General features: G+C 44.0%; 10 protein-coding genes across 10 annotated transcripts; 3 read left to right on the top strand and 7 right to left on the bottom strand.

Moving 5' to 3' along the window:
* Positions 1-335: 335 nt before the first annotated feature.
* LOC128710089 (ADP-ribosylation factor 1) lies at positions 336-1,380 on the bottom strand. The gene is made up of 4 exons (XM_053805129.1): positions 1,214-1,380; positions 1,042-1,151; positions 843-968; positions 336-548 (listed from the first exon to the last, which is right to left on the bottom strand). The coding sequence occupies exons 1-4, from the start codon at positions 1,359-1,361 to the stop codon at positions 384-386; spliced, it is 549 nt and encodes a 182-aa protein (XP_053661104.1). The 5' UTR covers positions 1,362-1,380; the 3' UTR covers positions 336-383.
* Positions 1,381-6,645: 5,265 nt separating this feature from the next.
* LOC128706940 (serine-rich adhesin for platelets) lies at positions 6,646-9,887 on the bottom strand. Its single transcript, XM_053801884.1, has 5 exons — positions 9,513-9,887; positions 9,346-9,427; positions 7,057-9,260; positions 6,847-6,985; positions 6,646-6,743 (listed from the first exon to the last, which is right to left on the bottom strand). Exons 1-5 carry the CDS (start codon positions 9,876-9,878, stop codon positions 6,646-6,648), a joined length of 2,889 nt encoding a protein of 962 aa, XP_053657859.1. The 5' UTR covers positions 9,879-9,887.
* Positions 9,888-12,432: 2,545 nt separating this feature from the next.
* LOC128708113 (sorting nexin-8-like) lies at positions 12,433-19,237 on the top strand. Its single transcript, XM_053803072.1, has 7 exons — positions 12,433-13,066; positions 17,175-17,272; positions 17,341-17,432; positions 18,076-18,621; positions 18,701-18,836; positions 18,928-19,080; positions 19,184-19,237. The coding sequence occupies exons 1-7, from the start codon at positions 12,433-12,435 to the stop codon at positions 19,235-19,237; spliced, it is 1,713 nt and encodes a 570-aa protein (XP_053659047.1).
* A 2,551-nt stretch (positions 19,238-21,788) lies between these two features.
* LOC128709936 (6-phosphofructo-2-kinase/fructose-2,6-bisphosphatase-like) lies at positions 21,789-36,200 on the bottom strand. The gene is made up of 9 exons (XM_053804970.1): positions 35,912-36,200; positions 25,510-25,796; positions 24,733-24,867; positions 24,473-24,520; positions 23,400-23,657; positions 23,115-23,333; positions 22,814-23,048; positions 22,623-22,750; positions 21,789-21,908 (listed from the first exon to the last, which is right to left on the bottom strand). Exons 1-9 carry the CDS (start codon positions 36,198-36,200, stop codon positions 21,789-21,791), a joined length of 1,719 nt encoding a protein of 572 aa, XP_053660945.1.
* Positions 36,201-37,942: 1,742 nt separating this feature from the next.
* Positions 37,943-46,016, bottom strand: LOC128709646 (chromodomain-helicase-DNA-binding protein Mi-2 homolog). Its single transcript, XM_053804650.1, has 3 exons — positions 45,980-46,016; positions 38,184-44,369; positions 37,943-38,112 (listed from the first exon to the last, which is right to left on the bottom strand). Exons 1-3 carry the CDS (start codon positions 46,014-46,016, stop codon positions 37,943-37,945), a joined length of 6,393 nt encoding a protein of 2,130 aa, XP_053660625.1.
* Positions 46,017-46,910: 894 nt separating this feature from the next.
* LOC128718476 (DNA-directed RNA polymerase I subunit RPA1) lies at positions 46,911-52,632 on the bottom strand. The gene is made up of 7 exons (XM_053812098.1): positions 51,965-52,632; positions 50,648-51,880; positions 50,391-50,583; positions 49,726-50,225; positions 48,396-49,657; positions 48,124-48,322; positions 46,911-48,045 (listed from the first exon to the last, which is right to left on the bottom strand). Exons 1-7 carry the CDS (start codon positions 52,630-52,632, stop codon positions 46,911-46,913), a joined length of 5,190 nt encoding a protein of 1,729 aa, XP_053668073.1.
* Positions 52,633-72,790: 20,158 nt separating this feature from the next.
* LOC128707271 (Na(+)/H(+) exchange regulatory cofactor NHE-RF1) lies at positions 72,791-73,697 on the top strand. Its single transcript, XM_053802222.1, has one exon. It carries the CDS (start codon positions 72,791-72,793, stop codon positions 73,694-73,696), a length of 906 nt encoding a protein of 301 aa, XP_053658197.1. The 3' UTR covers position 73,697.
* Positions 73,698-81,137: 7,440 nt separating this feature from the next.
* On the bottom strand, positions 81,138-82,364 carry LOC128718477 (zinc finger protein 431-like). The gene has a single exon (XM_053812099.1). The coding sequence runs from the start codon at positions 82,362-82,364 to the stop codon at positions 81,138-81,140; it is 1,227 nt and encodes a 408-aa protein (XP_053668074.1).
* A 916-nt stretch (positions 82,365-83,280) lies between these two features.
* Positions 83,281-99,710, top strand: LOC128708337 (zinc finger protein egl-43-like). Its single transcript, XM_053803311.1, has 2 exons — positions 83,281-83,445; positions 97,878-99,710. The coding sequence occupies exons 1-2, from the start codon at positions 83,281-83,283 to the stop codon at positions 99,708-99,710; spliced, it is 1,998 nt and encodes a 665-aa protein (XP_053659286.1).
* A 2,241-nt stretch (positions 99,711-101,951) lies between these two features.
* On the bottom strand, positions 101,952-134,726 carry LOC128719010 (protein phosphatase 1 regulatory subunit 12B). Its single transcript, XM_053812630.1, has 9 exons — positions 134,615-134,726; positions 122,090-122,258; positions 117,720-118,166; positions 117,508-117,633; positions 117,354-117,429; positions 117,155-117,275; positions 116,567-116,663; positions 104,354-105,260; positions 101,952-102,406 (listed from the first exon to the last, which is right to left on the bottom strand). Exons 1-9 carry the CDS (start codon positions 134,692-134,694, stop codon positions 101,952-101,954), a joined length of 2,478 nt encoding a protein of 825 aa, XP_053668605.1. The 5' UTR covers positions 134,695-134,726.
* Positions 134,727-144,179: the final 9,453 nt, after the last annotated feature.

Raw genomic sequence — 144,179 nt, forward strand, 5'->3', positions numbered from 1 at the left:
ATAGGACCACTCAGTTTACCAACATTAATCACACACACAGTGCAACAACGCACCCACGACCACACACACCGATAAACTTAGAAAACGATCCTGCAACACACCTGTCTGCCCCTACGCTCTCTCGCTCTCTTTACCTTCTCGCACACACTATAAGCTTCTTATACTGTCCCATGATCCGCGTGTCCACTGCCGAAAAAAAAGAAACTGAATAAACTCGATGACGTTCAGCGGCGGCGCCGGCAACGACAGCGCACGCCCCGCGTATTAGAGCACTTTCTAACTCCTCGCCGGTCAAATGGATGATTTCAGTTTTGTGTTTTGTAGTTTACTTGCTGTTGCTGCTGCTAATAGCTAATTTGCTTACGCCGGCGAGCTTAGCTTACTTAACGGTTTGCATTTTTCAGCTGGTTGGAAAGCCAGTCAAGTCCCTCGTACAGTCCGTCACCGCTAGTTGCACAGGTGGCTTGAATGTACCAGTTGCGGTTTCGTAGCGAGTGTAGTCCTAGCTTGTCGGTGATTTCGGCGGCATTCATTGCGTTTGGTAGATCCTAAAACAGACAGCGAAACAACGGTGGAGTAGTGCGTTAGTGAGTGAGACCGACAAAACAGAGACGCTAATTTGTGGACTGGCCAACCATTCGGTTGGATGGGATATAATAATTTGGTGATCATGAACGGGGCAAAGCATACAATTCACACATCACCGGCGTAAATATTTGTCTATGTCGACTATATCGACTATTGATCGCGCTGATTAGTCAACATAGCCAGCGGGTAGAACAAAGTGAAATAAATTTCTTTTGCATGTGGGAGTTTTATCAACATTTATCTCACTTGCGTACCTGTTTGTTTGCAAATATCAGTAGAACAGCATCTCTGAGCTCATCTTCGGCCAACATTCGCATCAGTTCTTCCCGGGCTTCGCCGATACGCTCTCTGTCGTTGCTATCGACCACGAAGATAAGTCCCTATAGTGGAGTACACAAATAATATCTTTAGTACACCCGTTTACCATACAACGCGTGTTCAACGACTACATACTTGTGTGTTTTGGAAGTAATGCCTCCACAGCGGCCGAATCTTATCCTGGCCACCGACATCCCAAACCGTAAAACTAATGTTTTTATACTCTACAGTCTCCACGTTGAAACCTGCAAAATGAAAATCGATATTTTACTTCTCTATCTCGTCACATCACAACAACCTCACTTACCAATTGTAGGAATCGTTGTAACAATTTCACCTAATTTTAGTTTATACAGGATCGTGGTTTTACCGGCAGCGTCCAATCCGACCATCAAAATTCTCATCTCCTTTTTGCCGAACAATCCTTTGAACAGATTAGCGAATACGTTCCCCATTTTGTTCTGTTGAAATTTATCGTTTTGTTGCACACCTAAGAAAGGAAGAAAAACAGAATTTAGAGAATTCATAGGAGATATTTAATATTTATTTAAAAAAAATCTAGTCTGGCGTTAATTGGGTTAACAAGAGAGAGCAAAAGAGAACAAGAACAAGAGGGACATTTAGTCAATACCCTACTAAAAATAACGTAATCGTTTCCTAAAGGTCGCTATATTGTCGTGAAAGTTAATTTCTGCGAACAAGCTATTATATATCATGGAAATTGCGATAAAGATATGATTAGATCCATACAGTATGTGGCTAAATTCAATGTTTTGATATTGTCGGTATCTCGAAAATGGTGGGTTTTCATCCGGGGCAGAATGAGGTAAAGATGCAGAGAGTACGCCTGCGACAAAACAACCTGACAGATTCTTCACCTGTTTTCTAGTGAATCTAACGCAAGCAAAAGTATAACGTGACTGGTAAGGTTGGTATTGCAAACCAAATCCAACCTGCGTCCGTTAATCAAATAGCCGATTATAACAGAAGCACAAGAATGAACAAAAGACGATACCGCATTTATCGACTACATCAATCCATTTAAATAATAAATTTAAAACACTTCCAGTTTCTTTACATACCTTTTTCTTACTATCGGAAGGATATGATCGATTTTGGTTTGCTCACTAGTGTGTACAGAAGCTTCACACACCGGACCAATAATATTGTGCCCGGGTAATGAAGGGGAATGGAATGTTTCACAGAAAGCGCCACAAATGGCTAAATTAACAGCGCCCGGCTACTAGTAAACTAATAAACCTAATCTCTCCTTCGGATGGACCACGTTGCACCACTGTCTCTACGACTTTCTCCTCGCTTGTTTTCGCACACTGCCAATCGGGGCTGATGAAGGTGCTGGAATTTATTGTAGGCGATAATTCAGTCCTTTGCTAAAGAAACATTAACACACGTTGAGCCACACACGTTGAGCCACACGCGTCGTTGCACACACACACTTCTGTTTTCCAAAATTTTGGAATTTATTATGATGGGCTTTTTGTTGCACCAAACTCGCGTCCAGCCTAGTATAATATCTGAAAAGAAAAGAGAGGCATAGTGAATAATTCTGCACTGATTACAAATGTACCATCAAGCGGTTCATTCTAAGTTCATATTTCACTGGGTGTGCGTGTCCATTCATAACAAAATCAATACTGATTGGCTCACAAATCAATTCATATCGAATCCCCCGTGTTTTTGGTGGGCTGGTTCGTTTACCCCCGTTCAATGCAGTATCGTGAACCGTATGGTTATTTGTTTCACGTGATGTCTTCCCTTCGCGATAATGAATCATATCAGGGGAAATTTACGAAATTCGCAACATTACGGCAGAGGTGCACCGTTATGCTTAACATCGATGATAAGCGTTTAACAGCCAATTGCCACTACCGATTGTAGCCAGAGATTTTATCACGGATTGTAGGCCGTTGATTTTAATTGGTTCCTTAAACATCTTGAATTGATCCATTCAAAGGCACATCTCCTTCCTTTCAATCCTAGCCAACTCAGTGCGACAGTCGGTTGACTCAACCTTCATTCCACAAACGGCTTTTAATGCTACCGGTGGAGAAAGCATCAACTTAAACGACTTTACCCCACATAAGCTGCGAGATACTGACACACAAACGTACGCACACAGAAAATCGAGCATAATAGCCCACACACACACCCGGACGGACGACCGACTTGCCGACGGAAAATTTTCTACCCATCTCCCACCGGAGAGGCATCGGTTTTTGGTCCCTCTTTCTCCTTCAGCAAGAGACCATTCATTTCTTTGCCTCTTCCGGCCGTTTCCGTAATCTTCGGTCGTTGTGGCTGATTGACACAGGCGCGTTCAAAACTCCACAGCTAAAGTAGCTTTTTTGGGGGCTCCTCTGTTCTGCCATCCTGCTCTTCCATGTTAACGTTAGCCGACGCAAATGGGTGGCTTCCCGTCCGAGCGCCTGTAGTGGTGCGAACGCTTTGCTAGCTGCATGTGTGTGTGTGCGTGTATGTTGAGCGGCTTTTATAGTAAAGTAACGTGTACATAGGTCGGGTTCTACGGTGAATCAGCTATGCCACCGCCGCAACCTCTAGCATGAGAGTTGGTTGGAGGACAGCAGTTCCACACCATTGGTTCATGTTCTTATCGGCAATTATAATTCTCTGCAAATGAATCAACCTAAATAACACCGTGACCGCATCCCAGATTGTTCTAATTAACGCCCATTTTCTCATTTCTCCCACTGATAACAGGATTCTTGTTCAATGCTTCCTGGGATGGTTTAGGGATGGATGAGCATCGCCATAAGTTGACACATTTTGCCGTTTTCATCAGATGAGTAAGTCTGGATCGGACGAACTTTCGGCTTAATTTCCATTGCACTTGTCCGTTTGGTCCACCCTCAGATGTGGCATTGTTCTTCTGTTCGTTCTCGGTTTTTCTTATGCTTAGCTCGCACTTGCTCCAAACACACACCCACACACGCGTACGCCATCTATCTATCTCTTTCTTTCATCCGTTTGAACACGTCAGAGCGCAACGGTGAAATACACCCTGCATATTATTTTTCCCTACAGTAACACTTGCAAATTGATCCTAATGCTTGAAAAACAAAGAAGTTCAGAATACAGGAATTGTCTAATGCTAGAACTGGATCATAGTTAGTTGCCTGAAGCTTTCGTTATTCTGCTGTATAGCTAAATTATTCGACTTCTTTCTCTAAACAGTGGTGCGACGGTGAAGAATGATGACGATGATGATGATGACTTTGCTCCAATAGTCATGCACACAACGCGTACAAAACACACACGCGCACACACAACCATGCACACACGGATCCGCTGACGACGGCAACGAAAAAACCACGAATAACCGAGCGAGCGAGAAAACGAAGAAGCAGCACGGCTAGCCCAAGATGGCGACTGCACGGGTTACCGCTAGGCGACAGTCGCGTGCACAGTTAATCCGATTTTTCGCACCACCAACCGTGTTGCACGCACGAAAATTTAGCCCTCAAACATCCACCGTACACTCATCGAAGCGCTGAAACCCCTTTTCGACAATTCACTTACGTACTTTCTTAGCTATTCGCGGCCAAACCCCTAGTGCTCGCGGTCTCGACCTATTCCGTCACTTTTCGCCACCACGAATTACATTCAAAGCTCGAATCTAACTTTCGACTCTCGACACACGCACACAAGCGCACGGTCGGCTTTTTCGCCCACCTTAGTGACAGTCTGCACCGAATGTCGATTTTCGCTGCCACGTCGTCCGACATGTGGCAGGTTTATTACTGCTTGTTGAGTACTTCCACTAACGTTGCTTTCCACAGCGCTGTCTTCAACCAACCTCTGTTTTCTATTTTCAGGCAACAAAAAAAATTTTAGTTGTAAAAAGAATATTGAAAACGCACAAAGGGCGTAACGAAAATAACGTATATAAAGAACGATGTTGTTGATCTTAACCAACAAAACTAACAAAAACTATACTGATGGACCGCATGATGGTTCCATCTGGCAGTCTGGCCAAAAATCAACAACGTACCGCAATAGATCGTCCATCGCTTTAAAAAAGCAATATGCTTTTGTTTGTTTTAACGTACGCCGGAGGGTAATAGAAGAATATTAGAAGGTTGTTAATGTACAAACCAGTGCAGCAATAGCGTCACACATCGTGATCTGCAGGCAAAGAATGCGATTCAAAACTATGCCGACTTCTTTTGCAGATCGTACCATATTGCAACTGATTAAACCTTTTGGACCAGTTATCAATTTGAAGACGCTCTTCGATATTCCATTTTATCGTTACACAATGCTTCGGATAGAATCTTTTTTCACTTTACAAGCGAATTTTACGATTCCACGGACATATCCTTCACTATACAGCATCCTGCACCGTCGCACAATACCGAACACAGAACCTATTACGAACCATCTACCTGTCCTCTTATTTTACGCACACCTGTAAATTATGAAAAACTGACCCAAACGCAACGAAATGCACTACTGCAATGGAGTTAACAGCAATTTATAATCCTCTTTAAATTGTCCCAAAACGAAAAACAACTTCGTAGCCCGATGTATCCCATAATATCCACGTCGTCAAATGCCACACTCTGTTTGCAGTCGTCACAAAGAAATTGGTATGGAACAGAAACTTCTCGTATAGGTACAAAACCGTCGAATATCGGGAGTAAGCCTATATGCACACCTTCGATTAACTAGGATGGATTATTCGCCAGCTTTGGGATGATACGGAACGCAAATGCAAAACCGAATGATTTGGATGTTGTGATTTGCTGCCCTTCGCACCGCAACTACTGACGAGTAATTTGATGACATATGCCAATTGCGCACTGCAAACAAACGAGCGGTCATTTGGGGAGGGTGTTTTGTGGATTGGATTTACTGCACAGCTAACATTCGTTACTTTTTATTGCCCCGATTGTGTAAATTTATCAACATAATTTAATTAGGGTTAATTACCCATTCTAAACGATAGTGCAAAAGTTTAACTGTAAATATTTGAAATGACAGTTATGGTGTGCCTTCGACGTGCCGGTGCAATTAGTCTAAGTACGCAGGCGAACTCAAGGAGCGTTTGTAAGCATCAATAAAGCTATCTGTACCAACAAAAAGGAATAGGAAGGATTAAGTTTCGGATGAGATTATGGTCGATCGTAAATGAAATGTTGCTAAAATGCTATTTTACAATACTGGTCAGCTGTTATTCGCTCACTACAAGCGCGCAAATGAGGATTTTTACCAGCTCCACCTGCATCGTCCTAAACATTTTATTTGTAATGATTTCAATCGCATTTATAGTGCAATGCTGTCGAAACAGTCGGCAAGCAAACATTACGCTACGTTACGCATTTAATTACATTAGGATCGTTTTCTTTTGCTATCGTAAGATTGTGCCGTTAGTAACTGTCGTTACATTTCGTTTTTGTAACTCCACTTGGTAAGTTACAAGAATCGTTAACTTGCTTATGTCATGCGAATTAATGCTAATTTAGGTTGAATGATTACTATCTCACCACCGGGCTATTGTGAGATCCGTTAAAATAAATCGCTCTTCATTACGTTGCGAGCAATATAATGAAAGAAAGTTAAAGCCCACCTTATATAAAACTTATACATAGTATTACAATGCACGAATGTTACCTTAAATGATTTTAAAACATTAACTGTGCATCTCCCTCCGTTGTACCGAAGAAAATATATAGTTTTCAATCGATCCCCTAAAGCTGTTTAGTTGACCAGATTCAACGATTGGTACTGCTCGTCGTTAACCTCCGTCATCATGAAGCTTCCATCGGGGAGTAGTAGGACTACCCGGCGGGTACCACCTGTGGAGAAGCACGTCACAGTAAGGATATAAAGATGGATGTGTTAAATATTTGGTAACACAACTCATGAAGTCTGGAAATGAACTTGTTATGACAAACTTACCGGGCGATGGTTGATCGGCTTGTACTACTTCTGCGGTTATTTGCGTGTCCTGTGAATCTTCGGTAGAGATCGTCAACTCCTGGTTAGTATCGACGGACTGTTGATACTGCGCTGCCTGCTCTTCTGTCATCTCCTGTCCCTGTGGATAATAATGGCATGGTACGCCTTTGATTAACTTATGCCCTTTGCTCGTAACTGTTCAGTATTTACCTCCTGTGGAACAGCAACGGCTTCCGAAACGGCCGCATCCAGCGTTAAGACACCGCCCGTACCGCCCGCTGCTTCCTCTTCGCCTTCCTGCGATGCGACCAGCACACAGCTCTGTTCTCCGTCGGAATTATGGGTAATCAGTATGGTTTGGCCTTCGGCATTCTTACCGGCCACCTGATACAGTGTGCCGTCCTCGCCCGCTACAATGATGGCGGTACCGTCCTCGTTTGTCAGCAGTTGTTGTACTTGCGTGTCAGTCTGCTCTCCGCTAGCCACTACCATCTGTTCCCCTTCTGCGCTGTTCTGTTCGCCTTCCTGTTTCACATCCAATTTCTTCTCCTCGGGTTCCGCTTCGGGGCTTGGTACGGGTGTAGGTTCACCTTCCGCCTGGGCCAACACCTTACCCGTCACCGGACAAAGCGTCATTGCTCTCGGTGGGCTCGGTGGGGCAGGCAGCGAAATGTTCGATGAGAAACCATCCGCCTCACTCTCTTCCTCCTCATTGGCCGCCTTTTTGGGACCGGGCGTTGTGCTCGTTGTGATGACGCGTTTCACGACGTTTACCCCTTGTCGGCGTAGGGCATTAATTTTCTGCTCGGACGATGCGGGTCCCACGGGTGTACGAGTGACCGTTGACGTCCGCATCACCGTACCACCGGGTGTGCCGGAAGCGGAGGTTACTACCCGACTGACGGCTGGCTTTTGCTGGGTGGTGGAGATGACCCGTGGCCCAGATAACGTACGTTGCTGACCGATAGCGGACGAAGTAGTTATTTTAGGTACGGGTGTTGCTGGTGAACCCGCAGTACCCGTTTTGGTGATCCCTATCGCGGCACCACCGGGACGCTGCTGTGAGCCAGGTGAAAACGGCACCAACTTCGGAGTTTTGCGGATAGTCTGTTTGATCAGCTGTTCCGTACCGTCGATGTTTCGGCGTATGATGCGTGTCGTCACACCGGATGAGTCAGTCGTCGTGGTGTTGGGGATAGTAATGGGGCGCGAGGGAGGTGCTGAGCCGCCCGCGCTTGACGTCACCACTTTCGTCACCGGGGAGCTCTGTGGGGAAGAACCGGTCGGATCGGTTTTGATTTTGAAAATTCCGTGCACACCTCCACCCATTTCCGACTTGGAGACGATCTTTACCTTGGCCGCTTCGCTGCGCGGCGACAGTCGCGTGGTGATACTGCTGCCCACCACTACACCGGGCGACTTTTTGCTAATACCGCTGGCGATACCGTCTTTGGGTGATTTTATGATAACGACATCCGCTGAGCTACCATCCTTGGCCGATGCCACTGTTCCGTTCACTGCCGTTTTGCTGATGCCAGACGATCCGGATGCGGTCGAAACGGACATTATCTTCACGTTTCCGCTCTGCGACACCTTCGTCAGGGCATCGCTCACGGCGGAACTGGATTCGGTGCGGAGCTTTTTTACGGCGTCCGGCGCATCAGCATCGTTACCCGTGCCGGCCCCATCGGTTTCACCTTCATCCAGCTTGCGCTTTCCCGCCTGTGCTACATCTTCCGGCCCATCACCCGGCGATCGATTACCAGCGGTCCACTGCTTCACACGGTCGAGAGCGCTTGCCTTCGAGTTGCGCACGGGACGAAGCTGATTTGCTGCGGCCGCTGCCGAAGACATGGTACCGGCGGCTGCCGAAGAGGCCCCGGCCGCGGTGGTGGTAGTGGTGCTCGTCGTCCCGGAGCTTGTGGTTCCGGTTGTAGTAGCCGCACCGCTTACTCCCTTTTCCTGGCGTTGCTGCTGAAGCACACGGGCCGCCGTTGCTGCGCGCTGCTCCTTCTGTTTGGCCAGCTGCACCTCGAAATGCTCTAGAATGCTCTGGCAGGAGTGCAGATGGGTCAGCGGTTCCCAGGTGTTTTGATCGTTCGACCACTTGGTCCATTTCACCAGGTACTCGTGCATCTTGATGATCGGGCTGAAACGTTTGGCTAGGATTTTTTCCACCTCTTCCTCGGAGCACGCTCCCGTCTTGGGATGGGTACGCGTTGCAAAAGAGCGTCTTGCCGCGACAGGCGTGGCAGCGGTGCCTGTTTTTACGACCGTGCCGTCCGCTTTCTTCACGGCACCCATTTGTGCACCGACAACGATACGATTTTTCGTATCCACCGTATTGCCGGGGGTGTTCGGTTTAGTGTCTCCCACCTTGCGCACCGCTGGTGTGAAGCGGTTTGGAACATTTGCTGCTGCGATCAAATCGAAAAGGGTATTTTCCATTGAGCGGAAATAGCTCAGCAACAAAGTAAAAGATGATCGTACGATACTTACATTTATCCTGCGCTTCGGGTTGTGGCTCAAGAATCGTTTTGGTAATTTTCACTGGCATTTCCTGCAGACTTCCGGACCCGGTCTACAAAAGCGAGTGAAAAGTGTGACTATTTTTTATGGCCCGGTAATGACATCCCGCTCAACGACCCACATAGAACATCTCTTACCTTCGAGAACGATTGGATTGTTTTGCCCGCAACGATCCATGTGTCACGGACGGATTCTTCCAACTTTACCCACGTCTGGTAGAGCTTCCATGAGTTGCTTCCGCCGGCATTCTTTTCTTCGCCGGTCGCCGGACGCTGGGCCGATTTCCACAGCAGGAAAGCCCACACCTTCGCCTGCGCTTCGTCACAATTGTGCAGCGTGGACGTTCGCTTACAGTCCGGTTCATTCTCTTTGTGCTCGCGGAACAGTTCGATCAGATGGAACACGGAATGGCACCGGCCGCACACCAGCACATCGCAGTGCGAAATTTCGGCCTGGGCCTTTTTTATCAGGTCCGGATGCTTCCCTATATCGGCCGGATCCATCTCCTTTTCTTTTAGAGCCGGAATCTGTTTGAGAAAAGTACACGTTTGAATGCATTAACCAACGGACCCCGGGTGAGCATTGTTGTATTGGAACTTGGATGCAGGTCAAGTTGCATAAAATAAGCTGTCGCTACGGGTTGGCATCAGACGCTTGACCATCGATGAAAGCAGCTGCCCTTTCGCTGTTTAGCTAGTCGAATTAACATTTGCCTGATGTTCCGTGAATTGTCTTACCTTGACGAAAAATATAGATTCGCTTTGTTGGTAGCAAGGCGAGCGCAGAAAATTAATTCACTGTGGGCTCGTATGATGCACCGCTGTCCACTAGCAGTACCGATGCAGCACGATATTTTTCCAACAAGCGTCCGCAAAAATGAAGCCAGTCGTAGCTATGGGTGAACTAATATTTGGATAACACACCATACGCTGCCAGTACTTGGTAATAGAGTATTTTCTTGCTAATTCACACCGATATACCGCCAAAATACACACGGAAAACAACCGGGAAAAGTTTACAGCCTTTTTGCTTTCTTGCACCGCCGCATTGGTTCGTTCGCTAATTTTGTACCGCGTACAAGAAAGCACTTTTTGAACAGTGGTCTAGCCACATGGTTCACTTTGCCAGACAGGTGTGTATTTTCCCAAACAAATTGTTTACCACAAATGTTCATCATCCATCTTGTTCATGACGTTTTTGTTGAGAATTTAACGCGAGCCAAATTTAAAATTTACTTTAAATTTAATTTTAAAATCGAAAAAAATCTGCGAGAAGAGCTTGTACAAAGTTGGCGTCGGTTTGGTTCGTTCGCTTATTTGGTACCACGCTCAAAATTTCGACCCAAGCAAACAGTGGTCGGTTGCGTGTACAAATTTGCAGACAATTGACTTTTTCGCCCCAAATTTAAATGGGTACATTTTTTAACCGTTTGCTTATTATTTTGTATTTAATTTGGAATCGTATTACTTTTACACATTTTCCATTAACAGTGAATAAAGTTAATACGCTTTATTTAACCTATTGGTGTTCTTTAGTCAGACCGAAATGGTACTAACATTTCTAACCGAATAAAAATCGTATCGGAAATAGCTATTCTACAAATAAAATAATTTGTTTTTTCAAACTTTTAGTGCAACCATGACATTGGATGAAATAATTTATATATCAGAGACATTTCCGACACTCGAATCAAATTCGAGTTTCGATCTACACAAATCAACCAAGCAAAACACATCACATGCTTTGATGTAGAATCCGGCTTCATATTTACACATCCGGGGAGGGTTGCAAATCGGTTCTCTCTCTCTCTCGCACCGGCGCAACCGCCCGATTGGCGAGCACCGACCCAGGGAGTAATAGCCGAAGTTGGCACGAAGTAAAAGATTGGCCCATTTTGGGCCCAATAAGCGGCTTAACAGCAGGATTGTTGGACCCATGGAGGTGGAGCGAAAGGAAGGAGAAAGGAACGAGGAAGGGGCTGTCCGGATTCTCATTCTTTCGCAACAGCGCTGACGGAAGGCGTCTCGCACAACGGCTGTTTTGATATTATTTGATGCACATATTCTAGTACATGGATTGAGATTTTTGTTTTGTTTATCAAAAGAACCGCATTAATCATAGATACCGTATACACACACAATCTTTACCGAATTTTGTTACTGCTCTTCTAAGCGGTTGTTTGGGTTAGAATTTCGTCCTAGTAGCACATTTGCACCACTTTCCTATTTTATGCAATTTTGATATAGCACTAAACAAATCAAATCCTTGCTACACTTCAGTTCATAAACGCACACACATACACATCCAGCTTCGTTGCCGTCAAAGAGCGACACAAGAAGCAGTGCAATGTACGAAAGGGATGGAATGATACCTTTTTGACAACCGTTCAGTATGTTGAGTCTGTCGGGGGCCTGGTCGTTGCGAGGGGGGAGAAATTGCTCCTTGGGTATTTACCGTGGCGCTTCCCAACGTGTAGGGGTTGCTTTTCGTCTCGTGCGCATCATTGCGGCGTGCCTCGTCGTGGCGAGATAACAGGCGCGTCTCTGCGGTGGATCGAGATTCGCTCCCGTGCTAAATAACAAACGGGCAATCGTAAGTGCCAAATAAACGCCTAAAACACCTCACTCCCAGCCCATTCCTTGCGGGGTGTGCATCCGTGCAACGATACATAATTAAGTTTTGTGAAAAAGCGCGCGCGTGTCGCTAGCTCTACACCATCATTCACCCGCCGAGTTGTCCACGGAAATCGAAACAATTGTGCAGTGTTGTGGTGCGCGTCTCTCACAATCGTCCTGTTTGGTGGTAGCGAAGAAGCAGTACGGCGGCCAGAAGCTGGTCATGCGGTTAATTATTCACGGCTAATGCAGTTCCTTGCTGTGCGCTGTGCCGCAATTGCAATTGCACTAAAATACTGCAATACGCGTTCAATTGTTCTGTGTGGATGAGCATGTGATATTGTGTGATTTTAAAGGGAAAAAAATAGTGTGATATTCCGCCGAGAGCAATTGATATTTTACACCCAAAATAAGAATAGCAGTACGCAAAGGTGATAGGAATATGCCCGTGGTTGTTGAGGGTAATTTTCGGCAACCGCCACCAGCAGCATCCCTACAGGCATCGCCCTCCACCACATCCAGAACGATGTCTCCGGACGTTGCGGACGCTTCCGCATTCGCTATGATAGAAGTGTCCGGATCCCAGTCCAATCTTCCCGCTGTCGGCGATAGTACGTTCATCAACGGAACCGGTACGACGAATGGGGCTGGTCTACTGCATCCCTGGAATGGGACAATTCCGGACATCTCGAGGTCACCGTCGGTTGGCGATACTTTCGTGTCGGCTGCAGCCTCTTCCGACATGCCGTATCCTTCCTCTTTCTCGGACAGTACGGACGACTCCGAGTCGGGACCGGATGAGGAGGTAGCGGATACGGCCGATAGGGTCTCCTTTGAGTACATCACGACCGCAACCATCACGCTCAGCGGTGGCAATAATTCGATCGATCCGGTAGACGTGACGGGTTCCGGTGGGCATCTGCCACCGCCCAATCGGTTGGAATCGAACGGTTCTGCAATACCGGTGGAAACCAACCCGGAAATGCACACAAAGCAGAGAGCACTTTCTCCAGGTCAAGGTCCATCATCATCATCGTCAGCAACGACGTCCATTTCCGTAACGATCGCTTCAGTTGGTGAGTAGTACGGTTAGAACTAGCAAATACAGCGGAGCTCCGATTATCCGGGTGCCATTTAACCGGATATCTGATTATCCGTGCAGCTCGGAAATGACAGTTCCACAGGAAACATTTGACATATTCCCTGCAGAACATCGTTGACAGCAGGAAAGGAAGACAGGATTTTATGAGACAAAAAGAGCTTAAATTATATTAAAAAAAACTAAAAATCACAGAACAGTGGACAGTGGAGCGACGATTTTCCGGGATCCTTTTAACCGGGTGTCTGACTATCCGTGCAGCTAGGAAATGACAGTTCCAAAGGAAACATTTGACATATTCCCTGCAGAGCATCGTTGACAGGAGAAATGAAAGCCATGACAAAAGCCCTACCCATGACAAATCGGGCACTATTTGTTATCCTAAAAAGGAGATGTGCCTATTATCCGCCCTACCCGATTATCCGGCAACCGTCGAGTCGGCGATGAGCGCTACACTGTTGCGATGAGTATACGATTTTGATAAGCCACAAACGGGAACGAATGCACTGATTAAGATCTCATTCAGTGTGGCGCGAATTCTAGCGAACACTGATTAAAGGTTTTTTTTTTTAAAGCCTTGGAAAGTTGATGCTGAGCTGACCTAAAGATGGACAGTTGGTTCCGGTTACTGATAAGCAATAACTTGCCTACCTGCTAACATGGAATCTCAATAAACGAATACACGCCATTAAAGCCAATTTTTTGTGTGCTAAAATTGTGGCTAGGTGTCAATCGTTCTTTCGCACATCCAATAAACGGTACGATAACTTTACGACACATGATCCGGTGCGTATTTGCGTATACTTTTCACACAACCCAAATGTTCATTGCTTCGACCGAAAAATGGTTAGCAAAATGTCGTCGGTGTTAGGTATTCCGACAGTACTGATAGGAGGTGGTTGTAGATTGTATCTCCTTCACGATCGCATTGTTTGCACACATGTTTTGACGATCGATAATTTCCAGTTCGCTGTTCGACCGTGATGAAGTTGGTGCTCTAAAGGCACGCTTCTTTATTTTGTTGTTGTCGGCAAACCATCCAACTGAGCCTTCTTTCCATCACATTGGAGCCGCCCATATCACAACCGAACGGATAAAGAAATGGACGTAAACAACGCGTATATCTTCGCCGTGGTATGGAAAGTTTGTCAACATACGCCCAATGTCCCTCTGCGCGATTTGGGAACGAGCAAAACCAGAGACACACATAACGATTGACCTCGAACGGTAGGAACAGGTTTGAAACCCAATCGGGACGGGTTTTCGAATTTCGGAAGTATTTAGCATGCGCCCAACGGGTTAGGTTGACGGGCCGCAAAGATAATAATTAGAATGCCAGACAGGTTTGTTTTTTTTTTTTTGGGTTGTTGTTTGTGTGGCATGGATGGACAACGATGATGAGTGATCGTTACGGTGGGCCTTGGCGAATGGACGAAGTTTGCTTGTAATTGTCCGAAATCGTTACCTCCTCCATCATGTTTTGCACCTGCCGAGAGACGAAACGTTCGAGCTCGAGGGGTTTCGAGAAGATCAAGGTAACAGGAGGAGAAGCTCAAGCCGAGTCCCTTTAACGAGTTGGTACGAACAACATGACTTTTGATATTTGACCATTAAAGATTCTAGAGTCGAACCTGCTAAAGCTGCGTTGAATGTAAGAATTTTAATAGTTTTAATGACTTCATGTCATGCAATAAAAAAGCGCCTAATGACTCGGTTTGTATCTTGCTGAACTAATTCTACGAGTGCGAAACTCAAAACACTAGAACAAAAATTTGCATCAGCTCTGAACAAGAGCTATTGTGCGTTATTGCCGTACAGTATCACCTTTTACACGGTGGCATTTCAAGTACACCTCTACAACTCTTCTGGTCTCCACGTTGCAGGAGGGAGTCATGTTCCTGCCTTGGGTAGTTATGCCTTTTTTGCCTCCGCGAATAACCACGCACGAGATGTGATAAAAAAAAAAACAATCGGAAAGTTGTTGCGGTTTTAAAAAGTGTAACCTTGTAAGCCCCCAGCACCAGACACAATCAATACAATGCACGGAAGTGGCGATGGTAGAATATTTGTAGCGTGATCGGTGACTTATGCCGATGACCTCATTTTTATCCATTTTTTTTTTCCTACATGAAGTTACGTGTGTGCATATGTGCAAAATAATTTATTTTAGATATTTTACAGTAAATCACACAAAGTAAAGTAAAAAATGGTGTAATGGATAACTAACTGATACCCTCTGTGAATGGGAAACATATTCGAGTGATGAGTGTACTTTTGTCAATACAATCTGCACGCGATGCATCGGCAAAGGTTTCACGAAGCGAACTTCCAAAATTGATAACGAAGAAGTACGTTAACGCCAATTCAGTGATGTTTGTAACGGGGATAGTACGGTGTATTTTGCTTTTTATTTGGTGTATTTAACGGTGAATGCTTCTACGTGGCAGGAGGAGTGGGACCTCCTGTCCATTTGATAACCTTGAGCATGTGATATGGAGGTGGGCAAACAAAACAGACCGCGAGAAACGTAGCGAGTGTGAGGGGTTGGGCTGGAGCGTTCCTAGAATTGTGCGTACATTATGTCGAGTCGACTAGAAATTGGATAATGTGCTCGTATTGTTTTGTTTACTTCTTATCGTACAACAGCGTGAGAAGAAAGTTGATCGTTAAGTACATCATATTGGTAAAGGTCGCTGTAGTGTAGAATTTCGATACGAACTCTACAAAAATATGTCAATTCCTGCATCATAATCTTCAGTTCCATGGCTATGTTTTTGATCAACAGCGTTGTTTTAGGCACGAAAGTATTCGAATACCTTCTCCTCTTCATATTGCCCAGAACCTCTCGATCGGTCATCTATAGCGTGCACCACATTCCATGGAAACCTCGACCACCAACGGACTGATACCGGACTGAAGTCGGAGCCGTTGGTGCGCTCTGGATCATACATCACTGATGCTTACATCAACAGCTGTGGAGCTGCTCTCTTTACTCCGTAGGGAGATTTTCTGGGAAGGGTTCTGGATTGGCGACTGTGTTTGCTTGTAATTCTTTCGTCAGTTAAACCCGTATTACGCGAGGGATTTTGGCTGGTTATTTTCTGTCAAAATCCGCACTTTAACGCAAAGTTCCATCTGGACCGTGTAACACATTGAGCCTGGCCCAAAGGTTTTTTCTGTCATTAATTTATTTCTAAAACAAAAAGCATGGTTTATTCGCATCTAATTGAACGAAACATCACTGTTGAAATGATCAGTCTGAGGACGACGATGATTCCCACACCAAACAGTGGAAACACACCAAACACACAATTTTAACTTTGACAGAAAATAACCATCCGATGGCAAAAAGGATTTGGTCATGACGAATGTCTTTTCTCGGGTTGGCTAAAATATATTGGTGATTGGCTAAAAGCTAAGCTAAAATATATTGGTGATATATGTGGATGTGTAAGGAAGTGAAAGAGGATTGAAAAAGAAAGAGAAAAACACTGAGCGCGAGCGAAGCAAGCTTAAACAGGTGAGAAGAGGTGTGGAAGAGAAAGAGAAGGAATAGAAAGAATATAATTAGCCACGCGCGGCTGGATTAGGGATTCGCGTATCGACGGTCAAAGAGGAAGCACATTGAATTTGTAATCGGTTATCTTTTAATAAATACTCCCCACTGTTCTCTTCAACTTTACATATATTGTGATTGGTGATATATTGGCGATTTGACAGAAAATAACCAGCCAAAAAGCCATCGTGTAATACGGCCATTATCTGCGGCAGTTACGCAACATTATTGAGCTACCCTGCATTGTGACGTTGTTTATGGACGATCACTAAGCACCACACAGAGCCCGCCATTTCTGTTGTGCCTTTCAAAGCACGAGTTATCGACAACAAAGTCAACGCGATCTCGTTAGAAAGTGATTTTTAAGTTCAGCAAATAAAGATCTGTTAACTCAAAAGCACCCCTAAACAGCACTGACTTTTGACACATTTGACTGTACTATGCTAGCTGCAGGTATTTCTAATTGATCACAACGCGTAATCATCTTTGTTTTGGTCCTTAATCTGCCCCTTCTGGCATTTCCCCACAGGTGAAGACTCTACCGAACGGGAGCTAAACGAATCCCACGTCAGCGTAAAGATTGTCCCGGAGAAGAAAGGACTCTTTCTGAAGCATTCCGAATATGAGGTTCGAAAGCAAATTTTATCCATCCAACGCTCAGGGCTCTTATCGTGTGTAACGTTCGTTCGTTGTAGATCAAGCTGAAGGGCATGGAAAAAACGGTACGCCGGCGTTACAAAGATTTCGTCACACTTCATCGCTACCTGGCGGAGAAGTATCCATATCGGTAAGCAGACACTCGGTACGGGGATGTTGTGGTATGACCTTGCGATCGCGTGGTGTACGTGTGCCACCGATCGATCACGTACGTAGGACGCACGGGCTGATGTAGAGGCTTTGTAGCTAGGAAGACATCGATTGGAGGTTGCTATTCGGACGTGTTCGAATGGTAACTCGTGCATATACCATCCGTTCACGTTGCGAAATGACACAAAGCATTGCAGCGTGAGATGCAGAAGCAAATTATTGTAAGGCAAAAAAAAACAGCTTGAGATGAACTGGATGGTGTAATTTGTTTTTGCATGGAAGTTATCTAAGTACTGCTAATAGGTGGAAGGGCCTTCATTATGTGTTGATTATACCGGATGATTGTTACGGTTAGCGGAACAACAGTGTGCTTCCACAAAGCGTTCTTTTGTCCTTGATTTTAACTGTTGGATTCAGATAAGTTGAGTTGAGTTGAGACCCACAAATAAGCTGGGACTTCTTTTGTTTTGTTGACTGAATAAGGCTGGCTTACTAGAATTATGTGTATCACGTAACCGGAATGTTGGTTCTCAATGCGGAGGATCGAGTCCAGACAAAAGCTGATTAGCATCAAAGTAAGGTACACCAATACACGCTAATCGGTCCGCTATTTCGCTGCACAGGCTTCTTCCAGCGCTGCCACCCAAGCAGCTGATGCTGGACTCACTGCTCGAAGAGCGGCGCCGGGGACTGCAGACATGGCTTATAATCGTGTCGCTTCATCCCGTGCTGGGCAACTCACCGATCGTTTGCACCTTTCTGCGCGATACCACCACCGACCACCAGTACCGGTTGCGCGTGGCGTACGAGAAGCAAATGGACGAGCTGGTTCGACTGCGTCCCGACGCAACGCTACCCGATGTGGACGTGGACTCGCTAGCCGAAGCGCGAACCCGTTTACGGCGCGTCCAGCACAGCATGGGACGATTGCAACATCTGTACGATCGACGATTATGTCATTCCCAGCGCCAACCGGCGGAATGTGCCGAAATTGAACGGATTTTGCAATGCCGCGACTTACGGGATGTGTTCCGCGAGGACGGTACGTTTGAGGATATGTGCACGGGTGAGCGCTTTATTGCCAAACAGTATGAACGGTACGTGCAGGTACAACAGCGAGCCGTTGCGGAGCGGTTGGACGTTTTGCTGCAGGTGCTACATGCCCACAGGTAAGCGTTTGGAAAAAGGAATGTCCTGAAGCGAAAGGATAGACACACTTACGAAAGACGTTTTGATATTGCCTCGTAGTGAACTGTGCGAGCGGATCGAAAAAAGCATCATGGCAGACCAGCATCGAGCTTTGGCCAAATCCGCCGGAGGTAGTACCGGAAGCAATCGTTCGAAAACAATAGCTCCAGGCAATAGTCAAAGTGCTACGTCAACCGTAAGTAAAAATTAATGCAGTATATTTTTATGTAAATGTTATGTATGTTTGTTAAGTGCACAAAATACTTACGTTTGCTTGTTTACCGCAGTATGACGCGCCCGATTTAAACCATCTCGCCCGTCGTTCCGCGTTCGCATTCAGCTGTGCCCAAGCTGAAACGGCACTAGCCGAACGCTATCTGCAATCGTTGCCTTCGATACTGCTTTCGTACGCGCACGAGGAGCAACAGCACCATCAGAAGGTAATGCTTGCGCTCCGTAGCGCCGATCATCACCGATCGGTACGATCCGCTCACAGCCATACTAACCGTTGGAAATGTTTCGTAAATCTTTCTTTCACTCCAGATGTCGAAGATATGGCATCGTTTAGTGGTTAGCGAGTCTAGCAGGCTCGACTAAAATGCTCCCCAAACCTGCTTCACAAAAACAAGCACAAACAACGTTGTGAGAACTAAGTACAGGAAATAACGATCACGCTCAAGAAAAGTGAAGATTTGTTTTTGTTTTGTGTGTTTAAAGTAGATTATTTGCTAGTGGTGAGAAATACGTGGCAGGATGCTTTTCTAATTTGTATTTAGTTTTGCGTTTGAATGTGTTTTGTACTCTGTAGCAGGGATAGATTTAGTGGAATTATAACGATTGAATGGCTTCTGTTCTGTTCTGTGTTGTAAACGTAAATACCAAGTGTAAAGGACGAATTTCAATATAAACATAAAAAAAGTATTGGTACTGATGTAGATGTTTGCAAACATTTACCAAATAATTAGGTACTTTTCACATAGACTGTTGATAACATTTAAATTACAAATAAATAAGAAAAGAAACTAAAAATCTGCACGACGTTTTTATTCTTAACTGCAACATGGACGGATCCTAATAGGTAAGTTACTCTCCCCTTTTTGCTAGATCTCACGTGTTATGTTTTGAGCGTGCTTCGAGCACAAACGACCAGTTTCGTGGCAGGATACCACTTCCGACGATACCACGTGCGCGATCAGCTTTAACAAAAAGACCAGCTAAATTTGGCACATGTAACATGCTTAGTTTAGTTAATCAAGGAAACCCCTCTTTTATATATTTGTGCAAACAGTGCCATATCACAGCACTGAGGTTATGATCGATCAATCGATTAAAACTTCTATCAAATCGGTGCATAGCTGTGTACTACTTGTCTGAAAAGAATGAAATTTAAAAGAAGCTATCGGTAAAACAAGTGATTTAAACTTACGATAATAGTATAACGAAGATTAATTCACGCCAAACCATTTATAATACAATCGACACAAAATGGTAATATATTGCTCACTAAATAAAACACATTAAATTACTTACCTTCGTTTACCGGACATGATTGTACCGTCATAAGGATGGACATATTCATCTATTCATTCTGTTTCGTTTCTAGTTGCTTATTTTTATTTACTTTCATTTAGTTCTAGTACCGATTATTTCCTTACCCTGTAAAGAGTTCCATTTTTTTGTTGCTAAATGTACGTGTGCCTAAGCTGCTATTATTATTTGTTCCTTTGATTTTAATTTGCTAACCTACGACTGATGAGGCTGTGGAGACATCTAGGAAGAGAATATTGTTGGACAGCAAATGAAAGGGGACAGCCTACGATAATATTATAGTTTCTCGACGCTGTGTCCTTGATTTGTTTTATTTTTTCTCTCTTCGATTTGTTATCTCTCTTATGCTTTAATATGTTACGTTTGCAACACTTGCAAAGCTAACGTCATTTGTCTTTTAGGTATTTCCATCTTTACAGGAATAGTTGTTTCAAGATATTTAGCACTAGATGTTCTAGCAAATTAAAAATATGAAACAAAACAAATGCAAACAAAGTTTCCTACGCTGTAGAATGGTAAATGTAGAGAATTAATGTAATATCAATTTGATTACAAAAAACATGCAAAACAAAACGTTAAACAAGTGCAATAATTTGTTCATTCTTATTTACAACATCGTACACTCTTCAGTAGTCGGCCGTGTTACGCCTGATAAATCTCACTTAGTACGAATGGTAAACCCGCACTGGTTTTCGAAATGGTTAATTAACAGTCGGAATTCGTATCGCCACCTTGGAGAGGTGTGCTACCTTTGTACAGCATCGAACGGGGGCAACGATTACGATCAACGGCATCGTTTAAAGTATAAGATGCAATATTTAAAATTGCATCGGTGCATCTGTCCTCAATTCAAAGGCACAACGTGCCATAGAGAGAAAGAGATCCTTCCGAGTAACGCGTTTACTTTTTCTCCACTGGATTTGGATTCGGCTTCCCCACAAACTTTGCATCTAGCTGACCCGGTACCTACAACAAAAAAATACAATTTTGAAAAACCCCATTCCCGTACCCGGTTAGTGGAGTGTCGTGAGCGGTTTCAGCTTGGGTGGATTTTGTACCGAAATAGGACGTTTGTCGTACGTGTGATGTTAAATTAAGGGTGTATGGTGTGGTGTAGCAAAAAAAAATCCTAAAAGCGTAAATGAAAGTAAACGAGTGCAACCAAGGTATTTTATTCGAACCCTACCCTAATCAAAAACAATTCAAGAAAGCAGTACTCTTCACTAAACATAATTTACAAGTAAGAATTATTAACAAAACCTATTTCCCGAACAGACATTAGATGATGAAATATAAATAGAAAACGTTTTATAAACGAGGCCAAAAGTTCCTAATTTAGGCAGTGGTTTAAATAATCGTCGCAAAAATCAATAACGAACGTAAAACATAACTTTCTGGACATAGAATCTTGAGAATTAGAATGTGCTAATCCGCAAAAGGAAACATTTGAACCAACGGAGAAAGCAAAAGAAAAGATGCACAAAATAATAATACCGTAAACAAATATAAACCTAAACATATTACACATCGAGCGGTATTGCCCAGAGCCCAGCCTTGGACACAGGGATCAATGGCCCCAATATAGCCCCTAGAACGAGGTTTACGAGTTGTTGGGAAAGAAGCGACACTCCCCGTTAGAGCCGTTCAGAATGATCTGCTTTCCGTTCGGAGGGCTACCACCCACGGTGCTGTCGAAGGAATCGTCCAGATCCAGCTCACTCTGGAAGAGAAAGGTTTGGGATGGAATGGTTTTTTGGGTGGGAATGTGGAAGGAAATGCATGATTGGAACCGGGTGCCGTAGGTCCAACGTGTTGACGCCCATCGTTGTTGATCGTGGAGGATAATAATCATTAGTGGAAAAAGAACAGAAGGTAGGAATTTAAATTTTGAATCGTTTCGACACTCGACATTGAATCAATCAGCTACAACAATTAGTACAAACCGAATCAGATTCAAATCGTCAGCAATAGCTTGAAGGTTAGTTGAGGATAGTTTGGAGTAGAGCTTTAAAAACACGACTGTTACTTGTGAGTGATGCATTTCAGAACAGGGAATAAACGACATGGGATAAACAACCGTTGGCTGTCAAAGCGGATACTTCGCTACCTGCCAAACGAGACACACGTTTGCCAAAGCACCAGAGCAATGGCACCCGCTGTTACTAACCTGAATGTCTATCAATCGATAACGGTTCGAAATGAATCATCCATTGTGGCAAAGGTTAAACTATCCTACTTCACTTACACTACAAATCGGATTAGCACGATCTTTAAAAGCACATCAAACCATAACCATGAGTTAATGAGAAACCGCAAAAAGTAAACTCATCTAAAGACGGCACAGCAAACGAAGGATGGTGAGTAGTAGCATTTAGTTAGAGCAATAGTTGAGGGGGCACTGCAACAAGGTTACAGAACAGAAACAAACACTCACCTCCGGTTTGGCGCGATGCGTATCGACGGCATGAATCGGCAGCATAATGTGTTCCACCTTGCAACCGTACGCGACCGGTGTCAGCTTAATAATGGTGTGTAGAGGCACTTTCAAGTACGGCAGCTCATCTGCAATGGGAATCGTACCGTTAATTATATATTTCTTCCCATTCCTTCCGTGTTGTTTTTTACCGGCAGATTTATCCAAAAAGTATGCCAACACGCATCGCAATACGGCCTGGTGGGACACTACGAGCACATTCCCTTGTCGTTCCAGTTCCATCATGACCGGCTCTAGCCGCACCACCAAATCTTCGTAGCTTTCGCCACGTGGATAACGGTAGGCGAACTTGTTCTGATCTCGCGCCTTAAACTCTTCGGGGAACCGTTGCTGGATGTCCTCGTATGTCATCTCCTCACAAATGCCCTGGTTGAAATCGAAACAAGCTCAATGAATGGACTCTTATTTGTACCAGCGAACTGCGCTACTTACTGCATCGATCTCATTCAGTGCCTTCCAGCGTTCCTGGGGTGCGTTTACATCGGCAACGGTTTGAATGGTCCTTTTCAGCCACGACGTCCATACCCGCAGTCCTTCAATCTGCTGCTCGTCAATGTATTTTGCGAGCGCCTGTGCATAGCGCCGGCCACGTTCGCTCAGGTTTGAATCACCACCGATCAGACCCTGTAGATTGTGTTCACTTTCGCCGTGCTGGAAAGACAAATGGACATTAGTTATGGTGCTTTCCTGAAACATCGTCTTTCGAGGCGCACTTACTCTGGTGAGATAGATCGTTCTCGGGGTAATGTGTATATTCATCAGGTAGTACACGATGCGTGACTGTATGTGACCCTCGTGCTTGTGGACCACCACTTTTTCGCCCGTGTTGTAAATCTTCATGTACGACAGATCCTTCTCCAGTTCCTCGCTCAGTGGTTCGTACCGTTCCTGGTAGTGTTCGATGCGCAGCCGAAAATCGGACAGAGCTTCGTCCATGTTCATATTCCGATAATCGGGACTACTTACTTTCACTTCCTGCGGGTGAGTGAGTTTAACCACGGGACAACCGAAAATAAAACAACAAAAAACATTGTGTTAGTTACTGTTCTGGGGTTTTTTGTTAGAATCGGCGAATGATTACGTAGTTATGCAATGAACACAAAAGGTCGGTATTATAGCATATTCATTTGAGAACTTTGTCTAATATGTTTAGGAAGACTTAATAAATTAGAAAGAATTAGTAAAAATCAAGTGTTAATTTACAAAATGATCTTCACAATTCAACAGCAAACGACTAAATCGGACTGTCAATGATTGACATGTAGTAGCGTATATAAAAAGTTATTATTTCTATCAAGGCACGCCTTGAAAAATGTATTTGAACCATTTTAAAAACTAATCATTGCGAAATTATTTTCTGAATATTCTTTATACGTTTATACACATCCAAATTATGAATCAAAACACTTGGCAAACTTGTGAAGAAGAGTCTCGGATAGTAAAACCCATCATAACGGTCGCTTTAGTAGTATCCAACTGTAACAGTATACCCAACTGCCAGTTGGAAAGTGCCCGTTCGTATCTCGAAACAGTTTGTACTGAAGCAAAAGCGAAAGATGAAAAGCTACCAAACGTTGAAAAGATGCTATTGCTTTTGAATTCGCACATAAAACTACAAAACACAATGGAAAATCAGATCGAACACATACAACACACAAAACCTACACCAATAGCAAACGGTTAGAGACGATATGGTGAAACAGGGGTTGGATACGGGTATGTACGTATGTACGGTACGTGGGTGGCTGCTGTGTTAATCATCGATAAACACACCGCACAACAATAGTCACCTCATTCGGAACCAGTGGTGGATGATGCTCCAACCCACTGAGCTTAACCTGGCATGATGAATGGGAAAACCGGAAGTCAAACTACGCGTTATCGGTTCGTATAGAAAACAAGGTTACTTCTTCGTTTGCTTTTCATCACAACCAACTGATTGTCTTATATTAAATGAGTTTTCTTTTTCGTTTCGTTTTGCAGAAGTAGGTCTAATGAGCAATAGTCCGAAAAGAAAAAAGCCTTCAACAACCCGCACTCGACTGCTTACCATGATGTTTTGCTCGATAATGCTGGGATCGTCACAGATTGATTCGACGAAAAACAGCTTATATCCCATCTTCTTTACAACAATTTCGCGTATCATCTGACGGCGGTCTCGGGTGGAATTTGTAGCATCAAACACCTAAAAGAACAAGAGCGAGAAAACATTAGCAATGTGTCAACCGATGAAAAACATAAGACCAGGTAGTAGTAGGCGATATAAAGTATTCGGTTGTAAATTAATTGTTGCGATCGATCCACTTGTAAACGTTTCGTAAAACAAACATGCATAATCTCTCAAGCCTCGATGGTTCTATGTATGTTAAACAGTTGTATATAAACAATACCACAATCTACCTAAGGGGCGCTTGCATGTTCTTATTAAAGTTTTGCTGAAAAAAAACTTGTTGCCGGCTCTCTCATACGCACGTCGAATGTGTACGTCGCATCTACATCATGCCCGGTGCATCCCTACTGCAATAAGTGCACCTCTTATCGATTTCACCGCTTCTGTAAACAAGAGCTTCCAACAGGCGTCCGGACTGTGTCCCTTTTCAAGACACTTTATTATTTGCTCAAAAAGTACACTAGGAAGAGATTAGCGTGATCGTTTTACAATCAACACGGCCACTAAGCCACGTAAACCGATGATATTTTCGAGATTACTGTAAGCTTTGGTCATGATTGATCGATAATATGTTCCTTTTGCCTACCGACAGTTGGACGACCCTTCTTATCATGCTTTCATATCGAGCGCTCGCGTTACACTGCATTCAAGACTTACCGCAACTTCTCCGCCATTTTCCAACCAGTTGCAAACATCCTCCAGCGCCAACTCAGCACAATGCTGCCGGATGGCCATCGCTTCCTCATTATCCGGACGGAAAAACTCATGGCTACGGTAGGCATCGGTCGCATGGCGTCTATATTCACCGAGATTAAACACCTTCGTGTTGATGCCGATCCAGTTCAGGTAGCGGGACAGTTTTTTCGCGATGTACGTTTTGCCACGGGCCGGCAATCCGACCATCGCAATCACATGCGGACTGTTCACATAGTTGGCACGCTCACCTGGAGAAACATTAGGAAACAAAGTAAATGCGTCAGATCAAATGAATTTAGTTTAAAAATTAGGTGTAAAAATAACAAAACATGTCCCTAAGAAAGGGTTCGCACCATTGCCAAATGTTTCCTTGTTTAAAAATTTCCAACCGAGCGAAACCATGTTGTCGCTGGATTGCTTTTCTCCCGATGCCATGCTTACTGAGGGGCACAAATTTTACTGTACGAGCTAGTACTAGCAAGTAATGGGTCTACACTGGGGATTTACTATATAGTACACTTTCAAACCTCGTTCGTTCGACAAGGAACACAGTTACAATATCAAGGCTAGATTCCGATTCCACTTGTGACGGGCCTTGTGGTGAAAGGAACATAGAGCCCGGAGCTAACGACCACTCTTCTCGGAGGTCCCCACTGCAATCTTTCACCGACACCGAACGCTACACGGAATCAGATGCACTATAACGAGCCGAACGAAGGCAAGTAAATCGACCTAGAAATTAGATAACGATGCAATCTGCTCCGATGTTTCTCGAGCACAACACACACTGTAACGCGTCCACAGCTAAGTGTCCTTATTTATGGAAATTCACTACAACAAAATTGTTATGATACTTTTCTGCATTTTCCTACCAACTACACTGATCTTTCACTTTGACTAACCGGCACCCCTTTTTTTTGGCCACGAAAAATGTCTTGCTAGAGTGGAAGGAAACGGAAAAAGTTGCACAATGTTTGGTTGTTTTTTGCCGAATGCTGCTGTTGTGTTGTTGTCGTTGTTGTTCTGCGCGCCGGGAGATGTCATACCTGAAGGCTGTAAATTTATACGCTCTAGTTGAAGAGTTTACTGCTTCGCTGTTACAGGTAGGATTGAACTTTGGCGATAGTCGAGATGGAAGAATTATAAACTTTTCTTAACGCCTTCTACGAAAGGTTGAAAGATGAGCTAAAAGTTATTGTGGCGAAACATTAAATTAAGAATGTATTGATTGTTGTAGTCCGATATTCGATTTCGTCGTAATGCTCATTCTGCTTTTTGCTCATCTCTCAAATGACGTTAGCGCCATCTATTGTTCACATGCACGCATTAGTGCTGAAACAAACCTTCCATGAACAGAATTTCTTCCCTAGTATTTTACTGATGCAGTTCTCAGTTGGCACTACAACTTCGAAGGTCTTGTCCTGCCATATCTTACTTTCCTTTACTTTAATTTACCCATAGTTCGATAGTTAGGGAAACTATCCGGATGAGATATTACGCTAATTTCGTCTTGTGAAGATCGTCCATGGGACCAGCTAAACTAAACCCCTTATTTGAATAGTGTCATGATTTCGCAGAGCTATCTTTATCGAATGAAAACAATTGCATACAAATTGCATAAAGCATAATCAAGACAATTTTTATCTCTTTCCAATGTGCAAGATCGGTGACAAAGCACTAACATTAGTTCAATTGAATTGAAGACACAATTACTTTCGAATTACCATTAGATGCATACACATTAAACTCCCTCGTTATCTCTATTTCAAAGGAGAAGTGTGGCAACCAACCAAGAGTGTACGTTTTTTTTCTTCCCCTCTGCTCGGTGGTCGTAGAAAATCGCAACAAAATACTACTTTCCACAAGTGTGAACACGTGCCCAACCCAGCCAGTTGGCGCGCTTGTTTGGCATCAATTTGCAATTCTGATCCGCGCACGCCATTCCCCACTTCTTTCATTCCCTTCCGTTGTGTTTTACAATCCGTGTAATGCAGTTGATCACGCTTGTATCGCTACATTTTGGTGTAATCGCCAGTGATGCAGATGAATAGATTGACAACTGTTCAGAAATTGAACACGTTTTAAGATTTTATTACCCAAAAATGTGCTTTGCAAATGTAGATTTAAACGACAACATAAACTATCCACGATTATACCATCTGTTGGAACATATTGTTCAATGTGCGGAAGTCAAAGTTGGAGGAGGAAAACAAAAGAATACAAAACAAGATCTGCAAAACTGCGAATGCATGCTTGTCTTCGGGCGCTAATGAGTGACGGACAGAGGCGACGGTTAGAAAATGCGCACGCGAAACCGCGACGCCACTTTGGATGACGCTAAAAACCGGATCCGTTCTCTTGGCAATTCGTCATTCGTCATACGGGCGGCTAAGGGTCGGTTCAGTTGCTCACATCCTACTGCACACCAGTGCTCAATAATGTTGTCATGTTTCCTTTTGTTGCGCTTATTTTTAAGCATTTTTTTCGGGGCGGTGATGTTTCTCCACCCATCCGAATGGACGTGGAATGAAGACGCGCTTCGGTCAAGTGGACAAACGCACAACACGAACGAGTGTGATGGGTACACGGTCACGTGATCGAGGCATGATTATATCAGAGCAAATAAGAACCGGTTGTTAAAATTATCATTATGATAGAAATATAGCAGAACAAAACAGATCTTTTGAAGATATCCACTGCTGATGCGAACCAGGAAGTTGACAAATAATCTTGTATATCTTTTTTTAATTAATCTTTTGATAGTAAGATTTTTGGTATTTTTGAACACTAGAATTACCTAACGTCCTAAGCTTTTTTCATAGACTACTTTGATGAAATGGATTATGCTTTCACTATTAGGTAGTTTATAGGTAAAAATAATACCAAATATTCATGGAGTTCAATAAGTTCAAATATAAATGTTTGTCTTTAAGTTCATTTATCTGTATAAGCATTGGTGTGACTTCTTTAAAAGTCTAGACGATTTCATGCTGTCCAAGCATCAAGTTATCCAGAAGCCTCTCTGAAGATGAGCACTACGTGTTCCGGCAACTAAAATGGCAATTAGGTCTAAGCCTAGTGTCTAATTACAAGTCTAGGTGACTTCAAGTTATCCAGAAGCCTCTCTGAAGATGAGCACTACGTGTTCCAGTAACTAACATAAGAATATGGTGCAAACCAAGGGAGTCCTACCTGGGAAGAAACTCGCTTCTCAGCTGCCTGATTGCTTGTCTTGTCAAAGCTGAACAAACACAAGATCAACACAGATGGATAATTTCAAGAACATAATTCTGCAATACTTGGACAAACTCCCAACGCAGCTATCGCTCAATATCGATCCCAAGAAGAAACGCATATTTATTGCAAATGCTTTCTAATGGCAAATCGATAATTGCTAGCACAAAAACATGAACGCCATGGTACAAGAATCGAACAGGTGGATAAGACACGCAATGTTTTCGCACCGAAACGTGGCCCAAACACGTGCCCTGAAGAATATTACGTCCCATTGCCGTGTCCTTTCCGTTTGCTTAATCCACACACGTACCGCTCATCCGCCACGATCCGGATTTAATTTGAACGTTTGAGCGAATTTCCCGATCGTCACTGCGTGTTTAAAGCACGGTTTGCAAATATGCACGACCAATAGATTACCTTTTGGTCACGATTTCTTGACCACGAAAATTGGAAATAACTGTCAGTTTGAATGGTAATTAACGCCAATTTAATAGGTCAACAAACGGGATCGTGTAACAGGAAAGCGGGAACTGTAGTTTAATAGGTTTATTTGGGCGATCAGCCCGAATTTTCAGAATCACTCAGTGAGCAAAATACACCAATTACACTTTTGATTTACGAAATAAATTTAAATTACGACGTTGATTTTAGCATCAAAATCAATCGAGATAACACGCCATCGGAACACCCGGTGCCAAACGATGCCGAGAGGGGACAAGTTTGTTAATCATTATTCCAAGAAACTTTAGCGGGATGGTAAACGAAAGGGCAGGGACAAGGGAACCGCACAAACATCTCATATTTCGTTGCAACAGCGGGAGAGATTACTAGAGTACTAGTGAAGTGATGTAAATAAAATTGCAACGCAATGCAACACAGCAACACGGTGATGCAGTGGCGTGAGTCATATCTCCGGATAAACGTGCTAAACGTTCTAACAAACCAAGTTAAAGACGGTTCGAGATGGAGATGGGACACACAACTGTGGTTAGAATAATGATTCTAAACAAAGAGAAAAATAAAACAATTATTTTACAGCTAATCTCTGCGAACCGGCTTTGCGGTATAGTGTCATTCGCAATGTCACGGTTCACGGCACGGCACGGTTTGTGGGAAGGAGACAAAATAGGCAATCCGAAAGCGATAGCCGAACAGATAATGCATTATGGCTATATTTACCTTGGCCACTTCCACACTGTTCGCTCGGCAACAACTTCCAAAAACCGGGCAACCTATCGTAAATCACTTTCGCTTGTTGATAATACGCCCCCCCCCCTGGTGGGGTCGGTGATGGTGCTGGAAGAAGCTACTACACATTCTATACACCCGAACCGTAGCCCGCTGATAAGCGAGCCACATCCAAACAAACCGCCATCATGCGAGATGGTTTCGCCGCGACGTAATCGATTACGGTTTGTGTCATACCCTGCCCCAGCCACACGTCACTGGGACGCGACCTTGTGTGGTCAAACGGCAGATCGAACTCCCGTCCTTTCTTTAGCGGGCATGGGCAAGTGGATTCGTTGTTGTGTGCTAAAATTCGTACTGATTATGAAGGATTTGCGTCATCTTGAGGTCTCGCGCTTCCAGTGTGTCAAGTCTTATCAACGGACAGGCGCTGGCAGAAGACCTAGGCACGCTAGTTGCAGCGTGGTAAACATCGTTCGATTCGGAACCGTTCTAAAATGGAACATATCCAACATGAATGTTAAAACGATGTACAAACTGTAGGATGTTTTTTTTGTTGACAAACCATTGTCCCGAACAGACAGAAAACAATCGGCAAAACCATCCTCCAAAACAAGGGTCAACAAACACAGCTGAAGGTTCAAAGGACAAGGAACCGATTATCACAACCTAATGGTACCGGCCCGGAAGATTAGCACGCGGTAAAACTTCGCCAACCTCTGCTGTGCGTGACTGCGTACTGCCCGCGCAATGATGGGCGCGTGTGTGTGTGTGTGGTGGCATGTTCGCGCCCATCAACGGGTTCAACGGCTACGGATCTAGCTAACAATAACACACCGTGAACGATAAGCTGATAAGGCAGGAAAAAAAAAGAAAAAAAAAGCTTGCTTAAGCAAGTTTAAACTCGCATCCGGGCAGATCCACTTCCGACGCGAGAGTTTAAGGTGAGTTACAGCTGAACGCGTTAATGGCGGTTTACGGAGGTGTAGTTCGTCTGATCCTCAATCTTTTGCGAAAACGGAAATCATTAATGCGCACTTATATGTTTCAAGCCCAAGCTTCCAATTGCTTCATCATTATTAGTGGTATGACTTACACGCTCGTAGTAGAACACAATCGAAGGTATCTTATCGATAAGGGGATACACAGACCAGACAGAGCGTAATCACAATGTTTCACGCAACGAAGTTAGTTTGTCGGCGTGTAATGTGTAATCACAATGTTTCACGAACCGAAATCAGTTTGTCGGCATAAGTTTGAACAATGCAAACATCCTTAAAGGGAAGGTATACGCTCTGAAGCTTTAAAGATGCGTTACTTTCTTTTAGGGTTTTTACAATGAAAAATTAATTCTTTTATCATGCGTTTAAGTGTTTTTTTTAATTAGTAAAAAATATCTTTCTCTACTCTATCTATTGTATACTCGGGTTTGATACATAATAATATACAGGCAATCTCCGAGATACGAGGTTTCTGGGAATTTGACAGATAATTTAGTTTATAGCACAAAATTTAAATAAAAAGATGTAAAAATTGGTCGAAAATACCTTCCTTTGTCATATAAAACATTTGTCTTTAAATTATTTTAATATTTTCTTTCAAAGAGTCGCCTAATTTGCTGAATAAATTAAGTGCAGAGAAGGAAGTCAATTGTCTAACTTTGAAGTATAAACGATTTTACTCCCGGATTCGACTTAAACGGAAATTCGAGGTATGGTCCACTATAATATCATATCTCGGGGACTGCCTGTGTAGTAGTTGTCGTAACGAATTCAAAGATTTTCGATTTAAAACAAAAAGGTAAATGATAAATTTGAAAAAAATGTTTTCTATAATAAATCTCTAAACTAATTATTATCAATATTTTGCTATGAAAAAAAAAACAAAATCATCTAAGGTCTAAGGTGCTCAATTACTTCTTATTTATAACATTTATAGCATTTTTTTTCGAACCGTAGCTGACTGTAGATCTTCATTTTAAAAGGAATTTAACATCATCCTACTTTAAACGGATGAGTACTACCGCGACCCGGTGGTTTACTTGGTAGCGGCGCCAGTCTTCACATGACAGGACCGGTCCAAAACCTCATCCGGACCAAATCCCAGCTACGGATGGAAATAAAGTCACAGAAAGCAAAAACTCTGGCAGGCCTCTAGGCGCTCTTGAGGTTGTTGTGCCGATAAAGTAGAAGTATCTCAAAGGTAAGCATTACGTCCTACTATTACTTAAACCCTTCCTCTTCAAAAAACAACCCTTTCTCATTGATTTCAACGCCCCACCGTTGATCGTTCCATTCCATCAATCAATCGATATGTACACCTAGCAATTTAACTGGCAGCCTGAGTAATTGAATTGAGTGCGCAGGTGTTTGTGGGTGCACCAAATACAGTGCGCAACCAATCATATACAAATCAATCAACAGTACACATCCAATTGCGGGGGTTCTGTCACGTTCTAAGGGAACGGAACGCGAAATAGATGAGTGGTTGAAACAAATTTCTTATCGTGCGGTTTTGTTTGTTTTGGGGTGGAAAACGATAATAAAAACGACTTAATGGAGATTAAATGTTTGACACGACTATCGGAAGAAGCATCACCACGTAGTGCTTCTTACACTGTTGATCGAGTTAGAAAATCTATTGAATTTTCTTTGCTGCTTTCCTCAATACGATACGCATTTCCATTTACGCTGCGGGCAACATTTCTACAGCTTCATTCAGCTGTAACTATTTCAGTACTTGCCCATGCACCGTATAATGGTGGAAAGTTTTTCCTCGCTCTTGTGCCACCCTTTAACGTCCACCAGGAAACAGATCGAAGTTATATAAACGAAATAAACGACCGACCACGAGGACGCCCCCCGCGTGTTTATTTGAGAAGATGTCTCACAAGTGGAGGAGCACCAAAAAAAAAAAAAAATACACGTTCTAGCTTCGTTGCTATTATTCGCCACACCCAGTGGGAAGGAAAATGCACGGGAAAGCCAAGGACATTGTGGTACATTGTGCAAACCGATATCGGTTGCCTATGGAGAGCTGGTGCTTATAACCACGGGGTGCATCTTCGCACACACCCAACTACAACACACGAGCTGCATCGTGTGGTTTGGCGAAGAAATGAGAGCGCGCAACTGGTGCCATCCCCCTTTCCCCCTACCTCCCCCTTCCCAAGTTCAAGGGCGACAAGGCCCCAACGGTGGCGTACGTTTAAGGGATAACGACGCCAGGCAGGCAGGCTCATTATCCGAACCTCGCTTTCCGCCACACACAGTGGAACATTCCCGCCCAAAAGGCAACGAAGCTGGAACGAAGGTTCTCCATTGTGTTGCACTTTATACCTTTTCTTTTCCATGTCATTTACTGAGCGCGTGTATGCATCGTTCCAGTGCAGGCGCAGCAGCATATTGGATCCCATCAATTGCTGCCCATGCGAACGAACCGACGGGAAATGCTCTCATTCTCACGACAAATTACGCAGCTCGGAACACTAGAAATGTACGAAGAATGAACTAACTACAACGTCCCGATGGCCATGATCTAGCATAATGCTACTGAAGAGAAGAAAAAAAAACATATGCTGTTCTAAAGGCGTTTGGGGAGCTCATGAAAATTGAGCTTGATCTCGCATAACCTTTCTTAATTAGAGCGTAAGATGGAATTCAACAGCCTTTTGCTTCATTTTGTGTCCAAAGCGAGATTTTATGTTGAAATGATAAAGTTGGAGCTGTTGCTATTTGTACTGGCATACGTAGAGGTAAGGTAAGCGACCCAATTATGGCAACAGTAGGCTGTATATTCCATCTAAAAAAAAATACAGGCAGTCCCCGAGATACGCTATTATAGTGAACCGCTATATGTAATCCCGCGTATTAAAAAAAAAAATATAATTCAAAGTCACATAGTCGGTTTCCTTCCCTGCATTCAATTAATTCAGTAAATTTTGTGACTTTTTAAAAGAAAACATTAACATAATTTAAAAACAAATGTTTTATACGACAAAGGAGGGTATTTTCGATCAAATATTCACCTTTTTGCTTAGATTTTGTGCTATCAATTAACTTAGCCAATTGCCTGTTTACCAATTTTGCCCACCGCCATAATTGTATCCCCAAAGCTCAGTGAAGAATTAAAAAAAAATTTTATACACGATCTAGAAAATATCAAGAATTCCAAACCTACCTCCAACACATTCTTCACGTTCTCCTTTAAATGTTCCCAACTTTCCCCAATGAACTCGAAACTCCCCGCATGCCATAAGTGTCCAACCAACCCTTGAAAGCCACGAACTTAAATTCCACTTAATTGAGAGATTTAATACCACCCGCGGAGTTCAACGATCGCCTCCACCGAAAAAAAAAAACACCTTGACCCCTGACCTAAACACAGTGGACGGTGGCCTTCCGCACAGGTTCGTTTGATTTTCCGCTCCCATCCCCCGCATGCTGCGAGCATGAAATGCAAGACGAGTCACTGCTTTTTTTGCTCTCTCTCTCTCCTTGGTCTAGACCGACACACTACGATATCATCCCCTGTTTGGCATGTACGATTCGTTTACAATTAAAAATACCGCAGCTGTTTCTCTCAGCTGATCCGTTAGCATGTGCCCTTTTTGTTGTGGAGCGTGCGGAATCAACCACCCCTTTTTTTTACGCCTCCACAAAGCGGGTGGACGATTTTCCGCGAGAGCGAAGCACAATCGTCTGCATGTGGAAAAAAAGGCAAAAAGGGACGGGGAATGAGAAAAAGGGGGCGAAGAAGGAATGAAAAACCGGGAAAACTTTCATTCGGAGCCGGTCAACAAGTGTCACGTTTCGAGTAGTTCTGTTAAAGGTAGTTCAGGTATAAAAAAAGGCAGTAAGCAAAAGGATTGCTGTGATTTGTAAGGTATTCTTGTTGTATGAGCGATATCTCCACAAGATCTCCATGGCAAACACGATGATGGAAACTAACAAAGAGAACCAAAAGCATACAATTTTCCATCGAAGTCCACGAAGGACAGCGAATTGTCAGTGTCCGAAAATTAAAATGTGGCTTAAAACGTGCTTTTTCCTAAGAAATTCGTAACGTCGCGTGTGACATACGAACACAGCCAGCAGCACGGTGGAATGCATAACCCTCGCCAAAAAAAGATAACGAAAATGTGTATGTAGTAGAAGCAGGAAAAGCGCCAACATTGCGAAGACGACCATTGAAAAAAAAAAGTCAGCAAAGCGTCAAAGCGACGAAAAAATGGATTCTATTTTTAATGTGTACGAAATTTTCACAACCGTGCGTCTCCACCGCCGGCCAGACACAGCAAAAGAGCTTCACAGTCAAAGTGTTTCCCACCCATTTTCCAACCCCTAGTTGGGTGTGCTAAGGGGCGTCAATGGTTGCTGTTTTTTGCTCCAATGTTCGCTCTAGCAAGGGTTGAGCGTTTTCTCGCCCTTCCGACCGGATGTTGTGCACCTTCCTTTTCTCCACCGTTCACACACACACACACTCGCGAACTCGCAACGCTCCTTCTACGTCACTTTCATGGTCACGGTGATGATACACGCACCGTGCGCGTCCAGAAGGGGGAGCGGAGAAAGATGGCGTGATTATTGTTCTCAGCGGTCACTTTTCCTGCTCTCATTCGCTCGCGCGCACATTTCGATCTCACTCTAATTTACGCTCGTTGCCATAGTTTCTTCCACCGAGTGCGTTGGAATGGAAAGGACGGGAGGATTAGCGTATGGGTGGGCAGGGAATAAAAAAATCCCCCTTCTCGCACCACAATGCACAACTGATTCCATTATGCTTATGTACCGGCGTAAATTAAAAAATAAAACACTGGGAACACTTGTTTTCTTCTTCATTCACGACTGTTTCACCACCTGGCCACGTTTTGACCACGGATATAAATCGGCTTTGTATCACCTGTCATTATTTGCAGTTGCTTGTTGGGAAAACTTACCACGTATCGGAAATGGTTTCGTCTGGATGGTTTCCGTCGTCGGGGGCAGCATCTTGCGCGTCCCCTCGGACATCACGCTCGGGCACAGCTGAATTTCACTTAACGCCTCACCGTACTGCTTGCCACCGCTCTGGCTCGATGTGCGCACTCGCAGCGAACGGGACGCGATGGCCGCGGCCACAACGGAAGCGGTCGGGGCAGCCGTCGGTAAAGGCGTTGCGGCCGGCGGATTGCCACCGGTAGCAGCAGCAGCAGCAGCAGCAGCAGGAGCACTCACAATTACGTCCATCTTCGACGAGCTTCGCGGCTAAACAAAAAACCCCCCATTGCACGGAACGCATCGCAACCCGTGTACTGCGAAATCGCACGCTCGCACACAGCTGAGAGCGGCTACGTGTGCAAGAGAGCGAGATAAGGCGTGCGCTCGCGAGCAACAAAAAGGGACGCGCGAACGGCAACGTGAGACAGAGCGCGAGAAAACGACCTTGGCTCCCTAACAACGGAGTTTTGTTTACATTCTGCTTCCTCGCTAATGCCGCTTCCGTTTGTTTCGGCTGATATGGCGCGTCTTTTCTGTTTGTCTTTTCATTTTGAAAAATTCTGCACGGAAACCGGGGTGAAAGAGAATCGAGTGGAAAATTTTAAGGGGAAATATTAATCGCACCTACCTGTGTTCCCAAGGTAGGGGAACCGAAATCCCTAATTATCCTGTGAAAAGTTTTCGCCCACGAAACAGGTAGGAACAGTAATGAGGGACGGAATTTTCCATTCTATAGCTCTACCTTTTCGTTTTCATATTCGTCACAAATGTTCACTTCAATGTTGGGTGAATCAGATACAGATTAATGAATCTTACAACTGATCTTCCTTAAACGCTGGATTTATACTCTGAAGATTTATGACCAGTGTCGTGCTTAATGAATCTATTGAGAAGAGTTATTCTTATGAATCTTTAGTGAGAAAATGACTCCTAAAGGATTAATGAAAGCAGTGGCAGATTATGTCGCTTGGAGGCCTACAGCGGAATGGTAGTTGGGCCGAATTTTGGGATTAAAGACTGGGAATGAGGGCATTGCGGATAAGCTCATGGGTGGAGATTGAAAATTTTAGATTTAGTTCAAAGATCCATTCAGATTCACCCAACACTAGCATACAACACCTAAGGCATAATTCATGTTTAAAACTTCAGAAGAACTCCTTGAAGAATATCCAAATATGTGTGCAGCAAACCCACAATTTGAGAATGATCTCGGACCACTTAACCCTCTATAGGAGCGCAACACAATTGTTAATGTAAACGATCCACTATAAACTAGTTTAAATCTCACCGCGTTAAATTCCTCAACAACAGATGATATTAATCTACGGTGATTGAGAGATGATTGGAACGTCTCTCGGTTTTATGGTGAAGAATTGTAGAGCATTATTTTTCCAGAGTTTATTTGAACCGGGTTTTAGAAGCTCGGCATACCAATTAAGTCGATAAGTTATACGCTTACAATACATCCAGCTGTGTAAGTACAGCTCTATCATCCTACTGCTAGGAAATGTTATTCTAATGTCTTACTTTAAGTGGTTTTGTATTACGCTTGTTTTGTTTTGTTTACAATTGTATACTCCGAAACGGCTATAGAGCTGACCATAAAACATCCACAATCGTTCCCTTCAATGCATAAAATGTGTTCCGATCATTACCCCAAAATCGAATTTGTAGCAATTATGAATGAGTGTGCAATGTGCATGTGAGCTTTTGAGTAGCATTTCTGCGCTTGAATGCTTGATAATTTGTTTGCTGTATGTTTGTGTTCCATATGTGTCTAGAGATAAAAGGGAAACTGAACTTATATAAAGAATGTCATTGTAAAAAATGATACATCACATTCATCGTCCACGCGACGGTCATCAGCAAAACCAAACTATTCTTCTGTCCCCGATATAAAACTAACGCATATTGCAGGCCAATCTATTGATAGATGGTTCGCTGTGTTTGATAGATGAAGTCAACCAGGGTGTTGTGGTGGGGGTGCAGATTTACTTGCCGGACGAGCTTGAACCGGCGGCACCTGCTCCACTAGGGAAATTGGTGGGTTGGCCCGGTACTGAGAATGTTGGCCGGAAGGTAGCAAAGTTGGCTGCGGCGGCCGCTGCAAAACCCGGTAGTGTCGTTCCCTGATAGCCTGGCGGGAACTGTGACATCGGTGCTGAGCGATGCAAAGAAATCGAATAAGACGTTAGATGAAACTCGATTTGGAATCATTTCTAAAATACTTACGATTTTGCTGCACTGTGTTGCCCGTAGCTGCCAATCTTGACAGGATCGACCGTTCGGACATCTGCAATCGCTGGGCAACTGGGGGAATGCGGGCTAGTGTTGCAGGGAGTCGCGACACGTCCGATTTCATATCCGAAAGCAATTCCTCCAGCTGGTTCAACACCTTGTGCAGGACGGCATTTGCCGGTTTGTTGCCTGCCAGCGACTCCTTGCTCAGGTGCTGATGTGACTCCGCTAAGCACTCTACCTCGGCAAACCGTGCATTCAGTGCCATCGCCGGATGACTTGGGTCCTGGGCCAAATTCAGAAGCGCAGCTCGACGCAGCTGCTCCTCGATTACCAGCGACTGTTCGAGCAGTTTGAAGCGACGTGCCAAGAATTTGTTCTTGATTTCCAGGAAATTTCCTTTGCCGACATCCATCTTGAACGGTTCGTTGATGATCGCGAACCGGATATCGTTCTGGATGTCCTGCCAACGGCCATAACCGTGCGTCACGATGCCCGCCAGCAGCCAGTAGTCATGCCGACGATGCCAGATCTCGTACTCCCGTCCTGGGACGGCTGCCTTCTCCTCGTTAATCCAGAGCGTGTGCAACTCGGTGAAGCCTCCGTCGGCGATGTTGAACATGAAGGCACGCTTGTGCACCTCCAGGTTCTCCTGCACTGGTTCCGGTTTCTTCACATCGTCATCGTCATCCTTGACGAACACGACATCATCATCGTCATCGTCGATTGTGGTCGTCGTGGTGGTGGTGGTGGTAGCAGGTGCCGGCGGTTTCACGTCTGGTTCCTGTTTTTTCACCGGCGGTAGCGTGCTGCTATCTTCCACGAACTTCACCTCATCATCATCGTCCTCTTCTTCTACTTCCTTTTTAGGCTGTCCGGTTGCTGTCGTTTCGGAGGATCCCTTCTTCGCCTCTTCAGTTCCTTTCTTATCCTCCGGTTTCTTATCCTCTCCCTTTTCCTTGTCGTCGGTTTCCTTCGGCGGTGAAGGATCATTTTCCGTTTTCACATTTTTCGCATCGATGATTTCCTGATGATCATCTGAAGACTTTTCGTCCTTTTTGGCCGTCTTCTCACCACCAGCATCGGTAGTTTCTGCTTTTATCGCAACTGCAATATCGTCCTTCTTCTTCTCACCGGCGGCAGCAGGATTCTTCTCAGCAGATTCGTCAGCCTCATCTTTCGATTCCTTTTTCACATTCGCCGCGTTGTCACCCTCTGTTCCACTTTCCGCCGACTTTTCCTTATCGGCACCGTCCGCTTTTTCCTTTTCGCCGGTCCCCGTCGATGTTTCGTCGTCCTTGTCACCGGATGCACTTGCATTCGGGGCCGGACTCGGTGCAGCACTCGTCGCCGGAGTAGCGCTTGTGCTGGTGGTTGCCGATTTGGACGTTTCGCCACCGGTAACTGCGGCACCCGACGTACCTTCACCGCTAGCTGCGGCAGCGGCGACGACTGGGACGGCAATCTTTACCGGCTCGCACGGACGCTTGATCAGCTCCGGCATGCTGTAGTAACCGTTGATGTGCTCAAACTCCTGCACCTTCTTACGTATCAGCGACATCACACCGATGCGCGTCAGCACGTGCTGTCGACTGAGACCTTCGCGCGGAACACCATCGGCGAACGTTTCCGCATTATCCGCACCGGGCTCGCAAAGATGCCGCATAAACAAGGACACGTACGCCTTGAAGATGCGCTCCGATTTGCCACGCAGATCGCGTACTAACCACTGTGAATGGAACGCATCCTGGGGTGGCATACCGTAACGCATAATCGCGTTCAGGAAGCTCTTGCGCTGTCGCGCATTAAAGCCCAACACTTCAATGTTTCCACCGACGCGCGCCAACAACGGCGGCAGTGGACGATTGTCCCGTTCGGCCTCTTTCCGCTCGATACGACGACGGCTGCGTCTTCCCAGCTCGCTCTCCTCATCGTCCTCGTCACGATCCTCATCCGAAGCCCCGGAATAGTCCGAATTGTTATAGTCCGATACGTTCTCCTGCCAGGTTGAGTCTTCCTTAACCGGATCCGCTTGAATGACGCCCCCATCGGTATAGTTGACCTGTTTGCGCACTCGCTTTCCTTTGCCAAGCGTACGCGACAAATCCTCCTGATGCTGCTCATAGTGATGCCGCAGCAGTTTTACCCAGTAGGCGGGATCGGAATTTTCGGCCTCCTGTTTAATGACTTCCGTTTCCGTTTCCTCTTCCACGTCTTCTTTCGTGCTGTATGAAGCCACCTTGAACGACGACAGATACTCGTTCGCCCAATTTTCCTTCTCCTCTACGCCTTTGTTCGATCTGTCCAATAGTTCCGCCACGGCCTTATCGTCATAATGGATCGCTTCTTCATCCTTGCCATCCTCCTTGAACAATTCTTCCGTACCGAAGCGCAGAATGTCGTCCAGCTCTTGCTTGGTGAAGTTTGTACCCTTGCCGCCCATACCGGGTCGTACGACCAAATGCGTGAGCATCATTTTACGCTTTGCCACCTGCGTCACACGCTCCTCGACCGAGTTGCGCGTCACAAACCGATAGATCATCACCTTATTCGCCTGCCCGATACGATGCGCGCGCGAAAAGGCTTGAATGTCGTTGTGCGGATTCCAGTCCGAATCGTAAATGATCACGGTATCTGCCGTGGCCAAATTAATGCCGAGACCACCGGCACGTGTCGACAGCAGAAAACAGAACTGAGGCGCACCGGGTGCATTGAAACGATCGATCGCCTCCTGTCGAATGCTGCCCGTGATGCCACCATCGATACGTTCGTATTTGTAGCCTAAACCTTCGAGAAAGTCTTCCAGAATGTCCAACATCTTAGTCATCTGCGAGAAGATCAACACACGGTGGCCTTGCGATTTCAGCAACTTCAACATCTTTTCGAGCAGCACCAACTTTCCGGCCGCTTTTGTCAGTGACTGCAGTTCGTAGTTGCCGCCCGGTCCGAGCTGTGCTTCTTCTGCCGCAGCTGCAAACAGATACGGATGGTTGCAGCACTTCTTTAGATCCATCATGATGTTAATCAGCGAGCAGGCACCGCCACCGCCTTTCGGGTTGAGTGCCTCGAAGTTGCGCGTCAGGATGTACTTGTAGTACTTCTTCTGCAACGGTGACAGTTCCACACGCACGATGAACTCCGACTTGGTAGGCATGTTCTTCAGCACGTCCGCCTTCAGTCGACGCAGCATATGTGGTCCAAGCATCTCGTGCAAACGCTTCACCTGTTCTTCCTTCGAGATGTCAGCAAATTCATTCTGGAACTCGGACAATTCGTTAAACTTGTTCTTGTTCAGGAAGTTCAACAGATGGAACAGTTCTTCGAGATTGTTCTGCAGCGGTGTACCGGTAAGGAGCAGTTTGTACGCGATATTGTAGGCGTTCAGCACCTTGAAGAATTTGCTCTGATTCGACTTCAGCCGATGGGCTTCATCCACCACCAGGACGGACCAATCGATCGAACCAAGGCAGGCAGCATCGATCGAGATCAGCTCGTAGCTCGTCAACAGCACGTTGAATTTGATCGAACTGGCGCGAATCCGGGATGCCTTGCCGCCGCGTACGGCACCTTCCTCAAACGATAGCTCGTTCTCACGAATAACCGCCCGGGAATCCTTGTCGCCAACGTACGTGATGCAGTAGAAGTCCGGTGCCCACGTTTCAAACTCACGCTCCCAATTAATGATAGTTGAGAGTGGAACCGCTACCAGGAAGGGACCACGGCAGTGACCTTCCTTGTAAAGAGAATACAGAAACGTTGCCGTCTGGATCGTCTTACCCAGCCCCATTTCATCGGCCAGAATTGTATCGGTACCGTTTGCCCACGAGTAGCGCAACCAGTTTATACCCTCCAGCTGGTATGGGTGCAGTCTCATGCCTGTTTCGTCCAAATACGGTGGCTGTACCTCGAACTTTCGCTTCAGATCTGTCGTGGGCTTTTCCGGTGGCGGTGTGTACCGTTTCACCCCTGCCGTCCGCTCCTCTTCCTCCAGTTCGCGCAAACGACGTCGGCCCTTTTTCTTGTTCTTTTTGCTGCTTCCACTACCGCTGCCACTCGAGCCGCCGATGTCCTGCGAGCAATTTGCGCGCAAATCCAAATAGTACTCAATGGCCATCTTCAACCCAGCGATTTCTTCCTCTTCATCTTCCCAGGTCGCTTGATCGTACGCCAGTTCGCGCCACTTTACCAGATACAGTGTGCGGCCGTCCCGCATCGTACGATGGTTGATCACGCGATGAATCATGAGCCATTCGGGTTTCACACCGTACCGGTAGTACTTCTCCTCTAGTTCGGTTTCGTTCAGATTGCTGTTGGTTTCGCGCATGCGCTGAATGCGCTTGTATCGGTTGTCCTCCTCGTCAAGCGCTTCCTCCAGCTTGGGCGGTTCTTCCATGTCGTTCTTGCGCGTGTAGTTGCGGAACATCAACGGATGGTGCACATCCAGCTGCAACTCCGTAATCCAGTCACAGTGCCAGTACGACTTCTCCTGCCACTTTACGAAGTACTCACGGCGACGAGTGGTTCCCCCCTTGGAGGTGGATGGTTCATCGGGATTGATGGGTTTGTCTGTCCATCGCCAGGTCATAATTTTTTGCACCTTTTCCGCTAGAGGAGGACAGCTACATCGCGGACAGCGCCACTCACCATCAGGAATGTCGTCCAATGGAGGATTCAAGCAGAAGGTGTGATAAGCGGATGGACAATTGTCGCAGCATAGCAGCTCGCCACCATCCTTACAAACCCGGCAAAACTCCTGATGCTCATCGTCATCGTCATCTGCTGGTCCTTCCGCTTCGCACGTCGGGCAAGACCACTTACCCTCGGGTGTATCTTCAAGCTCCGGATCCAGACACACGAGATGGTACGCTTTGGGACAGGTGTCACACAGAATGATTTCACCACCCTGTTGACACACCTCACAGTAATCCTGATGCTCGTGCTCACCCTCCTCACCACCATCGGGGAATTTACTCTTCTTCGATTTGCTCTTCTTTTTCGACTTATTGCCGATCTTCGTCTTAGCCTTCTTACGCACCGGCGGTTGATCGGACGTATCATCAGCACCACCATCGGCACCAACACCACCGCTAGACGATTCTCCGCGTTCCGGTTTTTCCGGCTTTTCCGACTCGGACTGTTGGAGCATCTTTTCGAACTCTGCGTCCGATTCGCGTTCCGATCCACCGCTCGGATCCGGTTCCTCGTCCGAGCTGGCATTCTTGCGCTTCCCAAACTTGATCTTCAACGTCGGAACCTTCTGCTTGCGGCTACTTCCACTGCTACCCTTTTTATTACTGTTGCTTCCACCGCCACCACCACCTCCTCCGCCCCCACTCTTCCCCTTCTTACTCTTGCGTGTGCGCTCGCGCTCCACCTCTTCCTCTTCCTCCTCGTCCTCATCATCGTACACCATGTCCTCGTGCTTGTTTTCCATCTTGCTGCGCGATCGGCTGGATTTCGGCACGTACTCCGGTGTTGCTGGGGCCTCTTCCTCCCTGCCCGTCTCCGCCGCCGTTGCATCTTCGCTCGAAATGTTCGGATTTAGGGCACAGAACTCGCGCCACTTCGCAGCGACCAGCATCATTAGCTTCGCCATCGGTACGCGCGGGTTTTCCTTCGTCAGGATCGGCCGTACGTGAGTTTGGAACATCTTGAAGGTAACCAAATTCTCAAAATCCTCGTCCGTGTACTCGATTTTCACGTCGGTCAGATCGAACGAACTGCACACCTCCTGTATGGAGGGCATCTTTTCCTTTTCCTCCACCTTCTTCTCCACCTCGGTGCTTACGGCACCACCACCACGACTACTGCTACCCTTCTTCCGATCGCGACCCCGCTTTGGGCGTGATTCATAGTCTGATTCGGCTGCTTGAGCCGCGGCAGCTGCAGCTGCGGCCGCCGCCGCACTACTCCCCGCACCATCGTCACTCTGCTTCTGGTCGCTCTCATCACCACTATCGTTCTTCTTGCGCTTTTTCTTCTTCCGGCCGCGCTTTTCATCGCTGCTGCGTGCTTTGCGCTTTTTGCCCTTCTTCTTTTTGCGGTTGTCTTCCGGCTCGTAGTCATCATCTTCGTCTTGCTGCGCGTTGCTCTTCGTGTTTGCCTCCTCGTCCGACCCATCATCCGCATCAGCAGCAAGCGAGGCGTCCGCTGTTTCGTCCATCATGCCACCTTCTTCCTCTGCGGGTTAAGTAAACGAACAAGACACAACCAAGTTGGAAAATTATTATATTATAAAAGTGAAATTGATTTTTCTAAAACTTTATATATGCTGCTTTTTGGTAGGAACTGTCGAGTTTATTTTAGTTAGTCACTTTTTTGTTTGACTCAAGCACCCAAATCGATTTGTTTTCTGAACCAACCAACGTATTTTCTTTGTCGTTGGGGGCATCCTCAAAAGGCAACCAACTCAGGAGAATCTTACTTTCGGTATAACAAGGCTAACGTATAAGCAATACTGTTTTGTTCTGTTCTGTTGTCTGACCCTCTTAAGAAAAAAAAAAAAAACAAGGCTTACTTATATCGGTCCTTCGACAATTTTCATAGTTCTAGTTTCACGCTTAGTAAAGTTATATACACTAGTAAACCTATCTAATTAACGCTTTGCCGTCCGGACGTTTTGTGCTGTTTTTCTGTAAATCATGACGGCAGCACAGAGCGCGAACACTACTCGTGTAGCCGGTTGTTTTTTCACATTTATCAGTAAAATGAATAGTTCTGAAAACACAGATTCGAGCTAGATTTGTTGGTTCTCGGAGTAGATAACCACTGGCACCACTTGCCGGCATTCAAACGATGGTTTGCTCTCGATACGTTTGTGGTGTCTCCACAAGGCAAAGCGTTAAATTATGGCTTAAGTTTCATAAACCGAATATTTTGGATTAAATCTTCTCTCAACCAGCTTCCTTTAGTAGCCGGTTCCGGATACATAGTAAAATATATCCAATAAGCCATTATATTACCAGCCTAATAGCCGGATAACCTATGAAAAACAAAAAGCGGAAGTTTATCGTGATAGTGAAAAAACGTTCATAAACTATATTTGATAATGATCATCTACCGGATCACATTACATTACAACAGCACGCCAGTTGCATTGTGAGGGTGCATTGATAGTTCAGAACAAACCACATGGCGAAGTACCAAAATGTGGAAAATGGAAAATTCATTACGAATCAGGTTGGAGGATATATTCTGAATGTGAAATATGATCACCAAGGGGCGTGAAGAAACGAATGGCGTAGAACGGAAAGAGGAATCAAAGAGAAATCATTACATGCTTTGTGACCCCATTGCGGAACGCTAGCGCTCCGCTATGGTGCAGTGGGAATCATCCCACCCCTACCACTAGTCAGAGAGCGATCTCGTACACATCGTCTAGAATACGAATTCATTTTAAGGACACTTGCCAGGTCCCACACAATCCTTCGAATCGATATCTCCTGCCCGGGACTGCTTTTAAGAGGTCTGTCCAATAGATTTGCGTTCACTTTGTCGCAAAATGCACACTTATACTGCCGCCATTGCGCGTATAGCATAGAGACCGATCGCCCGAAACTATTGTTTGAGGATCTTTTTGGATACTCATACACTGGTTTGGAGAAACAATCCTGTTGTTTACGTTTTTCTTCATATCACCGGCATGTAGCAAACCAAGCGCTGTTTTTGCACCGAAGGTAAGAAAATTCGTGCAACAAAATTCAACTTTTAGTCCCGAACAATGGCACCCTAGCCACTACCATCGCCACCATTCCGCACCCACCTCCCCCCCCCTTCAACCCATCACTTACCGGCAATGGATTCATCAATTTCCTCATCGGATGCCATCGTCTATTGGGCCGGTCTTCGAGACGGATGCTTACGTTCCACTGTTTGCCCGCTGTGTGGGGCACACTGTTGGTTACCTTTTTGCCCTTTTCTCGCGTTGTTTGGTGCCGAAAAACGGTGGAAAAACAGGACCTATTTTGTTGGCACCGACAAACGACACACACGCACACAAAGCGAATCCAAGATGGCGGCGTGGGCTGAAGCGAACAACGCGCGAACGCTTGTGTATACGACAAAAACAATCGGCGACGCAAGGTATATACAGTAGAGTCCCGGCGCGATTTGCTCTTCTTCAAGACGCGGTTTTATGTTGCAATTGTGAAATTAATCAAACTGTTCTACCCACTCTACGTTTTACCGGAGTACGTTAATCATAATTTTCGATCAAGTCATTAATGATCAAGAAAAGATAACCAGAATAAAGTAAAATCTTCACAATGCACAAATATAATACATACGGGCAAATGTGTAGCTGGGCTGCTACTGTAAATTCATTTGCAATTTTTTGACAGCAAAATCGACAAAGTTTGTCGACTTTGACGTTTGCAAATGGAGATTTTTTTCCAGAAAATAAAAAGCCTTTTCATTTCGACATGGCCGTTAGTAAGGCGATCAGAAAACAAAATCAATGTGATGTTAGGTTTAGTATTTTAGTTTCACCTTAATCTGAATAATATGCATTCTTTTATTTTGCTTTGCCCTCTGCTATTGTTGTGTCGAAAGTCCGTTGTAATTCACATTTCTTTTCGCAACACAGACAAACTTACGCTAACATTTTAAACGGGGACATAATTAGATACGTTTATTCTTCCCCCAAAACGCAACTACCATTTGTGTTAACCATTAAACAAAGAGACATTTTAATCATGTACTTAGTGCATTCTATCAACCACCTTAAGCCTTTTTCGTGTCGATATAATCCTGCAGTGCGGACGAATACAACGTAAATGCACCCGTACCAACCTTACACGGTTGGCCCACGATCAACCTTGAAGAGGGCGATTCCAAAGGATCATTCTTTCCCTTCGTCAACGCATCCTTGAGGTATTTGAGTGACGATTCAAACGAAATTTGTTGCAACGGCGAGGCGGAATAATCCATCGCCCCACGGTTCATTGCCTGGAACTTACCGCCCGCAGTCATATAATCGACCACCAGCAGCAAATGCCGGGGATCGACCGTAATACCGTACACGCCGAACACGTTCTGTATTTCCTTCACTGCCACGCGCGCAGCTGCTTCAATGCCGTACCGCCTTGCCATCGCGTTAATGTCGTTGGTGTAGAGCCGATTCAGATCTAGCACCTTGGCGTGTGCCGTCATTGCGGACATGTTTGTGCCTTCGGTTTTCAAGTACAGCTGATCGTTCTGCATGTACGTGATGGCACGCTTGATTTGCGGTACCTCCCATATGACGGATTTGTCGGCCACCTCGCGAAACAGCTTAATGAAATCGATTTCCTTTAGCTTTAAGGGCATATGCAGTACGACCTGACACCAGCGATAATTAACGCGATCGATCTGGTACATGTTAACTTGTTTATCGTCCAGCTGCTTCAAATACGTTGCCTCTTCCAGCTCATTGACATTTCCGTTGCTGGATCCCATCTGTTCCAGCTCTTGTTCCATTTTCTCCTGCTCCTTCTCATAATCTTCAATGAGCGCTTCGTCAACCCCTTGCGATGCTCTTGACGTAGACTGATCCATGTCTTGTTGGTTGACTGACGAATTCCCATCCTTTGTTTCGTCGCCTTCCTCCTCCTCGTCACTGGTACCGGAATTGGAGCTGTTCTCATCCTTTTCATCATCGTAACCATGGTCGTCGGTTTTTTTGCCCTTAATTTTCGCCTCCGATGCGTCGGCATCCGCACCAGGTGAACCATCATCCGAGTCGCTGTCACTGTCAGAGTAAACACCTTTATCTTGCTTATCATGTTTGGATGGTTCTTTCGCATCTAGTGCTTCGTCCTCCACATTTTTATCATATTTTCCTTTGCGGGACTTGCCTGCATCAGCCTCAATTTCGATTCTGCGAATGGTTGTGCACATTAGAGAATAAGTAATTGGTCAGGCGATTTTAATCTCACTCGTATACTCGCATACTTACAAATCATTCTTCACTTTTTCCGCTTTTTTAATCGCGCTAAACATCGCGCGGAAGAATTTACGCGACATATGACGTATGATTGTCGCCGGTGTAACGCAATAGTCCTGATCGTACGCGTCCGGCGGAAGGAAGTTAAAACGAATCGTATAAATCATAACGCGCATAGGATTTACTGCCAATTTCGACTTGACATTAATATCTGTGAAGCAAAGATTAAAAAAAAAACATAGTTAAACTTAAGCACGTGTTTGTGCGGAACTTATCGCACTTACTCTCCAGCACATCGGCCACCGTAACGCGATTCAGTGATTTGCGCAGCTTTTCCGCAACCGCTTTCAACCGTTCCGGCTTGCGGTGCGGTAGAAACGGTATTTCCATCGTCGGTGTCTTAATGTTTGACGATCCGTACATTAGAATTTCACGCAAACGCGGAATACCGAGCGTTACGTTCATTTCACCGCGACCGGCAAAGTGGAACGTATTCAGTGTCATCTGTGTCGACGGTTCACCGATCGACTGAGCCGCCAACACACCGACCGGTTCGCCTGGGGCAGCCAACGATTCGCCTCCCTTTACCTGCAGTAACTCCTCGATGTTGTGGATCGGGTTTTGCGTGCGCTTGTACTTACGCATCAAAGCGTCGAGCTTTTCTGACAGCACACCAAAGTGTGCATCGGGAGTAAACACAGCCGCCACGGGATCGGGACAATGGGCCGTTCGTTTCGCGTACTCACGCTTTGCTGCCGGATCGAGCTTTTTCCACTGTTTCAGCAACTTTGCCGTCAGCTTTGTGCGGCCAGATTTTTTCACCTGATCCGCATTCGCTAGTTCGGCCCGGACTGCTTCCGCGTTTTCGGCTGAAAATAGCGCAAAAGGGGAAGAGCGACATTTCTGCACCGTCGGATTGCTGTCACCGTTCTGTTTGTTCCAGCGTTTCAATTTCTTAACGTGCTTTTTTAACGCCTCGTTAAGCGGATCCTCATCGTTTACCGTTTTCAAGCGTTTCAGCACATCGGGCCGGACGATCGCGTCACGATTCATGTCGAGAAAGCGGGTTTGCTTTTCATTCGCGATGAACTGCGTTTTGCCAATATCCATACCGTCCTCACCGTACATGAACTGTATCACACTTCCATCGCTATCCCGGACCGTCATATCGTAGTGCACCGAAAGTCCCTCCAGATGCTTCACCAAACAGCGCTGCAAATAACCCGAACGGCTAGTCTTGACGGCCGTATCGATCAAACCTTCGCGACCTGCCATACAGTGGAAGAAAAAATCCTGCGGCTGTATGCCGGTCATAAAGCGCCCATCGATAAATCCACCCGACTTGGGCGAGGTTTCAAACTCAGCAAAGCTCGGCAAAGAACGCCCCGACAGCATAAGCGGTGGACGCTTTCCTTCCAGCTCGATCTGTCCGAGCAGGCAGGAGATTTGCATCGTGTTAACGGTCGAACCCTTTGCACCGGACTGTACCATAAGCTGCAGATTGTTCTCCGGAAACTTGCTGATCAAACCTTCCGGAAGGCACGCACTGTAAGCAACGAACCAAAGTCATTAGTCAAATGTTCAAAAATGTATGCGTCTGTAAATTCTACATACTTATTAATCTGATTTGTGTACGTATCGAGCGCTGTTTTGTACTTGCGATCGAGTATGGAACGAAATTTTGGATTCTTCGCGTACGCTTCCTGCATGCGTTTGGCAAGCACTTCGCGCGAAACGGTTGGCGGTAGCTCGAGCGCAGCGGCGGCCGCTTCGTGTCCTGCGTGTTTGCGACATTCGCGTATAATTTTCGTACGCTTTCTATCCGCCTTCGCACGCACCAAAATGTCCCGCACACCGAGAGTGAATCCCTCCCACTGAAGGTAGTAAGTGAAGAGTCGTGACAGCGATGAAAGCAGCGTGGTGGAACAAACGCCACCATACAGTTCGTACATGCAGTGAATTAAACCGTACGGTGTAGCGCCAAAATGATTTTTGTCAAGTATACCGCACAGCAGTTCACCCTGCCGGATGAACACTTCCGATTCGGAGAGTTCGTTTTCCTCGAGCGGTGTACCGCCGTACTGCCAGTCACGTGCGGGCAGTACTCGCCAATGCTGAAAATTAAAACACATTTAACAATTGACGACGGGTGCTTCAGTTTGGTGCCGTTATTATTTCATTTAAAAATGGACTGATTACGAAATGAATGAAGAAATGGCTGAACAAAGTAAGCCGCTTGCATTCGGTCCATTTGTTCAAATGTTCACATTACACTGTACCTTGCTGGTAAGCTTCGATTTTCCAATCATATTGATGTAGGGCATTCCCTTCGGTGTACTGTTCTTGATGATGGTTGAAATGATTTGCTTTCCGGACCACAGATGCACCGGTTTCAGGATCGATGGGGGCAGCAGTTCGATATTTCCTTTCTTGTTGCTTAGCGCTTGAAACACCAGCTGCTGATAATCCTCACTAAAATGAGATGAAACGCCGCGTCACAAAGCGGACTAGTCTTCGGCCACAGAAAACTACTTACCGATTGAAAAATTTGCCGCGAATAAAAAGCTTCACAGCCGACACGATGTGATCCTGAATCAAACCGCCCAGTGGTGTACCGTCCTTTGGGACGAGATAATGATACGGTACAGCCACTAGACCGCACGCTTCAGCCCGTGCCACCTCATTCTGGGGTAAATGGGCGTTCATTTCGTCACCATCGAAATCGGCATTGTACGATTTGCAGTTCGAGTAGTGCAGGCGGAAAATTTTCTCCCCACCGAGGATCTTTGCCCGGTGCGCCATTATACTCGGTCGATGCAGTGTAGGCTGCCGGTTGAGTAACATCACGTCCCCGTTCTGCAGATGCCGATGGACGATTTTGATCGAATCGGCTGCTGCCAAATTGCCACCAGTTTCATGCGGTGTAAGCAGCGTTTTGGCGATCGATTCCCGCTGCGTCACGTTGGTGGCCGATATTTTGCTTACCCGACCGTTTGCATCTTCGATCATGTTTGCGCCCGGGTAAACGTCCGGCCCATTCAATACCAAGCGGCGCAGCTCGGTCACGTTCCAGGGTGTGACGGGAACGGGATAGCTAAGCTTCTTCGCGAAACGGGTCGGTATGCCGATCTCCTCTATACCGATGTACGGATCGGGTGTGATTACAGTACGGGCCGCATGGTTCACCCGCTTGCCCATCATGTTCATGCGTATTAGCCCGCTCTTCTTCTCAATCAGCTGCTTCAAACCGAACGTAATTGCCTGCTTGCTTCCGACAGTAAGTTTCTCCACATCCAGCAGCTGGTCGACATTCGTCTGCAGCTGCAGCCAGGCGTTGTAAATTTTCTCCTGCAACGTATCGCCCTTGGAGTACTGGCAAACGGATTTCATTTGATTGAACACCGTTTCCGACATGTTCGGTGGAATATTTCCTTCGCCAGCAATCAGCACGGCACGCACGGTAGAGTTCGCAAGCAGAATGTTTCGCAGCTGCACTGTTTGCGCGTGTTCCAACATCATGATACGTCCGGAAGTTTGATTCGTACGTCGAACGGGGCGCGTTTTCGTCGGAGTCACGGGTACAACTTCCATGAAGAAAATATCGGTTGGATCGTCTTTTTTCTTGCACAGCACCGGAAACAGTAGCTTTAGTAGTGAACCATCATTCGCGTACAACTTCCGCAGAAACTGCAGACTATCGTGCGCAAGCACAACTGTAGCGGATCCTTTTATTTGCTGATCGGTGGGATCATCGATTCCCTTGTTCGTACTACATCGGTGCAAACGAAATGTGAAGTTCGAAATCATTAGCAGGGCTGTTGTTAAGAGGCCTAATTTTTATTAGCATACTTACTAGAACGCTTTTTTGTCCGACTGCGTCCATCGCATCATAATCTTTTTGTCCGTTGTTGTTACGTTTTGCAAGGACTTGAGGCAGTGTTTGCATTTTTTTGATTCCCGTGTAAGTGAGCAGCTCACTATTGCCGCCCGGATGGTGCTGGACAGCTTCGTATCGCCCAGCTTGTTGTAAGGTTCCTTTCGCAATAAATCCTCGTAGTAAGTTACCGCCTCCGGGATTGGTTCATTCACGTTGGCTTGCAGTTTCGTCTTGTACACGTCGATCTCTTCCGCTTCGACGATGTAGCCCGCATCGGCTAGACGTAGCTGTAGCTCAAGTAACGATTTTACTCCATCAGTCATCTGCAAGCGTGCACACGACATGCAACTGATGCTGAGTATGTTGACTACCGTACGTTGGAAGAACGGATTGTACACGATCAGGTCGAGTTCGATGTGGCCAAAGTGTCCTTCGCACATGTTAATATCGCGAGCACAAGTGGTACAGATTTCGCCAAACCCGCATGGGCCTAGGGCGGGATCATAAAGCCCCCCAATGGTCGCGTTGCCCATGTCATCGAACGAGCGTGCCTGTGTCACCTTCATCACGCTGATTTTTCGTATATCTTCCGTCGTGAACACGGAAAACTCTAAATTCGTTGGATCGAGGTTAACGATCGTCATCTTGCCGATTCGCGACTGTTGTTCTCGAACAACTACAGATGATACACAATAAAAATCTTTAGTTTGCACAAAACAAACACTTTTCAGTTATTAAATTTCACCAAGAATCAAAATGCGACTCGAGGCTGACTCGAACCCGCGCACATGGTTTTCGATGTTGACATTTTTTGACAGCAGCGAGCCGGCAATGTGTTGAAACGTAAACATACGCAACGAAATGAACCCTTCGATGCCCTGCTATACAAACAGGTACAAATTATGATCAAATAGAAGATAGATTTTTTCAGGAAAATGTCCGGATATTAAATTCATAAGATTATGCTTGTATTTACAAATTCTTAATTTGGTAAAGTTCTATAAATTGTAACGAAATGTGCGTACTTTTGGATTCAGGATTCTCCTGCTCCGGATTAGATTGCGCTTTGATCCAATGACCCATGCAACATTTTTGAGACTTCGAGCAGATGCTTGAGTATTTAATGCTGCAATAGATTCTCCGTTTATTTACCGCTTAATGAAACGGTAGATTGAGGGAAAATCTTTCACCGCCCATGCACCATGGGTAGAGTAAATGTTGATGAACGTATTAAAATCATTTCAAAGCTTGAATAGCATAAATAACACTGTTTTATTTGATGCATACAGTGACGCTACCACACTGCCTCCACAACACACATAAACTCAACAAAACGTACTTTGAAATTGTATTTCTGTTTCACGTAAAGTATATCAAATAAGTTCTATTCATCAAAATCAAGATGATGAAGACTCATCATCAACAGTACATAAAGAAATTTGATTTAAAAACTGTGTAACAAAATGCTAAAGGTCGACAAATTATATTTTGCGTCAGTTATGCTGTGCTATTTAATCGTTATATCAATTAGCCCTCACGGCGCGAATGGTTAGTTGGGTGAACCGGAACCAACGTTCCGAGCGCACATCTCTAGCCGTGTTTTCTTCTTTTGAAGACTTCGTTCGTTACAAACACTGTGGTGCGGTGTTAAAATTGTTGCGCCTCTCCGCCGAAAGGCTTAATACAACAGCGTGTCCCTCTTTAAACGGTGAGTGTGCTTAAACTTGTGCAGAACGATTAAAGTTTGAATGTGCGACAAGGAACCGCAGTGCGTATTGTTGTGGTGTTGTAGTTTTTCTTCCAGTTCGCTTGTGTGCTGTGAATACCAAAAGCTTTTGGTAGTTACAAAAGCTGCGAAAGAATTGTCTTTCTCCTTGCTCACGAAGGTTTTGTGCGGTGTGTGCGTGTGTGTTGTTGGTTCCTTTTGCTGTGCCCTTCTAGAACAGCAGTTTCATGCTTAAAGGGAAGGAAAGGAAACATCCCGGAATTGCAGCTGGGATGATAAATGAAGCGCATGAAATCAAACCATAGGATATCGTTGGCTTTCAATTCCAGTATCAAAGTGATCGTAGTTCGGTCCATATTGCATTGTGATACGTTACTGTTGGTGCGATCCTTGCACATCCCTCCAGTGAATTATAGATAGTTTGTTGGATCGTTTCCAAGGTGAAACATTTCATTTGTTGATCCAATACACTATCGGCACGATCGAGACGAGTGCTGTGTTAATACGACGTTTGATGAAATTTTATCTTACAGTTACAGTGCAATTTGGTTGACGATAATTAAAAGTGTCCAGCCCTGAAAGCACGTTTCACGGTGATCATTCGCCCGCAGTCTAAAGGTAAGCAGTAGTAGAGCGCAAGCTTAAGGCGTAAAATACCCGTAATCTGATATCAGTATGCAAAAGTTGCTTTTAGGCATCCGCTCAAGGTCATCGAGAATGGTGAGCAAGTTTTTGCTTCCAAACGGGAACCTATTTTTGACCATTTCCCAACCGGCTCACCTGTTGCGAGCTGTGCGTATTGGCCGGGCAGACCCAGCCCAGACCTTGAATGGTGGAATGCAATGTGCATGTGCATGGAATGGTCGTTATGCACGATCGAAGACGAAGTGGACGCGCTACATTGTGTGGCTGTAGTCTTCTGGCATTGCGATGCGGCCACCCGATTGTACGTGCCTTGGTCGAAGCAATCGAGTAAATGACGCTTAGAAGTGGCCCTTAACATGTGTCGTCTCCGGGTGGCTTCTAAACCGGGCCCTACATGAACGTGACCGTACGGCTAAACTGTTACGCCATCCGATCGGCGCCATTGGCACATTCCGTTCCACACAGCACCCAAGAACGTGAAGTTTGACGGAGGAAACATGGGGAAGAATAGCCACCAGGAAGACATTCCACGGGACGGACGATGGAATGTCTTTTGACAATGTGGAGCTGCAAACCTTACCGAGCGCTAATTCTACAGCTAAATATGAAAACGTTTCGATCGTACGAGCTAATCAAATTAAGGATCATTAAGCCCGTTTCACAGCTATCAATGACGAACATTCGTGAGGCGGGATGGGATGAATAATGCATTCGCTAATTTACCATTCACCCCAATAATGGCTTTGCAGCCGAATATTGTGCGGACTGTGATAGGCTGACAAAACAATTCGGCCCACCCTTTATCACGACGCATAGTCACGCCGAACTTCAAGCACTTTATCTCTCACACCTTGAGCTTTGGAAGGAATTACCTCAGATACGATAGCGCGTAGCATAACGCGTATCGAATAAAGTGAAAACACAACGCAAAACCTTCGATCTGTCTTCAGCTGTGGTTCGAGGGGGACACAAGGTCGTATCTGATCCGTTTTTTGTGGTGTTTTCGAATTTTAACGTTCGGAGAATATTGCTTCGCCACCCGCTTCCCCAGTATTCGACTGTTTGGAACTGGATTTGACTGTCCCACCATGTTGTTTTTTTTCCTCCTCCTTGCGGCTTCCAGCGTGATAATTGGCGAAACTCGGCAGGAAGGTTGCCTCGCAGTAGGTTAGCGCTGGTTAGATCACGTGTTCCGTGTCGCAAAGAACTCCGCTCCGGTCTCGAGTGTGATGTGACACAGAGACACGGTCGGGTCGATAGAACGATTGCGATCTTGACACCATCGATCCTCGCTGATGGTGGTTACAAAGTGCAAATTCGGTATGATAAGAACACATTCGAGATACAAACAAGCCCAACACCTCCCCCCCCCCCCCCCCCCGTCCTTTGGGGTGAGCGAGAGGGAGATGTTGGGAATGATTTCATCCATATTTATCGGCGATACGTGAAACTTCGCAACAGACGTTAATGTGTCACCAACGGGCAACAGCACTGGAGGAATTGGAAAATGTTCGAGAATCATCAGCAAAGTGGGACACAGGGAGGAGGGGGATCGCACGGGTGCGCATCATAACATAACACACTTAATTCTAGTAATGATTCTAGCCGCGATACGCGTCGATTACAATCTGCGCACGTGGAACATCACAGTTGTTGGGGGTTTTTTTTTCTGGACCCGTCGCTCGTCGACACTGTTTACCCCCGTGTTTACCCTCACCAAGTTGCTCGGGCTTATACCTGTTCTCTCGTACGGTTCGCCTCCACGGTGACAGGTTCGTTACGGTCCACTAGTGCGTCCCGCGCGACTCGCCACCGGTTGTCTTTTGAAATTCGCCCCGAAGTAGTAAATACGCAACGGTTTGGTGTGCGTTTTTTTTTCTCTACTGTATTTTACGCAAAACATCAGGTTTGCTGCGGCTGAGCGATAGAAATTGCAGTGAAACCATTTTTGGGAGGGAACATGCCGATCATGTAATGATTTTTCCTACCAGAGTAAACCCCCCCTTTGGTTTGGTGGGTTTTTCAGCAACGTTTATGTTGTTGTTTTTTTGTTTAGTGACTGAATTTCAGGGAGTAGTACACTCTGGCGACTTTAGAGGGATGATTTATGTGTGTTGTTTTGTACAAAATATTCAATATTCTTTGCTACTTTAATTGAGGATTTCTTTCGACTTCAGTAACACTTACTGTTTGGCGGACATCCTAAAGGCTGCATTGTTTGAGTTACAAAAAAATCGATATTCTTATCTTAATCTCCGATGAAATTCCGATCATCGTACGTAGATTTTTTTTATTATGTTGATACATGAAAAAATAGATACTGGATTGAACAAAAACAAAAAGTAGGGTTTTAATTTCGGACGCATTCATCGAAGCCTTACAATAATTGAAATCGACTACGTACGATGACAGGAGAAAATGTTAGGAGTACTAAAATTTAAATCGTGCTTTATTATTGTTTTATTGCTATTTCTGAGTTAAAATGTCCGGCAGCTGTACAAACATGGTATCGGGATGATTGTTATGCCCAAGATCGGCATATTTGGCAAGTTTTTTCGATACTGGTCCACTTAACCGGCCTGTAATCTTCGAAACGGAGTGGTCATAAAGGCCTGTCCTGATGGGATTTTGGACCGGTCGTGTCCTGTGTGAAGAGTTGTGCCTCTACCAATAGACCAACGAGCAATCCGGTTCGATGAAGTACACACTCTAACTATTGTTTAAGCCATTAAAACAAACAGAGTGTACAACCCCCTTAAACCAAGTTAGGTTTGGAGAAAGAAGTTCAGAAACAAAAATGGCACATGTTCAAGAGTTGTTTTGTTTGGCGGCAAATGAAATGAAATGAAAGTGCAAACTCAATTTTGAACGAGAGCTTGACGAGCTCATATGCATATCGACGCAGGAAACATCAAAGATCGAAGATACGATCGGTATCAACGTCAGCGTAAGAAGTCACAAGTGAAGAAACTGGTTCAAAAACTACAACAAAAATGACAACCCGCTACTCTCGACGGACTTTCCCATCGATGACGACCCTACCATTTGTGTGGAGAGGAAGGAAGGAAGGTGGGGGAGGGGGGGGGGGGGACATCTGTTGCACAGACCTGTTTACTGTTTAGTGTTCCCCAGCAATTTCGGGTATTTTCGTTTGCATACAGAGGCCAAGTGACGTCTGCGTTCGCGACTGATTGGCCAGTTTCCCATGTGTGTGTTTTTTTTGTGTTGCCCCTTGTGCTCCAGTCGCCTGTGAACCATCATTTACATCTTTGCATCCAAGCTGATAAACCAGAACCACAACCCTGCGCTTCGTTTTGTGATGAAATACGCCGTAATTCCTCGTTGCGATACCCGGGGTGTGTTTTTTTGCCAACCGGACATGGCGAATGTTGTTGTTTTTCTGTTCGCTGTAGAGGGATCGTGTTTTGGGCATTATTTTTGTGCCTTGTTGCCCCGGTACACACCGCGGAGCGTTCGATCAAATTACGTCATCCGGTCGAGGGCACTGTTCGAACGGGCAATCAATCGGGTGATGGGATGGCACAGTGGACGCAGCCCTGTACAAATGCCGGTATAAAAAACAGTATGTGAAGAAATTAGCATAGCTTCATTGTCAAAATGGGTTAATATCATAATTATTCAATATAGAAGACGATATTCCAACAATGGCCAGAATCATACTCTAAGCTAGTTTTTTTGTATGCGTTTTGACGTTTCCAAACTTATCCGGTTACAGCTCCCCATACAAATGGGAAGCCAAGGTAGAGTTAGGAAAAAAGGATTAAATTATTTTTGTAATGAAAGCAACTGACCAAAGCTCGCCAAATGTCAAAACAAACCATTTTGCCTGATGATCCCTTATGTCATTATTTATGTCAAAATGCAGCCCGTGTAGCTGGATTATTTGACAGATACAGGCTGATAAAGCTGAAGCTTTCTAACTTACGGTATGATCTGCCCCACTATTAGTTTCATTATTTCAAAGTAAAATCGATGGTCCAATCATATATGCACTCACATTTTTATTAAATTTAATCAAATCCGCATTCTTAGGACTTTACTTACATTACTTACATAAAATGTTGAATCTTTTAAGTTTGAAAATATTGTTGCTTAATTTGCGGACATAAGCTTCATAATTCACTGTACTACAATTTGTATTACAAGAGATCAAGCAAATCAAGCAAAGCAAAGCTAAAATCTATTATATTCCACTTGTCAAAGATTCCGTTATTTTTTTGCCATATCTCTGTCAATGTTTTATCAAATTTCTTTTTAAAAGAGCTGTTTTTTAAAGGGTATTAGATAACCTTTCCCAAACAGTGCCAATCGTTGAGATCATTGTACTTTTAAGAAATATTATCGTTCAAACTTGTTACTTTCGTTTTGTCAAATTTCGTAAGGCTGGGAAACATTTTTTTCACTTTGGTAATTAATTTCTTCGAAAGTACGGCGTTTTAAGACCTCTTTTTTGGCTTTCTTAATGTGGAAGCATCTACTTTAAGGCAAAATTACGCTGAGTTTCGATATTAAAAGAAAATAATTTTTCCATCCCGATGTTCGTCCACTGTGCTGGGATGGCTCTTAATGCCAGTGCCGGTACGATCAGGCGCGTTGATCGTTTGTTTTCGTGGAAAAAGTACGGAAATCGTCGCAAACAGTAGCGTCGTGTGCGTTAGACATTCCGGTACGGATGAGCTGTTAAGCGAGAAGGAAGTTACCGCGGCAGGAATTAATATGCCTCTCACAGAATAATGACATAAAAGGGCATTCTAGTGAATGAATCACCAGTCCCATTATGAGTCACTGATTGTTCCGCATTTATCGGTGCCATGTCCTATCGCAAACAATGTTTCTAACAAAATTGAATTGCGTGCAGGAGTACCTGTCGGGTGCTTTGTCCACGTTTTGCGGTGATCAACCCGATCAGCTCCAACCGCTCAATGTCAACTGTTCCAAAACCAACCCAAAACTGCCCAATAATAGTTCCAATAATGCGTGCGTGCAACGCTTCTATCCGGCTTCACTGTCCATCAAACGTCACCAGACGGATGCTTAAAGTTAAGGTCAGCCTGCTTCCGAACTCACCCCCATTTAACGGTTCGATTTCGTACGGGTTTGTAGTCACAAACGATCACATTAGTTTGCACGATCAGTGGGTTAGCGATACAGATTGTTTATTTAGGTAGTTTGTGCGAAGATCGATGCTTAATGAATTGAAAATTTGAACCGGGACGGAACGGTCACTGGACGGGCAGAGCAACACCATTGCCATCATGACGGAAGAGACGTGACCGAAAAAAATGCTGGACAAAACAATCGAACCAGTGCCCTTCAAATCGCGAATCGCAACACTTGGAAGCGTGACTAGCGACTGTGACGATCTACATGACGCGATATTATTGACCGGGTTCGGACGTGCCACAAGTCTTCGGAAGTGCGCGCTACTTCGTAGGCTTGTAATGTAATAAAACTTCTGGTAGGAAAAGCTTGTTTACACGCAACTCATTTAGAATGCAATTACTTTAAGTTCGACAAATCGGTACCACACCACGGAAGCGCTAAACGCGCGGTCGCTTCGCCGATTACTGCGTGCGAGGGAAACCGAAGACTCATGTCTCATGCTTCAGTGCGGCCTTGATGAATATAGCTGACGATTCAGTCACACGTAATCCCATTAGCTGACGCACTATAATGTGCGATTATGGTACAATTATGAGGTGATTTAATAAAAGCAGATTCCAGCGAAGAGAAATCTTCCCTTTTCCGTACCCCGGCATCTAACCTTTCTCGCTTATGGAACGTTTTGAATTTCGTCCGAAGTTCGTTTCGTGATGCGGACGATAAAATTCACCTGCTACTATGATCGCGAGTCCCTACGTCCGCCGGTCGGCGGTAATGAGGCTAAATGGTCCAAATTCATTAGGGCCGCGGGCGAGCCGGATCAGCTGATCACGCTCCAACAAAGTTCAAGACCTTGCGGTCGATTTGGCTGAGGTAAACAATGCCGAAACTGGGCAAAGTAATGGATTACGGCATTAAAAGTGAAAGTGAAAATCGTATACAATTATGCTTCTCTTCAGGAATTTTCGAGAAGATGGCAAGAAAGATTTAGAGATGTTAGGCATTCTGCCTGAAGAGGGAGAAAGTAAAAGTCTTGAGAATTCTCAATGGAAAAGAAAGACTATCTTAAGCTTGTGTCCAATAGCTTGCTTGAGGGGTTCAAATCTTCGCATTCGAAGAAATTTGTAAAGAACGGCCTATTGGGACATAACTCGTTCTCTTTCTAGATAATGTAATAGCATCAAACGCAATCAAAAATTTAAATCAGTCCCCTCTGAAATTCTTATTCTAATGCCCAACATTAATTCCTCCACAGCAGCGTCCCCGATAGATTATGTCCAATGTCCAATAAAAGAGGCGATGCTTTGAAAGTCTTCCAAAGTTTATGGCACCGAATCGTTAGAAAGCGAGTAGAACCCAACCCAAGAAATGAAGTCTACAAAAACGGCTCTTTGCTTTACGCTCGTTTAAGTCTTTCCTGTGTTGCCCTCTTCCTACCATTGCGCCATGGATATTGACCTCGGATGTGAGGTTCTCCGGTCCGGCTATTGCGCGGCTCGGCTAACTCACATCCCGGACGATACAAATTGCACTACCCAACGGACGGTGGAAAATCCTACAGGAACTTCGGGTTTATATCTGCCCCAGCATCGCATGCAGTCACGACGCTGACTCCACTCGGTACGCTGCTTCATAGTTGCGAGGCAATGACACGGTACGGCATGGCGCATCCTCAAAGTCACCGCACCAGGTAGTTGCATGATGATCGCACAAAGTTCAGGACCTGATACGCCCCAAAACCGCTGGAGGGGTTAGGAACGAACGTGCGATCGGTGCGAATACATGCGCATCGGAGAATGTATGTTGTTGTACGTGTATGCTGCCGTACTCGGAAGACTGCACGTGTGTGTGAGGTATATGACGGTAATAAATATCTTCACTCATCTTCCACCGGTTGTATCAAACCCTCTCCCCTTCGCCCCCCCCCCCCCCAAACAGGAACCGGTTTGTGACCGACGAAAGCGAAGTCTTCAAGTCCCACCGGTTAACTGGCGGTGTGGCAGAAGTCTCGTTGTTTTCCTCCTCCAGATGCGTCATGCTAGCCGAGGGGGCGATACCGGAGGTTTTGGGGGCTCATGTGTGGGCATTACACACACACAAACGCATCAACCGTTGAGCAAGTTTAGGGCGCTTACACACCGAGAACAGCGCAACTAGAATATGAAACACCGGTTTCCACCGATGCCTTGGTTTGGTTTGGCGAAGAAAATCGGAAAGAATTACATCAATCTCCCTTGTCGTCCATCGGTGGCTCGTCGCGTCCGGGAAGAACACCGAAGTCACGCTTGGGAACGAATGACCGTCTCCATGCTTCATGGCGCTCATGGCATCACTTCGATCCCGGTTCCAGCAATGCTCCAGCAATTTGTTCGTTGCGCAATGCCGGACTTTCGGTTCGGTTCAGGGTTTACCGTACCCGTTGATCGCTTACGGCACACACTGTTGGTGCACTCTTTACAGGGTTTCTTCTTGTCCAGATAGCAGGAATCAGCTTGCTGGATGACTAATTAGACCAGTAGACAAAGAAAAGCTCTTGGACGAGTGGAGTCGCGTTTTCTTCTGGAGCTACTAGCAGCGATTAGCCATCTTCTACTCAATCACTGGACGTTTCGATGCTTCGTCATTGCGCTGTTCAGACGGACCCCACGGAAAGGGATAGCGTTAGCCATTTTACCTAACCTTCCAAGACCTTCTTAGGTCATCATCGCAATGTGTCGAGATTTAATCGCCAAATCGTCAAGATCTCGCATTCCGGGAGACACTAATGGAAACGATTCGGTGGACAGGTTCAGCAAAACTCGATACGAAGATGATGATGATGATCGTTCGCCGTAACCTTGGCGAACAGTCTCCGAATCGGTCGATTCCGTGGGGTTTCCGTTTTGTGGCGCATCTTCGCAAGACGCTTCGGTTACGTGCTGCGCAGTGATCGCGTCACGGTGTACCACTCGCAGAGCGGATTGCTTGTTCTTCGGGCCGCGAAACAATGCACCGCAGGAATTCGTGCTATGACGATAATTTTCGCTTGACAACGCGCTTCGTCCGGAATTCCGGAAAGGTGGTGTGCGGGTTGTGGTGGGTTATGGGGATTGGAGCAGGATGAGACGAAAGGCCCTGTTGCGCCGAACGTTGGAATGCAGCTCGGATTGGAGATGCAATTTTGGAGTACATTTTAACAGAGAAGACGAGAGGGTTACAACATTCGTACGGTTTTTTGAGCAATGAAGTTAAGTGAGATAAACAGCTCGGAATCGTTATGCAACCATTTCAGAGACGGAAAAAAAGAATCTCTTTTTTATATCCACTTTATTGGATGTCGATACATTGAAGTACCTTAAGCAGTCTACCTATGATCATCATTCAGTGGAGTGTTGATCAGACGGAACGGTAGCTGATTAGGAAACAGATAACATTCATTTAAAGTTTTTCTTTCACGTGTACCACAGTTTGTACAGCTGAAATCTCTCAAATACACATCGACTAACCTTCCTCCGCGTGTCTACTGATACGATCGCGGCGGGAAAAAAAAACATCTGCATTGGACATCGAGCACCAGGTAATTTCAACGCTGGCAACGTTCTGCTGCTCGTACTGCGGAGGCATCATTAGTCTCTTCGCCGCCTAGTAGTCATTGGAAGTCTTCGCCGCCACTTTCACTCTTAATCCAGGCTGTCGTTAGTCAGCGCTGTAGTTGCTTCCCACATCGGAGCTGCTAATTATATCACACGCAGTATGCGCCGATGTGCAAGCGGTGGTGACATCGCGATCGCAAACAGTTCCGGCTGTGGCATAGTGCAATAAAAAGCCAATCCATGGCAAACGCAGTGGAGTGGCGTCAGGTTTAAATATATTCTGCAAAACACAGGAACGAGACCAAACCGGTGAGTCATGCCAAAGATGTGCTTGCACATTTATTTGCCTATTAGTGGAATCTGTTTTGCTTGAGAAGTTGAAGATTGTTTACCACATCGCGAATGAAGAGTTCCAATGTTTAAATAAATGCCACTAATGACTTAAAACAAAGAAAATTTTTGGATTTATTGGAGGTGCACTGTACAAAGTATGGCAGCATCTTGCTTATTGAGCAGTTTACTGAGGGATCAAACCACCATAATACTGCGGGAAATTCAATCTGCGATCCTTGGTGTGGATTTACTAGTATCCGAAGTGATAATGCTTCTTGAGCCGAATTGGCTCATGTCCGTGGAACTCTGTATTCCGAATAAACTCTTAATTTCAGATTACCGGGAGTGGAAGTTTTAGGAGGTTGGAGACCGTTTTGATCGCAGGATATTCCAGATACTTGGAGTACTTCTTGATCAGTAGTCTTCAACAATAGACAATTTGCTCTGGATTTATTGAAGGTGTTGAATTCAGTTTTCCAATAACGGAGACGCCGAGGCTGGACATGATGAGTACATTGGAATAGCTCCGTAAATCATTTCAGAGTATTGTCTCGTTATTGAAGATTATAATCACATGCTTTTCTCCTGTGTAAGCGGTGACTTACATTAACCCATAGCTAAGTAATCTCCAGTGGACTACACACGAGTGGTAGAGTCGAGATTTGAACTCTAACCGGGCGGTGTTGTTGGTTCGTGTGTTACCGTCTCCTCCATTTAACCGGTTCATCGGTGCATCAGTGAAAGGTGGTACAATAATTCTCAAAACGTGTCGTACAACATAGGAACACAGCGCAGAAACCACACACTGATAATGAGAAACAAATAATAATTAACAATTTTCACCTGACATCTCGCACACGGCAGCAGGTATCTGACCCTAGTCAGAGTGACACGCAACAGGAGGAATACCGCCGAAGAAGAGAGCCGATTGCCAATTTCTTGTTGGCCCCCCCCCCGCCATCAACGTCGCTTGAATCGACGTGTTGCCGGCAAAGTTGACACGCGCAAAAGCGCAAAAGTGGCGTAAAATGTTTTATCGTCTTCTGTGTGTCCTACACGATCTGCCGGTTTTTCCTCGCTGGCCATACAGGGATTTTGGTGCTGTTTAGCAGTTTCGCTACCATCGCCCGGGGGGGGATTGTTGTTTACCGACGCGACGGCTTCTCCGGACGTACGTGTTTATTGATGCTTTATTTGCAGTGTAGTATTTGCACAGATCGGGTGTTGCCGATTGGTGACTTTTGAACGATACAAACCGGCATTGGGAGGTAATCGTACCATGGGGGGAAATTATGAACGTGTACCGGGAATGGAATGGGAATATACAAGTTGATTTACATCCTGGTGTAGCTTACGATCAAACGCGAGGAAAGGAAACGGTGATGAATCGGCGCCAGCGATGAAACGACCTTTTCCGGCCATTTATTATTTGACAACCGTGTATCGGAAATCGGAGTTGAGGTGGAGAATGAGAAACTCGTCACCACACGGTGTGGGATGAGAAGGAATTTACCTTTTCGCGGTGCATCTTTCATTCTTTGTCACAGTAATTCTCACGATATCTCTCGTACCGCGATGACTTTCCGCTATAATTGTTGATACAATCTGTTGGGCGATGCTTTATCGGTGTTTAAAAAACTGATACCACATCCAATTCCAACAGCATCTTCTTCGGTTGACAATTCGTCGGACAAGATCACTGCCGGCAAGGTGCCGTGCTAGTGTAGGGTTTTATTAATTCCGATCGTTTCTTCCAGTCGATTGATTTTCTCTCGCTTTGCTGCGTTGTTTAACAAAAATTCCACTTCCTCCCGGTGTATTTTAATGCACGCACGCAGAAGATGTTCGTGACCTTCGAAGGGCCTTGAGAATTGAGTGTTCCCCTTGGTTTGTATTTATTGCCATTCGATGATCTCATGCGGTTGGCAATATTTGTGATGACTGATGAGGAAGCCTTCAGGGGGGGGATGATGTCGCACGCGGAGGACGACTGCGCCGCGTGCGGTGTAATTGATGGAACATTTTCGCCCTTTACATTGATGAGGTAATACATCGTGGCTGGAGTGAGTGCTCGGATGCGTTGTATTACGTTTTGGTGCAAAATCAAGGTCGCTCCAGGGTAGCAGATTTAGGAGAATGGCTTAAAATGCCTGTGCGAGAGTTATTTTTTTTCTTATCATCGTTCCGTACGGCATAAGTAAAAGTCGGCTACGCAAAACTAAGGCATCCGCGAGTAAACATTACACCGAACTCCAACGGTGCAATCGTGCCTGCGCACGGGCAGATTATCTAACCAGAGCAAACGCCATCTCGTGACAAAATATTTAACAAGCCAATGCTCACCACAACGCCTAAAACCCAACAACCGCCCCGGGTATAACAGGCCACTTGTGCTGCTCAAACTGTACCGGGTTGCTTTTATTAAAGCCCGACCCGTCCAAATAGATTGTGGCGCGAATGGGAAGAAGAAAATCGTCTACCGGGGGTGGATAAATTAGTAAGCGCACCGTGCAGCCAATGTCCACAAGTTGACTCGTAGCGCCACCGGCACGGTGGATCCTAAACGATTGTTTACCGATGAAATGAACTGAACGAAAAGCAAGCGAACCGAAGGAAAAGCGCCCCAAAACGTACCACGATTCGCACCGCCAGGCAGGGCGTTTTTGGTAACAGATAAGCGTAAAATAAGCAGCCGGAATGGTGACGATGCTAATCTGGTCGCTAAAGCTTACAGATGTGATTTTATTTGCCAGTTGCGTATATCTCAATACGCCACGGAGCGCGAAAGCACACCACATGCATAAGATCGAATCAAATCTTGAAGCGCATTGCGCGTTGTCTCACACGTTGTCTAGATCCACAGAAAGAAAAAATGGCGGAAAAGCGAAAAGTTACCTAAACAACACCAACCCGAATGCGCATCATTTGCTCGAATGCAGATGAAACCCTTCTGCTTCACCGATTTGCTCGCTTAATTGTGAGAAATTTCAAACAAAACCAAAAAAGCCCGCAGGTTCAAAGACACCACAACGGCATGGAGTGCAAAATGTGGGCAAAATTTTCACGTTTTTTTTTTGTGTGTGTGCGTGTGTACATTTCTGAAAATGGTTTTGTGTGAAATTATAATTGGCATGGAAAAATGTTGTTGCTTTCAAATTAATGTCTGCCTCATTGCAGCATCCCACCGTGAGTAGGGCTCGTTTTGGGTGTGTTGTGGAGAGTTTTGGGGGATGTTGTTACGTATGAGATGTTTCTGTTCGTCCTTTTGACGAAAGTGGTTGATGGTGACCATCGGCCCGCCCGGTGGTGTAATTGTTAGAGGCGCAGGTCTTCACTCGTCAGGACCGGTCCAAAATCCCTACTGGGCCAATCTGCTGTACGCAATACTGAATATCTAACTGCGGGTTAATAAAGTCAAAGAAAGTCAGAAATGACAGGCCTAGAACCATCTTTGAAGTTTAAGTTGTGTCGATACAGGGTTTTTTAGATGACAGCGCAGACACAACAAGCGTAGCACATGACATTTTCAACGGCCTTTGAAGACACCACAACCGCAGCAGGCATACTTCAATGCAAGCACATGATATCACAATGGCAGCACAGCTTACCACAACACCAGTTCGACGGTAGAAGTGAAGTACGGTGCGAGGAGTGTAAACGTGTCCTAGGATAGATGTTCACAGCCAGACGATGATTGTTAGTAACATTTACTGTATTTTTCACGAAATAAAGCATATTTAATTCAATAAAAGCAGTAAATATTTCTTCGATTCAAAACAAACATCGTTTGGTTGTCAAAATCCTTCCCACAGCGCGTTTATACTGGTCGGATCGTACTTGGTAAGCTGCGCTGGGATTGTGATATCATGTGCTTGCTTTGCAGTATGCCTGCTGCGATTGTGGTGTCTTTTAAGGCCGTTGAAAAGTCATGTGCTGCTGCGCGTCTTGTGATAGGCGCTTGCGTTGTTCTGTCATCTAAAAAACCCTATGAAAAGATGGTGAGCCAAACTACTTTACTCACTGCTCACCAATGAACATTGTTTTCGTGAGTGTTTCCATCTAAATTATAGCATCTTGCCTTGCAGTTTTGCATCGGTTTACTATTTTACGTTCCAGAAATGAATGGATGTGTGACTTTTTCGTAGTTTCTCACGAAAGTACTTCATCCACCAGGCTACGAATAAACCGTGTCACCTCATTAATCTTCGCGATGCTCACCGCCAGTGGTACCGCCGGGTTCTTCCCCATGATAAATCAGGCGGATGGCACAAAAAATAACAACGAACCAACTGCTCACCAATTTTACGTAAGGTCACAAAACAATACTCCCTCGTCCACCAGCAACGCAGGAGGAGCAACCTCTTCATGTTCATGACCTATGCCTCGCATAAGCTCCCGCGCATATTCACATTGTTTCCAGTTCGTTGCTTACCCATCTGAACGAGAAAGTGCATCTGGGTGCAAGGGTGGACGACGGTGAAGTGCATCCACCGGTGTTTGGAAGTTGCACTTTTGTTGCGTTTATTTCTATTTTCCGATTCACACTCACGATCTTTTCCAGCCCGCCTCCACTAGACACGAGCCGGGTGTATCAGGGCATCACCACGGATGGGCAAAACACCCCATCTGGGTTGCGGGTGGTGCAAGCAGCATGATTGGGTGCCCGTTTGTTTGGTCGCACACAGGCACATTCTGCCTCACCTGCATGCAGCGAACGTGCGCAATGAGCAATTAGTTCGCAACGAATAAATAATAGAATGCAGCTGCATCATCGATCACCAGTACCTACCCGTCAGTGGGCTGCCGAAGAAGCCTCCAGCTTCAGCAAACTGTGGGAGATAGAGGATGGTTTGGTTTGCATTGCAAACAAATAAACCCCCTCATGCATATTCACCAAAATGTGCCCACCAGCTTCTGGATTCTCGCACTGGCAACCACCGTGCAGTAGGAAGGCCTTGAGCTGGCACATTTTTGCAGGTCAAAAACGGGCGTGTCAAAGTCAGGTGAACCTTCTTCGCTGCACGCACGTATTAATGTGCATGCATGAGATGGTACGCAGCGGTGTAAAATATGACTCTACGATGTATTAGAGCGGGGTTACGCTGTGTCTTTGCTAGTGATATGTATTTTAATTTAACAACATGGTCGTGTGAATGTGGAGGCCAATTTACATACTCTAAAGTGCAAGATGCGTACAACTTCTAGTCGATCGATGTATTTTATTTGTGTCTAGCAAAGCTAATTTGGAAACAACCAGTGATTTGGGATTACTGGTGCCAGTCTTTAGATGACAGTTCAGGTGCCATAATTATGTTCACAAATTGATCACAAAAATGTTTTACAAAGATTAGTAGATTTCTCAATAAACCAGAGTAAATAAGGCCTTCTGAGGTTGTAATGACAAAAGGGTAGTACGAGCAAAGAAACAACCCTAATGCAAACTGTTTAGTCTCAGAAGATGGGGCTGAATAAATAATCAGGAACAGTTGTCTGCTTCACTTACCTCGTGTTGAACCGCAATATATGCGTAATATTTGAAGTTCCACGATGATTTAGACCACTAAATTCTGTTCCTTAAAAGGGGACACCATTAGAGATCAGACCACTCAGTATGAACCTTGCAAGAGCTTTGCCAGATGTATTGTTTGAACTCTTCGATAAAATTTTTATTCGCCGGTTATAAGCATTTCCAACGGAAGTTAATATACTGCCTAGTAATCTTTCACCTTACCAGGAACGGCAATTACTAGACTACCCTCGATAGAGGCTAACTCCTTGTAGACAAACACGGCCTCCGGTCTCGATCAACTTCTCGCATATCCAGATACTCTACCTATCCGGACTCTGTGTGGATGGAAGATGGTCGTTAAGGACCCTGTATGGAAGAGAAACACCTCCACAGAAAAGAGCAGTGACGGCCCCCTGGGAGGACTAGTTGTCCATTCCGATATTTGCACAACCGGCTACGTTTGAGGTTCATCTTCATGTTTTGATTGATTGTAGTATTGCTGTAGAGTAAGTGAAGGGAAGTACTGATCACCAGTAGAGATACAAGACAGCGATCAAATATGACAGCTATCAGAATTAAGTTACTCATGCAATAGAATCTCATATAAAAACGCAACTAAATTCACTTACCGTTTCATGTCTAACTGATGCACTTCGGAAGCATAACACCACGTCAACAGTGCCCAGTGCCGGAACCCGTTCCGGCCATCCTAATGGCTTATACAGCTTTCGCAAACCCGCAGTAGTTTAATTAAAGATACAAATGTTAATTATCAAGCAATCAGTTACCTGCCAGTAGTTTTATGTTCCTGCAGCATGCATTTGTAAGTTATTCTGTTTTACCGAAAGCAAAATGTATTATCTCATAATTTGCTACGGTCTGATAAACTGGTCAAAACAAACAGATTGGAAGACTGTTAGTGCTTGTTCAGCTGCAATAAGTCAAGTGAAATTGCGTGGCGTTCCGTTTTTGTTATCAATAAACCAAGCCTCTTGTGGTTGGCCAAACAGAACAAGCGGTAGCGTGCGGTTTATTCACAAAGAAAGGTTTGAGTTCAAACCTGGACTTGGAATGTGACTGGTGGTGGACTTTTGTTTCTTGTTAATGAACAAGATACATGAATTGTGCAAGTCCTTTCTATCCTCCAAAAGAAGAAAAACCCTCCCTCGTAAATAAACCAATTCCCAATCGTTTACGGTTTTTTTTCTAAAGCTTACCACCAGAGCAGCAACAACAACAAAAAACCCGTTTGCAAATGTCCACAACCTTGTCCTGTTTCAGGTAATACCTCGAGAGGGGGAGGTGAATAAAAATACAAGATCATATGCCGGCAAACCAATCGAAAGAAAAACTATTTCAGCCCGAGCTACATTTCGCATTTCGTACTGCTGCAGAGCTTCGATAGACGACGCCATTGCTCAATAAGGTGCCCGGCAATTAATCTTCAGATATGTTGTTACCCGTTGCCACGCACACACCAAACGCCTGCCGCTATGCCTTACCAATACGGCCCTGAAATAGCAATCACCTGCAGCACACTTTTATGCTGCGCTCCCGTGCAGACCGTTTGCTGAACCAAATCCGATCGCTAACATTTTATTCATCTGATTGGAGGTTGGATTGCGAAGACTTGGGCTTTGTGCATCGCCCACTTGTCTACGGGCCGGTTGGGTCGGTGAGCAAACGTCTCTAATCAGTGTTTCCTGTTGCAAACGCTCTGCAGTAGTGTACCCGTGCACTATCACACTGTAATCGCTCGAGGGCAATCCGCCGGAAGTTGAAAAGCACCAACCGTGGTACTTAAGCAGCACCACTATCTGCTGGGTGGTGGTGCACGCCTTACAGAAATAGACCGAGATACAATCGCCCGGTGCATTCTCCACCTACCCGGCGTGGGGGTTGGGCGTGCTGTGGTCCTAACCTGCGGGTTGCCATCGCGTGCAATGACCCGCAGAGCACGAAGCCGCATAACACGCGTATGGCCAACACACTTTCAAAGTCGCGCAAGGAATGAAGTTGTGGTCTGTGTGCCTCGCTCTCTTTCTTTCGCTCAAGAGATGGGAATAAAATGTCGCACTCGCAACCCCGTCACTTGTGCGATCACCTGCAAATGCAGTACGCGAGTACGTCACTACACACGACTTAACCTTCCATACTTCAACATGGCACATGGTGCTAGTTTGTTTTTTTTTTTTTAACCCGATATTGCCACAGTAGCTGCACTGTTCAACGCACCGCAAAACCGGGGCTGTAATCGGAGTCAAAAGTGAACCAGTTATTTTACGTGTTTTTTTCTCATTCTCGTTTCGAGCTCAATTGAGCTGCAACACCAATATTGGTAGCATCGCTTCTCTTGCATCGGTTTTTTTTTTCTTCTCGTCTACTGTCATCACCATTACGGAACGGCCTTCCAAAAAATTGCTCCAAATCAATTGCGAGAATGAATTTAAACCACTGCACACTAAACCCTTCATTGGGCAGTGATTTGTTAGGTTAGGTGTAAAATTGAATTTCTATTCCAGATCGTACCGAAAGGAAATGCAAGCCATAAATGTCAAACTCGGTGGTGCTTTAAATGAAGCTAGTACGTAGAACTGACCATTCCACAAAGGGAGAAATATTTATAACGCTGAAGTGCGCTTAGGCCTGAAGTGTAGCGTCAAGCTCATAAAGAACACTACTTTATGATGGTTGCTTGGTGCAATCATCATAGCTCAGGGCTGGCCAAAGCGACCTGCCTGAACAAACGTTTATAACGCACAATCTTAACACGTAGAAGCGATTGTTGTGTTTGGTGTAAGTGTCTTACTCGATAATTTCAAGTTTGTTACATCATTTCCTAGACGAGCTTGAGGTGTCGATTGATATTCTTCCTGCATGTGGCATGCTTTGCATTTTTCTGTAACGCACTGTAAAGTGTCGAAATGCTAGAACATTTATAACGTTCCGTTTACACATTTATACGCCCGTGTAATACGAGTTCCGTTAATAATACCAATACACATAAGCGATCCGCGATCCGCAAAATTAATACTACTGATATACTACACGACTTGGATTGTACGGTATTGCACTACTACCAATTAATCAATAAGTTGAATCGGTACAGCATCTGTCAAGATGGAGCTAGTCTTATCTCGCAGCTCATCTAGTTCACATCGCGTCCGCTCATTGTCATCAAATCGACAGTACGCACTAAATGTATGTTCTGAAATGCATGCAAATATTGGAATATCTTAAAGATTCCAATAGCAACAAAAAAAAGTGTTCCCCAACAGAATGTAAGCTCGTTTCGTTTGATTAACATCGATTACTACTTCCCAGTTTGGCAATGAGAACCAATCCAACCTCCAAAAGCTGACTCATTTATGTACAAATACAACCGTGCGAATGGTGCATTCTGATAAGCGAACAGATTGTTTGCGCAATTCGATAGAATACCAATGAGTGCGCGGTCGAAGAACGAATTGGTAGGATTAATGCTCTTCCACTACGTCCATTAATTGTGTACTCACGTATGACAGTCACGGCGTGTACTAACCGCTCTCCGTTGTTTCCGTTTCGATTTCATTTCACAGATAACGGAACATCCGGACATCGGGACAGCGAACGGGGAAGAGCCGTGAGAAACGACCACCCCGCCGTGGAAAGATAACTCGACCGACGTGCGTGTGCCGAAACCAGACAAGGGTGACTAGCTGCAGCGGACCCACAGAACCGAACGATTCGTGCGCGTGTGCAGTTGCGTGATCAGTTCGTTTCCAGTAGTGGCCGGGGCGGGTTTGTGTGCCCGCTGATAAGTGAAATCTCAAATCAATCACAGCAGCACGGAGTGCACGTTTGGAAGTGTTTCAGGTGCTTGACGCGTACAGCCATCCAGTAAATCACACAACATGTCCAAGAGCAGCAGTACCACCGCGCAGAACGGTTCGACCACACCGAAGTATGAGGCGCGGCTGTGCCATGTGGTAAAGCGACCCGATTTCGACGGGTACGGGTTTAACCTGCACGCCGAAAAGGGTCGCCCGGGACAGTACATCGGCAAGGTGGACGATGGTTCGCCGGCAGAATCGGCCGGCCTCCGGCAGGGCGATCGCATCATCGAAGTGAACGGTCAGAACATCACGACCGAAACGCACAAAAAGGTGGTCGAGCTGATCAAAGCCGTCCCGAACGAGACGCGCCTGCTCGTGATCGATCCGCGGGCGGATGCGAACGATCTGAAAATGGCACTGGCCAAGGCGGCTGCCGGTATGGTGAGCAACGGTACGGCAAATAACAACAACGGTACGACCAACGGGCATCATGAGACGAATGGTATGAACGGTGCGGGCAAGGAGAATGGTCAGAAGAAGGATTCGAAGGAAGGGGGTGCTAAGATGGAGGAAAAATCACCCAAATCCACCACCAACGGCATGGCGACCGTACATATTAACAACAACAATAACAGCAGCAACAACAACAATCACAGTCACAGCAATGGCAACGGCACAACCAACGCCGCCACCAAGCCCGACTCCCCGGTGATGGAGAAGATTATCGACGACACGAAAAAGGTCCTTACCGTGACGGATGGTGCGGCTGTCGGTAAGATGGCCCTGAACGGTACTGCTCCATCGGCGGTGACCAACGGCACCACGGAACCGAGCAAAACGACACCGACAACCGAGGGCAAGAAGCTTAATCTGCCGATGACGGCGGCAGAGATGCGGGCACAGCTGGCAGCGCGCAAGAAGTACGATCCCAAGAGTGAGGTGTGCGATCTGCGCAAAAAGTACGACATCATACAGAAAATGTAAGCCGTGGCGACGTGTCGCTGACCAGCTCGCCCGTTGCACGTTGCCTGCCGGTAGGGTCAAAAGGATGAAAGTTGTTAGATGTAACGCATTTTCCCAAAAGCATGTTGTAACGCACAAGTGATCCTCTCCGCGTGTGTGTAGAATCGGATGAAGGGGAAAGTGAAAACCGGCAGCTTGTTCCGGTGCTCCGGTGGATTTGCTTACAGCCCTTATCATGTAGAACTGTTGCGTGGCAACCGTTGTCCATCGGTTGGTCAGTTTGCAGTAAACAGCACGCCGGGGGGTTACTGATATTTATTCAAATAAGCTCCTCGTTCTGTTGGGCTTCCTTCTTCTCGGCTACTCAAATGAATTTGCAACCCGACGCCATACGTATGCGCCTGCCGGCCCCGGTATGGCGTTTCCATCTTCTCACTAAGTCGCTTGAGCCGTGAGATGTTTGTTTGTTTAGGGGACTCTTGTTAAGGTGGGCAGTCTAGGAAGTTGACAGTGATGCCGGACGCGTTGGGAAGATATGATTAGACAACCGCAGCGTATGCGAAGCGTTCCGTTTCTATGGCGAAAACAGGTGTGTTTGTACTTGACAGAGAAAGTGTTGTACCGGAAATGATCTACCGGAGGGATGAGGCAATGTGATGTACGGGAGTCTATCCGGAGACTCCGGCGGTGGCGGTGTGTATTTGTTTGGCCGCAAGCAGTTATCTCGTGGTCAAGATTGCTGCACGGATTGGTTGCGTTAGATGGTGTTCTAATTTATGACTCTACTTCGTGCGTTATATCATTCCTACTCAAGGTTCGTTTTTATGACATTCTAATTGACCTTTGGCAATGTTCCAGAAAGCAAAAACTATCAAAGAAAAAAGAAACAGAAACGAAACGCAATTTTTGGAAAATGATCAGACGTGGACCGATAACAAATACAACAAAAAAATGCCGTATCGTATCATTATTTAGGTTTTGCAACGCAGATACCCGCTATCGCACACGTTTTCAGCTACGTTGTCGTGGGTTTGAATCGACGGTATGCGTGTGCTTGGGCTGATAACACCGACACGTAAACCATTCAACCGTATCAGTACCTTCTTTGTGATCGGATCGATAGACAAGCACAAACGTTGACAAACACTCGCCGTTCGATGCTAGATGTGATGGCAAAACATTGGAACAATTTCAATCGATAGAGAGGAGAGAAAATTAATTGATTGTGTTAAGTTGTGCAAAACAAACAAACAAAAAAAAAGTCGACGAGTCTGTGTTTCCTCCGCACATTCTTTAGATACGGCAGGTGGATTGGTCAGTTATTGGTGTTGTGATAAGGGCGCGAGCACACACAGCATTAAGGGAGGCATAAATGTAGAGCACTTTTCAACACAGAAAGCTTTTTATCCCTCGATTAGTATCGAAGGTATAAAGAACCATTCTTTGTCAAGCGTTGTGTAGACGTAACTTCGCGGTAAACATACTTTAAATAATCATTTTAAAGTACACAATATAAGCAAAAAAAAAACATCACTCTAAAACAACTAAAAACGAGAGGAGAAAATAAAAACGGACTAGTAAAACAAAACACGTGTGCCAAAATTCTTCACACTCGCGCATCCGTTACAAATACCAGAATTCCGATTAAGGTCGAATTATCATTTTAAAGTCAAATCTCTCCTCCCAACCAACGTTACTACCATTGGATTGCGCTTTGTTAGTTGCATTTGTTGCATGCAGTATGAAGTTTACATTTACACGCAACCGATTATAGCTAGTTTGTAGCCATAGGAAGAGAGGGAATGGTCCCAGAATCATTTCGGCAGAGACGTGCATTCCCCCTAATAGTGTTAAGACCCACGCACACACTGTGCACAATCCGATGTGCAGGAATATATGGGATGGAAAGTGTTAATGGAAGTGTTAGAAATTAGCGTTGTAAGCGATACAGTATAACAAACCTTTAGATTGTGTCTTGTGGAGTATCTTTGCACCGAATGCAAAACTGTAATAAGTAGAATAAAGTATTTATGATGTAAGAAGATTTCACCGTTTATGCCTGAGTGTTGGGTAAAGAAATTCTCCCATTAATAGGTTTCTAATATCACCTAAACGACTTTGCAACATTAGTACATATAATTCGGATACAATAGATGACAATTTGAACAGATTTGCTTCGGAAAAAATGAATATTCGAAGGTTAAAAATGACCCTTTCCGTATGGTGGGATCAACCAAAAATAGTTCATTATGAGTCGATCATATTTAATAATTTTATGGGTAAATGTAGCTGATTTAAATACATGTTTACAGCGGAATTTTACACGGCGCTTCCTATCCGTGTATATGAAAACTGTACCCTACTATCCCCATCGTTGTCGTCTACTCGGTCTCGAATCTTTGGGCACTATCTACTACTATCATTCCCTGTCCAACTTCATCGCCTGCCGCCTCTCTTACTACCTCGATGCTATCGTCCGAAGTTTGCGCGAAAGTCCTTCTTCTTCTTCTTTATCGGCACAATAACCTCAAGAGGTCGTGGGTCTGCCATATCTGGTTTGCTGTGACTTTATTTATCCATAGCTGGATAGTCACTCCTGCGTACGGGGCATTGGTCCGGATTGGATTTTGGTCGTGTGAAGACCAACGACGCTACTATCTTGCCGACCATCTTGCCCGGATAACAGACGTTCTACTGTAGCTCCAAATTCTCCTCTCATCCACCAATAGAACGCCACGGATTAAATAAGAATATCAACTCACGTAGTATAAACTTAAACAAAAGCAGCAAAAGCAGGGAATCCGTTAGCCTTAACCCTGAATAATCATTTCAAGGATTGTTTGATGATACGCTACCGATATGGTGTTATTGCTCCCTTTAGCGCGCCATCATTGCAAAAGAGAAAAAAAAAACGGTATCAGTCAAACGCGAAAGACCTGATGGCCAAAACGTGATCGGAAAGGATGACTATCGGGATGGTGTGCCCGACACAACAGTTGATGGTCAGCATTGTAGCCGGGTCACTTTCAGGGTTGGCTCTTAAAAACCCGCACGCGAATAACGTTTCAGCCATCAGCGCAAACAATACGTGAGCATTCACCTGGAGTCGGGCATCGTTTTATTAAAACCCGCCGCTCCAAGCTACGGACGCACACGAAGATGGTCGTGCGGTTGGGAACGGAACGGAACGGTGCCGCACAACAAGAAACACGTGTTTCCTTGCGATGGGTTTTTGTTGCGTTTGCATAGTGCCATAGAACACCATTCGATTCATTGCACGTCGGACAGGTGCGGTTGTATTGTTGTGTCCAACCACCGCTGACGTAGCAAAGATGTAATACGCGATCGTAATGGCGCACAAAAAAAAAAAGGCAGATACTGATAATCTATCATGCCCTGTGCGCTAACTGATGAGCGGTGCCGGGTTTCGCATGCTGAACCGCGGAACAATGGCAAAAAATGACCACGCATTATCATTAATCCTACGGTGCACGGTACGGAAAATGACATCAGGATGTGCATCGAGTTGTCATTTGCTTGTCAAGGGGGTTTGCCACTGCCACAAACAACCGTACATTGGGAGGCGAAATACCTGCCGGCGGCAATCAAACGAAAACTGTGCTACCGGTCGTAGCGATAGCGGGATTTAAAAAGCGTTTAAATATTAATTTCACCAACCCATGTGTATGCTGTGCACCGGAGCCGGGAGCCGATCGGGTGACCAGTGTGACATCAGCACGTGTTTTGTGCGGGGATTCTGATCGTTCTACCTCGCGATCAACAACACCCCACTTTTTCCCACTTGGGAACTTGGTGTGCGTGCGTGGTGCTTGTTTCGGATTTTTGTTTCTATATTCGCTTCCCCCGGTGGAAGCAATAAGCGATTCATTTGTCACTGTGACCTTGAGTTCACTGTTGCAGCGAGCAACAGCAAGACAGCAATAGAAATCAACTAGACTTATGCGCACTTTTCTACTGCAGTCACGTGCCCCTCCGGTGCGCTGGGAAAAATAGTGTCTAAAGATGGGTAAAATTGAATTTAAAATTAATGATAAATGTGTGGAATTGATAGGAAAAGTTTCATTCAGAATGCGAGAAACCCGAAACCAGGGTTTCCCGGTAACGAACAATGGATTGTACCATTCCCGGTCCATACAACAGGGAGGTTAGTAGATTTAACGTTTTTCATGCATAATGTCCGTTGTGCTGGCAATCCGATACACCCCAAGCACGTTACCGGTGTATCCCGATCCTCCTCCTCCCCCCACACCGTTCCAATGGGTTCCCATTATTCCGGTAGATCAGTTTCCCAACAAGCGTCGGGAATCGGACCCGGTGCGGACCGATACAAACGGTTCCACTTCCGGTGTGGGATTGTGTGCCGCACAGTGCCTGCAGCAGATGAAACGCTCGTTTAGTGACATGACCATTGTTGAAGCGAGCTAACCTATAAATATTCTATAGATGCGCCGTGTCGCCCAACGTTACTGTCCGCAACCATCGTTAGCCATGGTGATGTATCTGGTATTGTCTATTGGATTGCCGACCGTGTGGTTGATATCGGAACCGACCGGTACGTACACGTGCCCGAGGGATTACAGAAGCTTTACTCTGAATCTTAATGGATATTAAACGAACGTTTAGAAAACAATTACTTAACGATACTCTGGATGGACTGATGCAGATGTGTGCAGTAGGCGTTGAATAGATCACTTGATCTACACCTGCTTGAAAGCTGGTAGATTGTCTAGCATTATTAAGTAGAAAATTATCTTCCAGATGCGTAGTTCTGAGATGTGACCACATCTTCATAGTCATACTAGACACTTAATTCAACATTGGGTCATAGATAACTCCCGACTACAACATTGATAATAGTACCGATTGGAGATAACTTTTCTGTTCCAAAAAAAAAAAACCTATCGTGTTGGGAGTTGGAAAATTATTTTAGACATCTCTTAGAACAAATAAGAACACCATCTGATACTCCTCCAGCTACTTTTTTTCGAGTTTTGGTTTATGTTACATAAATTCCTTTTCTTGATTGTAGAACCCTATATTGCCCATTCACATGGCAAATCCTTAACCAATCTTTTGGCAAAAATGGTCTCTGTGTGATATTCATGTTTGCAGCGAAATTTTGTAGGAACACTGCGGTGATATCCGCCAAAAAAGGTACATGACTCTTAGGTTTACCTGCAGGTTTACTGTTAACATCAACAATACTTTTGCGCTAGAAGTTAGTTTACTACAGTTTGAAGTTGTTGGAGATGTTCTAGTGTGTGGCTGTCCATGTGTATATCCATTATGTCGTTCTCATAAATTCCATAAATTCTTTGGAATAGTTTCTTTAAGTCACTGTTTAGCGACGGCGGTTGACAATTGTAATAAATAAAAATAAAACGCAACTATTATTCTAGTGTTACTCACAAACGACTCTGCAACATGGACTGTATCCAACGTGTCCTCACAGTCGAGTCTGAGAAGAAAACATTTAACAGGCTTTTTTGAGTAATGAAGGGGTCACAAATAATGATGACCACTACGAGTTCTATGATAACCTGAATGTACTGGATGTATCATGCTGGTCATATCATTAGAATGACACTGGACAACCAAACCGTCCAAGTAATATATTTAAACCTCACCGACAAAGGAGGCGTGCTAGATGACCGTGAAATATTAAAAGGGATTTTGTAGTGGATCAAGACCACAAGGCGCCTGTAGCGCCCGATAAGCCGGTAAGTAAGTTAAGGTATTTTGTATTTACTTCCTTTAAATTTTAAATTTAAAAATTTGTTTTCTTTTTAGCCATTACTTTTCATTTTTCCATTTTTCCATAAAGACTATCTACAAGCTTTTTATTCGAATATTTCAATAACACTGCAAATAAAACTTCATTTACGCTAAACTTCACTCCGAAACTGTGTCAATAAACATTTAGCAATAGATGATATTTACGGAACCGAGTTGTTTCCACCGGCCGATCGATTAAGAAACGGGTGGGAACGGCGCCTTTATTTCATTTGCGACGATGAAAACAACGAAGAAATTTTCCCAACCGCGTCCACTCTCATCGTCTATCCGCTTATTCACACCCTAATGATGTTATGTGATGATCGTTCCAGACTGTAACTGCTGCTAAAATTTTCGTTACCACCGAAAGTATGAAGTAACCGGGGGAGGTAGGAAAAAGAAAAGAAAAGGTAACACCGGCTGCTTGCGCATCTTGCGCGGCCAGTCGGGAGTAAGAGTGGTACAGACGCGAGCACTGATTTATGTCGATCGCTCATGAAAGATTGGAAGTCATTCGCTTCTTTTCGCTTTGATGGGGCGCAAAAAAGATTTAATGAGCGTGTGGAGATGAAGCAAAAAAAGTTTGAACGAGAAAAGTATTAGAATATTAAAATCGTAATCGATGTCAGAGGTACCGGTGCGACTAACGATCGATCCATTCGAATGAGCTAGATGATTTCAGCTATTGAATTAATGGTAACCCCATCTATGCAACTGGACCTTACCTTACCTATTTCTCGCTCCCGCTTACGCCATCGGTGAGGTGAATCAATTTCAGCATCACACTGCAATGCTGGGCGAAGCGAGGTGATTTAATTACGGTTGATCTTTCCCGCACACACACGCAACGTTACTTTGCGACGCTGCTTCGAGCTACCGGAAGCGGTGCTGTAAATGGTACCACGGATCACAATTAGCAGCTGTCAGTCTGGGTGATGGGAGTACAGCGACGATCGGAAGATGAAGGAATACCCGATCGTGAAAGACATTTTTCACGCAAAGTGGTGGGATTTTGATCATACTGCAAGAACGAACGGTGGGTCGCATTAGCACCATAATGGGAACCCCTACCGGTAATCGTTTTGGGGTCTGTTTCTTGAGCATCTTTGTAACTTGGGCAAATTCCGGATCGGAGAAAGTCACTCACATAGGGATGTACTCGACCTGAACCTTGGTCAACTCAAGATTACTGCTAACATTGGTTTTCGATTGCCAGATTGATGGATTATTTCAATCGATTCTCGTAGTTCACTACAGGTGCTGCCTGTCTATTTCTTGCGTTACACGGAGATAGACAGTTTTTACAGATATATGTAGATGTTACTTGGTGCCAATGTGTCTTGATCGGATTTGGAATTCGAATGCGTACACAATATGAGTCATCATATTTGACTGCTTTAGGGGGCAACGGTTAAGTCCTGTTTTGATCACATGAGCATACATTCGCAAACGAGGCAGTATAAAACAGTTTTATTGTCGTATTCGTTTGTAATTTAATTGACAATTTGTTTCTATTGCTTAACACGCTTCCTAACTTCAAGGTTATTTTTCGGTTACATGGCACGTTACACCATTATCTATGTGTTTCTATGCTGCACGCTTAACATGAGGAGAGGTTTATTGTCTTGAGTAAATGGTAGGTTCTTTGACTTAACGTGGTGTTATTCTATTTCCTCTCCGTTCCAATTTCATGAACTTTGATGCGATGTTTGTTCAACTGCTTGCCCATCGTAAAGGCGGCCGGACAGAGATGACATCGAAATGGTTTTTCTTTTGTGTGTATGCGGCGATGTACTTTAAGATCACCAGCCAAAGTGAATCGCTTTGAACAAAACTCACAACCGTAAGCCCGTATGTCTTGGTTATGCGTCAGGAGGTGGTTTCGTAGGTGTGTGGCCTGTTTAAAACGTTTGGCGCAAAATACACATTCGTATGCTCGAAATTCCAAGCAGTTAAGGATTTTCGTATGTTCTTGGAAAGACTTCTCGGTATCAAACGATTCCTTGCATTTGGCACATATGGTAACGCCCTTGAAAGTTCCTCTGAATTCAGCATGTTTCCGTTCGCGGTGAAGTTGCAGCTGACGGGCGTAGATAAATGATTCGTTGCATTTTGTACAACGGTACTTCTTTTCGTGCGTATGCATTCGTGAAATATGTTTCTGTCGGTTACCGGACGATGAGAAGCTACGATCGCACCCGTACGTACAAACGTATGGTTTTTGCGCGAGATGAGTTTTCCGATGAAGATGTAGATGACTCGAACTAGCACATTGTTTCCGGCAGACGTCGCAGATGTACCTTCCATTTTGGGTTCCTTCCTTCGAAAGATGATATTTTCGATGCCATTCAAGTGAGGCTTGGTTTTGGAATGTTGTTAGACACAGATCACACACCATACGCTGCGGATGGTGTGTCGAAAGATGGATCTTAAACTGCTTAACCGAAGAAAATTTATCGGCGCACTGACGACAACGATTCCGTAGCACTATTTTCTTAACAACATCGAACTCATCTTCATGCAGCAATAACTGGTGTCTTGTTAGATGAGTTTTACATTTGAATTGCAGTTTGCATAGGTTGCACACTAAAACGGTTCCATTCGGGGATGAGTTCACATTCTGGTCCGCTGCCTCATTGTTTAGTTGTGTGAGGATTGTTCCATCAGATGATGTTGCATGCATCTCTCCGTTGATCTCCGCCACCAGCTGATGGTCATCGTACAGGACAAAGTCCGATTCCTCGAATACAGGCAACAGAAACTCGCTTGCTTCAAAGCTGACCTCCTTTGCGATAACACTATTATCGTTAACCGTGATCAGTGGCAACATATCACAAACATCATCTGCGTCTGCATTCGCGGACCAATCAAAACACGGACCTGCTGTACACATTCTGCGTTCACAAATGCGGTTAAGATTCGATGGGAACTGGCGGCATACTGAAAATGGAAACATCATTTTAAAGTGGTGTAACTATGGCTTATTTACCCACACTCGACAGGTTTTGTTCCGTGTTTACCACAGAGCCTGTGTTGCAAATATACGTGACTCACATGATCGACCTGGTTTGTTCATACGCTGCCATTAGCTTGTCTACGATATAAGTGGCTTAACAGGCAATATCAGCGTTCAACCACTGTCCAGCGAATTCCATTCCAGGGAGACCGCTGGTGGACTCATTTTTATGTCCTTTTTATTGTCTGACTTTATGTTTTATCCACTTGGTAGGGGTATTTTTGCTTTCTGTGCGACTGCGCGTAGATCTAGATTTGTTTACAAACAAATTCCAGTTTGACAGTTCTCTATTCCATCAAACACCATATGATATTTGTACGAGACCACTGTTTGGTCGCGTGGAAGACGAAGTCGATAAAATTTTTCAACATTAATACGTGGAAAACTTTATAATTTTTCTGGTAAATACATTCGCCGAATCCTTTAATGAGATTTTATTTAATTTTCTGTTTTTTAATATAACGTCGAATTTTAAAAACTGTAATTTTTCGCCCTTACATTGACGTTCCAGTTTTGACATCGAATTGTTTTGTGGTTTTTTTTACTGCCTTGAAAATCTGACGGTCGAACTTGTGTTTGTGAGCTCGCGCGGTGCTATTGTTGTGTATACCTTCGCGCCGTTCGGTTCGGATTTTGGTGCTAAACCCGTGTCTCGTGCGGTATTGCAAAGTAGATCAAAAACATCGTGCAAAAGTTAGCAAAGATACTGACGTTCTTTGGTGTTTTATACTCAAATCAAATTAATCGATATATCTAGGGTATCGAGACGAAAGAAAGTTTGTGTCTCAAGGTGATGTCGGGTGGGTTGGAGAACATGCATCTCGAAAATGTTTGTCGCCTCTGTCTCACGGATGCTTCCGAGGCTGGGGACATGTTTCCGATCTTCCCGGTCCGCGGTGGAAATCCATACAGTCCTACGTCCGTGGTCAATCGGATACTTCAGTGTACATCTTTGAGGGTAGGTACCTATAATTTTGTGTTGGTGAAAAACACGAGTTCTCGCGATAAAAGTAGAGCCAAAATCGGGAAAAAATAGTCGTTTCATAAACCGTGTACGGAAAAGAAAATGGACATGAGTTCACAGTTTCAATGACCCTCAAGATTTACAGAGCACAGACTCTCGTGTTGCCTTGGTTACTATTTCCTACGTACGGTCGTTTGCCATGAATATATCATATCGGTGGTCAGAGAAGATGCGATGTTCGATGTGCTCTCTCTAGGGCGTAGTAGCCTTTGAAGCATACCAGGCTTGATCTCGCATATCTTTGGCACGCGGTGTTGCTAGGTATAAATGAATAGCACTGATGTAACTGCTATGTACAGGTACACTTCAACTCGATCGTAAGAGGCCAGGTTTTCGATAGTACCCTGTGAAAACCTAGCAACGGTTTAGCTCTACCATGCGCTGAGGCGAAATGGTTAGATGTAGACCATTTTCTCTGTGCAGATTCGTTAGCTGACTTTCTATGACCTAAATACGACCTGTAAAGGAGCTTCAAATCATGGCATCCTGTTATGTGCTCTATTCGCTCCTTTCAACGTTATTTAGTTTCTACCGTTAAACGTTCCTTGAAAACAGTTCGCACACTCTATTCGCTGCTTGCGATATCGTTCAGTTTGTCCAATTGTTAAAGCGTTCTTTGAATTTGGTCTGTATACATCCAAATTCACAAGCCAGTACACAGACAAGGGTAGTTTTTCAAGAAAAAAAAAACTGTATTTCTATGAACGCAACAAAGAAGTTGGACAGGCTCTTGGTGTAAGCGGTAGCGAGCCGACCTTCCATACAACCATTATTAAATCCTATGTGGACGATTTCTCCTTAGCAAAAATTGATCTTTTAGTTACGTGGTATAGATAAGTATTATTAGCCAAGTATGATCTAGTAGGTCGTTATGTTAAATAAGAAGTATATAGATCGCCAATCATTTAAAGTCCTTCCGAAGCGACGCTCCTCCAGTGTGATATTCGACGTCAAATTCTTGTTTAAAATTTTCTGCGAAAGACCGACTCAAGAAATCACGTACTCCCCTCTCCTGAACCCTCGAGCTCAACCCATTGTTCGTCTTGATCCTTTGCAAGAGCCAGTTTTACCAACTTCGATAGGCGCTCTTTTTATACTTAAATAGTTGTTTTGCTTCTTCGCAGCCATCTGGATGCAATCGTGTACTTCTTTATCTTTTACCCTTCTTTGTCGTTGATGTATCTTTAATATAATTTTCCACCTTCACGTTTGTAATCCCTTTTTGTCTTGTCTGAACGAGATAATATAGTTTTTGGTTAATTTTATGATCGTCTGTTAAACTTGGAAAAAATTGAAAACTTGTTTGTAAGAATTAGTTCGAATACATACTCATATTTTTGCAACCTTAATATTGTCATAATTGTCTCGTGTCTCGGCGTTCACATATTTATACACTAAAAGGTCACTGACTATCTGATTATGTGGTATAAATAACCCTAGCTAGTTCGTATGACCTTTACCGTTTAACCAAAAGAAATCCTGGTCGTTCTATAGCGTTAACAACCATTGTCATTAGGTGTCTGCCTCAATAGGTTCTATTCTTATTTTATTGTAGTCGGACTGGTCGTCCGAGCCAGGCTATTCTGTCTCGCCAACATGGAGTAACCATGAAGTAAAGTTAAAGGCAAATGGCGGTAGATCACTCAAACTCATTGTCATACAACGAATAAGACTCGCTTGGTTCCGGTGGATGATGTCATTAGAATGACACCGCACGACCCAGCCCGCGAACACCATTTAGATCTTCCACAAGATCAGCAGGAGAATGCAGCAGGTAGTCCTAACTTGACATGGAGTGATGGCGTAGATACGTCCGTTATTGTATCAGATATTTGGTTGGCAGACGACGACCCTCTATCGTGAGCGGTTCAGAATATACCTGCTTCAGGCCAAGACTACGAAGTGGTTGTATCGTCGGATAAGTAAGTAAGTAAGTAAAAGGTTGATCGCTTCTGAAGGAACTCAAGACTTGTGCTGATTCGACAAATGTTGTATCGGGCGATCACTAAGATATTGGTTGTCATTACTAAAAAGTAGCGTATGTAGCTCAACCACCATTACTACGAATTAGAATAAGTCATGTATGCTGCGAATGGTGACACGTTAAGGGTATGTTACGGCGAAGATGTGAGAGAAAGCTCCACTAGCTACACACGACTCTGAGACCTGGTCGATGTTCAGAGCTGAAGACACTGCCCTCTATGTTGTGTAAGACTGTCTCTACACAGTTAGCGATTGTCGCAATTGCAACTGAGACTTTGTCAAACTCTATACATGGGTCGTCACATCGCGACATTTCGCCATTTTTTTGTATAGAGTTTGACAAGTAGCAGTCAATCAGCACTTGACAGCAATTGCGACAATCGCTAACTGTGTAGAGACAGTCTAAGAGTATGTTGGTGCACAGGGTAGTTGAAACGCGTTGCAGCTTGAAAAGGTCTTCGCTCAAGATAGACGTAGACCTCGAGCAGTCAGAATACCCGAAAAGTCAGGTGCATTTGTTAATTATTTAATTATTACATAGTAACTAGGTGGAGTTCCACCTGGAACAATTTCTACAAAACCATTATTAGAAACTAATATCTAGGACAGTTTAACCGGAACTCATATTCGGAGTTAGATAAGTGTTAAATTGAACTTTATCAACTGTTCTATTTCTCCGGTCCGAAAAAACCACAACCATTAGCGAAGCTTTAAAATAGAGTATCCTTTAATATACGGAGTTTATGTCGCTGGAGTTGAAAGGGAGTTGCTGAATAGCTCAATACAACGACAATATCTCCTGCTCAACGTATATTTTCATAGCAGTGTTGAGAGATGAAATATATGAGTGACCAAAAATTCGTTGTCAACGAAAGATACATTCTCGGCTCTCCGAACGTAAACCTTGGAACATGCCAGAGAGATTAAGAGTTTCTGGAATCTAATTCCGCTTTACTTCATACTGCATCGTCAAGCGGATGGAATGTTCGCAAAATTGTTCAAGATTGATGTTTAATGTAGTTTTAGTGATTGAAGAAAGTTTATAATTTTATTTAGATTAGCATTAATATTCTTCTATTTTATAATTAGTTTTAGAATTAGTTATAAGAATTCTTTATGTTTAAATTGTTTAAACAAAATTAAGCATCAGTGAGTTTGAAATGTGTATTATCAGACTTTCGTTTATCGAAACTGATTTTCATATATTCAGACCGCTCTACCGCTTTCTAACCACAACAAATGGCTGGTTCATAAAATCATAAACTCAGAGGCGCACAGAGATACAACAGCCTAACCCGTAACTATCGGCGGCTCGAAAACTTTGCCCTCGTGTGCTAAAACATCCATCGGCACAACGCGGTAGATGCCGTTACCTTCGTTTGCTGTCCTTGTGCCTGCAGAAATTCTCCCGCAAAGCATCATCAGGCAGTCGTAGCACCGGAGACAGACAGCTGCAGGTAGAATCGAACGGATCCGTCGGATATGATGGTGGTGCTACAGAGTCATCGTATCCCATCTTGATACGGAGAGGAGATACACCGATACGGACGGGGCGAGTACGCACGCGTTGTCATATCCCAGCATACAATGCGAGAGAGACAGAGAAAAGATACGCGTACGCTGTGGATTGTTGACGAAGGATCTTGTAGCGACGACGGGATGAGAAGGAGAACAAAGAAGATGATTTTTCTTTGCGTGTGGTACGTTTGGCTTACCTTTCCATTTGGTGTAGCGGCCGTGCCATCGTCGTGTGGTGCTCTCTCACTTTCGCTACCAGCCTGTCGGGGACCGGTTCCGCTCGTCGTTCGCATCGTGGCCGTATCGCGTCGCATCGTGGCCGTCTGCTTCTGCTCTCCAGTCCAGCAAGACGAACTTCAGTGCGACTTCACTGGCGAGTGTGGTTTTGCTGCTTCTCGTCCGCCTTGCTCATCACTTCTCACTCCAACGCGCTATTGTGCACAGTCTCTGGTACATTGGGCCAAGCGTCCATTGCCTCGTTGCGTTACGCTAAGTGCTGCAGACTTGGGAAACTACCAACTCGTCTCGATCTCGATGGCCTGCTGAGTGGGTACCCCACCGGACATAGGAACGCGTTGGCGCGAGCTTACACTGTTGCAGCGCACCGTAATACGAAGCCATCGGGCAACATGAAGTTGCGAACGTGTTTTTCTTCCTTTCCCTTTACGGCCGACACGAATGGAAACGTCGGCAGAAATGCTTGACTTGAGAATCTACCATGTGGGTGCATAAATCGCCCCCAATGGATGGCTGGATGGGACTGACCGGGATGGGAAGGGTAGGGATCTGCAATTTCATGGTAACATGCAGCTGGGATATCCACGTATCAGATCTTGTCAAGGAAGCAGTGGTATGCATTACGGGCACTGTGCAAGATCCGCACAAAATGTGCATATAAAGATAGAAACTTCGAGTTGCTGGTCTGCAATTGTCATTGCGAATGGCAAACAAATCGGTCGAGTTTTCGAGCTAGTTGAAACATTCTGGACGTTCCAACTCATTCCATCGCCTTGTCAGAGCTTAGTACGCGCACGAAGAAAGACACCATCATCATCATCATCGTCGTCGTCGTCCCGGCACGATGACATCAGTGAACATCTCAAAACCACGACCTCAATCTCCAAAGTCCCTGCTTTGGGCAAAGAGAAGAAGTGTACGGCAAGGCCCCTACCCACTCACAGCGAACGGCAGCACCACTAACGCTGATGGTAACGGTTCAGTCATTCGAAGCGCTGTGGTAGAGACAGCGTTCCGAGTTTTTAGTACGTAGCGGAATGATACGCTGGGAGAGGGTTCAACAGACGAGGGTCTGCTAGATGTTTATTCCAAGCCCGTACTGCGTTGCGACGAGCAGAGAGCAACTACGCTAGGGCATTGCTTCACACTGCGCCTTTGTGTGTGCATGGAAAATGACGGCAACGTTGCTTTCTGTGCCTACTGCGCTGTTGCTCGCAGGGCAATGAGGGTTTGATTCTCCTACCCCGCATGACGACGGACGTCGACATCCTTATCGGGGTGGATCGTACACAGACCGAACCGTGCTCTGCAGAGACTGCGACGATGTGGCCTCGTCCGGTACTTGAAACAGCGCCGGAATGGAATGTTCACGATGCCGTAAGACCCCGGGTAACTGTGTGTTGCATGGTGTGTGAACGTTTATTTACCTTGAACAAAGGAGAACGACGGTGCACCAATACACTGCCGGTTGCGTGGTAGCTATGTGATCTTGGAGGTTGCAATAGTACACCGAGGCGGTACATAATGGACGTTCCACACGCGCGCAGCACATTCAGGCAGGAAGGATAATGAACCAAATTTTGTCCTTTTTCTCTCGAGGATCTTTGTACGTGCCCAGTGTGCTAAAAAAAAAACGGAGCCATTTTGGGGGTCATTAAGTGGTGTAGCTCTGCGGAGTAGCGTACCCCAGGCACATAAAGCCGCACTGTGCTGTAAAACAGAATTACGCCAGTCACCTGTCATCCCACATCGTTCGTCCCCGCAACATAACCTCATTTCCTACCTCGCACCACCGTATGAATTCCATTCCTTCATGCTGATGCTGCTGCTGCTGCTGGGCGAATGATTTTGCTCTCGGTGTGGTTGTGTTGCTGCTCTCCGGGACGGTGCTATTCTTCTCGCAGCCGGAGAAAAGAATACCGAGAGCCATGTACGAAAATAATCGATAACTAACCCCATCTCGGCCAGACCAGCCAACAGCAGTGCCAAAAGTCGTCTTGTATACACGGTGTCGGTCTCTTGCTTGCGTGCTGCTACGGACGCTTCGCTGTAGCGGCGTTGCCGGTTGGTTGGTGATGTGGCATGGTGTACACCATTCCCGTTCGGCTCTACGCTTTACACACCGGGCGTTTCGGGATGATGGACAGTTTGTGTGGACTGAACGCGAGGTCGACTTCTCTGCAGGACCGCTTGCACCGTGTACTGTACATAGAGGCGGTATAGAACCAGCCAACGTTGCCGCCGCTCTGGCGCGCGTGTAGGTGAACGTTGCCTTCGGTCCCGTGGGTACACTACGGTAGAGGTTCTATTTTTGGTCAGAGCACAGAAACAGGGTACGCAGTCACTCTGCAGGCGTGTCGGGTAACAGCTTACCTTAGCTATATGGTACCAACGGCACAACGATCGAGTTTATCGATTTTGTTTGGAGTGTGTTTCACTCACTGCCTGTTTTGGTAGCTTTGTGTTATTTAATTGAACAAAGATCATATAACTCGTCTTACACTAATGTTGAATTATTACATTATTAATTATATGGCATTAGTGTATTTTATAAAGTAAGTACTTAGTACGTATTAGTATTAGTAATTAGTAAACAAAAGTATTTTTTATTATTTGTAGAAAAATATCCAAAACTGGATATTTTTCTTCGAATGAGAAATTTATTCCATAGTGTTTATAATTTCCCATAGAGGACACGCTCGTCCAAAGTTGTTCGGAGTTGCAATTCCAAGTATGGACTTAATATTTATATCCTTGGACATTTTTTTCCATGGAGTGTGCAGATGCCATGAGTTCGAAAGAGTACTCTCTTCATGTTTGCTTTTGTGTTCGGAACATTACTAACAGTGCGACTCTTTCGTATTGCAAAGAATGGAAGACACTTTATCGTGCGGGAGTCTCACTACGGGCTAAAATATCATTCACTAGGGCAACATACATTTCCGTCAGTCAATCGATACCAAAGCGGTCAACGTAAATCCCACCCACCGAAACCGGAGTCGGTATGGAAAATATCTCCTTTGCCGTCCAGAGATGGGCTCAGATTATTCTGCGATCTCGGCTCATTTTTCCTACAGCGAACGGAGGGTGTCAAATGGTTTGGTCGAGATCTCGCGTTTCGCCCACCCCCTAGTTGTGGCACTCCATAATCGGTACGGCTGAAACGGGTGCGTATCCGAAAGTCCTAAACCCCGAACCCACCCCGACAGTTTCTCGAACGGCGCGGGATTGGATTTACCCTTGAGCGCGCCGTTTCGTCGTCGACGTTTTCTGTGAAACTTCTCTCATACCAAGAATGCGGGGGGGAATTGAAAGCAACCAAAAAAAAATCTTTGGCAAAGAATTTTGTTACCAAGCGTATACCTTCCCCGGGTGTACGGAACTCGTTGCAGGTCCTTTTATTGACGACGACCGTCCTAGTCACACGTCGTTGCCCATGGTAAGGACGGTGTGGGAACAAAAGCTGACAGATAAGGGATTTACTATGCGGGAGGATGTAGCGGGGAGATGTAGGTTTGTGCCGCCCGGAGAGCGGAAGGACTTGTTCTTGTTCAGCGCTAAAGATCTGTTAAGCATTCTCGAAAACCAATCCCCGAAAGAGACCCATCATCCGACTCTTGGGCTTGATGATGATGATGCCGTTTGCCTGTCTTGCTGATGGCGATGCGAAAAACACGGGAGAGCAAAATTATTGGTCACGACACGATGACGCTGATGATGGTGATGATGATGATGCTGTTGTGCGGATGGTATTCCGGTCTCGCTGGTAGAGTAGAAATGTTTTGCCGGATAATGCGGGGCTGGAACACACGCCCCAGACGAGATAGGATGAAGTAGAGAATTTCCAGAAGCTTTTATTGTTATGGATGGCTATCGCTGTAGGGCTTTGGATGTGATGTTTTTATTTTCCAGTTAATGCTAGCGTTAACATAACCTTGGAGTCTACTGCAACAATTAGTTTTGTTTTAAATGGTTAAACGATCGTATTAAAGGAAGACGTTTGTTTGTTTGGAAAGAATGAAATGAAAGCATTAATTGCAACTGATCAACTTAAACCAATCAGTTCGATCATGTCACTTGAGTTGAGGTCGTGGGTTGATGTTATCAACGTGCAAAACGGAACAGCCGCGCCATCAGTTCCGCTTCACGTTTAGTGCATCGTTGCTTCCCCCAACTGTGTGCGCCTTCTCTTCAGCAACGTGCAGAAGAGCGACACGCACTGGTTCGGTCTTTGCTCACCGAAACCCCCTGCAGCAACGCACTGGCAGAGCATCGCTGTGCGGTGAGATTGAATGATGGAGAAGCCTCTTGAACATGCCTGCTACTCACCATGACACCAACAGCACAGAACCGGTCAATCTCGTCAACCTAAACGTTGCCTGCATCGTGCCTGTCCATCCTTCCTTCTGCCCGTGCTCGCGATGATCCGTGGCAACCTCGCAACCCCGTCCGATTGGGAAGTTTGTACCACGGAAAATTTGTAGAGCATGCGCAGAAGCGTCATACTTTGCCGCTTTCCTATCGGTTGGCCTTTTGTAAATACGCGTGTGCTTCTGGGTGGCGCTCGCGGGTATCGGGGTGGGAACGCGGTGGAGATCTTCGTCGGATGGTGCGCTATAGGAAGGCAAGCTCGGTATACTCTGTCGAGCACCGCGAAGCTTCCTGTGCAGGGTTGGAACGGAGCTTAATCTAGGGGTCTTTTATTGGGGTGTAGTCTGCCGGCCCCCAAGAGCAAGCTGTGCTGTGATGGATGTTATCGCTTCTCCGTTTCGTGGTGGAAACCATCCGACGAGTTCGGATTATCGATTGCCATCGGCAGATGGGTCTGCCGGTTATGGTTGTGCAAGCTTTGGCCATCGAAAAAGTATCTTCGCTTGTGTGTGAAAGATTCCTCGTACGTGCTACAGACAGATCCTTTTCTTTTTATCGATTATTTCTTTCTTTTCCCCCAATGGTTCAGAGGAGAGAGAGAATTTCGTCTCCGATCCGATGACCTTATTTCTGGAAAGACGAAATTGTATAGCTTATGTTGGGGAGCAGGATGTGCTTTTCGAAGTAAAGTAACTTTTTTATGTTAGATCTTTGATAATGAGTTTCAGTCACATAATAGTCCAGAGTTTTACATTACGGTACCTCAACCAGATGTATTGAGGATTGAGTGGGTTGCTCCTTGAAAGTATAATTCACATGATCTGTCATTCCTTAGTTTGATCTGATCAGTAACTTCTGTAATATTAATTAAAATTTCACGTCAATCATTTTATACTTGCTCATACCTTGCTGATACATTGATATCTGTCGGCAGAATTGCTTGAAATCCATTAATTAGTAAAGCTTTTCACTGTCTAAAAGTATCTGTATAATACCTGCTAAACATCTAAATGCAAACCTATCAATATCTAAAGTTTATTGAAGTATTTATAAATCACATCAATTTAATAAAAAGTAGATTAGTTAACGAACAACACAACACTGTGTCAAACCCATTAGGAAATAATGGAGTTTGCTTGGAAATAACTACGCTCAACTGTTGAGCAGCACAAATGTGGACACTATGCAACACTGGAAACCACACAGTTAAGCAAAGTAAGCACTTTTGCACAACACCAAATCATCTGCCAAATTGGAACCATTTTCAATCGGCAATAAATAGTAGGAAACAATAAGTCGCTTCTTGTTTGTCGCCATGATAACAATAGGCATACTTATTGAGTTCATCAGAACAAAGCATTTGCGGCTAACGATTGTAAAACCGAATCGGCAAAAAACTGTTCAAAAAAGGAAGAACACAATCTAAATGTTGAGCATAAATAACGCGAGCTAGCTCTTGACGAAACAGCATTGGAGGATTTGGATGTCTTCCTTCCAAAAGTGAGGCTTCAATAGTGCTAACGTTTCCAGTGCGGGCCTTTTCCATTCAATTCAATTACAGATGAGCATTGAGAGAGTGCTAACCTAATTCTACCCAAAAAGATTAATCTCTCCTGGATTTCTAATAATCGCCTGCGCACTCTATGCTACGTAGAAGTAATGCGAAAGTGCTGTGCTTACGACTGATTTGTGTCCTGATAATTTCCGAATTATCTCTCTTCTTCATGTAACGACCTTCTAAGGTCATGCCTGCCATTTCTGACTTATTAGACTTAATGCTACCCCGTAGACGGGTAGTCAGTCCTTGCTACGAGGGATTGGTTCGGATGGGATTTTGGACCGGTCCTGTCGTATGCATACACCAACCGGGCCGGCCCTCGCGTATTATGTTTGGAACTCAATACTAATTGTAAAACTTAAAATGTCTGAGGTATGGCAGGCAATCACTCGAATGAGTAAAATGAGTTGGTGGATGTCAAGATGACCTCTAGGACTCAGGAAATATAAAATAGTGCTTGATGTCACTCACCAACTTTTACAAATTGCCAAACTAATAGTCTAACTAATAATGGGGTAGATCATCCCAAAAGTTAGAAAGCTTAAGCTTTAAGCCTGTTTCTGCCAAATAATCCAGGTACCGGGCTGTATCAATCTGTACAGATTCGTAAAGGACATAGCATTTTGACATAAAGAATGACACAATGGATCATTTTTGTAAACTACAATTTGAGGAAAATCGATTTAAGTTTAGTAATTTAATTTTAATTTCAATGCAATGAAATAATATACAAGTCTGATTATTAAAATAATCTTTTTTTTAGTTGTTTTCGTTAAAAAAAAATTGTTTACCTTTTTCGCACAAGGGAAACATGGCCTAACCTGGCTTAGACCAGCTAGCAAAATTCTTTGTTTTGACATTTGTCGAGTTTGGGTTTTGGGTACTTTCCTTGAGAAATCAATCTAATCCCCCTTTCCTAGGCTTAACTTGGCTTGACATTTGTATGGCGAGCTGTAAGCGGATAAGCCTGGAAACGTCAAAACGCATACAAAAAACTGGCTTAGAGCGTGATCTACCCTAGTAATAGACAGACGTAGAATCAACCTTACTTTGGAGTAGCAACTGAATTGTCATGCTGCAACAGGTGACATTAACCACTTATCGATCAGAAAATTAGACGAACTGTTGGGCAAGTATTAATAGTTTTGTCTGCGGTAAGCCAACGTGTAGTCTATTCTATTCACAACTATACTAGGTATTGATTTTAAGTTGATTGCTGAGTTCATAACATTTTCACAATCGTAACCCCCTGATAAGTGATATCTGTTTCACACCGAAGCAATGCTCATACACTGAATCCTCTCATTTTTATTACTTTCTCGCTGCAATCTAATTTAGTATGGTTTGGTGGTAGATCGGTCACCAGTGGATTGTGTTTGCCGTTGTTTTAACATTGTTCGAAAATGCGTAATGGCAGTAGCCTCGTACGCGTCATTCGCTCGTCGAGCCACCGTTTCGTCCGGATGGTGTTTGCTAACGTATGAGGCGACAGTATCCCATGCGTTCAACACCCGCAGAATCTCTTCCGTGGAGGGAAAATTCAGGTTTTGGCCAGAAGTTTTTTCATTGGCATCAGCCTGTTGTAACTCCCTCAGCTCTTCGGTGGATGGGTCCTCCAGGTGATCCGCCAGCAGCTCCTCAATGTCATTGCTTTCAACTTCCAGCCCTAAACAGCTGGCCAGCGTTACCAGCTCATCGGTAGTTGGTTCTCCGGTGGTATCGTCGATGTGCGCTGCTGCCGAACATTCCAGATCAGGCCAAAGCTTCTTCCAGGCAGCAGTTAGCGTACCCACCGTAACTCCCTTCCACGCCTTCCCAATGATGTTGATGCAGGTAACAGTGTGAAAATGATGTTGCCAAAAATCTTCCAATGTCAGACACGTCCCTTCGGTGGCATCAAAACAATGTTGAAACAGTTCTTTCATGTAGAGCCTTTTGAACGTGCTTTTAACATGCTGATCCATGGGTTGCAGCAGCGGAGCCGTGCTCGCGGGAAGAAACTGGATGTCAATGAACTTAAACTCTTGCGGCAGCATATCTGAGAGATTTTCTGGATGCCCAGAGGCGTTGTCCATAACGAGCAGTGCGTGGAGTGGTAGGTGCTGTTCAAGCAAGTATGTCTTCACGCTGGGACAGAAAGCATTCCGCATCCAGTCAGTGAACATGTCTCGCGTGACGCAGCCCTTTTTATTAGACCTCCACAGCACGCTCAACTGATTGTGCTGGACTTTGTTGTGGACTTTCGGGTTTTTCGAATGATCAACCAGTAACGGTTTGATCTTCAGATCACCACTGGCATTGGAACAAAGTAGCAGCGTTAAACGATCTTTTGCGGGTTTGTCTCCGGGAGGTGCTGTGCTTCGTTCAGCTGTTAGACGTCTCAGGTTGGATATTTCCTTCCAAAATAGGCCAGTTTCGTCACAGTTGAATATCTGCTGCGGTACATATCCTCCGGTGCTGACTAACTCTTGGAACATTTCGACGAAATCGTTCGCTGCCTTCAGGTTCGTGCCGGCAGCTTCACCATGCCGAAGAATGTTGCAAATTCCGGTCCTTTCTTTGAACCGCTCGAACCAACCGTTGCTTGCCTTGAACACTTCGTTCGGTGCTGTCGCGGGTGAATCTTCGGCAATATCGTGGAATATTCGCTTCGCCTTCTCGCATATGACGGTCTGCGTAACAGTGTCGCCCTGCAATTGTTTCGCATTGATCCAAATCAGAAGCAACCTTTCGACATCGTCCATAACTTTCGAGCGCTTGTTCGATCGCCGCGACACTCCTTTCGAAACGGTGAGCGCCTTCAGCTTCTCTTTATCTTTCAGAATGCTGCAAATGGTCGACGTAGTGCGGTTGTACTCGCGCGCTAGAGCAATCACGCTCACGCCATTCTCTCGCTTTGCGATGATTTGCTTCTTTACTTCGATCGGTATTTTAATTCGTATGCATTTGTTGCTACCTGGCGTATTATTTTGCTGTTTCGGCATGTTTTTAACTCGATGGAAAAAACCCCTGCACCACGGTGTGGTGTGTTCCGCACTGCACGAACGATGGCACTGAAATGATGTGCCCGAGCGAACGACGCTACGACAAACTGATTGTTCCGCCCGTTTCAACGTTCGGCACTTGGACAGCAACAAGAAACAAAGTGCGTACCCGAGAACCCAAACACCGCTCGTTATGCGAGATAACGAGCTGCTGGTGCTCTTTGAAAGCGTGCGTTCTCATGGCCGTTTCGGGTTTTGCTCGTTAGGCGAGATACTTGTTAAAAGGGGCGAACTCGTTATGAGAGTGCTTGTTTGGTTGTATATTGTAAAGATTCTCTTTTGCTCTTCTCCGGATATTCATATGATTGTTGTTCCGAGTCGTTCCTTGTGTCGATTTTTTTATTTATCGTTCAGCGGACAACAAGGATCGCAAACAACACAAAAGGCTTTAGGTCTACCGTTTTTTTTTTCATTTTCTTCTGTTGATTTGTGGCATTGCCTGCTTAAAAGGACCTGTAGTAGCGGAACAAACAACCGAAGCAACGGATGAAATGGGATTTGGTAACGGTCCTGTAGTGTAAAGGACAGGCATCGCTAGTACTGCAACCAGCAGTAGCGCCATTTACACTAAGGCAATTCATATATTACACTTGTCCAGTCTTTATGGTGACTGGACTTTATAGCAGTTTCGTAAAAATGCTTGAGTTGATTGGGTAACAATCATAATTAAAAGCGTTACAAGCGATAGTGAGGTACTTGCGTATATTTATTGCATTATCGATGTTTAATTTCGTAAATAAATACCTTCAAATGAAGGTTCATTTGCCAATTCTTATTGGAACTTCTCCAAGCCTTCTGGAATTCCAATGCCTTATTACCCCTGCTGTTCTTATGAAGACTCCAAAACGAACCATGCATGAAAATCTTTTAGTGGCTTTAGAAAAGACTTTACACACAATTTCTCGTGCAACTAATTCCATGCATGGGACTCTGTTATGCTAAAATTCCAAGGAAATGTCACTATGCGTTAGTTTCCTTTTTTTAGATCAGCTTTCTTTTTTTCTTTTCCAGCTTCAGAGACTTTTCTTTCTTTGCCTCCAACGATGTGAATTTCAATAATTGAAAAAAATAATAATCTCAAAACACTCCAAACTAAAATTCAACACCAAATCATTGCTATGCTCTTTAGAGTGGTGTGTATCTGCATGACACCCTTATAGGTTTAATAGAAACTTTTGGATAGCCAGGTCATCGCAGTTACGCTGAGAGTTCGCAGTGACCTCGAATGTCTACGTTATGCTCTGTAGCCGATCTCGTCCATTTTTTTTACGTTCTTGCCACGTAGACGATCTTCTTCTTCTTATGTGATCATGTTCTTCTTGTTCTGAGCGGATGATCTTGCACGAGTGTGCTACTCGTCCGCAGGAATGATCAATGAGGAGTCAGACATACTAAAACTGACAACCTGACCTAACTAACTGTACGTTAACCATGATTTAATGATATAGTTCCTTCTAAACTAGAACCAACCAGCCGAGATATACGTTTCGTTGCTTGTTGAGCTTGCTAATCTTCTCAGCTCAGTAGCTCGCAGCACAAAATAAGTGATGGATCGTTTGAACAAGTATTAAACATGGCTTTTATTCCCAGTTCCGATTGTGTGTTATGCTGCTTCTGGTACTAATTACGCCTGTTTCATTCTATTTTCGTTTTAGCTCGAACAAACCGAAGGCGTACCGGCGACAATATGCGAGCTGTGCAGCGTCCGGCTGGAAGATTGGCATGCGTTCCGCGAACAGTGCGTCGGTTCGGACGAATATCTGCGGGTCACACTGCGTCACGCATTCTATCCCGACGAAGGCCAAACATCACATTCTGCCAGCTCGAACCCAGCCATCCCTGTGCTCCCGCCTAATGGGAATCATTTGAGCAAGTCCTCACCTATCTACACAGACAGCATGTCGACAAAACCATCGCCCGTCGGTAGAAACGTATCCATGACACCTCCACCGCCGGTCTCGTCGCGATTGACTTTGGCCAAACGACGACAGAGCACATTCGAATTGCCCGTTTCTGACGGCAGGGGTAACACTACGGACCAGAAGATTCTCGTCGAGGTGCTCGGCGTTTGCAACGACACCGGAAAGCGACCATCGGTACCAACGTTCGATGGAATGAATGGGCAGCAGGACAAGCCGAATGGTTTCTCCACGCTGGACAACACCATGCTGGAGCAGGCAAGCTGGTCCAGAGAGTACTGCGCCCGGATTAACAATCTGATGGTAAAGGTGAACGGGCCACGGCCGTTCAAATGCAAGGTGTGCCGTAGAATGTTTAACAATCGTACGAATATGCGCCGCCACATCAAGGTACTGCACAGCGACGAAGTCTTCGAGGGTGAAAGCCCACCGCCCGAGTGCTATGGCTATACCGATCAGGTGGACCAATCGCAACAGGACATGTCACGGCCACCGGTGAAAAAGAAGCGCAAAAGTACCGACCCTCCGATCGTGGGTCCGTACAAGTGTGAGGTGTGTCCGAGATCGTTCAAAATGCCCGCCCATTTGGCGGTGCATCGCAAAACGCACCGTCAGATCGAGTTCGATCAGTCCGAGCTGTCCAGGGCGATCGAGCAGCAGAAGCAACAGATGCAGCAGCAACAACGCGAACGATCGTCGTCGGCCGTTTCATCGGAGGTGGACCGAACGCGAAAGGCAACCACCATTGAACCGTGCGACGTAATACAGCTGTCGGACGATGACGAGGAGGAAGAGGCGGTGGGTAAGACGTTACAACGCACAGCGTTTGGTGCGGGCGATGATTTGGACGATGGGTTCGATGAGGAGGAAGGTAGCCTAAAGGAAACAAGCTTACTGGATGCTGATTTGCGGCCCGATCCTTCGTCGCTCGCGATCGTTCAGATCGGTGCCGAAGACAACGATGGTCCGGAACAGTCGGTGACGGAAAGGCACGATGAGGAGGAAGATGAGGACATCATGGTGGTACAGGATGTGGAAAGCAAAGCGCCAGCGAGCAAACCGAAACCCGGCCCATCATCGACCCGTGCTCCACCAGGACCACTCTCGTCGAAGCTAAAGTACAGCAACCAGACAGCAAGCGGTACCGACGGTGCAAAGCTACACCAAAAGCCACTGATTGCTGCCCGGCCAATAGAGGATCTTCAACGAAAGCAAAGTTCCTCGCACTCTACTGCGGTAGGTCCTGCTAGTAAACAGAAGCTGGCAACAGTTGGTACTCCTCCAACGACCGAACACCAACCGTCATCCTCCTCAACAACGACCGTACATCGTTGTCACCTGTGCCGGCACACGTTCCCACGGGAGGATATGCTCCGGGATCACCAGAAATCGCACCAGAACGATACACCGTGTGCGTATCGGTGCGGCTGGTGCAAGAAAGGGTTCCGCTATCGGCAGAACTACACCTTACATCTCGAGAAACAAACCTGCCGGCTTATAAACGCGGACCCAGTACGTGCGCTGCAGCAGCAACAGCAGTCGCAGCAACAGGCGGGCAAATGTACTTAAGAACATGTTCAATAGGAGCGCATCCTTACTCTCACACTACTCTTAGCTATTTGAATAGAAATACTAGGCGGTTCGATAGTACCCGCTCGCTACTCTTCCCGTAACTACTCAACTCGCACTGATAGGGAAGAAAGCGTTGATGTAAATTGTACAGTATTGCCATTAGTAAAAAGGAATCAAGTATGAGTATTATTATTTGGAATAAATTATGCTTTTAAAAACATTTCATTTAAAGCAATGAAACGAGTAGTAAAGCGTTACAAGCAGGCAGTATTGCGACTAGGTTTGAATTGATCAGATCGAAAATGTTCAAATGTCTCGATATTAGAGCGATCAGGAAGCTTCAACTCCTGTATAAGACTAATGTACCGAAATGTGTTCTCATTTTGAGGGGTTTCCTTTAGTTACATGCATTTTAGCATTTGATTACAAATGTACACATGCACAGTTTTGTTCTCAAAACCCGGTTGCGAAATGTATAAATTACAATACCCGGGGTTCTGCGTATACAATAAAACCACACAACGCGTATCGGATGTTTGCTGTTTTGTGTTTTGCGATAAAGTACTTCTTCCACACGTTTCACATTTTCACATTTTGTCATTTCTCAACATAGAATATATTTTCTGTTCTCTCGTTGGCTCTGTTTTGTTTTGCTTGTTTTTTCACATTGCTTTTCTTTGATGCGAACACGTTTCACACGGGTCGATCGGCGATCGCCGACCGGCCGTCACTAAACGATATCTATTTATAATATGTATATATATAATATGTATATATGAATACATCTCACATACCGGGTTTATGTATGATTTACGGATGTGTGTATTTGCTTTACGCCGTAGGAAGGAATCTCTCTCAGTTGTCGTCTTATACGTGTACACACCTGCTAATCATTGGCGTACGTATTCGGCCTTGCTACAATCACACAACTGTTAATTGTTTATAGCTTGCTTTTAGCATTCATTTGTGTGTACTGCATGTCAGACTAATTGGGGGCGATGATCGATTCATCGATCCGGATGATAATGACAATTACTACTGAACACTAACGCTAACGAAAACGTGTGTGACAAAACGAAAAACGAAATAATTAAATATGTGATGATGGAGTTTATCTTTCGATCCGGATACCCTTCACACTGGGAGAGGAGCAAAAGAGTCCTTTGTCGACTCGTTTCGATGTGCCCCATTTGCACTTGGCTTAAGTTGTGTGGCCGATGGATTATGGGCGAAAAGATGAGCTTGCGGTAGCGGCAATAATAATTACTATCATAGTAATAATGTAAATAACAATAATTCCTATGTACAACCTCGGGGAGCACTTTCCGGCGGTTTTTAGATGTGGACCACCAACGGACCATCACAATTGAAAATCGTCTGTGTACCGTGTACGTGGGTAACAAAATACTAATTGCTACCCAATTGCAAATGACTTCATTCCCATTTCGCTTTGTGGTTGTCACCCCTCTTTCTCTCTCTCTCTCTCTTCTCATCCTAAACTCATTCAATCCTTTTCTCTTCTAGCTATGTGCTTCTGTTCAGTTCTTTCGTTTACATTTCACATTTTTGATCATCACCTTGTTTTGGTGCGTTGTTCACACCTTTACATGAACGAAAAAGTACTTTTTGATTAGTTTCCTCTTTGCTTTTGAAAGGGAGTTAGTTTTTTTTTCTATCGATTTGGTTTTATATTCACTTCCGATGAATCCTTTTGCTTTTAGTTTAGAATTTTACGTGTAGGTTCACCTTGTTCTGTTTAGTTTCACATAAAAAAGACCATTGCTTTATATTGTATACCATCTTTGCTATGCTTTTTCTTTTCGCCAGTGATGTAAGTAGTGCTGCATTGCTTTCAATCTCAGTCGGGTTTTAAGTGTATATAAACGAATAAGTCCGTTTCACGTTGATCTTTTCGCTTGCTGTTCTTGCTGTGTTCCTTTGCTATCCTAGCTCTGAACCATTAACTGACAGCATTGTTGTTCTCGGTACTTTGCAAACTCACAGCATGCTGTGTGTATGCGCAGTAGCTTTCGCTATTGCTTCATAGATGGCGCCAATGCGGCTAATTCATTCGTGTGACAGCGTTGAATGTTTCCGCTGGTCGCTTTGCGAGAAATCACTTTAGTCGAGATAGAAAACTACAACCCGGTGTCTTCTATTTCCTTCCGAATGATTTAAAGCACGATGAACAGTTGTGTCTGTGTGTGTGTGTGAGTACGACCTTTTCGCGGGTCTTTCTTACATCACCACACAGCAACGTCTGGATCGTGTGCTGTCGCTCACGACGTCACTGGTATTGCCGCTAAACTTCGACAGCGTACCCCCCGGTGTGCCCGCCTCGCTTTCCCCGATTGCCGCCACCGAACCGTGCAGGGATCCGTTTCCGGTTCCGATTACACTGCCATCGCCGTAATGTTGCTGCTGGTGCCGATTGTTGAGATGTGGCGACGCATGCTGCGGATGATGCAGATGGTGATGGTGATGATGCTGCAGATCGTTCGATACGAGCGACAGTTCCAGGGGCGTACCGGCACTGGCACCGTTCGGGGTGGTCGTACCGCCCCCGTTGCCGATACTGCCCGCAAGGCTCGGGGCGGTACCGCTGAGCAGGGAACCATTTTCCGGGCTGACGCTGGAGCGGTTCTGTGACCGGTGCTTCTTCAGATCGGCCAGCGTTCCTGCGACAGAGGGATCTTTGGTTTTATTGGTTTTGTATCGAATTTTTAAGGTGTGGGTGTGTTTGTTGTCGGTGTTGTTGAGTGGAAGGGGGGGTTGTGTTGGTGTAGTTGTTTTTTTTTTTTGTTTTTGGACGCCATATTTGTGGTAATTGTAGGAAGACAAAAAAAACATACAAGGAAGCGGAAAACAGGTAGGGTAATTGTTTCAAAATGGTGCAAGAAACCAAAATTGTGATCAAAGGACACAAAAAAAAACACGAGGAAAAAGAGAGAAAGAGAGAAGAAAAGTGAAGGTTAAGATAGTACAAAAGGTTATCTGGATGGAGTAATTGAAGTAATTGCAAATTGAATGAGTATGGTTCCGTGCGTACTTCCACGGCTCGAGGTATGGAAGAAGATGAATGACAATGCACGCCAACCACGAGTAGAATGGCAATCAAAAGCTTGTCCACACAAACACAAACCATTATGTCTTCTTGCTAGGATGATAGATGTTGTAGTCGAGCACAAAAATTACACGAAATCAACGCGTAAATATCCCTAATTTGTTTGCGTCCACTTAATTAAAATGCCATTCTTTCAGAGACGCTCGGTTTTTATGTTCTTCGCGGTTGCCACGACCGCGGGCGGAGGAAAAGTAAAAGTTGGAAGCAAACCCTTTTCCTTTCAAACAACAAACGAAAAATGATGCGGCAAATAAAAAAGTTTTTAACGTTTGCTTCTAACGGCGGTGTGCAAAGGGCTGGCAAAGGGGTTGTTTTGTGACAACTTGTGTGAAACCCAATTTTACGGACGATTGAAACGGACGAAACATCGGAAAATGCAATAAAAAAACTCTTTGCTCCAAAGACATGAAAGAAGAAAAAAGTTGAAGAAAATATAAAAAAAGCCATCAGCAACATGGGAAAAGAAAACTGTACTAAAAAATGTACTATTTTAAACAAAAAAATATACCCGTACAAAAGTTGAATGAAAATAAAATCACTTTGAAGAAGTATAAACATAAAACAAACAAATAAATTAGGAAGCTGGAAAACAAGAAAACAACATCAAAGAGACATACAAAAACATCAAAAAGAGATCAAAACAAAAACACACACAAAAAAGTACAGGAAATCAATTGAACGGTTGAAAATGATACGGAACGAAAAAAAAAAACAATCGAAGCTTTAAGATGCTTGTAAACGTAAAAAAAATGGACATAAAATCCCAATAATACAAAATCATTCCTTTATTGATGGGGGCGCCTAGTCTTTGGTGGGAAATAAAATAAATCCCTACACGGGGAGGGACAACCAAAACACACACACAGACATCGCTTTATAGAAGATGACCTTTGAGCTTTGGATTAGTCTTATTCTTCATAACAATAAAACTTGAGATATTCATTGGACTATTTTTTTTTAGATTCTTTTATTTGCCCGTACACCTAGGTCCCGATGAGGCCCCTGGTAATGACCAGGCCTTCGTATGAGGGAACGGTTCGAGAACGGGAATTAATACGTGGTCTATCTTGTGAAAGACCGGAGCATCCATTATCTCCTACATCGTCTAGTCGCTCCGTTAAGATCAGTACAGGTTGTTAGAAGGAAACTTCTTTGTAAAAATTGCATACATTTAGGCGTTTTCTTATTGCGTATGAAAAGAAAATGCCTTTTTTCGTCGTGTCGCAGTGGAGATCGACCACAATGCACCTGCTGATATCTGAGGAGAATGGATAGCTTGTGCTTGGCTTGTGTGGAAATGATCGTGCATGGAAAACTGGCATCAACACACAACAGTTGCATCAGTGATTGTGGTGTACATGATATGAAGAAAAAGACACAGCGATAGGAAGACACACACAAACATTCGCTTTTGGTGCGAGAGTGCAATGAAAAAGGACCGGGATTGTAAGGATTGATGATGGCGAGATGTGGATGATGATGATGATGATGATGGGAAAGCATGAACAATACGTACCGACTAGGACCGTCACCTGGACGTTGATCTTGCCGTTCTCACTGTTGGACGTGGAGTACACCTCGGCGGCGGTGGTGGTCGCTGCAACGGCGGCCGCAGTACTGCCACCGGTAACCGTGGCCGCCGACAGGGTGCCGCCGCCCCCGTTCGCTGGAATGTTAACCGAACCGTGATGGTGCAGATGATGATGACCTCCCATACCACCATTGCTATTATGATTATTGCTGACTAGACCAACACCACCACCAGTACCGGGTGTGTGCGGGTTCAGGCCCGCCGACCCTACCGATCCCTTCGACTCGATCAGGTACGTCTCATCGTTATCCTTACCGTCCGGCGAGCGCCGATCGTACTGATTGAGCGTGGGCGATCCACCACCGACCGGTGAACCCGTCACCTTGCCTCGCTGCTGATGGTGACGCTGCAGGCTGCTTTGGTTGTTGTTGATGCTGTTCATGTGGCGGACGTTGTTGCTCAAACCACCACCACCACCACCGCCGTTCATGATCGGTCCACCGTTCGTGCCGTTCGGGAGACTGTTGTTATTTACACTGTTCAGATGGGCGGGCGTGGTACCGTTGCTGTTGCCATTGTGATGGTGATGAAGGTGATGGGGTAGGTTATTGTTATTGCTACTGCCGTTACTGATGATGGTGGTGCTGCTGCTGGTGGTCGTGTGGTTGGACGTGCTTGTGGTGGTGGTGGTAGTGTTGATGGTGGAGGAGGATGGAGAAGATGCGGTGGAGTTGGCATGCTGGGAGGATGCGTTAGTGCGCACGGAGGTGGATGAAACCGAGGCGGTGGACGATGACTGATTGTTATTGTCACCGTTTGCTGTCGCGGCTGCGGTTGCGATCGTCGTTGCTGTGGCCGCTGCCGCTGCCACACCGTCCGGGGTTGTGTATCCCTGCAAAAGAAGGAGTGACGGGGAAAAAAGGATTTATTAGAAAACAATACGTTTGCATACATACAGGCGCCTGTAAATAGCTGAAATGTAATTACAAATTTATAATTACACTTTCCACCTGTTCAACCGGGAGCTTGCAGGGGATTGTACAGGCACACTAATGAGTTTTGGCGAAACTAAAGCATCGTCCAAACAAAAGGAGAAGAATCCTTACTAAAGGCATGTTAGGTAGAGCAAAAAAAAATAATAAACTCTTCCTCTCTTTCTCTCCTTCATTTTCGTCTAACCAGGTGATCTATTATTAAATGAAGGGTTGTTATCTATTGTTTCGCTGGCAGGGCATAGAGAACAAAGGGAATAATGTTCTCTCAAAGCCAAACCGTTGATAATGCATCACGACAGCATGGAATAGGAGAAATGCGCGAAAAACGGGATAATTTCATACATAATTAATTATTTTTAGAACACCATACCCGGATTTGCTCCGATACCTTCTATTCGCCCCTGCCAACTCTTGGTTAGTACCTACCCTGTACCGTAAACCGATAATGGTATCGTCCAGCATCGTGGAGTCCCGTTTCTTGTCCCGCTCCAGATAAAAGACGCGTCTCATTTTGGACTTAATTTTCCAACAACGAGCCACGCACGGGACAAAACAGCAGAGCAGAGTTCGGTTCTGCCGGTGTTTTGTGTCAACCGGGTTATGGCTTAAAAAGGAATTTTTTTTTTTCTGTTTGGTTTCGATATTTTCGCACAACTAAATACAGTCACTGTTGGAAAATGCAAACGGCAGCACAATTTTCAGCACCAGCACATACGAGTGTATGCAGCGAACGAAGATTCTCTGGTTGGATTAAGGAAGACGTGCAAGAAAGTCGTTGTATTAAAGGTTTATTTTTTTTTTGGGAGTTCCCTATTTCCCACCGAACAATTCCACTCGAGAAAAACTTTGCTCCTCCGGTGGAAAAACCAATATTCTGCCGGGAATGGAACGGTGCACGGGGATTACGAAAACTTTATGCATGTACGGTGCGGATTATGTGTGGAGTGGCGAGTTTTCGTTTCTCGTTGTTTGAATTGCAAATGTGGATTGTTTGCCAATTCTGCACAACTTTCCTTCCACAGCTTGTACAACAACGGAGGTCATAAGTTGTTGACCGTTTGGCAACAGTGAGTGTGTGCCACTATTTGTTGTAGGACAACAATAAAACACTCAAAGAACAGCGAATGTTGTAAGATTACAACTTTTCTTCTTGCATAATCATCGCACGTTGTGGGTGTTTCACTTTCATCAAATTCCTCATCCAAAAATGCTTCAATGGGTGGTGGAAACGAGCAAGAAAGTGTAAGAATGTCAAGGGTAAAAATGATGCTTTAGATGCGTGTTGTTAATAAAAAAAAGACGTTACGCACGGTGTAATTCTGTGTCTAACGCTTATAATGAAACATGCTGAGAGAAGGAATAAGAGAAGGGAAACCATTTTGTTTCTTGTGTGTCTCTTTTTATTTTTCGGAGCAACGCCAGGAAGGAATTAACTGATCCGTGGTAAAGCTGATTTCCTCTCGTGAGTACAATGGTGTGCCACGCCAACAGGATGTTCATAAGCAGGTAATGAAATTTGATCAACTTGCTACTGTTAAGTTGCGTTCTGTTTATATTTATTTTTCCATGCGGCTTTAAGATATTCCATAAATATGTGTTTGGGAAGGTAAAACTTTGGAACAAAAAAATTAATGGATTGATTATTTAATGAGCCGTTTCTGTTGCTCAAGTGAAGATATACCGTCTGTGTGTTGAAATAGCTGTAATAACTAACGAAGATCAAGATCATTTATGTATCTTGTAACTACTAAGCTTCAAACGAATAAACCGACCAATCTCGGTGTTACAGGCCAAAGAGAAGTTTGTTAAATATGTTCAAATTCGTTAAAAGCTGGGACTATAGAGAACTTAAGTAGTTCCAGTACTCACATACGCCACTGAGACCTGGACCGTTCGATAGGACGATGCTGAGAAGGATTTTGGGCCCCGTTGGTTGAGAAGGACTATAGAGGAGCCACTACAATGACGGGCTTTATGAGCTGTAAGTCAAAATGATTGTCGTACAGCGGATTAGACTCGCCAGGCTCCGGTGGTCTGGTTACGTCATGAGAATGACACCGGAAGGCCATCTCTTTTCAAAATATTTTTATATCGTTAATTTCTGATGCTGATGTCCAAGGTTTTTTTCTACCTCAAACTTTTGAGCGTATATATCCCCATTAGTTATAATTTATTACACAAAATACCGACAAATAACAAAAGCTTCTTGCTTTTCCTTCTCCAGTGCCATAAAATTACAAAAAAATAATTAAAACCATTTTTATGACCCATTTGTAATTTTCTTTCATCAACTTCAATGTCAATGCGAAAGGAGACAACAACATCGCCTTTTGCAATTCAATTCTATAATAATACTATAATAGAATCAACCACCATTTCCTGGGCAAATTGTTGTTACAAGTCCTTCCGATCGGACCCGTTAGTGGAACGTTTGTTTAAAAAAAAGCAATTCCTTTTTATTAGTATCCAATCAAGTAAAAAATGGGATGGGAGTAGGATATTTTGCCGTCAAAACTGGTCTCTCCCCCCTCCCGCCCAAAACAATGTAAAACCCCAAAAGCAGATGATTACAGGCAAAAAACAAGCCTTTGGGTACGCCACGCATGCGGTGGCCCGCACAGTTCCGCGAAGAAAAGGAAAAAGGAACGTTTCGCATACGTTTACGGTTGAAAGCTTCCAATCGTCGCCCGGAAGTGAGTCGTAAGCCGGACGGACGGCCCATCACCTCCATTCACAAGTAGAGGTATCGTATGACCTTCTGGGTATTTGGTGGCGTATGTTTATGTGATTGGGGAGGGTTGAATGACAACGGCAAACGAAGGCAAAGAATTGGGCAGGCATTGAATGGGAATTTAAACTCTTCATGGAAAGTGGGAAGCAGTTTACAGCCCACTTGAAACGCAATGACTACCGAACGTTCTCCTGAAGGTCATTTGGTGCTGGTACCACAAAAATAAGGAAATAAATATCCAACATGACCTTCAGGTTTAATCCTTATGCTTACTGAGATTGAAAATTATAAGTTTTAGTAAAAAAAAAAGATAATTAAGAGCTCATTGAATAATATGAATTGGAATAAACAGAAACATCGTCAAACATCACAAAACACAGTGATGTAACTAAGACACTTCACACTTCTTACTACTGTAAAAAAAAAGCATTTACAATAAAATCATTTCCTCTACTGCGAGCTTACCCGGGAAAGCTATCAACACCATAGCAGAGCTAGCGTGTGACGGCGAGGAAAAATATTTATGAATGCTACAGCTAAAGTGTAAATTATGAACAAAAGCTATTAAAAAAAAACCTCCTAAACATAACACACATACACGAAATCGAAAGTGAAATCTACAAACGCACCGTGCGTGACTGGCGCTGTGATCTTGAACGCGCGAATGAGGGAGTTGGACGAGTAACACCGTTTAAGTGGTGGTGTTGTTGTTGTTTACGAACATCGGAACAATCGCAGCTATTTGTTTCGACTTTCAAGAATAGATTGTGCGGATGTAGTAAAAACAGCTGCCCCCGCGAACGTAAACAGCGGAAGAAAAATGCTTTAAAGCTCAAGCTTAATTCGATAATTGGACGACAAATGAAACAAAAACATGCATGAAACGGGATAAAAAGACGACGCTATAAAGCGAAATGGATGTAAACTGTGAGCGAAACCGACGAAAAACTGGCCATTTCCACTCGGGAATGTGTGCTGCAACGAGTCAATGTGTGCGTAATGCACAATTAAGTTGCATCCGATGCACCGATGTTGAGAGGGAAGGTGAGCAATGGTTATGTTTTCGGTATGTTCAACCCGGACCGGTGGCCATGCTGCCGGGGAGTGGTCAATTGAAAGTGATTGATTTTTCCAGACGGTTTAAAAAATGGCTCAAACGGAGGGGGGTCGATGCACTCACGTAAGGGCTAGTGGTAGTAATTTCAATTAGCTCTATCGTAATGATCCAGTTATTACGATTTTGCCGGGAGCTTATTATCATAATTATGCTACGCACAACATTTTATGATACGGGATATTCATTTTAAAGGTTTCGTTTCAGGGGGCTATCATTTGCTAAATAGTACATGCTGCACGTCTCAACGAATTGTTCAAAATGCCAATTCGGCCAGACTGTTTACGGACATGGGGATTCAAGAGTTGACATATAACATACAAAATTCTATGAAATTTAAAACAAATGATGTGCAGAATAGGAATTAAAATTATGTTAAAGAATGATAAATATTTGTGATCAGTATTTTATCAAATTTAATCGTTAAAAATTTCAGTTTATATCTCAACTCTTGAATCCGCACGTGCGTAAACGGCTTGGCCCAATTGGCATTCACTAAACTGTGCGCGCGATTTCATATCTAGTTTTTTTTTTATAAAGTGAGTGTTTTGTGTTTCACTATCAATCCCACCGATTATCTTATTCGTTAGCGCGATTCAATAAGTTAGTCACACCACTCCCTATCTATCTCCAGACCATTCAATATCAATTTTTGTGTAAGAAAACTTGATTTCTATTTGAAATTGACTCCACATTTTCATTGTTAAACATAATTAAAATCGTCTACGTAAGATGACACGAAACTTATCGCAGACTAAGAGAAAAATATCGATTTTGCTTTAGTTTTAACGGTGCGATCTCTGCGATGTCCACCGACGAGAGGTGTCAAGCTGCAGCTGGTGTAGCAGTTGAAGAAATTGACCAATATAGGCTAAACAATTAATTGTTGTAACCGGAAAAAGGGCAGAATAAACGTATGTATTGATTGTTTGTCGTATATTTAGAGCAATCTTCAACAAGAATCCCAGAAAATCAGCATTATAATAGGCCATCAAAATGTACTACCCTGACCGCAAATATATCCAACAAAAATAAAACTAACAACAAATAGTAATCAATTTTCAAAAGAAAAATTTAATTTCAGAAAATTAAAGTGGTAATTAATTATGCTTGAAACATGGTTACATCCCTAACCCTACAGGACATTCCAAACAGAGCGTGGGACACATAAAATAGGGACGATAAAAACAAATCCGCCACCGGCGTGCTGCTCCAACCGCTTCGCTCTTAAAATATCCTGCCGTGGGAGCGGCAATGTAATATCTGCGTTTGGTTGTCCAGCCGTGGACAGGCGTAAATTCAGTTATAATTAAAACTTAACTTAATCAAGAGAGCGATATATCGTCGTTTTACTGCCTTTAGCCGTTTTTTTTTTGCTGTCTCATGCATTGCGCTTCATTTCGCATATTAGGCGTAATAAAATAGTCAACTAAAAGCCCGAACTCATTACTGCTTAATTAATTTGCTCCTAAGATCGTTCCGTTTATGCAACGTGCGCATTACCGCGCTATGCGAATGTTTCGATTCGATTAAAGTTTTGTCTCCCGACCCGTTAATGAACATGCGACTCCGCATAGCAAATGTTTCAAGCGTACGACAATGTGTTTGATCACAATTCGGTAACGTTATGAGCTCGCCAGTTCGCTAACAAAAGACAACGGAGCAGTAATGGCGCGGTCCGTGGATGAATTGAATCAATGATCCATAACGCTAAGGGGGAAAAATGATACGGATGCTGACGTTCAATTCAATTGACATTGATTTTTGGCAATGGTGTGGATCTAATTTTCGGCTCTGTTCACGCGAAATACAATTTGCTTGATGAAGCACGATAGATCGATGGAGGAAAGCAGCAACACGACCAAATGCCATTGCGTGTGTAAGGCCTGAGGACTTGTCTTGATGAGGGAGAAAAAAATGTAACAATTCTGTGCAATTACATTAGCCACAGACGAATAAGTGTTATTCCCGGGCAGGGTGTGGGTTTGGAGATATTTGTCAAAAATTGCTATAATATTCACATAAATTTGTACATGCCATAAACAAGGTACTTTATTATAGCACAATAAAAGATGCATTATAGCACAAATAAAGTATTTTTTTTAGTAATCTGTTATCAGAAAAGTATGGTTCGGCACACTCGGCTAGTTTGATTCACTTAATTCATTCATTTCACACGTTCCAACTAATTTTCATAACACAATGATAGACCTTGGTTGGTAAACAATCTACAATAACTCGTGGCACTTGGTGGCACTAATGATTAGTTATTCATCCACAACACTCAGCCACACTTTCGCATCCGGCAATCGTGTTGTGCCCATTACACGAAGAACCATCTAGGACGCGGTCCTTATCACGCCATACTCTCACTAAAAAAGCTTAAAAAACGCATCTCACTTAAATCGCTCACGCTTAAACTTTTTTGCACTCCAAACCCGTCACTAGCACCCAATGAAGCGTATTAAATCGGGCGACGAGTGCGCCAAAAAACATTTGCGCATGAAACTAAAAACACAACACAAAATAACCACGGGGAAAATATCCCGAACGCGACGCTCCAAACCCCGATTACGTGTGTGCACGTACGATGGACCGTTGTTGGATCGGAACTGAACGCAACACGCCGGGCCCAACACGGCCGAAGCGCTTTTGGACACTCGCGCCAAACCAATTCGGGGGGGCGATGGAAATTTGGCTTCGGCAGCAACCACACCAAACGAATGGCATGGCGTTCCGCGTTCGTGAACGGTGGGGTGCGCGCGCGTTTTGCTACCCTTTTTGCGCATCCTGCCGTTCGTCACGCACCCGCTTCGATTCCGCGTCCTAACACTTGATGTGCTAGTGTGTGTGTGTGTGTGTGGGCGCTTTGGTTTCATGGAAATCAAATAAGTTTCCTTTTCTGCTTGCGTGTCAGTGTGTGTAACAGGGACCACCTCTAATCAGCGGCTGGGGGCTAGTAGGGTGGTAATGTAATGCAAAGTGAAGCGTTGTTTTTAAAGTCACACCACACGTGGACCAACGCAGATCGAACGTGTTTTCACGAACGAACCCCACGCCTGGTGTGTGATCGCCGAAAAAAAAAACGCTCCTAACGCATCGTAACAACGGAACGGATAAAGACGACGCGAGTTCGATGTGCGCCATGGCGTTTAGGGTGTGTGTTGTTGTTGCTTTTTCGCCTCGACACGCCTCAACAAGTGTGGGTGCGTGATGGGTTGCACTTGCGTCGTTGTTAACACAAGTGCATTCGGTTGGAGAGCAGAGTAAAAAAAAAAAAAAACACCGGACATAGACCCTTTGAGGTGTGTTTCCCTCGGCATGATCGTGGTGTGATTTATAAAAATGTATGATACGGCGTTTGTGATGGCACATTTTTGCCGTAACGAACGTTAAATATGGACGGTGGAGTAGTGTGTTCGATTATTCATGTTTTGTTACATATTGTTGAGCCTTTTTTCTTTTTTTAAATTACATAATGCAGTTAAAGTAACTATTTACTACCAAAATGTTAATATTGCAGCGCAAAACGTTCTCCTAAACTACCAACACAAACCCCAGAGCTTTGAGAATTCTCTGCACCACAATGCCATCGCAAGTTCCTTTCCTGTCACGCCGAGTTTCAAAAACCCGCGCGTAAAATAAGTTTTAATTAGTAAAAAAAACTATCGACCAAAGATTCTCCCCCCGGTGCGATCGGAAGTGTGCACGAACGCAAAGAGAAAACCGGGACACACAGCACCGGAAGTGCCGTGCGTGTACGTAAATATGGTGTGTGCATCTTAGCGCGGCCAACAAACGCACGCCAATGACCGCGTGGTGCAATTACAAATTGCAACAGCAGTAAGCAGCGAGAAAGTTTTTGGAGCCCGCAATGCGAGAAGGTTCTTGTTGGCGAAACCGCAAACGGAAAAGTTTGCCAATCAACGGAAACGACACTCTTGCAGCTGAAGCGTAACAAGGCAGCTCGGTGATATAAGGTAAATGAAATGAGTAACGCGAAAGGATACCTAAAAATAAAGAAAAACTGGTGAGAAAAGCGTCTATTTCCAAAAGGATAAAATAGTGATATTCAATTAATAAGGGCATTTTGCTTCCAGCACAGCTTGAACTTTGAAACTGTCTTTCTTTTTTTAAGCTTTTATAAAGGAACAGATAAGTTAAACTATAAAAAGTGTAAAGGAACGCAAATAACTAATATTTAACATCATTTAGTTAAGTTCATTGCCGTTCAAACAGTTTAGCATTGTTGCAAAGGAAAAAGGCAAAGCATTCCATTTGTAAATCTTACTTGAATGTTTCATTTCATGTTATACTACACAAGCACCTTACAATGTATTGCACCCTGACGAATGGAGCTACCTTAGTGCGTGCAACAATGTTAATGCGAACTGAATATTGACCACAGCTTTGTACATAGATTGATAGCATATTTGTGAAATCAATAACATCGCAACGATTGCAACTATTCCTTGTCCGCTTATTAACGTTGCGATAATTAAAGAGCTTTCGACGTAAAATACTAACAGCGCCCTGTACAAGCGCTGACAACCACCGCACAACAATCATTCCTATTTCACTTCCTACTTTCAGTTGGCCAGCAAGAAAAATACCGAGATTCGCATGTTTGCCAACCCCATATTTCCCCCTCAACACCTCGCATGAGGGTATAAACGATCGAACTGATCAATTCAGCCCATAGGAAAATCGTCATCATCAATCATGCATTGGTGGGTGCACTGAGGCGTAGTCAATGCGCCACCATTTGAGGTTCCCCGTCAAAGTTCACCAACGTCTACTCAGCCGGAACTGGAACGTCGCAAGGTGGAAACCCTTTTCAATGCGCACCGAACGTTAACATTCCGAATTTGCCGTATAAACCGTCACAATTGAATGAGAAAAAAGTTGTGTAATGTGTATAAATTACTAACAAGTTACTGAGGCAAGAATAATAGTATTTTAGTCTGTATTACAGCGAACGTTATGGTTTTTTATGGCATCATGTAAAAGTTATTCAGTATCTGTAATTAGTTATTAGTAAATGCTTTCAAAAGTTCTGCTCTACGACAGGAACTCCCTGAATCCAATTCAATATTCATTCATTATCATCGACATTACCAAAACATCGTTTCGGTGTTGTTTTGACAATTGAAAGATCAATTTGCGTTGTGTAAAAATCACCCAACAATTTGAAACATTTTGCTTCGACAAACACAAATGCGAAACGAGGAAGTTTCGGGTCGCCTTTGGCAATCAAAGCAGAATGGGCATAGTGCTTGAAAGTTGGCAAATTAATTAAACCACCAATTCATAAGGAAAGAGCATAACACGTTCTCCCTTTTTCCGGCAATCAACCAAAAGTACACAGCTCCTTCCAGACATTCCAATGTAACTTTTTGTGACACGTTTTAGTACTGCTTTTACTTGTGCGGTAGGCAAATTTTCTGTGTACTCATTCTATTTATTCATTTTTTATCACAGCAAAATCAAGTTTGTAGCTGTATATTCCAGAAATATTGTGAAATAAAAAAAAAAACATTGAAACCTCAGCCTAAAGACCACAATTTCTGTACCAATAATGGCACCTCGAGTCACTCATGTCGTTTGCATCATAATTCAAAAACTTTTGATTGCCTTTCGTTTAAGCCGCTATTCACTGCTGCCACACCAGTAATGGACGATAGATAAAGCACGGCCATTGGTTAAAAATTTACCAGCACTTATTCCAAACTTTTCTGGTCCAATACTATAAAAAAGTAGACAATTTCAATTTTCCATCCCGTTCACCTGCACCGAAGGTCCACAGTTTGCAACGATGAAAAGTTGCAAAATTGACAGAAAGCAGGAGTGGGTGAGAAGTTTCGTTTTGATATGTACCATGTTGCCTTTAAGCAACCGATTAGAGTGGACAGTGTGTAGGCAGGGCTTGACTTTAAGTCTATTGATAAAAAACGACTATGGACATAGCATTCATAAGTAAAAGTAGAAGCAAAAACGAGTGTAGAACGTCCCAAGCAAACTGAAAAAAATTTCACATTGGTTCGGGTTTCACATGGATCTTTACTGGACGTTGATGACAACACTTTCGGTATGAGCCTTAACGTCCAGAGCAATGGTCACGTATGCTCTATCGATTGGAGTCTGTTTTTAACTATCGCCACCCACACGAACGCTTCTGTTTCCGATGTATGCACAGAGGATCAAGTCCGAATTTCCTGATTTCTATCACCTTCACAAAAAGTGTTCCCGCTTCACTGGTTGGCATCACGTTAAGCGTCATTCCTCTAATCTCCCATAAATATTCAATGCCTATGCACAGCAGGACGTCAGTCATTGAAGGCTCAGTTATCGAAGCGCTGAGCTCAAATGCAGTGTACCCTTATGTCAATGGTTCTAAACGTTCAATTCTGAAATTGAGCTGTTCTTTTTCATGAACATCACATGCAACTTTCTACACTCCATCATCCATGCAAAGGTATTGAGAGGGAGAGAGACAGAAAGTTTAATGCACTCTCCGATGGACGTCCATTTATTTGCCGAGGGTTTCGATTGCCTTGCTAATACGTTTGTCACATGCAGCTGCAAATTGAATTTTCGATAGATAGCACAAACAAACCGTTTCTATGTGATGATACTTTGTATCGGGCGTACTGTTCCAGAATTTCATTTCAATCGAGTGTGCATAAAATCAATATTATAAATACGGTTATAAAAATAAAGAAAATATTACGCAAATTTTACGTTTCATGTTGTGCATAACGTAAAACAAAATAAACCTTTACAGAACCTTACTTTTACGACTGCTTCGCTAATGAATAATAGTAGTACTTCTGTTATTTAAAGCTTTAAAGAGAGCTCATTACTATTTTACGCTAGCCAGGTTTCATTACAGACAACTAAAGTTTTTAAAATTGTTTCCATCATCACCATCGCGATGAACGAACAACTTCCTGCAGAGGGAATTGAATCACAGCATTGCCGACATTGAAAAACTTCTTAGGCTTATGAACTTTTAAGTTGTCCGCAGTTAACGTTTGCGTTCGCTTTCGTCGAAAGCTTTCGCCTTATCGCTCGTATAATCTTATTCTGTGTGCTGCTGGTGCAGCATTTTGGCTTTGGAGAAAATTAAATTTTAATTACTACTGCTCGCTACAACGAAAGGAAGCCGATCGGTTGAAGCGTTCAAGATTTAACATTAGAGACTAAAGCCATAAAAGGTTTTATGGCATAAGTTCTAATAGTGAGATATTCCTGTTTTTACAAATGTACACGAGTAAAATGGGACAACATTGGAACTGCTATTTCTTAGCCTATACGGGTGCAGGCCTAAATCCGTAGCTCACCGCTACAAAACTTACCTCTTGCGCTTGTAGTCGGAAACGAGCCTCCTCTACAGCATCCTTTTTGGTCGTTAGGCCCTTATCGCGTAGTGATGTTCGTCTCACGGATTGCGCCCTATCGGAGAGAGGTAGAGGAAACGAGTTAGCACCGTTTAGGTGTGGTGGTACCGTTGCTGACACTCGGCTACCGGTTTTCCAATTTAGTTTTGTGGTTTTCACAAACAGCCAAAGGATTACAACACCAACTTCGCAGCGATTTGGTAAGCCCGGCAAACAGTACACCGAGGTGGTGTGAACATGATATCTTAACTTAGTTCTCTGTAGACTAAGTTCTCTAGGGAGTCCTACACTTGCTACCTTCTAGTTGGCAACGTGAAGCCAAACTTTAGCCAAACAATTTGCTTAGTTTACAATCCGATTTTCTATCGAGGGAATACAGTAATACAGCTGTTCAAAGTGGCAGCCGTATTAATCTTAATTCTACTAGAAGCGATCTCGGGAGAATCATTCGTTTGCCGGCGATTCATGATTAGAAGTTTGCAGCATTTTCTTTTGGGATTTATCACTCGAATATAAAAGCGCTCGTTCACGGGCATATTAACTGACCTCGTGTTGTTGCTCTGCGACCGCCGGACACGTTTGCGTTGTGCTTCTGCTAACCGTTTGCTTTCTTGCTCTGTCTTTAGCTGCTCTATTCGTTCTCGAATTTCTGGATCTTCGCAAATGTCTAAAACGATCGTAAAAATAAAGAAAGATTAAGCCATGATCTGAGTGGTTCAATGGTTTAACTCCTTTTCCCACTCACCGGAAGGTGTTTCGTCGTTCTTATTTTTGGCATTCAAATCGGCTCCACTTTGGGCAAGCATTTCCAGGACTTCCAGCTGCAAAGTTGAAGGTAGATGATGACATTATTTCATGATTGACAGAAGACGGCATTAACTTGTAATCGAGAAACTTACGTGACCCCAACAAGCTGCGGCATGAACCGGTGTCCAGAGATCGTTATCGACAGCATCGGTCGATGTGTGATGCTCCAGTAGGAACTCGACGACCCGTGTATACCCGTTCGCGGATGCTATGTGGAGCTGGAAAAAAATACAAAACAACCAACCAACATTAAGCATACAATATTCTGCTAACACTGCACGGATTATCCGGCACGGCCACTTACCGGCGTTGCACCCTGTGGATCCGGTATTTCTAAATCGCCCCCCTGCAGGGCAATGTCTTGCAGGTCGTGCAGCATCTGAGTTTCGGTAGCCGCTCGCGTCTCGTCGATCAACTCCTGCGTAACGCCCCGCTTCGACATTTCCGCTTCAATGTAATCGAGCGCTTCCTCGTCGTCGCAGATGTCATACGGCATGTTACCGTCCGCATTAACCGCCAGCAGGTTTGCACCACGTGCTATCAATATCTTTACCAGATTCAAATGTCCGCAGGTTGCAGCCGCATGCAGCGGTGTCCACCGCTCGCTGTCCTGTGCGTTCACGTTCGCACCGTAGTCGAGGAGCAGGTTCAACATTTCCGCATTGTCGTCGATGCAGCACTGATGCAGTGCCGTCAGTCCATCCATGTTCGTTGCATCCGGTGTGACACCCTTCTGGAGCAGCTTGGCCACCTGTAAAAGGGAACGAATAGAGACAGAGGGCATGACGTTACAATAGGCAGCAGGAAAAAATGTAAGTATTTTCAAAGGCACACGTTCTAGTTCGAACGACGCTAGAACCCTGTCGCTCTTCGCCGGAAGTAATCAAGAATGGTGAGGAGGAACGGAAAAGGATGCAAGTATCATTTCCCACAGTCGATAATGACCACTCATCAGGTGCTCATGTTTCAATGGTCCTGTTCCTTTCAAGAAAAATGCTCATACTAACCAACATTACATCATCATCATCAACACTATTTTAGTTAGTTGGCATGTTCCTCGTTTCATGTTCATAGACTCCGAGTGCTGCAGCGATACTTGGCTAGAGGCTGTGTCCAAACCAAAAGCAAGGACATGCTAACCCTTCGACGAAGGTCATACGAAAGCAGGGAATTGGTTTCCAAAGTCAAGCATGTTAGCTTTACTATACTTCTCCACCAACGCACTCTGGTACACCAAACAGCATAAAAGTCCACATGTACGGTAGTGTAACGGTTCACATATTCTTCGAGACAAGCACGCTGGACGGAGCAGTCGGCACCGAGATGTGCGCTGACGGTATATTTGTTCTTCTTCGCCGAGTGTTTGTTCGTTTCAGCAAGTCATCGCAAAAGCAAAGAATAGTTTAACAGAAAGGGTTTGCCAGAATTCCTGCTGTCAGACGTCTTATATTTCATCGGACGATATGTGCTACGTTGTTTTTTTTTCTTTTAGTGATGAATCGCGCAGAAGTTTTTCTTGTCAAGGGATGAAGTTTTATTTTCTCTTCTGCATAGTGACAAAACTTTGCTCCATGTAAAATGCTCCTTCCTATAGTATTCCCACCAGGATAAAAGTTTACGCTCGAGTCAATTGAAACGACTTGAAGTGAGGTTTGTGATTGAGGTACTGAAGCAAAACTTCCATAGTTCTACATAATTTGCTGGATATCTTATATGGCAAAGGGACAGTTAATTATAGCAAAAGCATTTGTATTCTTTAAACCCAAAAGCCGATAGATTACGTAGTTAATGTTTAACATCTAACCATCAATTCACGATCATCCTGCAGATACCTTCATCACGCTGCTAACAAATCAACGGTCGATGAATAATGACTAAATCTCATCGAATGCGGTAATTAATAGTTGAGTCACACTCATCCTAAGCTTATCGGATTAAACGTCCAATCTTTTCCGTTCCCCGGACACCACAGTTCGGACCCGGAGATGAAGAGATGTCTCATTCCATGGATTTGGACAGCGCACTGGAAAATTACAAAATTCAGCCCTTGACCTACCCGGCACGTGAGTGCTATTTCTGAAGCATCTCGCAGATCCAGCCCGGCATCTACAGTCCCAAGCCGATGCAGAATTGATCCCAGCGGGAGTTGATGAAACGAAGCGAAAGTAATTTATTTTCCATCCTGTAAATTCAGCCCCTGAGCGGCATAACGTTTTCTTTGGCAAGATGGAGCAGTTTGGTTCCACCAACTGCTGGGCGATAGGAAAATATACTACCCTTTCCGGTACACCAACCAAGCGGTGTATTGAAGGGATACCGGGATCATCTTTTAACGGCATTTGCACGACGTGCTGTGAATTGTATCTTGTCGGAGTGCCGGTGGGTGATGGAGTGATGTATTGTGGTTTTGAAGTGTTGTTTGTGGGTATATTGATTTCTTGCTAACGAATAAAGGGATACGGCTAGGGTATGTTTTGTCTGCAGAGATTCAAGGGAACAGAGATGCCATACCATGTTTGTATTTTTTTCCTCGCCTTCCACTTGTTTTACAACATTGCGGTTGGTCAAGGTGGATGTATTTCAGGGTCAGAGTAGAGTGTTGCACTCTCAATAGTTGGTGCGATACTTCAATCTGGTTTTTAATTGGTTTGTAACACCATTATGCACTGATTGAGTAATTGTTCGAAAATAGTTTCCTAACCAAAGCAAGTATTTTCATCACAAACCCAACTCGCATAAAGCAATAGTAATTGGCTACAAATAACCTTAACCTCACAAAGTGCATTCTCCGAAGACTAGTTTTATTATGCCGCTACCAAAACCGAAACCCTCACAAATATTCATTCCCTAAGCTGCCATCTGCTTTGTTTAGTGCTCGTTACTTTTCAGTTTTATGACACCGCTGACTACCCAGTGTAATGGAAATAATATAGACGGGGTAGTAAAATTTCGAAAATAAACATTCTCTACCGCAAAGTACACGAAGCAAATCGTCCTTCGGATTAATATGGGTGTGTTTATCGTGCATGGCACCGTGCAAAGAGACAAAACAGTGTATCTTCTTGGGAGAATATGTTGAAATGCCGTATAAAAACCACTAACGAGTGCGGTAAGAATTAAGCTGTTTTTTCCCTTTTCCGCGGTCGAGTTTGTCTATTTGGCAAAGCGCTACACGTACATTCGGCATTACCGAGCTTAACGGTCGATTAGCATTGCGAATTGTATTTAAATGAGGTCCTTCCTATTCGGGATGTGCTAGACATAATGGTAGGTGTGCAGGTTGCCATCCCACTCTCTAGTGTCCGTATATAAATGAGTTTTGATTCGCTTATGGTACGGTTGGCCTCATTCCTGCGTAAAGATATGCAAGCTTGTACATATTCTAACCCAACTGCTGCATAAAAATTGCGCCTTGGTTTGGAGTAAAGGACAACGATCGTTTCCTGATAGACATTAATTATCCGATACGTCTGTCCGGAGAACATAAAGCACCCAGCAGAAACCATTCCGATGAAGAACTCCTACATCCGCCTGCAAGGTATGCAACCGAATTACATCATGTAGTCACGCGGTGGTACTTCGCGTGACAAGTGAGCAAAATAGTGGAACCGTCTGCTACCAGCACGAAGAATATGGTTTGTGGAAAGCCGAACAGGAAATGGTCATTTTTCCTTCAAACTACAGCAGCACCTCCAGAATGCGGCCAGCGGTTGATAGATCATTCGTAGATGGTAACACAACTAACCTAGAAACGTAGCACACACGAACGTACGTCTTACACGATTTGGCACTGTTTTAACACACACCGCACGTGAAACGAATGTCCCCCGGCAACCATTGCAATCGTGGCAACCTGCACGTGTGCACTACTGTTGTACGGCAGAGCCGCATTTGGCAACGCGAAGAAATCATGGTCAATGCGACCTGACTAATAGCAACCGGAAGTGACCGAAGGAACTGTGTTGCAGGTCGACACAGAGTAAAAGTGATACGGTGACCTCATTCTGAACGATCCAGCAGGCGCGATTCACATCTACTTCCTGTTTCGCGTGCAGCTGAAGCCAACTTCCGTACGATCGAATTGTGAAACTAACAAAGACATTACAGAAAAAGTCACTGAGAAAAAGCAATGCGAACACTGAAGGGAGCTCACGTATGGCTATAAGAGAAGCTTCTCTAATGGGGATAGGCTTTTAGCACATGGATGACATCGTTCTATGGAACGATATCTACCAGCGTGATAACGATAGCTATCAGCGTGGTGTGAGTATTATTTTTTTGTGTACCTCTTTCAAGAAGCGATCCGAAACTTGGTCAAGTCCGTGTGAGAGAAAAGTTTTTCCACTAACCGGGGCAATTAAGCGAAAAGCTATAATAGGCAACTTTTAGCGATGCAGTTTTAGCGATATTGACTTTATGGTTGCTATTACTTTGAAGTATGATAAGAAAAGTTTTTGAATAACCTTTGAGCTACTTCGTTTGTATGATAGTAGTAGTAATTTTTTTGACCAAAAGAACTAGAAAACATCTCTAGAGTTCGCTATCTACAGAAAGGTTCAACACACAACTTCAAGACTTGAATCATACCCTTTGTTGATCTTCGTTCGTAGGCGTTTGCTATCCAATTAAAATCCCAATTTTCGCATATTTTCCCACCAACATTTAAATACAAACCTCTGCTATATCATTTCGTGCCGCGGCCTCCAACAGGACGACGCTATCCTCGAACGTGATGTGTCGCTTGTAAGAGGACGTCTGCGTCCCCATTCGATCCCGGCTCCGTTGCGCTTTTAGCCATTCTTTTTCCTTCTGTTTTGCAACCTTTAGCTGCTGTGCTCGGCGCCTGTAAAATAAAATGCAAATGGGATATATTAAACTTGTGTCTTTGTTTCATTTGTTTAAATTCGTGCTTTGATTTAATATGAGATAAATTGTAAAATTATGCGATGGGTATGATGGTTTGGAATAAATCAAACTTCACCCATATGCTATCCATTTTCACGACGATCTTTGTGTCGCACACGCGGAAAATGGTGCAATACGAACGAGAAAGGACAACTTCACCAACACATCTGGCAAGACCGTTGAACCACGCGGTGACCGTTACAAGTTGACGGTCAGCAATCGGGTTAATTACACGCGCAACCTTTGAAGGAAAATGGAAGGCAACCGGTACGGCGACCGTTTGTAACAGCCTTGACTTCAGGCCAACCCATCAATTCGATAGTTGACGACATGCAACTGCCATTGACGGTAAAGTGGCACTGGCAATTCTTACGTGCTGAGTCCCATTTTTCCAGTCCAATCCACTCGTGGCACGACCGTAGGACAGATAATCGGGCCCCCGGCGGGGTCGATGGGTGAGTTTAGTTGCACCACCGAAAGGCGTTTGGTGGAAAACTGGAAGTGCTAAAAATAAAGAAGGTTCCACTCACAGCACTGGCATGAGGCCAAGGTTTTGTTGTGCGGTCAAGAATTTGGTCCTTCGTGCTGTTTGGTGAGGCTTTTTTTTGTTTCACGCAACCGCCCATGAAAAGTGTGTTTCTTATTAATGAAGTTGGGTATCGTGGTCATTAGCATCCGGGCTGGGGTTGGACCTCGCACTGTGCAGGTTAGAGGGTGAGATGAACTCGTTTATCCTTGTGCCTTCTAGGAGGGTTCGTTTTCCATTCGTGTACGTACCTCGTGCGGGTAGGAAAAGGTAAACGTTTACGAGTGCATTTGGAACAAACAAACCTATCTTGTCGTGCCGTAAAGTCAACAGTACCGTAGAAACGAAATGAATGAGCTTTCGCCGTCTTTGATATAATTAATTCTTTCTCGCTTGTACCGATTTTGAAATATATTTGAATTTTATTTGTTGGAATTAAAGGCTTATCACAATAAAAAAAATGCTGCAACTTGAATAGATAATGGCTTTTTAACACGACTTATAATCATTACCCACCCCCAGATCCTGTTCAACGATCGTTTTTAAATTTGTTAAAGTCTAAATACAAATTTAATTTGGAGTCAATTAGTGAGGGCAGCAACAGAGGTACTTGCGTTGGTACCAATTGACCTTACGAGGAGGCGAGGATATGCTTTCATTTACAGGAAAAAAACAAGCTCAAATTGAGTTATTATTATTTTTGCCGAAAGCATCAAAACAATTTGTTGGATAACTTTCTTACTGCAGAACGAAACACGTAAGCTTTTTTTCACATTGTAAATTTTCCATTCCAAATATTATATTTCATCCAATTTGTTTCATACCCATTAAACTTGCATTAGTGAATACAATACTGTTAACGATTGGTGGTTTTTATGCAGAGTTTTGAAAACGAAGCACCAGGGTTTTGATTTCGTGCATGCATTGAAACATTCTTAGAAGGATGAAATAATGTTCCGAAATATATATTCGAAAACATCTAGGGTTAGTAAATATAAGTGATCCAATAAGGTTTGCCCAACCTTTGAATGAATATTTATTATATTTTATGCATATTCATAAATGGTCGGTGTACAAGAATATTTTTGTTTCGTTTTGAAGGGTGCCAAATTTATGAGGGTTGAACTTTTGCTGATAAATATTATAATAAAATGACTCGCTATGCTATTTTTTGGATACATTATTTAATAACTTAATCTGAAAGTAATCAAGATTATTTTCCTGCATAATTGCAATGCATAGTACATCTTTTACAACCCGTACTACTTCCTTTCACAGTCTGATCTTCATGCATTTATCTGCTCATGACAGACACAAATTGGGAATATGATAATAATACTTGAAGGAGACAGACTAGACAAAAAACGGAAATGTACAGCATTTAAGAAAGCTCTTTGCATTATTCAATCACAAACCATTGCACATTGTCACCGTGGCAGTTGGATGATTGATTGCACATCAAATGCACAACCACAAACCATTAGCGTGGTTTGCAAACGGAACTCCATCGCGGCCCATGTGCGACAAAAGCGACACAACAAAAAAAGCGAGCGGATAAATATTCCATCAACACATAACCACAATCATGGCAAAGGCCTTAAAGCACAGCGTGCTAAAGTCCGGTACAGATCATTCGAGGGTGAATTCTAGTAGAATCACGACCGGTATGATAGAAAATATTCACTGAATGCTAGCACGATTTCCATTTTCATTCCATTCCCAGCGGACGGGGCCGATGTCACTGGCACTGAGTGTCCTGCCGCAAACAACCAATCGGTCGCTCTCTATCTATCGGAGGCATTAGCGTGCCACTATAATGGAATGGACAAATTCATCATTTAACACGTTCATCAGACTCTCAGACACCGATGCGTTAAGCGACAGATTTTCCATAATTTCAACCCCCTGCTTTGGCTATAAGTAGTTCCCCGCCTTTCCCTCCGCATTCTGATGCTCTCGCACCGGGGGGACAGATAGCAGAGAGCCCACTTTACCAGCCATGATGCTTCAATCTGGTCTTGCACCAGAACTGAGGTGCAATTTATCGATCGACCGACCAAACGCTGTTTAACGCTCTGAGAGGGCCCGCAATGAGAAGGAGCAATGTGCACTTGATTGAATTTCATTTGAAGTTTTCGATCGGCTACTTGTTTTATATTCCGCGCAGAATGGACAGGTTGAAAGACGCGAGAAGAAGCAGCATTGCAAGCTTGAAAAAAAGCATAATTGTAGTATGCATCGAATACATTTTGGAAGAATTTATGTTGATGATTAATGCATTTAAATGCATTTACTAATCGATATATTAGTCTAACTTATTCTAAAGGTGATGTGCTATATGTATCTGTCGTTTTAAATGCGTTCTTGTACTTAAGTTTCATCAATAATTAAGCCCTTATATTTACGAGAGGTCGGTTCAGAACAGATTCGATTCACGTTCGTCTGTGTACAAAAATGAATGTAACGGCACAAGGCCAATGAACCGTACTCACATGTGAATGCTAGAACGCATGTAGAAATGACGCATACCAAAATAACCAATTAATTAAAATCACTTAAAGACTTTTGAGGTATGGTTCCCATCGTTTTGAAAATTGACTAAATAAGTTGATCTTTAACCTAACTCAAACTTAACTTTTGCGATAGAACTCCTGCTTTATTTCCGTCAACTCTTGCCAGAAAACAAACACCATTGTAATTACTTTAACATTAAAGTTTAGCAATTTCATCAATCACATCCAAACACATCCATCTCCTTCAAACAATAGGATGCTGCAACCGTGTGACCGTGGCCGACTCGCGAAAAAACAATCGAATATCCGATTTCGCGTCCCGTCCGTTGGTGGATGCGCAATTTGGACATGCAGTTTGCAGTGCCGGTACCGACGGAACTCACCGAACCAACACTAATTGCAATCATAAACACCAGCAGCCGTGATAAATGAATGAGAAACCGAAACGAATCCCGGAACGTGGCTTAGCATCTCTATTCTATTGTAATTAGAATCCAGACTAATACGAACAATCTTTTCGTAGTAGCGGGTAATATTTGTCTCAGTCGGTGCATTATTATCAATACAACATAGCAGGTTCAACAACAACAATCAACAATCACTACCCCGGGCCGTGTTGAATGCGGTTTGATTCAATTGTCCGTACGTATGTTAGTGGCACACAGCGGGGTCAGCCGGGTAGAAAATAAAATTCAACAATATGGCAGCATCGAAGACAACAAAACACGGTTCACCAAATAATCAACAAACGACGCTTTTAAATGCTTTTTTTTTCTTTACGGTCGAATTGTTTAGTGTCCGTTGGGAGTTTCTGTCTCGAGTTTTCCTTTTCTATATATATTAGAAATGAAACGGAACGGAAGCGTAATGAAACGAATCGAACCGTAACGGGGACGTTTACACACAAAAGATGAACGGTGCGCGGTATGCTTCTAGAAAGTGGCAAAAAAAAACACTATCAATGGGATGAACTTTGTTCAATTTCTGTATCGAAGCAATACAAAAAGCATGATTGTTTAAAATGTGTGTTAGAAATGAATTTCAACTAGATGAAATTTGAACTGGTAAAACCAGCACAAAATATAAATGCTATAAATTAAAAAATTATGATGCTATAATTCAAAATAATGATAATGCTGTTCACTCACGGTCTTCGGAACTCAACCCTAGTCGACGAAGTGAACAACACGGTTAAAAAGATATCTGCTTTACCTGATTACCTGTAGGTGGGGGTTTCAAGCGTTTTGTTCTACATTGAGGTGGTGTTTTCAGTTTGAATTTGAGTGTATCGTATCATATTAAAGTGTTTATTAAAGAACCAGCACGGATAAACGGACTCCCGCCTAATAGGTATCCACATATGTTTTATTTCATGTTACTTAAAAAAGCAAATTAACTACACTTTTAAAACAAGCTTCGGTTCACGAACTCGCTAAAAGCCATGCCCACGTAATGTAACTAAAAACAAGGACCATACATGCTTGCATACCATACGCTGGATTGAAATTGGATGTATCCACTACATTAAGCTAAATTGATAGCTTGACTGCTCGTTTCTCGGGAAGCTTCTCCGAGTTTCCCACTGTCAGCTAGATGCGACGGGCATCTTAACTAACGGAACGATGAAGCGACTTCGCCTCGTTCACAGATTCTTAATCAAGCGATAAAGTAGATGTTGATGACTTGTTTAGCTTCAGCAACATCGTAAGATGACCTTATAACCTGGAGCCAAGCGAAGAAATTCTCCTTCGCTTCGCACCGAATGCGTATAGTTTGTGTATAATTTTAAACTTCATCAACAATCTTTTCACGATCCAGCGGGAACGCGAAGATGCTACAGAAATGCACTTTTTTTATGTTGCTTACTTTACTCAATGCATCTTATTTGAAATGATGCTAAATTAGAGTTGGAACTTTTCACTTTATCTTACTAGAGCGCGAACGACAATATAACATGAAAAAAGGACACTGCTCTCACGAGTATTAATATGAAGCCAAACGGTGATATGATTGGACGAGAAGAGATCGTTAATCAAATGCATCAAACATTTGTTATCAAACACACTTGCCATGTTAAATGGATATGTAACAACTTACATCTCATTCGACACATCCACCCGCGAGACTGAAGCTTCATAGGTACTCAATGGATTTTTATGTGTTCCGTGCATCATTTTTCTGCCGATGTTTCGAATCGGTCGTAACGGACAGACGTGTGGCACGTTCATTCGTCACCCTTGAGCAATTAATCAATCGATTGCTCTCGACGGATGCAGTGTTTGCGAGCCATGTAACAGAGTATTTCATAATAAATAATGCGTTTAAAATACTTTCGTTCCGATCCGCCATTGCGTAATGCACGATTGCAGTCTACAGCATGCAATAATAGTTATAAATAACGGATAAGAAATAAATATGGAAATCATAAACGGTATTGCATCCATCTATCGTACACATTTCTTTGCAATCTCACATCCATTATTATCAGCTAGGGAGTCCGTGTAGTGTATGGTAATTTCTACCACAAAACGTGTAATGCTCCCGAACTGATAATGGTTGCTTACATTTAATTACGCTAATGAAAAACACATACCGGGAGGATACGCTATCAATGTGAGGTTTCTTAATTCTCAAGTCAATTTCTTTATTTTGCTCAAGATAAAAAAATTAGGCAAACTCAACAGAACCTTTTGGAACCATACCATTCAAGCAAAACGACGTAACCTTTCTTTAAAAAAGTCGCCTGAAATATTGAATACATCACGAGCAAAGAATAAAGCCGAGTTTATAACAGTCAAGTATAAACGATATTACACCCAATTCGATACGCTTTTACCGACGTTATAGCGATAGTGTATCACGAGGACCGGCTGTTTATATCATAAGTCTACGATGATCTTCAAAGCGGAATTCATAAGACGGACTCTCTCAACGGATGTCAAAACAAACAGAGAAAGCTTAACTACACATTCAAAATGGAACTAGGCTCAATAAAACTTAAGTACATGTGGTAAATAATACAACTTCTTGGGGGTTTAAGGAGTCAATAGGCATGAATCAAGATGCTATAAAAAGTTTATGTTGTTTTCAGCTCCTTTTTTTATTTCAAAATATTGTATTTGTACGGGAATGTAACTACCTTTTTACTAATGCTGATAACATATTATCTTGTTTTAACCTTTCAACCCATCTTAATTTAAATTTTTGAACAATCAGATTACCAGATACTAATTAGAATTCTTATCATCTTCATCATCAATTTAAATGTACAACTATCCTATTGTTAGATACATTTAACTCTAGAAAACCATTTGATAAGTCTACGACGACAACAGTTGTTCCACCAATAAACAAGATACACATCTCAGACAAATAAACGTAGCGAACATCCATCATGCTAAAGAGGAAGATAGCATCGATGTGATCAACGAGCTATTACTACTACGTACACACTTTAATATCATACTCAAACAGCAACCTCTCCGGCATTAGTTCGCCAGGGGGTAGATACCACCTAATTGTACTTAGGTGTGTAGGGTGAGTGCAACTTGGAGCAAAATTAATTGCAACGCTGATAAGCGAAACAACACGTGCAGCACAAAACGAAAAGTTCATGAACGGTTGTGCGGTACAGGATGTGGTCGTGATAGAAAAGTGGCAATAGTATGCACGAATATAGACACACCAAACCGGCGACGGACGAAAGCGAAATGGAAAGTTGTATAGAAGAACGCCACTTTCCAAGAAATTTCATCTGCTAATGATCACGAAATTTAGAACATAACAAAAAAAAACGACGGCACACTCACGTCCAGAACCAAAACAATCTGTGGCCAGTCCTTGAGCTGTCATGTCCGACACAACTTGTGACGATTGCAAATTACGGAGACGGGTTTCGGATGGCACTGCGAATGACACGATCTTCCATTACCATTCGCTAGAGAGGCACGGCCCAGACAGACACATGTTTGGTTGATGGGTCATTATCTTTGCGATAAATGCATCACGTTTCATAGTTTTATAAGAGTAAAATGATATTTATGTATTTCTACTGTTTTTTTGTGTAAATGGATTTTTTTTTCATCATCTGAAATATTGGACATTGCGTATTAGGGGAGATGGATTCTCAATACCCATGTTGGGAAATTTCAAATGAATTATAGCAAGTGAATTAGGAATGAATTACAGTAACAGACAATGCAAACAGTAGCTGTTCGTAAATCAAGGGAGTTACACACGATTTTTAAAAGACTTTTATCTCAAATATTTGCACAACATAACTTTTAAAGGTCAAACTGCTATAAAGAATTGGAATTTGTTAAGGTAATCCGTTCCATCATAGAAAATTTACTATGCATTGTGGCATTAAAGATTGCATTTTTTTAAATCGTATAACTCTTATCTATAGTATTTTATCTCTTAAAACATTACACGCAAATGCATGGGCACAATGCACAGTTACTGGCAATAAATATAACATTTTAACAATTGCTTTATAGCTGCTTTTAGCACCATCACATCCATCCCGGACACAACTTTATTGCAGTTCATCTTTCACACTGCGCGACAGTGAAGTTTCATGTGTGTTTTCAAATAAATCTTCAAGAGAGAGAGAGAGCTATTGCCATAAAAGTTATTAGACATTGAAGTTTGCTTTTGCTTGGTACGATGATACGGTAAGATAGAAAACAGTTACTTTACAGTGCGCTAGCAACAGCAACAAACCCTTCAGAGGTGGCAAAACAGTGGCAAAAACAAGCAAAACGTATCTGTTACGAACCGGAAATACACTTCTGGACCGGTTTCGCAAAAGATATGTGAACATACAGTAAAATAGCATCGTAGGAAGTGTCCTGACTTGTTGTGGCTCGGGAGAAAAGCACTATTGTTGGTTTCAAACTCGAACTAGATGTATTTCATGGGAAAAAGGAAAAACTAACACTCGGAAATAATACCACAAGATAGAAAACAGAAAAGCTGCTTTTTCTGTGTCTATCGGAAGCCACACTGTCCTATGCCAGCGAAGCCTTAGAGAACTGGGGTTTTTTTGCAACTAAACAGTACAAATGGTCCCAGACGAAGGATATTACCGGTGGAACTAAGCGAAAAACATCACCAAACACAACAGAGAGAGGGAGAGAGAACGGGGATAAACTTTTGTCCTGATGTTCCGGACATCTGAAAGCTGCAGTTTGCAGTTGGTCATGTGTAGTTTCTCGGATTTTTATGAGCGCCACTGCTCAGTGCTAGGTTACAGAGGTGTAAGGTTGTCAGCTAGACAATGATGGATGGGATAATAATGATTTTACGAGCTGTTAAATTTAGCTTCATAAATAATTTCCCCCATTCCGTTCGTTTTTATTCTCACAAGGGCATAACTTGTTTAATGCTACAATACTAAACACAGCACTAAAGAGCGTTAAATGTCGTGTACAGTGGTAGTATATGCAGTAGTGTAACAAATACAACAAGTAAATAGCATTAAGTAATACATTATAGCATGTATGTCTGAGAAATTATAGCATGGGTGATTGTTGTAAAGATGAATGTCTAAGGTGAGCGACACCTTACACTAACATCATTGAAGTACCATAAAAATGCTTATTTAATATGAAAAATCTAACTAAATCGATCAAACTCGAATCGATTTTGTGACACAAGCATTTAATGAAAACTTTGCAACGATGTTTGCTAACATGAAATACATTTTGATTTACGATTATAACGTCATCACCGCCACAGATCTAGGCCCGAAGAATACAAAGTTATTTTAACCAATCAAACCCCCATTTGACGAACACGTGACAGTTTCCACTTTTGAAGAGGGTTTGTTATTTATATGGCAACGTATGGATGGGCAAAAGATGACATCCCAGGCGGTAAGATCGGGAAGCAGACAGTCATGGGTTTGATATATTTTTGGTTCTAACAAGCTGACGATAATTGCTTGGATAGACACATTTTGCTTTTTGACATGTGTGTATTGTGTTGTTTTGCGATAAAAGCCATACACACACAAACGGGGGGCGAACAACTACATGGAGTGCCTGTACATTATAACCTCTGCAGCATGTAGTTAACGCGTGTCACGAGGATGATTGTGTCATTCAATGAACAGCTGAACAGAGTGGACAAGATAAAAAAAATTAAGTGTAGACATACAGTTAATACAAAGCTGTAAACACATTTCAAAAAAGGTGTTAAAATCTACTAAGCAAGGCGTATACATCATAAATTTTAATGCATTTATTTAACATTACAGTAATCCAAGTTCATTCACTCGAATTGAGCTCGCTCGTGTAGTATTTAAATCTATTGATTTATATTGTAGCCCAGTATGATCCAATTTTCATTAACATATCGAAACATTACAGTCGATAAAACCAATCACAACCTCCCAAGACGTGCATAAATAATAACAAGCCTGTGAAAAGTGCGATGTTTTCCACACGGTTACCTACGCATGTAAATATTCAATTTTGCACCTAATTAGAAATTCATAGCGCCAAATGACAACGTTCACGTTCAGGCGTACACGAAACAAATACTGCACAAAACGTAAGAGATTAAAAACAAAATCCTCCATTGTTTCCTTTTCGTGTCCTTTTATTGGCTATTAAACGCTTGAGATGGCTGGAAAGAAGACCCCAGAATTCCCAGAAGACTACCCTCGACATACGCAAACACCTAGCAAGGAAGCCAGCTTGATGCATTAAGCACTCAATGTTGATTAAAATGTGTTTTCTCCGGGTCTTCATGTACTTTGGCCTGATTTATACTCCACCACAGGTACACGTATGAATATGCTTGTGCCACACATAATTGGCGCCCACGCGCGCATCACACACAAACACACAACCAAAGGTGAATGTTAGCCGGTAATGAGCGATGGGACGAATTAGCATAATTATGCTTCATCTCAGCAGCTTCAAGGAACGAACAAGGTATGTGGTTGAAGGTTAGTTAAATTAAATACTGCCGCTCAGCCATCTGCTCCCATCGCGTTCATCACAGGGCAAATGAAAAAAAAGGCGGTGCTCACAGCGCGGAAGGAGATGTTTTGGTGACATTTTCACACAATGTGGCATCCGCATGAGGTCACCATAATAATTTAATAAGCGAAGTTTAATTAGAGTTGCTCGGTACAGATTGAAAAGATAAAGAAATTTCAGTGGGTGAGGGGGTTTTTTTTTTCTTGCATATTATTCTTTACTTGTATCGTTGGCAGGTTTTGCCACGTTGATGTTTTGAGCGACTGCGACCAACGCCGGCACCTCCACTAACGCCATTTTGCACCTCCGGTAGACGGTACTGCATTCTGAACGACACTGATGGAATGTTGTGCTTTGCTTGCGAATTAAACTTTTTTCTCTCGAAAAAAAAAATTCTAGCTCAATTTAGATACTTCGCGTTTTATTACGTAGTAGTGATGATGAAACTTTTACGTATTTTTTTCGTCCAATTTGCATGTCACATTACTTTCCCATCGATAGCTAAAGTCGATCGAGCCAATATGATGCCTTTTATTGATTGATTTTTAAACTTTCATCACGTTTTGTTGATGTCACACTCCAAACTTTGCCGAGCGAAGCCGTTTTAGCGTATTGCACCGAGTGTGGGATGGTACACAAGCCGATAAGAAACAGAAAACCTTCACCAACTAATGCACCGGAATGTTGCACTGGGAGAGATTTATGATCGGCAAAAATGAAAGAAAAAAAAACACACACACATACAAAACACCGACACAGACAGACACTTTTGTCACATTCGCAACACCTGTCCGCTAGTCAAGCTGCTGCCTGCTGTACGCACTATCACCGCGCGCGAGTAGTTTGCACGGAAAGCCTAAAATTCGTTCGAGCCTACCGAACCCGGACCCGGATCGTACTGCACTGAACCGGATGCGCGGCCCACCAGCCCACCAGACGACCGCGAGAGGAGCGCGACTTTGTTTTCGTAATGAGTCAATTTTCACGATTTACCAACGACCGAACAGATGACCGGCCGAAGTACGACGGGGCCTTCGCCGTGGGGTTTTCGATTGGCATTGGCACTGGCCGACGGCCGATAGCTCCGACCCTCCACGGGGCAAAGGGGTGTGCACGGAATTAAGGTGGGCCGGCGGGAGGGAAAAAGCAACACCGAGGGAGCACTTTAGGGTGGCCAAGTTTTGAGAAAACCCCCAAACTAACATCTTCATTGCTTTCGTAAGCAGCAGCAGCAGCAGCAAGAAAGGGAAACACAAATCGTTCACCAACCACCAAAGAAAGAAAAACCTTTCCACCCCTAATACGGCAATACGGACGAGGAAAACATCCGCTGCAACAACAAAATATGAAAGCTGAAGCTAAAAAAGACCAACAGATTAAGAAAAAAATACTGACTCCCGAAATGATAAGCGCAAGTCGAAACGAGTGCGGTAAGGCGATTGCAGCGCGATGAGGGTGGAATAGAAAACACTAACAAAATAAACACGCACACCAGCGCGAGCGCGCGCATACGAATGAATGGATGAGCGCACGTGGTACGGATGACGGAAGAAAGTTTTCACGCATATACGCCAAACAGCAGCGGCACGGTATACAGCGAAAATGGGGAAAAATAACAGAAGAAAAATCGACGAATAAAGAAAGCAAACACCCTGGGCAGGGTGTATAAAATAGCGAAGGGCGACAAGGGAAAGAGCCAAAGTCAAAGGAAATGTAAAGAAAGAGACCGACAGCTCGAAAGCCAACCGTGCGCACTAAGCTAACTGCACTTGCAACTGTGTGTATGATTTAAACTCACCACCCCGAATAATAATACAGCAAACGGAGCGGCTAAGTTAAACGGGAGCCATCCGTTTTGGGGCAAAACAAAATGAGAAGAAAAAAAAAACACACGACGCATGATAAAAAGCGCAAAAAGAGCACAAAACAACTTTACGAAAGCTTCACCAGTACGGGTTTCAAGCCCGTAATCGGTTTGTGGCTGTGTGCGGCACGCATTTGAAACACGCTTCGGGCGCTAAACGAATTAATGACACCACTTAGAGACATTTGCGCATTAGTATAACTTCGAACTTAGCCGGGGCACACCACCGAAACAAAACACACCACAGCAACAGTAAAACACACGGCTGTTGGCAAACTGAAAACTAATAAACGCTGCACGCACACTACCCCGCGGGGGGAGGGACGCAATAAAAGGGCAGCAAACTATGGTAACTAAAACAAACTGGAATGGGAAACAAAAACCGCAAACGCTACTTACATGCGCGCGAGATGCAGCCGGTCCTGCGTGGAGAGATGCTCGACCTGAGCCATCTCGGCGACTAAATCGGCGTGCTCCATCTTGCCGATGTTGAAGCTCAGCTTGCGGCTCCCGCCACCGGGGGCGCTGGTGCCGGAGCACGCGGAAGGATGGTAGCGGCTGCCGGGGGCCGCTGTTGCGGTTATGATGATGTTTGCCGCCGTTGCTGCACACTACTGCTTACCACCCGCACTGTCGTTTACCGGACGCTACACATCTAGACACACGTACACACATTGGACACACGGACACACGTTACCTATAACGCACACAAACACACACAAACATGAACACGTGCCGACGTTTATTTGGCCATCGGGGATAGCGCACTCGTTTCACTTCTTCTCTGTTTATTTTTCGTTTGAAGTATGCTAGTTAGGGAGTATATTCCGGGCTACAATGAAAGGAAAGCAAGGGGAAGCGGTGTGTTATACTATGGCGACGCACTTTAAGATGACTTTAAGGCGAACGATATCTTTCTACGTAGCTATCGTTATCAGTTCTCCACTAGTGTGCCGCCGTTTTGCATGTGGAAATATTTGATCTTATTTTGTTAATAGACAAACTTCTTTGGGTCAGGGAGGTGATAAGCCTGAAGAGGGGCCACACCAACACCAACTTTGTGCGCACCTGAGCGTGGAGAATGTGATAATTAGGTTAACCGGCTACTCCAAAGCACCGTACCGTGTACCGAGGAATCTTTGATAAAAATGATCTTGAACTTGAGCGCACATACATTTGGTGGTCATGTTTATTTCAACAAACCCCACAACTATAGCCATGAGTGTATTGTGGCGAACGGTGTGGCATGGCCTACAAACGCACATCGTCAATTGGTTGACACCACCGTGATCGGTTGATCATGCGGACCAATTCACACTATACGATCGGAAACTACCAAAACCAATTGAGGAACCGATTTCACAAAGTTTTCACAATGCGTTTATTTAAATCACATGATCACGTTTGCTGGATGTATCACAAGTGCGTATTCGGACGAAGTTTGTTTTCGAAATCCGGTACAGAAGGGCAGAAGAAACATCTGAAAATAGTAGAGAAGAAAATTTGTCATTAGATAAGTATAAAATGAAAATAAACATAGAAAAAAATTAAATAGAAAAATAATTGTTTTAATACGGTGCGTAACATAAATCTATGACCATTTATTTCTGAGAATTAGACAAAAAATCAGTTGAAGGTATGAATATAAAATATGTTCTTCAAAGTTTAAATGTCTCTTTTTTACAAGAAGATCTGCTTATTTTCACTATGTTTTTTTGTTTTATTTTAGTGAACAATAATACACAACTTTTTTCTGATATTTTATCCCTGCAATAATTCAGCTAGCGAGGTATTAATTTTACCATTGCGGGGTACACTCTTACAAAATAAGCTTTCTTTTGATGTCAAAAACTTGGCCCCTTATGTTTATGTTACGCACTGTATAAGCCATCAATGCCTACGTTGCGATTGTTACTTAAGCGTCAATTATTAACGTGTTAACTGCTTTTCCCAGAACTAATATCGCATAACACAAAGCCTACATTTTACACGCCAAACGGGCAATCACTTTTTAGCCCATCAAATTTCTTAAATGTTTACTAAGTGTAACAGTAAACAACGTTTTCAAGCCTTTTGCCCCCCTATTAATGATACCTTCAGCTACAGTTGCGTGCCACACATGACCATCGGCGGTGGTAATTTAATTCTCAGCTTAATTTTTATCAAAGCAGTTCGCTCGAAATGCCGACCACCTCAGGAGATGTACCGTGGCAGACATGTAGAAACCGATATGGACATGAACGAAAAAAAAAAAAACAGTGCTACACTAGCAGAGCGATCGTCTAAAAAGTATTGGTCGTTAAAATATTGAAAGCGGAGAGCAGAGCGGAGTTACAGCCGAAGATACAGGCCAACCGATAAGTGCGATCAATCATCTCTAAACTCCCATCGCTCGGGTGCGGTTTTCAGCGTTCACGCATTAACGATTTTCCGCCGCCAAAGGGGAAATGGTGGTTCCGGTGAAAGATCCCACGGTTGCGAATATCTGTACCAAATCGATGAGTAGGGGGTACGGCCACCCATCCTCCCATCCAGCCTGTAACCATTTTCGGATCGTACGCCCGAGGGGCCGGGTTTTGAAGTCCTTGTTTTATTTTTATTTTTGTGTGCAAAGATGTGTGCCGACTACTAACGAGCGATTGCGATTATTTCGTGTTTACTTCGCATACGTCGAAAGAGAGATCCGCACGTTGCCTTATAACGCTCCTACGCTGCACGCATAGAAGTGGCGGAAAAGCTTAAGAGAAAAACAAACTTTAAAAAAAAAACATTACCTCTTTCTAGTTGGGCAGGTGTGTACGGGACGCACCATAACGTAGGTGGCAGTCGAACGGTTTCGACACAGAGGGGCAGCTTAACAACGCGCCCGACCAAAGGATCAGCAACAGCAACAGTGATACGATTAAGGTGAATTAGAAAAAAAAAGACCCAAATCAACGGTACCGATATCAAATTCGCATTTTGAGCAGAAGCCAGAAAAGAAAGCAACCTGAACCAATTAGTGTTTGTTTGCAGCAGCGCGCGGGTGAAATAAATAGTACTCGACCTGATGATGAAGAAAAATGTGTTACCCGGGTGTGGTGGAAACAGGGGACGACTAACGGATTAATGTTCCACCTGCAATAAAGCCTCAATACATTGTGGCAGAGGTTATATGGGTTGGCAAAAAAAATCCTCCCCGAAACTAGTGATACAGTGATGCGTTCAAGCAAAAATTAAATTAACGGTGCGCAAAGTGATTGCACACTTTTCACCAATCAATGTACACAGCGTAGAGCGCAATCGTATACAACAAAATCACGTTCCAACCATCACTGGGAAAAATGCTGTCGCTGGAAAAAGGCCAACATAGCCATAACGTGGAAATGTGTAATCAAACTTAATCGTCCCTAACAGGTGGCAACTGATACCCGGGCTATTAAATAATTTTATTGTGTCGTTTATGAGGGCTTCAATAGGTTTCTTTTGCCTATTTTAGGGCAAGAAAATGTAAAGGTTTAAGTTCTGTGAAATGTGAAAATATGCTCCGGGACACTGTGATGTCCCATGTTAACGCTACTTCTCCAGATACTAATAATTTGTTGCGATGTGATGTTGTTTATATTTATTGCGAATTTATTTACACTTTTGCATTACCAGCAGCGGATATCTGCTTCCCATCCTCAATCTGGTTTGGTCGTTTATCTTCATCGTAAAGTAAACAGTTTTCCACAAACTGGATCCGATGTGGAATATGCATTACTTTTACCAAAGCCAACTATTTGCAAAAGTAAATTTAATACTTGGACCTGGTTTTTGCAATGCTGTGCAGTGAGTTAGTTTACAATAGCCCGTATGAGGTCACAGGCACATGCGAAAGCATAGCTACAAAGGCTCTTTCCTTTCGGTGATTGAAAATGGGGGAAAGGTTGGTTTTTAAACAATGTCTGGAATGATTTGATTGTACGTAGAATTGAATTTAATTTAATTTATTATTTAATTTTCAAGAGCACTTCGCCTAATTAGGCTTGGTTTTACTTTTCCTCATCTTGTTCGTCGTTATTAATTCCACACACAGACATGATTGATTCATTCAACACATGCAAACGTAGTGTGAAGTTTAGTGAGGGGAACATGTTAAATTGACTGTGTTTACACATTCGAATCGTATATTCACAACCCGAATACATAACTCAAAACAAACATCAGGTACGCAAAGCCGTCGTTAGAAGTAAGTTCACCTCAATCCCATGACTCTTACAAGCAACGGTGATTTAGTTGCTTCCGATTGATTTCCACCTACATCCTACAAAGAACATAAAAAAATAGGGTAACAAATTCGTGCACCGGGAAATCACGCAACAAATTCATGTGGTACTGTACTAGAATATTAAACATTCGATAATATTTTCCGCCTTCGAAAACACGAACGAATTCTCGTATGCCTCGATTTAAATAGGGGTTTGGGAAACCCAACAGTACGCACCTATGCGACACTGAATTCTCTCGTGCCAACACACCTTTATGCGAAAAAAAGACAACAGTATAAACCTTGAAGCCTCGTACCGTGGTCACAATACAACTTTACTGATTTAGACGTCGTACGTGACAGAAATATTCAATCACTCAAAGCGTGATGATGATAAACGATCAATATTTTCCACCAAAAAGAACCAAAAGGGTACCACACTTCCAGGAACATTGATTTGCCAGGCCCGATGTGCGGCAAAATCCCGTGCCGCTCTTAAATTTCCATTTTACGCAATAAATAAAACTTTTCTCCATTTCTACGGTTTGATAAATTGGATTTGTTCCACTAAAATCAATCATCTTTAACGACCCACTGTGCCGAGGGGGTTCTTCATTCGTGGTACATTATAATGAGTGGGCCCGTTTTACGAGCGGCGGGCACATTAAACGGCACATAAAAGGTACGAGAGGATCAGGTGTTTGTCTGTTCGCATTTAGTGACATGTTTCAGGGGCTGTTGGATGAAAACAGTGATGGCCCCGGGGAAAAAAGAGGTGCACATTTTAATTGGCACGGTTCATGAATAAAGCAAGGCAAAGAAGATTTATTGATGAACACCTACACCGCTACCTCACAAAGCATTTGCTTCGGTGTACCCTGGTGTAGGTAACGACTGGCTAATTTAATCCCATACCAGAAAAGGATAATGCCACTTTGAAAGATAGAAAGCGAAATGAAATGAGCTTGAGCGGTTTTGAATGAGAAACGAAGTGGTTTAAGATTTGCTGTGACAGTACGCAGCCAGTTACGCGTTATGAGCCACCATGCGCCTCCATTGAGAAAACTATTTTCAACATCGTTTCACAATTTCTACCTTTTGTCGCATCCATTTCATTCCGCACAAGAAAATCGCTTTCATATACATTTCTGCAAAATGATAATGACTAATCCTCTTGCAAATAGCTTTACTGCTCTGCTTTGCAGTGAGCATCATTAGCAGCTTCATCAAACAAATCAACACTTCACTCGACTGTGCGTAAATGAAGAGCATTAATAAATTAACATCATATTCATTTTCTCGCCCCGTCATTGTCAGTGACGGTTTGCTAAGCATCCCAACCATATTCTCGACAATGAATCCTGCCCTGTCCATCAATCGAGCTTATTGAACAGCACCACCAAAAAGTACCACCCTTGTCCATTCATGATCTCAAGCGCTCGAGCAATGGACAAACATCGGGTCCCTACGACACTAACCATCTGCCCTCAATCAGGACGCTTTTGTTGACCAGCGGAACGCTGTACGAGAGAGACGGAAAGAGATTAATTGCCGAAGGCTGACACGTCGACTTTCAATCCCATTAGATGATCCTTAAGCGATCGCCAACATCCCAGCACCCCGGTCAAGGTTAGTTGCACTGAACGGTTTAGCAATGATTTCACCGCCAACGCTGTTTGGGCGGAAATCTCCACCGGAAAATGTGTTAATTACGATCGATTATGTGGCGCATTTGAAAGGGGTAAATAATTCCACCAGCTCGAACTCGCATCGCAAGGAAATACTAGGGCAAGTGGGTAAAATCTGTTCGCTAAACAAATCTGAACCACCCCCATTAGAACTCACCAAGCAGAAGTTCAAATTTGATAGGTTGCATCGACATCACATTCCATTATTCCCTTTCAGGTGCTTTACATAATTGTGTTTGTACAATGGGACCAAAGTTGGGCGACAACTTTCGTGTTTTCGGCACTTCGAATTGTCGTCCAATGCGGTGAGCTTACCACGTGAAAGCTGACAACTGATGAAGGTTATCGAAATTCTATCGATTTTGGGATTATGTGGACATAGATAAAATGTAAGTGATTCAGAATATTTTTAGATTTATAAATAGATTTTATTTTGGTTTTAAATTAAAATAAAATATTATAAGAATTAATAAAACGAATTGCAATTAAAGGCAGTTGTAATTCCATAATTGATTGCGTAAGAGTATCACTATTACCACATATCAGTGTCACACAACAGTAATCCAGCTGATGCTTTCTCACATTTTCCCCCTAAATTCTTCGTCCTTGCCAATCACCACGACCCCAAAAATAGACTCCCAGTTATTTTTATCCTTGTTTCAATCGCTCTGAACTTCCGGATTTTTCTACCGATTCCAGAATGTCCCCCAAAACACCGAAATGAGGTTAAGCTTCCTGGGCTTCCTTGAAAGCGACGGGAGCAAAGAATAACAGCAGCAAAGCAACACATAAAATGCTCCGTGTAAACAAACCCGGCAAGGTTGCAGGAATGCAATGAACTTCCACGCTTCAACACGCTTTTCTTTTCCCTGCTTAGCATTCGCAGGATGAACGGCACGCAACGGTTACTCTGGTCGATGTATAGCACTAATCTTACACTTGCACCGTGCCGATGCTTTGTTCTTAAGGCTAAGTAAGCAGATCCAGGTCCAGGTCCATTCCTACATATGTTCGAATATTGCACCGAGCAACTAGGTTAATGGACGAAACACACGCGATAGAGTGCAGCTTCGTGGCATGACTGTGCAGGAAGGTGAAAACACCAACCCAACTCGTGAAACCCCCACTTCCCCCTCCGAGGACAGAGGGAGCGCAAACAGTCAAAGAAAATGAGGCCACACAGGTTTAATGCGGAACCTGTTTTCGTCCTTCCGGTTAGCTGGGTGGAATGCACGGTCAGCGCGAAAGGTGGGAAGCGTTCCCATCCTTGGAAAGCAATTGCACCGGAAGCGGGCTATATCAAATGGTACCGACCGGAAGAGAAACACCGTGTGAGCAGCGGCACCCGGCGGTAAGTTGAGTATTTCGACCTACGCTTCCTGTGTCAGCCATGGGGCCGGACGATTATCGTACAGAATAGGTGTTTACAACCTATGTGTTTGTCCTTGATTGTTCGCTATTATGATGAGTTGCATGCACGGGGCATTAAGCGGGTAGTACGCGGTTTAAGATTGGGGAATTATATTTCCCACGCCTTTTGCTATTTTCATTCTGTACGAACATGTTAGCATTAAAAAAAAATAGTACCTTTTCTTTTGAATCATCAATGGAAGTACTGCTAGTACTTCCCAAACAATGTATAAGAGTACATTCAAGCTTAACAATCTTGAAAGTAAGAAGTAGATAAAACTTGAAAGGAATTTAAGGAATACATCCTCTGCTGGCCAAGTATGTTTACATTTGGGTTTTTTGTCTTTCTCTTTTCCTCGGCTGACCTATTTTCACCACAACAATGTTGCCATGAATAAACCAAATATTTTATCTCATAGCCGAGTCGTGTAAATACTATTCCCAGAATGTCCGTCGGGAGCGGCTCGGTGGTGTATTGGTAGCGGCGCCGGTCTTCACACGAACCGGACCGCACCAAAATCCCATCATCACCAATCCCTCGTAGCTATCCGGCTACGTGGTAAAATTAAGTCCAGTAAGCCAGAAATGACAGGCATGATCGAGAAGAAGAGAAAGAGAGTGAATCGCCATAAAAATGTGAAAAGAAAAGCTTAATTTCTTGCGCTTTTCCAGACGGCGCAGGATTTAGGAGTTTGGGGGATTTGGACTATGAATATTTTTTTAAATTATAGTTGACTAAATGCAGCATAATTTTGTGGTGCAGTACATGATGCGGAAGGAATAATTTTATTTTGTTAAATGTAAATGAAGCAAATGAAACATACGTATGTTTGGAATCAAATTTATAAATTTACTGTTTTTGGCCATGAAAACTCCTAATCGATAGTGCAACACAAAACACTTATACAAAAGAAAAAAAAAACCTTGGTCACACGGGAAATTCTTAAAACACAATTAAGCATTGGCCGATGTTTTTCTTTCTCCGAAAACCCAAAACTGAGCAGCCGTTTGACCCAACAAAACGAACAAAAGTCTCCCGGTAAAACAGCCGGAAGTCACCGGAAAAGGCAAAGTTCCATCCTTTACGAACTCTGTTTAAATATGTACACTTGTTGGCGTTCAATTTCCGTCCCGAATGAAGAAGAAAATCAAAACGAACACCCTAAAATCAGGCAGTCTAATGTGAAGGGGCACATTTGTGTCGGTTAACCACGCCACAACAGCGAGAAAAGAAGAAGACAAAAACTTCAAACAAACAACCGAAAGGTTTCGTTTTTCTGTGTTCCACTGTTTATCACACAATGTGATCCAACTCGACGGGTGGACTGTGCTTTATGACAGGTTTGGAAATGTATGCGAACTTCCTTTTTCATTCCGAGCGTTCCTTGCTAGCCATATGTGTGCAACGTTTTCATCAAACTGTTGACACTTGCTAAAAGGAAACGCATAACCGTTTGTTTAAGCATTCGATTAAACATTTTAATGTGTCATTTCAATTCAACAAACATCCCAGAATGGTTAAATGAAAGACAGTTTCGAGAGTTCAGGTTGAAGAAATTGAAAGCAAACAGAAATTTGCATGGATTTTGGTAACAATTTAATTCACAACGTATTGGAAAAATAACATACCACAACGCATTAAGCAGATATTATAAACTTACGTGAATTCAATCTGAATTATAGCGCATGAACTCAGAATGAACTACAAAGAAAGATGAATAAACAGTAAGTAAAGTATGATAAACTTCCTTCTCATTTCACGAATAGTAACATTTTCTTCTAATGTATAATAACACTTAAATAAACGTATCAGAATGTACACAGGAAGCAGAAACAGAAAGCTCTTATCAACCCAATTAGACTAGAAGCATGTTTATTATACAATTTACTGTAAAAGCATGTGAGTGTCAAATACTATGCAGAGCGAAACGACATTCGGGAGATGTACGTTCATTTAATTATTTTGGAAGACTTCTCGCCATGGCTACGACAGCACTGGTTTGCCTTCAGCTGGAAAGTTTCGACGTGGATGACAATATGGCAGACAATGCACTACTTAGTCGAAGCGAATGTTGAATAGTAAATAAAATAAATCAAATTATTGTGCTACAAGTCCAAAGCAAAAACGCATCAAAATGTGGCATATTTGTGGATGCGTAGTCATGAAAATTCTCAAACCTCGATTCATTTTGGTTGCATTTTAAATTTTCAAGCTTCCCGCACGCCTCCAGCGGTTCGAGAAATGAGAAGCGCAATATTGCTGGCGAAAATAGGGACTCTACCGACCATATGTTGCGGTATGTGTGGGAAATTTTACTTCATCGTCCTTTATGTACACGGAACGGCAAAATGCAGAGAGTGGATACAGTATCGTACAACGATGATTTAGTTGCTACAGCTCTCGGGTAGGATAATAATTACACAATATCTCGTCGTTGCGGCGCGATGTAGCTCAGTAGATCATAGCGTACAACCCTCTAGCCGACACTCATCATCGGTTTGGAGCTCGCAACGCAAAGAACTGACAGCTTTTCAACTATACCAATGCATACACACCGCAGCATGGCTTTTGTCACTTGACTCACAACGGTTTATCAAACTTGTGTCATCAGCGCTGCGATGGATTTTGGTTGTCGTT

Source organism: Anopheles marshallii, chromosome 2 (assembly GCF_943734725.1).
Source record: "Anopheles marshallii chromosome 2, idAnoMarsDA_429_01, whole genome shotgun sequence".
In the NCBI taxonomy this organism is placed as follows: Eukaryota; Metazoa; Arthropoda; class Insecta; order Diptera; family Culicidae; genus Anopheles; species Anopheles marshallii.

Excerpts from the sequence above, each read along its gene's own strand:
- LOC128710089 (XM_053805129.1), bottom strand. The coding sequence starts at position 1,361 with ATGGGGAACGTATTCGCTAATCTGTTCAAAGGATTGTTCGGCAAAAAG. Across the intron at positions 1,152-1,213 it reads TACAACGATTCCTACAATTG|GTTTCAACGTGGAGACTGTA; the intron begins GTAAGTGAGGTT and ends TTCATTTTGCAG. Across the intron at positions 969-1,041 it reads ATTACTTCCAAAACACACAA|GGACTTATCTTCGTGGTCGA; the intron begins GTATGTAGTCGT and ends ACTCCACTATAG.
- LOC128706940 (XM_053801884.1), bottom strand. The coding sequence starts at position 9,878 with ATGGATCCGGCCGATATAGGGAAGCATCCGGACCTGATAAAAAAGGCC. Across the intron at positions 9,428-9,512 it reads CAATCCAATCGTTCTCGAAG|ACCGGGTCCGGAAGTCTGCA; the intron begins GTAAGAGATGTT and ends TCGCTTTTGTAG. Across the intron at positions 6,986-7,056 it reads CCGTTGCTGTTCCACAGGAG|GGACAGGAGATGACAGAAGA; the intron begins GTAAATACTGAA and ends TATTATCCACAG.
- LOC128708113 (XM_053803072.1), top strand. The coding sequence starts at position 12,433 with ATGCCCGTGGTTGTTGAGGGTAATTTTCGGCAACCGCCACCAGCAGCA. Across the intron at positions 18,837-18,927 it reads GTCAAAGTGCTACGTCAACC|TATGACGCGCCCGATTTAAA; the intron begins GTAAGTAAAAAT and ends TGTTTACCGCAG. Across the intron at positions 19,081-19,183 it reads AGCAACAGCACCATCAGAAG|ATGTCGAAGATATGGCATCG; the intron begins GTAATGCTTGCG and ends CTTTCACTCCAG.
- LOC128709936 (XM_053804970.1), bottom strand. The coding sequence starts at position 36,200 with ATGGACGTAATTGTGAGTGCTCCTGCTGCTGCTGCTGCTGCTGCTGCT. Across the intron at positions 25,797-35,911 it reads GAAACCATTTCCGATACGTG|GTGAGCGTGCCAACTATGTG; the intron begins GTAAGTTTTCCC and ends ATGTTTCTCCAG. Across the intron at positions 22,751-22,813 it reads CTTTTTGGATAAATCTGCCG|ATGAGCTGCCGTACTTGAAA; the intron begins GTAAAAAACAAC and ends TTCCCATTGCAG.
- LOC128709646 (XM_053804650.1), bottom strand. The coding sequence starts at position 46,016 with ATGGCATCCGATGAGGAAATTGATGAATCCATTGCCG. Across the intron at positions 44,370-45,979 it reads AATTGATGAATCCATTGCCG|AGGAAGAAGGTGGCATGATG; the intron begins GTAAGTGATGGG and ends CTTAACCCGCAG. Across the intron at positions 38,113-38,183 it reads CAACACAGTGCAGCAAAATC|CACCGATGTCACAGTTCCCG; the intron begins GTAAGTATTTTA and ends TGCATCGCTCAG.
- LOC128718476 (XM_053812098.1), bottom strand. The coding sequence starts at position 52,632 with ATGACGATCGTTAACCTCGATCCAACGAATTTAGAGTTTTCCGTGTTC. Across the intron at positions 48,323-48,395 it reads GGTGGCCGATGTGCTGGAGA|ATATTAATGTCAAGTCGAAA; the intron begins GTAAGTGCGATA and ends TTTGCTTCACAG. Across the intron at positions 48,046-48,123 it reads GAAAAAGTGAAGAATGATTT|AATCGAAATTGAGGCTGATG; the intron begins GTAAGTATGCGA and ends AACCATTCGCAG.
- LOC128707271 (XM_053802222.1), top strand. The coding sequence starts at position 72,791 with ATGTCCAAGAGCAGCAGTACCACCGCGCAGAACGGTTCGACCACACCG.
- LOC128718477 (XM_053812099.1), bottom strand. The coding sequence starts at position 82,364 with ATGTGTACAGCAGGTCCGTGTTTTGATTGGTCCGCGAATGCAGACGCA.
- LOC128708337 (XM_053803311.1), top strand. The coding sequence starts at position 83,281 with ATGTCGGGTGGGTTGGAGAACATGCATCTCGAAAATGTTTGTCGCCTC. Across the intron at positions 83,446-97,877 it reads TTCAGTGTACATCTTTGAGG|CTCGAACAAACCGAAGGCGT; the intron begins GTAGGTACCTAT and ends TTTTCGTTTTAG.
- LOC128719010 (XM_053812630.1), bottom strand. The coding sequence starts at position 134,694 with ATGGAGCACGCCGATTTAGTCGCCGAGATGGCTCAGGTCGAGCATCTC. Across the intron at positions 122,259-134,614 it reads CGGCTGCATCTCGCGCGCAT|GCGCCGAGCACAGCAGCTAA; the intron begins GTAAGTAGCGTT and ends TTTATTTTACAG. Across the intron at positions 117,430-117,507 it reads CCGCAGCTTGTTGGGGTCAC|CTGGAAGTCCTGGAAATGCT; the intron begins GTAAGTTTCTCG and ends TCAACTTTGCAG.